The sequence below is a fragment of the Pelodiscus sinensis genome, chromosome 11, assembly GCF_049634645.1.
Source record: "Pelodiscus sinensis isolate JC-2024 chromosome 11, ASM4963464v1, whole genome shotgun sequence".
In the NCBI taxonomy this organism is placed as follows: Eukaryota; Metazoa; Chordata; order Testudines; family Trionychidae; genus Pelodiscus; species Pelodiscus sinensis.
This window is the reverse complement of record NC_134721.1, coordinates 31,552,730-31,696,908: the sequence shown is the minus strand read 5'-3', so window position 1 is coordinate 31,696,908 and position 144,179 is coordinate 31,552,730. Positions and strand designations below refer to the sequence as shown.

The 144,179-nt window shown below is 45.5% G+C and overlaps 2 protein-coding genes across 13 annotated transcripts; one reads left to right on the top strand and one right to left on the bottom strand.

The window, feature by feature from the left end:
* The first annotated feature begins 20,730 nt into the window (after positions 1-20,730).
* NINJ1 (ninjurin 1) lies at positions 20,731-56,208 on the top strand. Its single transcript, XM_075938935.1, has 4 exons — positions 20,731-21,118; positions 41,171-41,405; positions 49,516-49,681; positions 52,934-56,208. Exons 1-3 carry the CDS (start codon positions 21,044-21,046, stop codon positions 49,668-49,670), a joined length of 465 nt encoding a protein of 154 aa, XP_075795050.1. The 5' UTR covers positions 20,731-21,043; the 3' UTR covers positions 49,671-49,681; positions 52,934-56,208.
* Positions 56,209-75,980: 19,772 nt separating this feature from the next.
* Positions 75,981-134,028, bottom strand: CARD19 (caspase recruitment domain family member 19). Of its 12 annotated transcripts, XM_075938932.1 has the most exons (9): positions 124,183-128,012; positions 116,530-116,829; positions 114,423-114,511; positions 109,912-109,955; positions 101,947-102,089; positions 98,341-98,494; positions 94,220-94,279; positions 90,063-90,134; positions 75,981-83,791 (listed from the first exon to the last, which is right to left on the bottom strand). In XM_075938932.1, the coding sequence occupies exons 5-9, from the start codon at positions 102,055-102,057 to the stop codon at positions 83,676-83,678; spliced, it is 513 nt and encodes a 170-aa protein (XP_075795047.1). In that variant the 5' UTR covers positions 102,058-102,089; positions 109,912-109,955; positions 114,423-114,511; positions 116,530-116,829; positions 124,183-128,012; the 3' UTR covers positions 75,981-83,675. The 12 variants fall into 12 exon arrangements, 11 of the variants coding, with proteins under 11 accessions (XP_075795047.1, XP_075795044.1, XP_075795046.1 ...); XM_075938929.1 differs by lacking the exons at positions 116,530-116,829; positions 124,183-128,012 and adding an exon at positions 132,624-134,028; XM_075938931.1 differs by lacking the exon at positions 109,912-109,955.
* Between the last annotated feature and the right edge of the window lie 10,151 nt (positions 134,029-144,179).

Sequence of the window (144,179 nt, the reverse complement as noted above, 5' to 3'; positions counted from 1 at the left end):
AAAGTTGCTTAACTCCTGAGCCAGTTAATTTCTGCTCCCTGCTCTCCCTCTGCCCATCCCCCGCTGCAATTTTCCCTGAACCTCTTTTTAATGCAAGCCAGGTACAGTGTGTGAATCCACCTGGATGTAGCAGCCCTAGCAGCTCTTACTGAGCTTGCTCCATTCCAGTGAGCATGCTCAGTACACTCTAAGCGCATTTGAGAGAGGCTGATTCTCTGCCTCACGTTTGGGGGATCTGGGAGACATTGGGGTGTATGTTTGCGCCCCTCGCACACACACCCCGGCTACGTCTACACTGGCCCCTTTTCCGGAAGGGGCATGTAAATTTCAGCAGTCGTCGTAGGGAAATCCGCGGGGGATTTAAATATCCCCCGCGGCATTTAAATAAAAATGTCCGCCGCTTTTTTCCGGCTTTTAAAAAAGCCGGAAAAGAGCGTCTAGACTGGCCCCGATCCTCCGGAAAAAGTGCCCTTTTCCGGAGGCTCTTATTCTTACTTCAATGGAACATGGTACGTTGGATCTAAATTATGCATCATGACCTCAAACACACAGTGAGCTGCTCTGAATTAATTGGCAGTGTCACAGTTAGAAAATCATTGGACTGCTTGTGTTGAAATTAATTCTGTAAATGCACCATTCCATTCTAGCTGAATTCCTCCATTTCCAAAGGCTTTTTAAACGGAATGCTCATCTGGGCATGAGGCATGCAGCAGCTTCTGGAGTTTGAGTGAGCAAGGGGAAAGATGTAGGAAGTGGTGGTGGCTCTGTGCCAAAGCACTTTGGCTTGTCTTAGGAGGCCCTGCTACCAATATCACCTGCTACCACCTGCACTGTGTTTTTTTGGGATTGGGTTTTTTTGGGGGGGGGGGTAGAGGGCAAGGGAGAAAGCTTCCATTCTTCCGTTAGCTCACTGCCTACTTTTAAAAGAAGGTAAAACGAGACACGTTATTTGTCCTTAATCATAAGGATTTCCCTCTTCTGCCTCCTGTTCTGTGCTTTTAAGGGCAGTTGCATAGATTACAATTAAAACATGCCTTGTGAGGAAGTCCAAAACAGACCAGGAGAATAAAGATCAGGCTGGCAAGCTACAACGGAAGATGGCAGGAAAACTATGGATGACTATTTGGTATATTTTAATGCCACATTTTGGCAAAAATGGCAAGTTATGCAGCAATTTGTGAGATTACATACCTGTATTATACTGTGACAAGGCAGCTGGTCTCATCCCGCTGCACTGCACTGTCAGGAGCGGCGGGGGAGCCGTGGGGGAGCCCGAGACTGCTCCGCCCGCTGCGGATACGGCCGTGGCGGTGGGGCCGCAGCCCAGGCCGGCGCACTTAGATGACGTCACCCATGACGTCACCCCGGGACTCGGGTGACGCAGCCGGGGGCGGAGCCTAGAGGGGACGCGGAATGGCGGCCCTTTCAAAAGGGCCAGGAGGGACAGGAGTTGGGGGGAGAACCGGAGGAGCCGAAAACCCCTGTGGAGGCTCAGAGGCGGCAGCGTGTGGTGAGTCTCTCGCCGCGATGGGGGGTTGACTGACCCGAACTGGGGAGAGAAGGTCCAGGGCAGGGCCGCGGACCCCGTGAATGGAGGGTTAAGGGGTCTCAACCCCCTCCATTGGCAAGGGAGAGCTTCCCCTGCCTTAGGGCCCTGGGCTGGGACTCGGAGAGAGGGAGGGCCCGAGTCACCTCCCTGGTCCCTCCCGTGCGACCCACCTTGCGACTGGCCCCTGCCGCTATACTAAAAGGCGGGTCAGTGGTCCCTCGGTACGAGGGGACTTTATTGCCCCCCCCCCGAACTTGGGCGGGGTGCAAGAGACCAGTCCATTACATGTGGTGGAGAATGTGGGCACGACCCCGCCCCTGAGGTAAGGGGCGTAGGGTGCCTCAGTAGGAGGCTGGAAAAAAAAATGGGCTGGGCCCGATCACATTAACAAATCACTAATTCCCTGAGCAGAAACATGGAGGTGAACAAAATCCTCGAATGGCTGGTGGAAAACCAGAAGCAAATGCGGCAACAGCAAACGCAGGCGTTGCAGCAAATTCTGGACAAATTTCAGGAGCAGCAGGGACGAATGGTCCAAGGGCTGCGAGAGGCCCCGACCGGTACGGGTGCCATGGGCAGTGGACCCCCCGGGATGGAGAGCGCAGAAGGTATGGTGGGCATGCAGCTGCCAATTTGACTGGCCAAATTGGGGCCGGAGGACAACCCCGAGGCCTTCCTTGTGACATTTGAATGGGTGGCCACAGCCGCCAAGTGGCCGCAGGAGTACTGGGCGACCCTCCTAGCCCCCTATCTGTCCGGGCCGGTGCAACTAGCCTACCAGGGAATGGCAGCCCGGGAGGCCTTGTGTTACTACAAAGTGAAGGAGGCCATCCTGGACCAGCTCAGAGTCTCGCCCGAGATGTATCGCCAAAGATTCCGGGAGGCTCACTACGAGCCACGGGAACACCCCAGGGTGGTGGCCCAGTGGGTTAGAGAGGCGGGGATGAGATGGCTCGAGCCTGAAAATAAATCCGGGGTACAAGTGGCCGAGACGGTGATACTGGAACAATATGTAAAGATTCTCCCGGCAGAAGGCCAGCGGTGGGTGCGGCGGCACCTCCCCGAGACGCTGGAAGAAGCCATACCCTGATGGAGCATTTCCTCACCGCGGAAGGGTCCGAAGGGGCCCGGCCCAAGGCTGCAGCGCGAGACACCCAGGGGGGGTCTCCACCGCCACGGGCGGGAGCGAAATCCCAACCCGTCTCCGGCCGCAGGACCTCCTTAAGCCTTGGCCCGGAAAGGAGACGAGCCCCTCGGTGGAGCCACCCGGAGGGGCCGATGCCCAGTACAGAAAGATCTCACCCCGAGCCGGAGCGGAACCCAAGGCCCGAAACCGGAACCCGCGGGGCGTGTTTCCAGTGTGGCCAGGAAGGGCATTACAAAATGGACTGCCCACTCATGGACTGCACATTCGGACAAGGACCCGCAGGGAAGGTAAAGGGGGGTACCTGGGATAGAGCACAAATAACACATGGGATATGGGTGGACGGACGGTGGCTGAAAGCAGTGCTAGACTCAGGATGCGGCCAAACGATAATAAGGGCCGACGTCCTTAAGCCCCATAAACCTCGGGGCCCCCGAGTATACATGCGGTGTGTCCACGGGGACATCCACTCTTACCCCACAACACAGGCGGTGATCGACGATGGTCAGGTGAAAGGCACTTGTGAGGTGGCAATCGCGCCCAAACTAGCCTACCCCGCATTACTAGGAAGAGACTGGCCAGGGTTAGCCAGCTTACTGAGTGACTGGGGGTGAACGCTGGGGAACCCGAAGGGGAAAATACAAGATGGGCAGGTCCTAGTGGCCCACGGAGAGGAGGTGGCAGGACCATCGGCCGGGACCGGACCCCAGCCAGACACGCAGGCGACGACACCCCACCTAGGATTAGATGAAGGGGACTTCGTGTCTCTACAACGGGAAGACCCGACCCTCCGGAACGCGTGGGCACAGATAGGGGCGGCGGAGGGAAGGGAAGGGCAGAAGATCCCAGGGCCCCGCTTTGAGGTACACCAGGACCGCCTGTTCCGCGTCACCCCCAGGGAAGCAGGAGGGGAGGAAAGGTGGCAGCTGATCGTACCCCAACCATACAGGTGGAAAGTAATGGAGTTAGCCCATGACCACGCCTGGGTTGGCCACTTGGGAATTGAAAAATCGCAGCAACGAATCCTCCAGCGATTTTATTGGCCGGGGGTCTACCAAGACGTTAAAGACTTCTGTGCCTCTTGTCCACAGTGCCAGCAAACTTCCACATCCAAGGTACCTCCCACCCCCCTCGATCCTCTCCCCATCGTGGGGACCCCATTTGAGCGCATCGCGTTGGATTTGGTGGGACCGCTAGAGAAGTCGAGCAGGGGGCATGCATATATTTTAGTCATCATTGATTACGCAACCAGGTACCCCGAAGCGGTCCCCCTGAGGAAGGCTATGGCCACCGCGATAGCAGAGGAACTGGTAAGGGTATTCTCCCAAGTGGGGTTGCCAAAGGAGTTGTTGACTGACCAGGGGACTAACCTAACATCCAAAGTAATGACGGAACTATGTAGACTCCTCCAGGTGCGGAAGCTCCGAACATCCGTTTACCATCCTCAGACGGACGGGCTCGTGGAACGTTTCAACCGGACACTAAAAGGGATGTTATGTAAGTTCGTCGCAGACGATCCCCGGGACTGGGATAAGCTGTTTCCCGCTCTAATGTTCGCGGTCCGAGAGGTACCCCAAGCGTCACTCAGGTTTTCCCCCTTTGAGCTACTGTATGGGCGATGCCTGCGGGGGATCCTCAACCTGGTAAGAGAGGGGTGGGAAGAACAAGTAACCCCGGCCCTTGGGGTAGCGCAGTATATAGAGAAATTACGAAGGAGCCTTCGAGGTCTGGCCGAAGGGGCACGCGAAAATCTCCTGAAAGCCCAGGAGGGGCAGCGGGCCCATTACAACCGTAAAGCCCAGGCCCGGACATTCGCACCAGGGGACCCCGTGTTACTATTACTTCCAAAGGGGGAGTCCAAATTACTGGCCCGGTGGCAGGGACCTTTCAAAATAGTGTGGCAAGTAGGCCCCGCCGACTATGAAGTCTTAATCAATAGCAACCAGAAGGAAACACAGGTGTATCACGTAAATCTGCTAAAAAAGTGGAACCCCCGGGAAGCCCTCCTGATCGACCCTCGGCCCACAGACATCGAATTCGGGCCCTGGGGAGAGCCTGAAATAGCCAGCGATCAGGCCAGGATTGAGGAGACGCTTTCGGAGACCCAGCAGGAACAGGTGAAACACACGCTGCAACAATTCCAGGGGGTATTGACCAACCGGCCGGGACGAGCCCAGGGGATATGCCACGACATCATAACCGAACCAGGTAAAGTGGTGCGCGACCACCTGCGACCGTTATCGCGTAAGCTATGGGGTGTGGTGAAGGAGGAGCTCCAAGCGATGTTGAAGTGGGGGGTGATCCAGGAGTCGCGAAGCGAATGGCGAAGCCCAATAGTGTTGGTACTGAAGGCAGACGGATCCACCCGATTCTGCATTGACTTTCGCAAGGTAAACGCGATCTCCAGGTTCGACACGTACCCCATGCCCCGCATAGATGAGTTGCTAGACCGATTGGGAAGGGCCCGCTACCTTTCAACCATAGACCTTACGAAGGGATACTGGCAGATCCCCCTGTCCCCCAGGGCCCAAGCCAAGACGGCTTTCGCCACTCCGTTCAGGCTGTATCAGTTCGTGAATATGCCCTTCGGCTTACATGGGGCCACGGCCACCTTTCAAAGGCTGATGGACCATATCCTGAGGGACCACCAAGAGTATGCTGCGGCTTACATAGATGACATTATTATCTTTAGCGGATCCTGGGAGCAGCACTTGGGCCACATAACAGCCGTACTGGGGGCGCTCCAACAAGCGAACTTGACAGCCAACCCAAAAAAGTGCCACTTCGGGAAAACAGAAGTATCCTATCTGGGATATATGGTGGGACGAGGGCAGCTTAAGCCCCTACTGGGTAAAGTCCAAGCAGTACAGGAATACCCCGTCCCGACCACAAAAAAGCAAGTACGCCAATTCTTAGGGTTGGCCGGCTACTATCGGCGGTTTGTGGACAATTTTGCTTCAATAGCCGCCCCCCTGACCGATCTGACAGCCAAGGGGCAACCATAACGTGTAAGGTGGACAGAGCACTGTGACGCGGCCTTTAAAAAGCTGAAATACGCACTAACTCACGCCCCGGTACTAATCCAACCTGACTTTAACAAACCGTTTATTCTGCAAACAGACGCATCCGACCTCGGGGTGGGAGCAGTGCTAGCCCAAGAGGAGGAAGGGGAGGAACACCCAATATTATACTTGAGCCGTAAGCTATTCCCCCGAGAAAGGGGATACGCAACAATAGAAAAAGAGGCCCTAGCCCTTAAATGGGCCATTGACTCGTTACGCTATTTCCTTCTAGGCGGCGAATTCACCTTGGTAACAGACCACGCGCCCCTGCAATGGATCTGAAGTATGAAGGATACGAACCCTCGGATATTAAGAGGGTATCTAAGTCTGCAACCATACCAATTCACAGTAAAACACCGATCTGGCACCGCTAATGCGAATGCAGACTGTTTATCGTGGGTACCGGAACGGGCAAAGGAGGGGGCGGCAGGGCTAGGAAAGGATTTAAGGGGGGAGGTGTGTGACGAGGCAGCCGGTCTCATACCGCTGCCCCGCACTGTCAGGAGTGGCGGGGGAGCCATGGGGGAGCCCGAGACCACTCCGCCCACTGCGGATACGGCCGTGGCGGTGGGGCCGCAGCCCTGGCTGGCGCACTTAGATGACGTCACCCGTGACATCACCCTGGGACTCCCGGGGAGCCGGGTGACGCAGCCGGGGGCGGAGACTAGAGGGGATGCGGAATGGCGGCCCTTTCAAAAGGGCCAGGAGGGACAGGAGTCGGGGGGAGAACCGGAGGAGCCGAAAACCACTGTGGAGGCTCGGAGGCGGCAGCGTGCGGTGAGTCTCTCGCCGCGATGGGGGGTTGACTGACCCGAACCGGGGAGAGAAGGTCCAGGGCAGGGCCGTGGACCCCGTGAATGGAGGGTTAAGGGGTCTCAACCCCCTCCATTGGCAAGGGAGAGCTTCCCCTGCCTTAGGGCCCTGGGCTGGGACTCGGAGAGAGGGAGGGCCCGAGTCCCCTCCCCGGTCCTCCTCGTGCGACCCACCTTGCGACTGGCCCCTGCCGCTATACCAAAAGGCGGGTCAGTGGTCCCTCGGTACGAGGGGACTTTATTGCCCCCCCCAAACTTGGGCGGGGTGCAAGAGACCAGTCCATTACATATACATAAACTTTTATCAATCCAGGTTCAAAGATAGCACCGATGTGTATCTTCTGCACCCACCAGGACTTATCGGCTACAAAGACAACAGGTGTTCTACAGTGAATAACTACAATGTTTATATACTATTTTCAATCCAGAGAAGATAGATAGGTATTTGGTGCAAACGGTCAAGCACGTCTGAGTTTCTCATTTAAGCTGAATATGAAAATACACTTAAAATACACTTGTTGGAAGGTACAATGCATGGCAGAGAGAAGAAGCATGAAACCCAAGAAGAAAGGCAAAGAGCGTGGAACAACGTGGTTTGAACTTTTTAAAAGGAGGTTTAGTGGTAAGTTGTAAACTCTGGAACAAAAAAGAAACAAGTGAACAAAGGGCGCACACACTGCCCTTGCCATTGAGGTGATGAAAAAAAAATTGTCCAAAGTATAGCTGCCTTCCAAAGGCATCTTTTAAATAAATGCAGGAGCAAGAACAACAAAAAAGTATGTGCTGCAGGGAGAGGAGATTGTAAACAGAATTACAGCTATTACTGACACCAAGTGTTGGTTTTGGAATTGCAGCCTCTATTGCCCGTAACCCTTTTTCAAAAAAGAAAAAGTACCCCCAGGTTCCCTGTTCTAACCCAATGTCCTCCCCCTCCCACAGAGCCAGGCATCCCAAGCCCCCTCCTGCTTTAACCCAATGCCCCTCCCCTCCCCCAGAAGTGCCCGCTCCCGCCACCTAGCCCTGCCTTGGTGGCTTGTCTGCAGGGAGCAAGTGGCCTGTCAGCGCTGTGCTCGCTACGTGGGGCTGTGTGCTTCCACCTCAGTTTGGTGCCCCCCCAGAGTGGCGCCTGGAGCCAACTGCCCCCCCCTCGCTGATGCAGGAGGGGGCCTTTAGAGCAAAGCTTATTGTTCTGCTTCACCGCCTTTTAGCTCCTCTCTGCAGCACCACAGGGGAGGGGCGATGGGGATGCATTGTACTGAGCTGCTGGGGGGGGGTGGGGATAATGCGCGTCTCCAGGTTCAGCTGCCCTCCCTCCTAGAGCATCCTGGGGAGGATGCCGTAGAGGAAACAAACTAGGGGTATGTCTACACTACAGCACTAATTGGAACTAACTTAATTCGAATTAGTTAATTCGAACTAAGCTAATTCGAACTAGTGCATCTAGACCTAAAAACTAGTTTGAATTAGCATTTTGCTAATTCGCGCTAGCATGTCCACATTAGGTGGACCCTGAACCGAGGTTAAGGATGGCCGGAAGCAGTGCCGGCAGGGCATCAGGTTAGGACTTAGAGCGTGGAGCTGCTGTCTCAGGCTAGCCGAGGGCTGTGCTTAAACGGACCCTACCCCCACCCCGGATAGACAGTTCTCAGGGGTTCCCCGCATGCTTGTCTAACTCAATGAGGGACAGCAATGTAGTCCTGGCTTGCAGTGCCCTGAATGCCCACACTCAGCACATCATAGCACTCGGCCATCAGCCCGGCTGCACTCTTCGCAGGCTGCCACCCGGGGAGGGTCAATTGGGTGACTGCAGGAGAGCTTCCAACCCAAGGAGCCTGCAGAGCCACCCCAGTCCTCCCCATCGGGGGCTCGTACCCCATTCCTCCCTCACCTCCTTCCACTTACCCCTCTCTAGCCCCCCTTCCTGATGTACAAAATAAAGGACACGTGTGTTCAAAAATAGAAACTCTCTTTATTGGACAAAACTCGGGGAGACTGGGAAAAGGAGGTGGGAGAGGGGAAGAGAGAGGCTGGGAGAGGGGAAGGCAATTAAAATGATCAGGGGTTTGGAACAGGTCCCTTATGAAGCGAGGCTAAAGAGACTGGGACTTTTCAGCTTAGAAAAGAGGAGACGGAGGGGGGATATGATAGAGGTTTATAAAAGCACGAGTGGTGTGGAGAGGGTGCATAAAGAAAAGTTCTTCATTAGTTCCCATAATAGAAGGACTAGAGGACATCAAATGAAATGAATGGGTAGCAGGCTTCAAACTAATAACAGAAAGTTCTTCTTCACAAAGCAAATAGTCAACCTGTGGAACTCCTTGCTGCAGGAGGCTGTGAAGGCTACAACTAGAACAGAGTTTAAAGAGAAGTGAGATAAATTCATGGAGGTTGGGTCCATGGAGTGGTATTAGCCAGGGGGTAGAAATGGTGTCCCTGGCCTCTGTTTGTGGAAGACTGGAGATGGATGGCACGAGACAAATGGCTTGGTTATTGTCTTCGGTCCATCCCCTCCAGGGTCCCTAGTGTTGGCCGCTGTCGGCAGACAGGCTACTGGGCTAGATGGACCTTTGGTCTGACCCAGTACGACTGTTCTAAGCTCAGGGCTCAGGGTTGGGGGTCTCACTGGACCACCTTGATTTTCATGCAAATCTGCTCCTGGATGGCCAGGCTGGCAGGTATCCTGCCTAGACGGCCACTTTCCTGTGCCTAGTGCGGAGGTTGTGGATGAGGTCCACGATGTCTGCATTAGACCAGGCGGGCGCCCGCCTCTTGCAGCCCCGGGCAGGCTCCTGGGAGCCGCCAGCCTGGTCCCGGGAAGAGGCGGAGGGCTGGGTGGCAGCGGGTGGCTGGCTCATGCTGTAGAGACCTGGAAATTTTGTGAAACAAAAGACAGGACTATGCAGCACTTTAAAGACTAACAAGATGGTTTATTAGGTGATGAGCTTTCGTGGGTCAGACCCACTTCCTCAGGTCAAATTGTGGAAGAAAATTGGCAGGACCATGTATACCAAAGGGATACAATCAAAAAAAGTGAACACATATAAAATTGACAAATCAGATTTTAGAACTGAGAGGGGTGGGGGGGGGGGAGGTTAGTGTCTATGAGATAATGATATTAGGGGTGATAATTGGGGAAGCTATCTTTGTCAATTTTATATGTGTTCACTTTTTTTGATTGTATCCCTTTGGTATATATGGTCCTGCCAATTTTCTTCCACAGTTTCATTACAAGTTTTCTTACTGATCATGTCTAGATATCCAGTACTTTGGTTTTGCCTCAGGGCTGGGGGTTAGACTAGCTTATCACTTCAGATCCCTTTGATCCCTATATTTCTATGATTCTATGTCACTACTTTATACATTCTCCTCCCATTATGGCCAGTCATGACTAACCGTTTGTAAATATTATATTGGAGCATTGGGTCTTTTCTTTATGGTTAGAAATGAAGCAGCCAACTAGAAAAAAAATTATTTTTAGTTTACTCAGAATAACTCTCAATTCAGATGCTCCTTTTTTGGTTAAAAAGTGAGTTCTGCTTTTACAGGCTGTAACACTTGGACTGACGGAAGCTTGAGAAGGGAATGTGCTTCGCCCCAGGTCACACGCTGCATTGAGTGTTTCAGACTGCATTTGAATCCTGGCTCCCAGCTCTTTTCTGTCAAACACCAGACCAAAGTGCATCTTAATATGTATACTCTTTTCCCTTACGTCTACAAAAAAGGGCTACATCCCACAAATCTGTTTGTATGGTAGCTCCAGGTAAACATCACAGGCAGCATAAAGTCAGAACCAAACCATCTAGAACTGCAGTACCTCACACACACAGAACTGAATTTCACCTCCTCAAATCCAATAGACGTACAACCAGAATGCTGGACATCATTAATGCTCGTTTACTCCCCCTATGTTTTCAACAATTCTATCAAAATGTGTGTGTAGGGAGAGGGAGAAAGGAGGAAATCAAAACCAGAATTTTTTAATAAAAGTTATTGCAGAAAACTTTAAATTCAGATAATTTTGGCTAGTTCTACTCGCTGGTGATACTCCTCAAGACTGCTCTAGCTATTACAGGCCAAGCAGATTGAGGTTTTAATTAGGCATTACCGTGATGACTGATAAAACAGTTGATAGAATGGTAGACTACATGCTCAGCTAGGCTGGCTTCTACCAGCAGTGGCCTCTAGTCTAGCACACAGCCCAAGGTTGTGTCTTAGGCAAGAAGCAATGTCCCTTCCCCAACCTGGAGCTGGTTCAGCCTGTGATGTAGTTTGCAGCTAACTGCTACAGTGGCCCCTGTTGATCATTGCAATGCTATAGGCAGAATGGCCAGGCCCACCTCTGACAAACTGCCACAGTATCTCCTGCACAATTCCTTCCCATTGTCCCGGTAAATAGTTCAGTCATGTTCCTCTGTCATCTTGTATTGGGGATCCAAAGCAGTAGCAGTATGTATGGACAGTTTTTTTTAAGCTCTTTTACTCTCTTCTCTTCTTGTATATTTCCTCTACATAACAAGGGGAGTTGTGGATATACCTTTGTTTCCAAGATGTTTCCAAGATGTTATTCCAAATATTATTTTATGGTGTTTTCTATCTTTTTTTATGAGTCCATAATGCTGTCAAAAATGCTCTAAAAAAGTCTTTCCATCCAGCTATGTTTTTTAAAGTTCACAATGAATTAATATAGATTTGTAAATTATAGGAATTTTCTTTAAGTGGTCCAAGATAGTCCACTAAAAATGCCTACTGCTTTTTATCATGGGGAGCTGTACAATATTTTTTTCTTTGTGCAGATGTACATTACACTTTTTATAAACAGTAAGCTAATGATAAATTAGATTGGACTAATCTGAATTTCCCCCCTTCCCTCCAATCACCTTTTATTAGTACTGTGCTTCTTTGCATTCAGACTTGTTGACAGTCCACACACTTTTATCTGGAATATACAAAGACTAAAAGTTTACAGTGACTTGCTGAAAGTTGCTTGATTAATTGGTTTCGTATAAGATAGTGTAAAGTCCAATAGAAAAATCATTAGCAGCAGTGAGGATACAGAAGAAAGAGTTTAGTTTTGTGATTACTACTGTTACATAGTCAGCACTTTAAAAGCCCAGTTCTCCATTCTGCCCGTCTCTTAGGTACGTCTACACTGCGGCGCTATTTTGGGACACCGGAAGTATCCCGAAAGAGCAATTCTGCGCCTATTAAAGCCACCCATTATTTTGAAATGAAATAATGGGCAGCTTATTCTGATGTCCTGGTAACCCTCATTCCATGAGGATTAAGGGGCATTTCAGAATAGCAAATTATTTCGAAATACACTCAAAATAAGCTATGCAATTTGGGTAGTGCAAATTGCATAGCTTATTTTGAGCTAAGGGTCCTGTGTAGACGCACCCTTAGAGATTGTCTGTGTTGATGCAAAGAAGCCATAAAGCTGCTGGAGTGGTTAGGTGAGGAAGGAATTCCTTAGTGATGTAGCAGTTTCCTCCTATATCCTTTCCTACTTCTCTGCATAAGGAGCAAAGCCCAAAAGGTGAAAGTTGCAGTGTATCTATGCTATGGATAACCTCAGTTGCTCTAACTTAAACTGGATGATGAATGAGCCCTAACTAGCCAGAACCAACATTTTAATGGAAATTTATAGGATTATTTGCTATGTTTAAATACAATTACTCAGATATAAACAGCATAAGAATAGAGCTACTGAGCAACTTGTAACTGTGTACAGCCCTTTTGGAAAGCAATTTTAGTGGTAGCTATGCAGCTGCTTGAAAGGAGATTACATGTGTGTGTTAAAGAGTCTACTTAATTTTTTAATCTATACTCTTTCAATCTTTGGAAATCACAGGCATTACTTATAATAGCATACATTTTTAAAAAATCAGGAAAAATTATTAAATTTTTTCCTCTTACTTTTCACTGTTTCTACCCATCTTGCGGATCTGTGCTGATGTCCTTTACCATAAAATGAGTACACTGTGCAGTCATTCTTTTTTATGTGGATCACTCACACACTAAGGCTGTGTCTACACTGGCATGAATTTCCGGAACTGCTTAAAACGGAATACTATTCCGTTTTCAGTTTTTCCAGAAAAGGAGCGTCTGCATTGGCAGGCTGCTTTTCCAGAAAAGCCCTTTTTCCGGAAAAGTGTCTGTGGCCAATGTAGACGTGCTTTTCCAGAAAAGAGCCCCGATCGCCATTTTCGCGATCAGGGCTTTTTTCTGGAAAAGACTACTAGGCTGTCTACACTGGCCCTTTTCCGGAACAGTGTTCCAGAATAAGGACTTATGCCCGAGTGGGAGCAGAATAGTTTTTCCGGAATAGCGGCTGATTTTGTACAGTAGAGCATTGTTGCTTTTCCGGAAATTCAAGGGCCAGTGTAGACAGCTCGCAGCTTATTCCGAAAAAGCGGCTGATTTTCCGGAATAAGTGGCCCAGTGTAGACACAGCCCATCAGACAAGTGAAATGTTTCTAGAAAAATAGGACAAGGAGATTGAAAACCCACAAATATTGGAAGGAGGACACTGCTTATTTAATTTTTTTAATAGACTAGATTTCAAATTGGTGACCTTTTAATATACCCAGTGTTATTGGTTCAAGTTTTTTCTGTAATGCAATATTTCTGATGTTTATCAGAAGGTCTTTGTAGGCAGTGAATAAAACAGGCATTTGCAACCTAAGTAACTATTTTACAGTTGAAATACACAAAGTCTAAAGTCAAGTGCCTTCATCCACCCAAAAAGCACAAATTTCTGAAGAGCCCTATTTCCTGATGAATATTAGCGTAAGTCACACTTGGCTGTATTTGACCTATTGAATTATAACAGCTAATTTCTACACAGCCCAACCTGGACGGAATTGCTTATCGGCCAAAGTCCTCCATTAATCAGTAGAATCAACAAAACTTCCTAATAAGGAATATAAATTGGATTTACTTATTGTGTAAGGCACTGGTTCCCAAACTTTTCGGCATCATGCCCCCTTTTGATTTTTGAGAAACCCTCACGCCCCCTACCTCTTCTTTACCATCATTCTACCCCCCTTTTAACAAAAAATAAAACTTGTAATTTAAAATTAAAAACAAACACAAAAACTTGGTATAAAAATTATTTAAAATGAAAAATACGCACAAGTAATTTTTCTTGGCACAAAAATTTAATAAAAATGTAATTTAACATAATAGCAGAAACAAACTGAATTTAGTGTGAAGGATGCTGCTGCATTTTCTTCATCAGTTGGGAAATCCTAGATTTGAAAGATGAAAGTGTGCAACATAAATCATTTTCAACATCCAGTTGATTTCTTCATTTTGTTTTTAATGTGACTAAGCTTGAAAAGCTTTTTTTTCACAGAGGTAAGTTGACAAAAATGGAAGAATAATACGTAGCGCTTCTTCTCCAACTTTTGACTACATTGGGAAATATTTTATCCAAAATTCCTCCAAGCTTGTGTTTTCAAAATTATGTTTCGCTCTTGAATCATGTTTTATTTTGAGTGCTTATTCTTGTAATACTTCTGGCAATGAATCGATATCAACATTGAATCGATTTCATACTAATTTATGAATAGGGGTTTCCAGAAACATTGGCAGTCCAGATGAAACACAGTTTTGTTCTTCACATCGTCTTTACAAACTTCTTGGAAACATTCATTTTCAGTGAGTGATGAAAATGTCCAAAAAGATGAAAAGTTAGGTATCTGAGCTTGTGTTCGACATTTCCAAAGTTGGATATTTTTTGTATATGCTTTGATGGCATTGTGGTGCACTATAATGCTTGCAGCTTCAAATTGAGGTTGTTCAAAGGTTCAAAAAATGTCCACAAAGTATGCCAGTGAAAGTTGAAATGTTTGGTCTGTAAATACATGATATAACTCTTCTTTCTTCTGTTGCTTGAGGAAAATTTCCACTTCGTCTTTCAGTTTGAATAATCTCTAAAGCATATTACTTTTGGAAAGCCATCGTACCTCCATGTGAAACAAAGGAGTTTTATGATCTGCTCCCAAATCCATGCAAAGAGCATCAAAAAGTCTCATATTTAAAGCACTGTTCTTCACAAAATTGACAATTTTGATGGCCAAATTCAATGAGTCACGTAGGTCATCTGGAAGGGTTTTAGCAGCCAATGCTTGTCTATGTATGACACAGTGAGTTGTGGTTACAGCTGGATTTTTGTCTTTCACCAATGTCACAAATCCAGAGCGAAAGCCAAGCATTGCTAGAGCACTGTCTATGCATACACCAACAAGTTTTCCCCATGAAAGTCTATTTTCTTCAAAAAAATCGGAAATAGTTTTCATAATATCAGAAGCCTTTGATGTGGTCATCAATTCCTTTGAAAAAAGCAGTTCTTCTTTCACAGTTCTATTGTTAATGAATTGAAAGTAGACAAGCAACTGACAGCACTGTGCTACATCAGTGGTATTGTCACACTGAATTGCAAAAAAAGAAGCCAAAAGTGCCTCCACAACTTGAAGTTTAAGATGTTTCGCCAACTCATAGATGGGACATTTCACGGAATTGTCTGAAAGTGAAATTTCTGATAGTGCTTGGTGTGAAAAGCAAGAAAAAACTATCAGCTGCTTTTAACAGGCAAGGCTGCACAAGAGTTTCTCCAATTACGTGTGCTTTCTTGGCTTTAGTGATGAACAATAACAGCTCATAAGCTGCTTCTTCCACTTTGGCCGATATTTGATGAAAAACTCCAGTAGTGTCCAGCTTCATGTGTTACAAATTTTGAAGTTTAGCAGCAAAAAGCTCCCTTTTGGTTTCTCGGTCAAAGCACTGTAGTTCTTTGTCATGTGTCACTCAAGACGAGTAGGTCTCAAGGCATCATTGCTAAGAACTGTGTGGTATACTATGCACTGAGGATGATTGAGCCCGTTTTTTTCTATGACAGTGAGCCATACCTAATGTAGTCTTCCTTTTCTTAATCACAGACATAATATATTAATTAAAAAAATCTATAAAACTAATTTTCCCAATTAGAATAAATTTAATGGACACAAGTTACTTTGATAAGTTATTGCAAACATTTATGTACTGCTACTATTACGTACGGACGCGTGCTGCCTTATATATACCCCAGCACCAGTAACCGTGCAAGACTGGTTACCTACTCCCATGATAGAACAGTCCCAAACACTCCCACAAGCATGCTAGAAAGTTCGAAAAAAGTTTCATTGCCTTCTACATCGTTCTTTGGTCTCCCCACCAACTGAACTGGTACCCCTACACGTCAAAAGGCAAATATTTTCCTGGTATAAAATTTAAAAATAAAAAATTGTTTACCTTACTGTCTCCAATCTTTTTATACCCAAGATCACTTTCTAAATTTCAGGGCAAGCCTCAAGATCCCACGCCTTTCTAGAGGCCCTGCCCCCTCCATTTCCCTCCTCTCCATCATTTGCTGCCACCAGCCCTTACTAACTCTCAATGGGTTGAGACAGGATGTGCGGACTCTGGAGTGGGAATGAGGGAGTGGGAAGAGGTGGAAAAGAGGGGGCTCCAGGCTGGACAGTGTTGGGGTCAGGTGGAGTGTTGGGGAGCTGAGCAAACCACAGGCTTGTAGCTCCAAATTAGCACCTTTTCAAAGTGGCTTTGGGGCTTGTCTGTAGCTCTAGGAGGAGGGAGGGAGACAGACCTTGGGAAACAATAGTGCAAAACAAACAGTTAAAGATTAACTTTGGGTGAGCTAACGCCAGCGCGGACTCTTTCTTGGGGGGAGAGAGGGCTGGGTCACCTTGTGCCCCCCCTGGAATTTCTTCACACCTCCCCAGTTTGGAAACCTATGGTGTAAGGGGTTAAATATCTTAAACAGAGTTTAAACAGAGCTCTTATCTGCTCTGCATAGACATTAAAAATTCCTTGGTGGTTTTGGTCAGAGTAGGGGCTTCCTGTCATCTCCTTGGTGAAAATGTCCCATCCCTGATTATTCTACACTATGTGCTGGCTGCTATCTCTCCGCGTGCCAGTGATAGGTGTAATTTCTGTCCTGACATAAGACCCAACCTGCATATATTTATGTCTGTGGATACTCCAACTGAGATGCTTCACTTATGTGCAGTTCCTCACCTCTGCACTAAGGATGTTAAATATCAGTTAATTGACTAGTCGATAAGTACTTCCACATTTCTCCTTTGAAATATACAGGAGCCCCTGATGGATGTCCCCGAGGTGGAGTTTCAAAGGGGCGCTGTGGAGCCTGGAGTCAGCTGGGTTCCGCGGAAATGCTGTGGAGCTTGGGATCAGCTGGGGAATCCTCAGCTGACTCCGGGCTCCATCCACAGTGCCCTTTTGAAATGCTAAGGCAGCTTTCAAAGGGCAGTGCCGCACAGCTGACCCACTGGGGATCAGCTGTGTGGTGCTGCCCTTTGAATGTTTCAAAGGGGCAGCCCTGCACAGCTGAGCCCAGGCTCAGCTGTGCAGCACTGCTCCTTTGAAGTACCTACTTCCCCCTCCTTTGCTGCCTGTATCTCATAGAGGTAGCAAGGCAGGGGGGCGGGGGAATCGACTAGTTGACTAATCAACTGACTATCCAATAAGCTTTTGCTTATCAGATAGTTGACTAGTCCTTAACATCCTTAAGCTGCACATCTTTGACCTATTTTGTAAAATGTTTTTGATTAAATGTTTTCATTTTGTAAAATGTTTTCTTATTAAAAATAATCATACAGTGAACTGCAGGGAAGTGCATGGTCCTTGTACTAAAAGGCTGCTAAGATTTAGTATATTACAGTGCTCACTTATCTAAAAGATGTTTGGAATATATGTAACCCACACACCTACAAGGTGTGGTTTGCTGTCCCATTTAGTGGCACTTAGACCATTTACAGAGAGAAAGAATGAGTGTACTCTATAGCTTTAGCTGAGAGACTGCTGGGTTTTAACTCAAACAATAGAGGCTCATGCACTAAGCTGTAGAGGTCACAGGTTTGGTTCCACCTGTTGGTGTTTGTGATGGATGGGAGGGGGTGCTACCTTTATCTAAGGTTTTCTCCTGGACTGGCCATTATTCGGGTCCCCCATCCAGTAAAAAAAACAGAAAATACTTGGTATGTGAAATGTCCGGTATTTCCTGTTCCCCTCGGACACAAGCCCAGCAGGGACAATTTTCCCCTGCCACATCTGGTGGGGGTGGGGGAGTAAGGAGCGTGGAAAGCCTGGTGGGCACAATTTTCCCCGATGCATCTGGCCGGGCGGGGGAGAGGAAGGAGCACAGGAATCCTGGCAGGCACAATTTTCCCCTGCTGCCTCTGGAGGGGGCGGGGAAGTGAGGAGCCCCGGAAGCCTGGCGGGCACAATTTTCCCCTGCTGCATCTACAGAGCCATTTAAAGGTGTAGTGCCCCCTTTTTTTTTGCTTTACAACTTTGGTCTCCCCCTTTTTTTCTCTCAACAGAATTTTTCCTGCTTTTTTTTGTTTTGTTTTGGGGGGGGGGGGGGATGTTTGGTATTTTTTGTTAAACCATCTGGTAACCCTATCAGCTATTAGAAATTACACTTTGTTTTCAAGCTCTCTCCTGAGGGAGAATGAAAGAGCATGGGGTACCCCGCAGGAAGAAATTCCCAAGTGAGTTTTCCTGGGTTCAGAAAAGGGGTTTTGCATGTGGGTGGTGGCAACATGTCACCCAAGGTCAGGGAACCTGTGATCTTAGGGAGATTTTAAGCAGAAGCCTATAGAAGCAAGGTATTTTTAAAGTCTCTTGTTGGCCCCTACCTTCTGCATCTGAAGTGCTAGAGTGGAGAACAGTCTTCACAGCATTACATGTGCACCCGTGGTTAGTGCAGTGGGCTAGGAATCAAGAGGTGTGGGTTTCATTACCTCTAACATGGGGTGTGACCAACTTTTGTTATTTTATTGAGAGCCTTACATTTGGTGTTTTTTCTTGATGTACCAGGTCCTGGAGTCATAATATAATATGAGAATGTCAGCTTTCTTTTTAAATTATTTTTTTAGCCCTCACTGTTCTAGAGAAAAGCTTGAAAACCTGTCCTGAGTGTGTCCTAAAGGTTTGTAAACTAGGAAGCAAGAATTACAAATATATTTTTTAAAACTCTCATTTTAAAAACCAGCCTCAGAATTTTCAAATGCTTGGGATTAGGAATATTACATTTACTTTGTGATCTTGAATAAATGTCTCCTTAACAATCTGTAAAATAGAGGTAACTCTTAACTACTATCTCCCAGGAGTGTTGAAAAGACTCAGACCTGGTTTACACTAGAAAAGATTTGCTGGTACTGCTATACTGGCAAACCCTCCTAGTGCAGACATATTTTATACACATAATTTATGTGTTTAAATTAGGAGAGTAAGAACAAATAATTATACAAACAATTTTTCTTGAGAAGAAAATAAAAGCCACATAATAGTTTGTGCTTCAGTGATATAACTTTCAGTGCACGTTGGCATTCTGGTGCATTGGAAAAGACTTTGCAAGGGTTAGCAGGACACAAAGAAAAGGAAGCAGATCCATGTTAGAGAAAAGAAACTGCTCCCCCAGTAAAAAAGTTTGGCCAGGCCGCTCTTGCAATAGTGGGCTGCAGTACTCCTTGAGAGAAACCGGCCGCACCCTTCCTGCATACCATTGCCTTTAGAAAAAGGGAAGGTGTGAAAAGGGGAAAATAGCCTCAGACTCTCCCACCCGCCACCTTGGCGAGAGAACTGCGGGGCTTACCTGGTCGCATGAAACCTGCACAGTTTCGGCCCTACCCCTGGGACACAGACCCCCCCCACTTGGTGACCATTGGGCCATATATGGTAATATGCAAGCGCAGGAAAGCGATGTGCAGATTTGGGGATAAATACCCATCGCACAGTTCGCTCTAGGAGGTCTTCGCAACACACGTACCACCGTGCGTGTGCCTTCTCGTATACTTCAAAGCGCTGCCGGCCTGATCAACCGACCAGCCACCTCCCCTGACTCTCGGGTGTAACCAAGGCCTTTGCAACCGAACCGATATCTGTGAAATGTTCCGTGTGCTGTGTAAGTTGGTATGTATGATTTGATTTTTTCTTGTTGTATAAGCTTAGTGTTGTAGTTGTTTTTGGGTAGTACATAGAGTTTGTAGTTATCACTGTTATTTAATTAGTGTAGCTGGATATTTTAAGATTAGAGACTATTTCCCTTGCCGTTCCCATCCTTATATCTCTGACATGTTTAACTAGAAATCATAGAATATAATAAATACTGTAAATTCATTATTAACACGGTCTATTAAAAATCTTAGAATAAATACTATAAATTCACCACTGTCATAAATAAATATTTTTTATTTGATAAAACTGTCCACCTGGTTCTGTCCCTTGGGTATTTATCATCGGACCTGTGATTCTCGCGACAATCCACATTGTAATTTATGCACCGTACCTATTGTGAGTTTGAGATATTCAGTTTTATGAATTTCCTGATTTTATAAAGTCCTCAATCTCCCATTAGTTTGTCAGACAGGGGATCTACTAGTAAGCTTTTGCCTATAAAACTGTATCTAGACTAGGGCTTTGGGGTCGTTTCATTGTTTTTAATTCTTTGCCTAACCACTGCTATTGGACAAAAGTTTCTAGAGTAGCCCTGGCCATGGTTTATTATTCTCCCCATCTTCCAGGAAGGCTGGTAAGAATGGCCCTGTTGAGTCAGGCCAGTGATCTCTTCAGCCCACTGTGTTGTCTTCCAACTGTGTCTGGTGCCAGATGCTTCAGAAGGAATAACAGAATAGGGCAATTTTGTGGAGTGATCCATTCCCTGCGCCGTCCCTGGTTCTTACAGTCTGTGGATCACAGACTTGCCTGGCCCCGAGGAAGGTGTGTGTGGGGGGAGAGCGGGGGTGTTCTGTTTTCAGAAGGGACGGGGCCTTGGGTAGAAGGGGTGGGCTGGGGCTAACCAGCCCTCAGACCTGCCTGGAGTGCGCCACACCAACCCCTCTCAGGAAGTCCTCAGTGCTACTGGGAGGGCGCCATGTGGCTCTGGTGGCAATTGAAAGAGCCCTCGACTCCAGCCACACCGTGGCGGCCCGGAGCCCCCTTTTGAATCGCTGGGTCCTGGGACAGTGTCCCTTTGGCCCGCCTGTCGGCAGCCCTGCTCACCATAAGAGAGTTAGGGAGAGCCAGAGGCCCCTGAGCATCTTGGCCAGTAGCCACTGGTGGCCCCGCCCTCTCCTCCCTGGCCTTTGGCGTCCAGGGCGACTGTCCGCCTGCCCATCGTTCCCAGCAAGGGGGCCCCGGGCTGAGGGGCGCGGGCAGCGTGTCACGGTCTTGCGTTTGCTTCCGAGCAGCGGCCTCCCGAGTTCCTCCGGGCCGCCTGGCTCTCGGCTCTGCTCTCGCCCCCTGGAGCCGCCTCTGCCAGCGCTCCCAGCCCGGGACCAAGGGGAATCCCGGGCGGAACGGGAAGCAGCCGCAGCGCAGCCGCCTGGGTGCGCGTAGCGGGCCGGCCGGCAGGGCAGAGCGCTGGACCCGCGGCCGAGCGCGCTGCAGCACCATGACCTCGGCCGTAGAGAGCCACGAGCTGAACGGGCTGACCCGCGGCGGCGGCGAACCAGCGCCTGTCGATGCGGTGAGGGGCAGCGCTGGGCCGGGCCGGGGCTGCGGCCTGCCCGCTGTGGGAGCCTGGGGCTGTAGCGGGGCGGGCTGGCGCGGGCAAGATGCTGGAAGCGCGGCAAGATGCTTGGCGCTGCCAAGCCGGAGGGCAGGAGCCCTGCCGTTCACCCAGCCGCGGGCAGGGGGGCTGAGCGAGCCCCGGCCGCCGCTGCCCCTTGGGGCTTCAGGCTGAGCGAGCAAACCCATCACCTGCGTGCAGTGCGAAAGGGGGAGAGGGGAAGCAACCCCGGCCTGCCAAAAGCGGCCTTGGCATGGAAGGGCACGTTGGGGATTGGGTGCACTTTTGGAACAACATTTTAGATCCACAAGATTTAAGATCCGCACCTCCCCCATGCTCCCTGTGCTTCTGTCAGTCCCATTCTGGAATGGCTACTGTAACTTTGAATTTAGCTCACCAAAGCACAGTGCAGGGGCCTGCAAAACTTCCTTTTGTATTTCTTCTTTGCTGTTAATGTATCCAGAAGCAGGATCACACATGTGATTTCCTTTCATATATATGAAATAAATTACTGACAAACAAGCTGCTTTCTGTTAGAACATATACTGCATGGCGAGTATCAGACTTCCAGGTTTGCCTGTGGAAGGCTAGTAGAGAATTGTTCTTCCTGGCTCTGTATACTGTAGCTGCTACAGTCCCTTGTGCACTGCTATTCTAGCACATTTGTTTATCCCTTGACATTGTCATTAAATTAGAATATAAGCTTTTGGGGACTTACATTCTAAGATCTGTCTACACATTTGTACAGTACTGGGGCCACTAGGGCTACAAACAGAACGTAGCCTTTAGGTATTAAAAATACCTTAAAGTATTACAAATAGTAAATGATGTAGTTCTGTTAAGTTCAAGGGGAGTTTTTAGGAAATGTGTGTGCTATTGCTTGGTATCAATTCCAACCAGTGACTGTTCACCACAGAGTTGCTCAATACGATGTACATAGGGAGGATGATGTTTGATTTCTACTACATTATTTAAGGAATATAGGAATTCCAGTAGCTAGAGGTATTTGAGTAAAGACAGTTGATCTGAACCAAAGCCAAAGCTCAAATATTTAATGGATATTGGGCTTACTACTAGTGTCAGTTGTTCATATCCCTTTTGTAAATCAGATTCTGACCCCATCTGGAAAGCCTTGAATCTCGTATATACTATAGTTGACCAGAATTTTTTTAATCTGTTCCTTAAAAGAGTGTGGAATTGGCAGAACTTTTTTCAATTCGAGTTTTTCTGTCTTTCTTGCTTGAGTGCACAGCTTTTAAAACATCCCCTATTTTCTAATTTTCTTACAGTCAGACTTGTATAAGGTATTTTTGAAGCCACTGCTCCGGCCATCCAGAGCTGTGGAGAGCCTGGGTGTGTTGCAGCCAGGGGCTGCTCCCGCCCATCTCCCTTTAATGATTTTTACATCCCTAGGTTAAGCTAACCTGGAAAATACCACTCCTATGCCTGAATAAGAGTCTTCATATAGAACAACATAGCACTATAACCGTAGCTGCATAATTGGTAAAACTTTCCCATGTAGTCCAGGCACAGGCACACATCTGTGTTAGATTTCAGTTCCCACCCCGATGAGCCCTCTGTGTGATGTCACATAAGCATTGCTGGCTTTCCCTCTAAAGCAGATTGTCAAATACTGGGAAAACTCTGCAGTTAAAAAAAAGAAGAAAAGGGTTGACTTTGGCATTATTCATGTCTGCCCTCAATCAAGCTTGACATACTTGAGTCAGAATGGAGAACTGAACATTTCTTATTAGAACTGCCAATTGCTCATCCATCTCATTTTAACCAAAAGGAGTAGCTTTGATTAGGTCATGTTAACTCAAGGTGGGGATATTTTTTCCTTTCAGTTTCTGTTGTTGGAATCTTTCTATATACTTTAATGCAGTGGTCCCTAACCTTTTGGGGCTGCCGGGTGCCTGGGGGTGGGGCCGCACATGCACCGGGGCCCGGGGTGCAAAAATGGCTCGGGCCGGCCCTGGTCACTAGGCGGGCACACATAAATGACCCAGCAGGCGCCATGGTGCCCGCAGGCACCACGTTGGGGACCACTGCTTTAGTGCGTTTGCTACTCTTGCCTTATATTCTGCCATCTGTAGTTACTATACCATTTGTAGCAAACCTTCCCCAAAGAAACTGAGATGCAGTCAATTAAGATATCACAGGAAAAATAAACAGCTATAGATTAGCTGCCAACAATATTTCAAACCAAATAATTCTATAAAGTAATATTGTAGAGGTATTTACAAACTTTAACCCTCCCATTAGACTTGAAATAGGCAAGTGTCAATTTTATTTTGGTATGTGGGGGAGGAGGGAAAATGAGGTGGAAGTGAAGGGTCAGATTTTCTGAAAGAGCTCAGATCCCTTGTCTACACAGTGAAGAAAAACTCACGGCTTGCCCATGTCAGCAAACTCAGACTTGCTCGGGCGGTTGGGCTGTTCATTGTTGTGTAGACTTCTGGACCCACATTGCAACCAAGGTGCTAAGACCCACCCCACCCTAAGCAACCCAAAGCTTAGACTCCAGCCTGAACCTGGAAGTCTATACAGCAATGAAATAGCCCCAGTCTGAGTCAGCTGACACAGGTCAGCCATGTGCTTTTCTTTGCTGTGTAGACATATCTTTATATACTTAAAAATGGGGAAGCACTCAACACCCAGCAGATTCCACTGTGATATCTTTGACCAGATTTTAAGAAGAGCTCAGCATGGTGGATAACTGGGAGCAAAGTGCTTCTGAAAAAATGAAGGCACAACATTATTGAAAATCTGTCCCCTGTTAATTTGCCCAAGGCCTCAAAGATTCTATATGAGAGAGAGAGATCTTAAGAACCAGAAATTCCTAGCTTCTACTGTTAGACTGCTAGAGGTCGGCAATCTTTTCAAACCAAAGAGACAAACTACATCAAAATTCAGAACAATTGGTCAACAAAGAGCTGTATAAGAATGCCCATTTGCATGACTGAAAATATACAACTTAACATTGTTGATAATTGAATAGTAGTATAAACAAAACGTTGTATTCACAGACTTTATTTAATAGGACTTCTGCCGCTGCATCTTTTCGCACATTTCTTTGAAGTTTACATCATAACTGGTCAAATCCAGCTTCATATAGGCATTCAGGCTGTCTTCTGTCAATCTTTGGCTGGCGCTGGGAATGTGGGGGTGCAGGAGTCTAGGTTGGGGTACATGAGGGGCTCAGGGCAGGGGGATCAGACGTATGATGCACTCAGGGCAGAGTGTTGGGTGTGGAGGTGCAGGAGTGTTATGGCGGGGGGCTGGGTATGTGGGGGTGCAGGAGTCTGGGTTGAGGAATATGAGGGACTCAGGGCAGGGGGTTAGGGTATGTGGAACGTGCATGAGGCAGAGCATGGTGCTGGAGGTGAGAAGTAGAGTATGTGGGGGTGCTCTGGGCTGGATTTAATTACCTGACCAGAGCTGGGATCCTGCATCCAGGCCTGGGATTGTGAGTTTGAGTCCAATTCCTGCTCTTGGGCTGTTGCAGCAAATGCAAGTCTGCTGTGGTGGGCTGTGGGGGTTGCCCCAAGAGCATGACAAACTGCTGTAGTCAGATAGGGGCTGGAGCTGGGATGCTGCAGCCAGATAGAGGCATCTGCTGCTGCCAGCCCCTCTCACTATCCCAGCTTGGAGCATGCAAAAGTCCTGTACAGCAGGCCCTCAACCAGTCTTAAACAAGCAGAGTGCCCCAGCCAGCTTTGCTACAGCTCAGGCAGTTCTTACCTGGATGCACTGCCTTATTTTCACCTGTGGTTAAAGGTGAAATAGACAAAAAAAAGACCATGAGTAATTGTGTGTTTTTTAAATTTTGAACTAATGTTTCATTGTAATTTAAAAACTTGTGTGTATTTTGGGAATGACAAAAGAGCCATATGTGGTTCTGTACTGAGCCATAGGTTGCTGACCCCAGGATTAGATTGTCATGTCTTTACTCACACTGAGTAGTTCCTTTTTCACTTTTAGTAGCGCCTATTCTTCATTATTCTGATTAAACTCATTGATGTTGCCTGTGAAATTTCTGATACATCGTAAGAGGGTTTGTCATGCAACTGCTGCTAGGAATCGCTAGTGAAGACAGGAAATAGAAAAATAGGAAAGCTGTCTCAAAATTTTTCTTATAGCTGGTTTGCTATCTCACTGTATCAATACAGGTTGAACCTCTCTAGTGGGATACCCTTGAGACCTGATGGGTGCCAAACCAGAGAATTTGCGGAACCATGGGAGGTCAATACTGTCTCGCGGCATTACTAACACTTCCATTGCTTACTGGGCTCTTAGAAGACATTTAGCAGTAAATTAGAGCTAATCAACAGCACAGAACACTGAGTGCCGGGACTAGTGGCTGTAAAAAAATGTTATGGGACTGCAGGAAACTTGGTCACACCCATGATAAGTGGACATCCAGCTAACTAAAAATAATGCTGGACCACAGATGTTTCCGGACTGGAGAATGCCAAACAAGGGGGTTTCAACCAGTATACACAATAGGACTTTCACAATTACCCTTTTTCAATCTAGGCTGTGCTGTTGGTTGAATAAACTACCAAAGAAAGGAAAAGTAAACCCAAAAGTTGTACAGCAAAGCAAATAAGTATTTGCTACATTATAGCCATTCATACATTTATAGTTTTTTTACTTGCTAGAAACATATGCAAAGCAGGCAGTATATTTTTATTATTAGCATCCATAAATAAACATTAATAAAGGACATTGAAGTGGCCTGGAAGTATAAAACTATAATGAACAAATGTTAAAACATGTGGGAACTTGACATAATTGTTCTGTTCTTCACTAGAATGAAATATGTCCTGAAGCATTACATATTTCAAATGGAAACTTCATCTCATCCAGGGACAAGTAATAATTATTTATAGCAATTGGAACATGTCAACAGAATTTTACAAACACAACATGACAAACAGTCAGCTTACAATGAAATTCTGACAAATGCTGTAACACTGGAGAGCAGCAATGGAAGGCAAAAGCCAACAGTTTAAACATGCTCTCAGGGTAAAAATCATTTTAAAAATAAGTTCTCATTAGCTTAAATTATTAAACCTGCTTTTATTATTAAAGTTGGCTTTTTCATCATTTTTGTTGGTTTACTTTTTGCACAGTTGGTCACTTTGGGTATTAAAATTGTTCCAAATGGTGATTTGAGAAAAGAAAGGTGACTTGGTGTATGGGAGAGATTAAGCTGTTCTAAATACAGGGAACAGAAGGAAGGGAGCAGAGTCGAAAGCAGGATGATGAGCCAAGGAAATATTTAAACCTGGAACCTCTGGGCAAGAGAGTCTGCCCAGACTCTCAGGCTATGTCTAGACAGCGGGGCTATTTCGGGATACCACAAGGGTTAAGGGATTGTCGGAATAGCACTCTATTTCGAAATTACCTCGAAATAAGCTACGCAATTTGTGCTATGCAAATTGCGTAGCTTATTTCAAGGTAAGGTTGCTGTATAAACACACCCTCAGTTCCCAGACTTAGATATCTATCTTGGTGGTCAGGCAAGTTTGTGATAACTACTAATTTAGGGCCCAATCCTAGTGTATACCCCAAACTCATTAATTTTACAATATTAAAATATCCATGTGTAGTGGGGCAGAGTGGCCGCCCACTGACCTCGAGGGGGAGGAGCCCCCTTGGAGTCTTGGTGGGCAGCACCTAGCCCTAGCAACCCACCTGACTGGCAGTAAGGAGGCGGGGCCAGGGATATAAAAGGCCTGCCAGTCAAGACCCAGTGACCAGAGAAGCCAGAAGCCTCCCCCATGCATGCAAGTGAGGAGCTGGATCCTGGAGAAGCCGAGGACTGTCCTGGGCCGCTGGGCCCATTACTGAATGACTGCCTTGAGGGTCTGCTTACCTGGCTAGAGGTTTCAGAACGATGGTGCCCCAAGAACCTGCACTGGATCCAGGTATAGCCCTAGGGGGAGAAAGGAGAGAGCCCAGGAGTAGTCGACCTCCTTTTGGCAGAGCTAGAACCAGGTCAGCGTGTTGCGGTACGGATCCCCACTGACCCAGCAGACTGCTCTGCTGCTTCTAGAGCCCTGGGCTGGGACGCAGTAGAGTAGGTGGGCCTGTGTCCCCCTGCCACTCCACTCTTGGGTGTCAGTCTCCCCCATCAGCACCTGCCGGACTCCCACCTGAGCAAGGGGATGCGGCTGGGGGTAGTTGTGAAAGGGACTTAAACTATTTGTTTGTTTGCCTGCTGCCTCGCCCTGAACCAGGGACGGACCTGAGGATTGTTTGGGGGCTTATTGTTGCCCTGCCCTGAATGAGGGCCAGTGTGCAAAGACTTCTATTACAGACTGAATGTGGGGGTGTGGATTACCTTAGGGCTGGCAGCCACGGTTGATTCCTCACAAGAATTGAGTAGAGTGTAGTGGGGAAGAATGGCCGCTCACTGACCCCCCAGAGAGATGATCCCCTCCATAAGCCCCACAGCACTACACCATGGAACAAAGATGCACAAGTCAATGATACTTATTGGCAAGGAAATAGTTACACTGAGGACTGTTAAAAAAATAAATGGACCAGAACAATGAAGATTTGAATCTGGAGAGAATCTGATAATGCTCCACACAAACCAAAGCCCATTTGAGAACATGTGATGTGCCATATGATTTCATGAATTAGACCCCTAGTTTTCTGCATTTATTATCTGGATAAAGTTTCATTCTCAGTTGCACTCCTACTTGTCTGCAAGCCACAGCAGGGCTCTGTGAAAACCTGCCACATTAGTCATCTTGTCTTCCAGAAGGCTATTCCTGATTTCTATGAGCTTTGTAGTTAGAACTCTCATGGGAGATTATAAAGTGTCATTAATAATCATATTGGCTCCGAATATTCATTTTCTTCTATAGAATTTGTATTATGCAGAGAAAATATTAGTTTGTGTTAAAGGAGACCCCTCTGCTGTTTCACTGCATATAGTGGTAATTACACTGCTTCTGGGCCTAATCTTGTTCTGAGAATTCATTGACAAGACTCCCAGGTAGGGCCAGATTAAGACATGCTGAGGCCCTAAAATATGTAGCATTACCAAAAAATGTGTATTATTCTAACAGACAGGACAATGAAAATAGAAATAATATATAATAATATATGTGGAATAGGCAAGGATTAGGGATATCAAATATTGATTATTTGGCTAATCAAATAGTTGATGCAATATGCATCAACTATTCGATTAGTTGATAGGGCACTTTTGCCTTTGAAATGTAGCAACACCCCCCAGGGCTCACACAGTCCCACGTTGGTCCCGTGCTCCCCGCAGCATTTCAAAGCAGTAGCGCGCATGGAGCCCGGGATCATTGGGAGAGTCCCCAGCTGACCCCGGGCTCCATGTGGCACTGCCACTTTGAAACGCCATGGGGAGCCCAGCGTCAGGCTCCCTATGGTGTTTCAAAGCAGCAGCTTTGAAGCGCCACCGCCTTTCCCCCTCTCTTGCTGCCTCTTTCTGATAGAGGCAGCAAGGGGGGGGGGAGGGAGGGAAATGATTAGTCGACTAGACATTCACATCCCTAGCAAGGATGCAACTAAAAACTAGATTTTTTTTGTATTTAGAGGCCCCTCATAATCTGAGGCCCTAAGATATGTTTTACTTAGCTTGTGCATAAATCCAGCTCTGCTATTGATTTAAAATAGAGCAGGATCAGTCCTTCCCTTCCCTTTGAATTAAGTTTAGCTTTCAGCTAAATGCAGTCAGGGCTTGTATTTCTGTGGATTTGCTCTACCTTACTATGGATTTGAATTTAGTTCACTGTCTTTTGTTAGAGACAATACTATATAGTAATATATAGTAATTCTTAGGATCAAGTCCTATGCAAGTATTTTCATAGGGAAATACATTAACGTCCAGGGACTCTGTTCTTGTCTAATCTGGCAATGATGGCAGATGCTTTCCTGAATCTGGGCCTATTTAAACATATTCTTATGTACCGCCCTCTGTGTGGTCCTGAATAAGGATGGAGGTACATTCAGACTTATGCATTTTCCTGAAACAAAATCTTAATGCAGAAATGAAAGGAAAACGTGATGTGGGAAGAAAAAAATCTCGTGTGAATGCTTTTTGTCTTGATTAAATAGGTTGTATTTGTTTTCCCTTTAAAACACTTTACCACCTTACTTGCCTTGTCTTCTTGATTGCTTTCTAGGGAATTCTGTATCATCTTTTTTATCTGAATATTCTATTAATCCTTTCTCATTCTCTTTGTTTAATAATGTTGCAATAATAATAATGCTCTTGATCAGAAGTGGGCAAATACTGGCCTGTGGGCTGGATCTGGTCTGTCAGGATTAACTATATTTACCTGTATGGCCACAGGTACCAGTGATCGCAGTGCCTGTAGGCCATGAATCACCATTCCCAGTCAATGGGAGCTGCTGGAAACTGTTTCCTGGTCCACACCACTTCCCCTGCTCCCATTGGCAGGAAGCGGCGATCTGCGGCCAACAGGAGCTTTGATCGTCAGTGCCCACGGCTCTGCAGGTAACTACAGTGGGCTAACCCTGGCGAATAGCTGCTGTGTTATTAACCACCCCTGCTCTTGATTTTAGACATGAAAAAAATCTCCCTTTATAGATGGTCCCTGCTTTGTAGTAATTATCTAATGAACCACAGCCAAGCCATCTCAAGATGTGATCTCACCAGCTCTCACAAGCGAAGCATTGTTGAGCTGGATTAGCACTTGAATGCCAGACCTCTAGGCAAAATGGAGACACTGGAGGAAGGAGTGCTGATATTCAGTTCTGTGTGTGGTAGTCAGTATTTAACTAGTGCTTGAGTGTGGTTGTTGGGAGGGTTTATCTTTGAGGAGATAGAAGAGCAAGAAGGACCTAACCATCTCTTGCATAGCTGCCACCATTCCGAAGATTTTCCTAGGAGTAATACTGAAAAGCAGCCAGGAATCTGGGGCCTTCTCAGGTATTTCTGATTGCTAAGTGACAGCATAGTTACCCATCATATTTCTGATTTGTGAATGACAGAGAGGTGGGGAAGTTGCAATTATATCAGACAATTATATCATCAGCTTAATGGTGTAGTTACAAGAATAACATTTCCACATAGACCCTGGGAAACGAATAATTAGGTTTCTGTTAAAAAATTCCAGAAGTTGTTCCCCTTCCTCTACTGGTATTTTGTGCTTTGCAGGCAATGGGTAGTTTTGAGAAGTCGCCGGGGCTTTTGCATGCTTTCATTTTTGGAAGCCTAACTTGAAACATGGGGCTTGCTATTCAGAAGCCCTGAGCACTCACAGTACCAGTTGAAACCCACAGGTGCTACAGGTGCTCAACAATTCTGAATCAGAGTCAAAGCATCTCCGATTGGATGCCTTGTTCCCAAATTTGTATTGTGTGCACACAAATCACAAGATTGCCGTACATACAGAGAACCTGGAAATGGAAAGTTTAGTATAATAGCTCTGACCTGTGGTTTTCCAGTGGAATCAGTTATAGATGGAGTGAAAGTTTTAGAGCTTGATCTCGCAATCCCTGATTCATCTATGTGGGAATGTCATTCATGTTAACAGCCCTATTGGCTAGGGATGTTAGATATAGTGTAATGGAATAGACGTGTAACCACACAAAATATTATCGGTTACATGACAATTCGATAATCCCCAGGGGGCAACTAAAAAACAGCTCCCCTTGCAGACCAGCTGCCAGCCGCCCAGTGTGGCAGCCTCTTCTGCTCTCCCCCGCCCCACTGCTGCTTCTGATAGAGGTAGCAGCGAGGGTAGAGAGAGGCGGCACTGAGGAAGAGGTGCTGGGGGGAACCAGCTTTTAAGCCGGCTCCTCCCAGCACTGTAGGAGGCAGGAGGCAGGAGGCAGGGGCAGACAGGTCTGTGGAGCCGATATGCGCGGGGAGCTGGTTTGAAAGTTGGCTTTCCATACATATCGGCTCCAGCCTGTCAGAGGCAGCAGCGTTTGGGGGGGCGGGGCATAAGGATCTGGTGTTCATGGGGAGCCTCCCGGGCACTGGCTCCCCCCGCTGGATCTGATACAGAGGCAGCGGGGGGGACAGCAGGGAGACCAGGGGGGAGATTAACCAACAATCCTAGGCTTATCCGTTAATTGTATAGTTGACTACATGTTGACACCCCTACTATTGATTTCAGTGTGCACAAGCATTTGCAAGACCTGACTCATAACTTTTAAGTTTCAGGTTTCTTTTGATTTAGGGCATGTTATAAAACAAATAGAATTTAATTCTGTCCTTTTACAAGGCTTGTGTATGATGGGAGAAATGTAAGAGACTAACCAGAACAATGTAAACCAGAAGCAAAAGGGCATGCTTTGACATTTTCAGTGCATGAAGTCAAGTGCATTTTTTTCATACATGCAGTGGCACAAAGAAGTTACAGAAGTACATTTTAACATAATTATGGAGATTAATGAAATAAATGAGCGCTCAATGCTGCTGGTTTTTGCACTCTAATTTCCAGCATGGAGAGGTGTCCACACCAAAAACCACCATGTGAATTGGTACAGGTTGTAGCTTCCTTAACCAGGACTCCCTGGTTCGGCAACGTCTGTGGTTCAGCAGGACCACAGATGTTCCTGAACCACAGAACCCAGCTATAGGGGAGTATGGCCGTGGGGCAGGAGTGAGTATGGGAGGAGAGGGGTGGATGACTCAGCCAGGAGACTTGTGATGGGTGGGGGGGGGGGGGGCACAACAGTATGGAGACCTGGCCCCAGCAGCTGGGTAGTAGCAGGAGGCCAGCAGCAGCTATGGAGCTATAGACCTGGCAGCAGCCAGGAAGCCCAAGTCCTGGCAGCAGTGGGGCCAGCGGGAGCTGGTGAGCTCTGGCCCAGGGAGCAATGGCTGGCCAGGGAGCAGCGGGATAGGCTGGAGCCCTTGCTGGGGATGGGGGCGGGGCAGTGGTTTAGCATGGGCAAGGAGGGGAGGGACCTCCCTTGGTCCAGCAAATCCCCTCCCAGTCCTGAGGGTGCTGGACCAGGTAGCTCCAACCTATAGCTATACTTTTACCTCTCCTAACTGTGTAATTGGTACCTTTTGGAGATTCTCAGGAGACCAAAGTTTGAATAGAGAGTCTCTCTCTTGTAGGCCATTCCTCTTTGTCAGACTTTAGGCATGTAAGGGCATGTATATGTCTAGACTATACCTCTCTGTCGACAGAGAGATGTAGATTATTCACATCGAAATTGCTAATGAAACAGGGATTTAAATATCTCGTGCCTCATTAGCATAAACATGGCTGCCGCTTTTTTTCAAAACCGAGGTTTTTTTTAAAAAAAAATGGCAGTCTAGACGTGGATCTGTCGAAAATAAAGCCTTTTTCGACAGATCCCGTAAATCTCATTTTTGAGGAATACAGGATCTGTCGAAAAAGGCTTTATTTTCGACAGATCCGCGTCTAGACTGCCGTTTTTTAAAAAAAAACTCGGTTTCGAAAAAAGCAGCAGCAGTGTTTATGCTAATGAGGCATGGGATATTTAAATCCCTGCTCATTGGCAATTTTGATGTGCCTAATCTAATCTCTCTGTCAACAGTGAGGTGTAGTCTACACACACCCAAAGTGTGATAGCATTGTTTAGAGCAGGGGTTTTCAAACTTTTTTTTCTCATGAGTCAGTTGAAGAAAATTGTTGATGCCACGACCCAACATAATTTGACTAGAGTGTGGGCTCTGGGGATGAGAGCTTTGGGGTGTAGGAGGGGGCTGCAGCTTTGGGGGAGGGTTGTCAGGGCTGGGGCAGGAGGGACTTACCTTGAGCGGCTCCCAGTCAGTGGTGCAGCAGGGATTCTAAGGAATGCTTCTTGTCTCTCCTGACACCGCCGACCAGTCTGCGTGCCACAGAAGCAGCCAGCGGGAATGCAGAGTTAGTACTGAGGGCAGGGGCAGTGTGCAGGGGCAGTGCGCTCTCCCTCTTCCCCAACACCTCCCCCCCACCTCCTGTGCGCGTGAACTGAGCCTGCTGTGAAGTCTGAGGTGCAGGGCAGGCAGGTAGCCAGCCTTAGTAGTTAGGGATGTAAAAGAGTAGTCCATTAGTGACTACCTGATAAGCCTAGGCTTATTGAGTAGTCGAGTTGAGTACTTGCATTCCCCTCCCCTTGCTGCCTCTTTATCAGAGGCAGCAAGGGTCGGGGAAGCAAGAGTTGGTGCTGTGGGGAGCTGGCTTAAAAGTCAGTTCCCCCCAGCACCGTCTCCACAGTGCAGCTTGCCCTACCTTGCTTTGTCCCACCGCTCAGAGGCAGCTGTGCCAGGGGGGGCAGGGGCAGGGAAGGCTGCTCCAGCAGCAGCCTCTGTCCATGTCCCGCCCCAGCTGCTGCCCCCTGTCCTTGGGGGAGTCCCAGCTTTCCACTGGGACCCCCTCACGGACAGGGGCTGCTGGACCTGCCGTGAGCCGTGATTGAGCACGCCTGACTCAGTCCCAGCTCATGCTGGGTCCAGGATCTACCCCCACTGCGGCTCTGCAGTTTAAATGTAATAGGAGCTGGGCTGCCAGCGTCCCCGGCTCTTACTACATTTAAACTGCAGAGCCGCAGTGGGGGTAGCTCCTTCTGAGCACCTTCTCTTATCGACTAATTGTGTAGTCGATACAAATTGTATGAACTACACAATTACACAGTTGTATGGACTACACAGTTACCCACCTCTTAACATCCTATTACCAATCTCACTGGTCACCTGATCCCCTGCAGTAATGAGACCCGGTGCCTTACATTCCAGTACTGGGTTGCGACCCATAGTTTGAAAACCACTGATTTAGTGAATGAACGGGGAACTTAGGTCTTCAGGGTTGTCCTAGGTAACTTTCACCTCTGAGTCAACACACAGCAAATAAAAGCTAGAGCCTAGCTGTAAGGCACACTAGACCTGTATGTTTAGCAAACTGCTTTAATATTTGTTTTCAAACTTTACCTGAAATGGATATTGTCCCTGAATTGTAAATAAAAGCCAGAGAACAGTTGTTGAGTAATTGGGTGTAAGAAATAAGTATCTTTTTACAAAGGAAATCCCCATGAACTGGAAGGCGCAGAGTCATAATTGTCTGTAAAAACAAGTAGTTGCAAAATTATTATCTTCTACCCATACAGTTGCCAGTAAAATATTACTAAAATAAGTCATCCGGCGGGGGAAGTAAACATTGGCTTAACCCTTTTAATTTTTCAGAAAAGATTTAGAGAAGGAAAACAATGCAACTGTTCTGTATTGTCTGAATTAGTTGGCTCCCCACAGACGGGATTAAATGCTGCAGGTGCAGGTAGCCGTCCCACAAACCTTGAAGAGGGGCTGCAAGATGCTGGCCAGGTGGGAAAGTTCTGTTAATGAAAACCTAAGAGCTATTCAGCCAACCACTCTCCCTGTTCTGAGAGGCACCGAGACTGGAGCTGGGAAAGCTTTTCACAGCTCTCCTTTTCGGAGCAAGCTGAAGAACACACTGGACAGACAGGCACGGTCTGTGCCCAGAACGAGGGTGACCAGATGTCCCAATTTTATATGGACAAACCTGGAATTCAGGACTTTTCTTATATGGGCACCTATTGCCACCCACCATCTGTCCCAATTTTTCACACTTACTATCTAGTCACCCTACCCAAGTACTCAGAGCTCAGATGCCAGCTCTGCTGTGGCAGACCCAGGTGCATGCTGGTTAGTATCATGGAAGTGAATGCACTAAGATCTTGTTCAGATGAGGCCTTCTTTGAATCCATTCTCAGACAGCTGTAATTTTTCCCTGCACCCCCCAAAATAGTAACTTGTGGTAATCAGGGTAATCAGTTAACCTGTTAAACGTCATGTTAAACCAGTTAACTGTGATCCCGCAGTGGGGGGCTGCTCCAGCCTGGCCAAGCCCATCGCATTGCAATGCAGGGGATGGGCTGCTCCAGGCCGACTGGGCTGAAGTGCCCCGTGGCATTGGCTCAGCCAGACTGGAGTGTTCCCACCTGCGGTGCAGTTGGCCTGGCCCAGCAGGTGCACCCCCCACCGGTTAATCAGTTACCCTGGTAAGCATGTCAGTAAGGAGCATGCTCACTGGTTAATCAGTTAACCCTTTACATCTCTAGTCTGTACTAGATAATTCTGGTGGTAGAGGTCTAGTACAGGATTGCATCACACCTCTCTGACCAAAGTCGCAAAATGGTGCAGAAACATGCCTTCACTATTGCTGGTTTAGTGGCTTGGACCAGAAGTCACCGTCCTCATCAGGAGCCAGTACTGGCTCAGTGCAGTGCGCAGTAAACCAAGACCACATCCACATTAGGCAGATCACCTGCTGTAGCTCCACAAGTGGTAGGAACAGTGCTAGCACTAGTGTAGTGCTGAGAGCTGCTTACATTTTTTATTGCATTTGGCAGGAATGCAATTCTCTGGTGCATGCAAGACTATTAAGGTGCAGCACTGATGGAGAGGTGGACAAACAGCTTTATCCCAACCGCATTTATGTAGCGAGCCCCAGGAAACAAGGATAGGGAATATATTTCTTCATGGAATTGTCCTCTCTCTGCACTGGATCTACACCTTGCAATGTTACAGCACCGCCACAGCAAGCACTGGCTGGCATCTTACACCCACATAGCTGCAAGCACTTTGGAGCATTATTGCAAGGCCAGTTCAGGCTTTAACACAGGACTTGCATTAGGAATTTGAAGGACTAGTCGACAGGCTAGTCAAATAGTGGCTTACCCCTTTCCCCCCCTTGCTGTCTCTATCAGAGGCAGCAAGGGGAGGGAAGAAAACGAGGTACTTCAAAGCGGCAGCACCACGTGCAGCCTGGGGCCAGCTGGGGTGTCCCCAGGCTGCTCACAGCCTTTCAGAGAGGCAGCTGCGTGGAGCCCAGGTGTCCCCAGCTGATCCCAGGCTCCGTGCAGCGCTGCTGCTTTGAAACGCTGTGAGGAGCCTGGTGTCAGCCTGCATGCGGCTTTTCAAAGCTACTGCGTTGCATGGAGCTCAGAGTCAGCGAGGGAGTCCCCAGCTGACCCCAGGCTCCATGCAGTGCTTTCGCCTTTGAAGTGTAGCAACAGCCACTTCCTTAAGGCTGTTGCTACACTTCAAAGGCGAAGGCACCCTATCGACTAATTGAACATTGATGCAAAATTCATCAACTATTCAATCAATCAGTCGATATTTAGCATCCCTAACATGCATCTGCATCTAACTTTGCTTCAGGCTTAAATCTTCTAAAACTAAGAAGCTGCAGCACAAAGATAATTTCTGGTACCTGCCAACTACTTGTTCTCTTAACCACAATATGAAATCGTTTCCTGCTCTCCCTCCCCCCGGCATTGTATTTAAACATATGTAGATATTGCTGCGTAACTTTTTTTTCCTTATTCTAATTCCCGTAGACCTCAAAGCCTCTGCAGTAGCACTGGCTAAATCAGTGTTTTCAGCAGTTGCTTTAACCCAGTGGTCCCCAATACGGTACTTGCGGGCGCCCGTCGGGGCATTTATGTGCGCCTGCCTAGTGACCAGGGCTGGCCCGAGCCATTCTTGCTCCCCGGGCATGCGGCGCATGCGTGGCCCCGCCCCCGGGCGCCCGGCGCATGCACAGCCCCACCCCCGGATGCCCGGTAGCCCCAAAAGTTTGGGGACCACTGCTTTAACCTGGTCTTTCAGCAGGTCTTCAGTGCTGACATACTTATGAATGCACTGTTCCCTTCTCTTGCCAGATGGCAAGTACCACTGCCTAGTTAGAGAGTGGAACACAGTTGTTCCTGGAACTTTTTTGGTTACATTTCCTCTCCCTCCTCTCCCCCCAAATAAAAAGTAATCAGCACCACTATCAGCTAACTGGTGTTTGGAAATACTATGCAGGCAGTAGAGGGCAGCCATTTTCAGTGGCAAATTTATTAATATGTTAGAACAGCTGAATCTGAGTTTCTGAGGTGTGTTAGTGTCACCATGTAAAATGTTGATAGTAAACTTAAAAAATGGGACATTAATTCAGTGGAGTGGGTGCTGGAATATTAAGTGTGGGTATTCTCTCTGTGCCTGGCTAGAAGTCTTACTTTCCCTGCAGTTTAAAGTTGTATGCTATTTTATGGATGGATGCTAGCTATGTCCATTAGTAATTGTTGAAAAGGAGCTGAAACCCAAACTATTGTACCTACACGCTCTATGACCCACAAAAGTCCAAAGCACAGTGCTAACAGAGGCTCTTGGCAGTAGCTCAGAGCAGAAGGTCAGTGAGTACTATTGACCATAATCCTTACATTGGGTTGGAATCCAGTGGCCATTACAATAGACGGTTTAATGAATAAGGGTATTAACCCTCCATGTCTCCTCCTTCCCCTTCCATTTTTTTAAATACAAAGGACTAAATTACCTACAGGTTGAACCTTTCTAGTCTGGCATCTCTTGTTTGGCAATATCTGTGGTCCGGTATGATTTTTAGTTGGCTGGATGTCCACTTATCATGGGTGTGGCCAAGTTTTCCATGGTCCCATAAAGTTTGTTTACAGCCACCAGTCCTGGCTCTCAGGATTCTGTGCTGTTATTTAGCTCTAACACCTAAATGTCTTCCAAGAACCCAGTAAGCAGTGGAAGTGTTGGTAATGCTGCTAGACAATATTGACCTCCCGTGTTTCGGCAAATTCTGTAATTCAGTACTGGTCAGGTCCCGAGTGTGCTGGACTAGAGAGGTTCAACCTGTACTCAGCTAATATGGTATGACTCTATTTATGAGTTACTCCAGTGCAATCAACAGCCAGCGCACTATTCCACTGGATCTGCACAACCAAGAAGGCCTTACTGAATGGCAAGATGTTAAAAATGTAGCAGTGCTTTCCCTGGTACAAGGAAAAGGCCAAGTTTCACCCTGACATATGAGCACTCCATGGCCTCCGCAGATGGAAATCAAAGCAGAATGAATCCCAGGCTATTTGCATGGATTTAAAAAGACTTGTGTATGAAAGTAAATTATTCAAGGCCATGTTCCCACTCCCATTGACGCAAAAGGCAAAAAACAGGGAAAGCCCGATGATTGAGCCCTAAAGTTTTCATTGCAATATGGATAGAGGAGCAATATTTTTTTTATTTAAAAGTGGACCCTGGCTCAAAGCAATCTACTATTTACCTATATATCAAATATTGCACTCTAAGTCCGTTTCTTTGGCAGGAAGATGGAAACAGCTAGCCAGCTGAACAGATATTTCTGTGCATCCTCATTTATGAACTTACAGCAAAACCCCACAAATGGTGTCAGTTTTATAGTCTGTAATTTTTTTAAAGCAGTTTATTTTCAATAAAAACACTGGCCAAATTTTACTGTTACCCTGGCGCAACTTTTTGATGTTGTTGGCATTACATGGTTGCAGCCACAGGCAGACTATGGCTTGTACTATTAATATTATTCTAAGTCTTTTTCCTCAATAGCACCAACATTCATTTTGTGCCACTTTTCCTTGAAGGTAATGGAAACACAGCCACAGCAGTTTTCACTGCTGGTAGGGAGATGCTATCATCCCAGGAACTGCAGTGTTTATAAAGTTGAAGTAATATAGTGGCTTGTGTCCATGTCCTCTTTTCCCTCCTCCGGAGACTGAGGCAAATAGGGTTGGGTTGTTTTTAATATCTTAGGAGCTAAACAAGCTAAATAAATAATTAGTTCTTCATGACTGAAGTTTGGATCTGGAAAATTTGCACTTCCTCTTTTCACAAAGTCTCAGTGATCAAGCCTTCTGGGTGAGGCTGCGATTACACAGCTTCATTCCCATTGCTGCTGCTGCCTCGTGACATTTTTTTCCTCGGTACATTATTTAAATTGTGTCCAGAGAAATGAGGTGATCTGTTGCAGTTTGTTCTCTTGGAAGCAATGGGGAAGTTCTGTGGTGTAACATAAAACATTCTATGCACTGAAGATTTTCTAGCTTCAAAATGACAAGCATAGGATGGAAGTGGCTGAACTGGCATTGAAACTGGAAGTTTGGCTGCTTTGATCATAGCCACTGACTGGTTTGATTAGAGTGTCTTCTGCAATTTAGGCAATCTTTAAATAGAGACTTTCCCCTCACCGTGGTTGACCTTTCCAAAGGCAACATTTATACGGTAAAAATATCCCTAACAAATAGAAGTTAAAAACCCAAAACAAAACAAAAAGCCATAATCGTTTTAAAAGTTTTCAAAATAAATTCTACTGAGGGAGTTAGAAACCAAAGATATGAAAAAGGAAGTTGCTTGCATAATTAAACATTCAGTGAGAAAGAAGAATCCCTAATTCAAGTACTGTGTTAAAGAGGTCTATATTCTGCTCCCTTTTATGCCTATGCAATTCCATGGAAACTGGTGAAGGTGCCTGAATATATAGTTGTGCTACATGGATGTAAGAGAAGGAATAATTTGGCTCTTCTAAAGAGTCCAAAGGGAGGTAGGTTGCTAACCTGCTTTGAGAGAGACAAGGTGGGTGAGTGAATATCTTTTATTTGACACACGTCTGTTGGTGAGAGAGACAAGCTCTCAAGCTTCTGAAGAGGAGTTCTTTGTAAGCTCAGCCACTTGAAAATGCATGACCTCACCCACCTTGTCTCTCTAATAGCCTGTGACCAACATAAGCTGCAACATAAGCTGCTTTTAGGCAGTTTGGAAAATCTCATCAGGTGCCTAATACCTTTTAAAAATCTGGTGACAGTTTTACTGGTATCCTAAAGAATGAGGAAAGAAAAGAAGCAAGTTTCCAAACAAAAAGTCCATTGCTTTTGTAGCTGAGGGTGGGAGAGATGTCTCATTTCTCATCACATGAGATCAGAAGTGGAATATCCATATTTGTGTGAATGGGTAGGGGCAGCATGAGACGATCCACCAGTGTGTGGATGGCAAAAAGGCTTATTCAGCAGTTTAAGCCAACAAATCCTCAAATAGGATTTATGAATGACTCAGCCATTGTGCGTAGGCCTTCTGTGGGATGTGGGCAGGGAGGAGTTTCATCTGGTGAAGTGTGTGTTTTGCAAGCTGTGGCACTCAACCATTCCAGACTTCTGTACGCTTTTAGGAATCTTGCATACCCCTCATGTTTCAGCTCATTTAAAATCTACTTGTGTAAAATCTACCAAATTAGACCAAAAACAAACAAAAATAAAAGTGTTATTGGTACACAATTATGGAAAAGTTGTAAACTGTCTCATTTTTACCATATAATTTTAAATGAATTAAAATATATGAACATAATATTTACATTTCAGTGTACAGTACATAGAAAAGTATAATCAAGTATCCATATGAAATTTTGGTTTGTACCAACTTTGCTAGTGTTTTTTATGTAGCCTTTTATAAAACTAGGTAAATAGCTAGATGAATTGATATTCCACCTAAAAGACCTATGTCTTCCCCCAGACATACCCCTGTTTGAGAACCCCTGGTTTAAAGCATGCCCCGGTATTACAAATATTTAAAAGCAATCCAATTTCTACACTTCTCTGCCTTTAGATTCCCCAGATTCCACAAGTGTCTTGTGAGATGGAAATTCTGGTGCACATGTTTTAACAGTTAGTACATTTGTATATGTATCGGAGGGGTAGCAGTGTTAGTCTGGATCTGCAACAGCGACAAGGAGTCCTGTGGCACCTTTATAGACTAGCAGATGTATTGGAGCATAAGCTTTTGTGGGCAAAGACCCACTTCGTCATGTATCTGACGAAGTGGGTCTTTGCCCACGAAAGCTTATGCTCCAATACATATATTAGTCTATAAGGTGCCACGGGAATCCTTGTTGCTTTTACGTTTGTATATATCTGCCTTGATGTCCAGGCACAGTTTATTGCTCCTTGATTAGAGGATCTTGGTAAGTGTGAGCACACAGAGACAGATATGAGCAACACAGCGTAGGCATGTTAAAAGAGTTAACCCTTTTAACTCTGGGCCTGCTGCCGGCCCCGGGGTCCGGCCACTTACAGATTAACCATTTTACATCCCTATACAGAGCATTATTTGGGAGATCAGTCGCTGGACCGAAGTCTCTTCTGTAGCTCGCTAACCCGTTAAATTTGATGTATCCATAATTGGAATCTTTTCACTTTCAGGCTCAATCACGCCGCTGGCTGCAGAGCAATGGACCTATTAACATGAACCACTACGCTAATAAGAAGAGTGCTGCAGAGAGCATGTTGGACATTGCTCTTCTGATGGCCAATGCATCCCAATTGAAAGCAGTAATGGAGCAAGGACCTTCCTTCTCATTCTACATCCCACTGATTATTCTCATCAGCATATCCCTCATACTTCAGATTGGAGTGGGTGTGCTGCTGATATTCCTTGGTACGTATTAAGGATATTGTCATTTGTTTCTCCAGTAGGATTCATCCTATTTTTGCATTTTTTCCTTTGGGAAAGAAAACTATTTGAATGGCCTTGTTTTAGAAGAGGTTACAGTTCAGCTACAGAATCCAGGGAACATTTTCACTGGGGAAAGTGGGTTGCTGATAAGTGTCCTCATTTTCAATTGCTGACTGCCAGAAAATGGACTTCCCAATGTGGTTGGAGGAACAATGAATTTAGTTAAATGCAATGCACATAAAAAATCTATATAGGGCAGGCTTTATATGCACAGTAGCCTCATGCAGTTAGAAGCAACAGATTGTTAAGGAATGACCAAGAAGTTATCCTGCTGTTACAGAATAAGAGTATATTACTCCTCTTCCCCTCCATTACCACCAAGGACACTATCATACTCCACACCCAATTACCAATGTTACAGGTTTGATTACTTATAAAAGACAGTGGTATCCTAGATGTTTTCTTTAATTTATTAGTGTATACACGCCCCCAGCACCAAATTTCTTTTACATTGTTGCTGACAGCCAAAGACATTATCAGCTTTTACTCTGATGTTACGTGTCCTGTTGGCCAAAAAGACAAGATGAAGTGATGGTGGCTTGATGATGGATTAGATGTCTCTGGTGTGAAGACATTCTGCTTCAGCTGTTTGTTAGTTAGACCATTCCACAAATAGAATCCAGGGTCTTGTCTTTAAACAATTCTCTAATAGCTCATGGCTGTCAATTCATTTCTTTCAAGGAATTATATACCTATAAGAGATGTTAGAAAGGGTGAATCTCTTCTTGGGTTTAAGTCCAATAAATACTTCAAATATTCACTAGTGTCAAAACCTTTAACAACTTTGGCATCCTTGAGTGTATCTCTTTATTGTTCTTTGTACTACGTGTGGTAACCAGAATGTAAGAATTCTAAAATACTCCTTAATGCCATTTGTTGTACTACATGCAGTAATATCAGTTACTCTATTTACCCCATAAGGCTGAGAGTTTTCAAATAAGTTGATGATCTATGCTGATGTCTAGTACTCAGGAGGACCAAATTCTGCTATTAGAGAATTGTTTAAAGGCAAGATCCTGGATTCTGTATTCCAATCCCATGGTTGTGTTAGTGATCTAGCCCCCATTTTGGCAGAAAATTCCAAATCAATGGTGCTCAAGAACTATAGCCCAGAGTTTGCTAACATGCATCTATGGGATAAGATGGGAGAACGGCAAGAGATATGCAGGCTTCTTCCAAAACATTTTTGAAAGTAGAATCATTTGAATTATCACTGTCAGAATTCTTGATAGTCGTTGCATATACTTTACCATCACAGGAGTGAGATAGGTAGTAAGATTCCAACGTCACTCTACTAAGCTTTTCTAAAAAGGCTTGTATCTGGGGCTAGAGCATTCACAAGAATCACTGAGTCAAAAGGAAAAATATTTGCAGCAAAATATTTATATCCAAAATATTTGCAGCACAAGTTTAAAGAGTTGATCTGAGATGCTTATGCAGATTACCAGAGGAGAAGCTTAGGTTTTCACCAACCTCCTCTCAATAAGGAGCTGCGCCAACCCTCCGGAATGCTTCCTTTCTCAAGGCCTCTCTTACTCCCAGGGTCTTCTTCTCTAGGGCTATGTCTACACTGCAGAGTTTTTGTGCAAAAACTTGTGGAGCGTCCACACTACGAGCCCATTCTTGTGCAAGAAAAAGTACAGTAAAGTGTAAGAACACAAGGCTTTTTGCACAAGAGCTTGGTCCTGCCTTGAGGGCGGGGGGCTGGACTCGATGACCTCTTGAGGTCCCTTCCAGTCCTATGATTCTATGATTCTATGAAGAGTTATTCTTCTCCCCATGAGAAATAAGCCTTTTTGCACAAGAGCTCTTTTCTTGTGCAAGAAACCCCTATGGCTAAAATGGCCATCAGTGCTTTCTTCCACAAAAGAGTGTCCACACTGCCATGGATGTTCTTGTACAAAAGCACATCTCTTGCGCAAAAGCACATGGCAGTGTGGACGCGCTCTTGTGCAAGAACTTTATGCGCAAGAACTCTTGCACAAAAAGTTCTTGCATAAGAAGCCGGTAGTGTAGACGTAGCCTACGGTTCTAGTCTAAGCAGTTGCTGCAGCCCATTAGAATAAGTGGGAGTCCTACTGACTTCAGAAGGCAGTGGTGTCAGCCCTTAGCTGCTGACAACCATATACATATTAACATCACTCATGTAGATTTTAGGGGCTTTTTTTTAAAATTAAGTCTGCAAGATGTGTTTTTTCTAAAAAAAACAAGAAGTCTGGTGGGACTTAAAAGATTAACACATTTATTAGGGTATAAGTTTTTGTAAGATACAACTTACTTCCTCAAATGCTGAAGAGAAAAGAGAAAAAAAGAGATACAGGGAAAAGAAAAAAGGAAGGGAAACAGAGAAAGCAGAAGTTTGGAAAAGTTCACACTGGGCACACTGGGCACTTAAAAAAAACCCAGATTTCTCATCGATTGTTACTTTGGTTAATTAGCTTTCCATGCAGTATCTTTGAGGTGGCCATCTCCTGTTGCAAAGGGGAAATTCCCAGTTAGCAAGGATGCTTGAACTGTGGTGACTTTGATGTGCTGGTGGCAGCTTTATTTCTCTCTTCTCATCCAGCCAGGGGAATTGAATGTCTTTTCCAGTAACTGGAGGAGAGGGACTTCTAAGGCCAGGTCTACACGAGAGGCAAAGTCAAACTAAGGAACGCAACGCCAACTACATTAATAGCTTAGCTGGAGTCAACGTACCTTAGTTTGAATTTCCATGGCGTCCCCACTGTGGGGAGGTACTCTACTTCCCTTACTCCTCATGACCCAGTGGAGTACTAGAATTGAGGAGAGAGTGACCAGCGATTAATTTAGCAGGCTCTTATTGACCCCTGAAAGATCGATCTCCACAGCATTGATCTTCCAGTAAGTGGAGACAAGGTGTACTGACTGCAATTCAAGTCAGATAAGAAAGAGGAATGATGATGGGTTACAGAAAGTAGCCTGAATGCAAGGCAAAAATTATCTTTGTCATCAATTGAAGGGGTCTTCATTGTAAACATGAGCACCAGTCGCCCTAAGAGACTGGTTAGAGCTCAGCTGTTGTTGAATAATATATCTCAGCAGCAGCAGAGGCTGCTTTTTAACATTTACATCTGTCTGGGAGACTGAAATTTTCTGTCAGATGTGGACCTTGCCCCTCTGACACATACCGTTTGTCACCTTGAGAGTGGGCTGCTGTAATGAGCTCTGTTTGGGGCCTACACCCAAGCTCTGTTCAGAAGCTAGAGATAAGGCAGCATGCTGCAGTCCACTTGGTAAACAGAGTGGTGTGCAGTCAGCATGTGCAGCTGATGCACCAAGGTCAGTACTGGCTGTCTGTGAGTTTCCAAATGTTTCAAGTTTTGGCATGGCAGATAAAGCCTTGAATTCCTTGGGGCATTCCTATCTGAGAGGCTTTCCCCCAGTGGCACTGTCGAGATCAAAAGTGGTCAAGCTGGACTGCCCCTTGGTCTAAAGGAGGGAGTGAAGGCATGAGGCAATGTTATGGCTGCTTGCCTTTCACAGTGAAGATCTGGCTGTTGCTTCAGTGTGTGCTTGCTGGACAGGTAGGTTAGCTCTCTGGCTAAACAAACCCTCCGCTCCTTGCCACGTAGTGCTCAGTCCAACACTCCCCCTCCCCCAAATGCTTCCTTTCTCAAGGCCTCTCTTGCTCCCAGGGTTCTCTTCTCTAGGGTTCCAAGCAGCTTCCCCCAGTTGCTCAGGTGAGGCCCAGAGTGCTCTCACTGAGCTCTGCAACGAAGCCATGGCATACCTCCTGGCAACTCCTTCCCATCTTTCCTTGCTATGAATCTCTAACTCTCCTCAGACATGGGAACACGAACTCCCAGAATTCCCCTGCTCTGGACTGAACCAGCAACTTGGCCATGAGCCTGCTGTAAAGGACCATTGGTTCCCTGCCACAAACACAAAACCAGTTCAGAATATTTTAGCTTTCTGGTTCTAGGCTGCAGGCAAGAGCATAAATGGCCTGTCCTTTGGAGACCCTGGTTTTCTGCATACTTTCCCCTGAAGATGCCATGGCAGTGCTAACGGCATTCAGAATGGAATGGGAAAAGAGTTTTTTGCAATAGTTTAGGTTGCCTGAAGTGATAATGGGATTGGATTACTGTGAGACAAGGCTTACGAATACCTGTACTAAAGAATGGCTGATGTTAGCTGCATGGATAGTACTATAATAATGAAATAGGGTTCCTATAATTCCATCTGAAATCTCAGAATTCTGCTTTAAATAGATGGAGCTGTATTTTACCTACTTCCTTGCCTCCAATTTTGACAAATCAGAATGACAGCCCTCCGCAATCTGATGTCTAACACATGAGATCCTCTAGCTATATATTTATCGCTGTCCCCTTTTCTACCAGCAGCCAACCCTAAAAATCATTTTTCTTCAATACTACAAGAAAGGAATTCCAGTTAATTGTCTGGAACTGTTACCCGGGGTTCTTTCAACCCAAGCCTCTCGATAACTTTTACTCTCTGCGAGGTGGTGTCAGGAAACAACTCAGGGGAGACACGGTCGTCTGACCGATAGATGGATGGTACAAATGGGACAACACAAGAGTGCTTTCACTTAAAGCTAAACTTTACGTAGTCTCAAGCACTTACACACGTCCGCAACAGGTTAGTAAAACAACCCCACCCTCGATAATTACCGAAGTTGAGTGTGGCTCTCAAGTGTCACCGAGCAAGCTTCTGATGGCCAGTCTTCCGTCTGCCAGTGGAGACAAAGATGCGTCCAGAAGTGAAGAGTCCTCGAGGTGTCCCTCCAAGTGTTCCCAAAATTGTCCCCCCAACCCAAACTTTCCTTCCTTATTTATCCATTAGTATTACAATAACATGTCACTCAAAAACTTGTTAGGCGAGCACTTTTTAAAGGTTAGGCAACAGGTTTTCTTCTGATCATCACTTTCACCAGATGCGGCTTTTTTCTTTTTCAGAGACTTCATGCTCGGGTTCCCTGATAGATATATGTCTTAGGACATTTAGACAAACTTCCTGTTTTTCTTAATGTATAGCTCAGTGATTTCACTAGAGATTTGGGCCTCAGGAAGGACGAGGGGTCAAGCTGCCCTCTCTGTGGCACGCAAACTCCCCTTCTTCCCCCTCCCTGACTTGGGGTACGTCTAGACTACCGCGTTTTGTCGACGGAAGTTTTGTCGACAGATACTGTCGACAAAACTTCCGTCGACAAAGAGCGTCCAGACACATTGAGTTCTGTCGACAAAGCAAGTTGCTTTGTCGACAGAACTCCGTAGTCTGGACGCAACGTTACAGGCAATAACACCTTCTGTCGACAGAGTTCTGTCGACAGAAGGTGTTATGCCTCGTAAAATGAGGTATACCAGCGTCGACAAAACTGCTGAGTTCTGTCGACGTTATGTCGACAGAACTCAGCGGTAGTGTAGACGCTGGTATAGTTTTGTCGACAAAAGTCCACTTTTGTCGACAAAACTAGGTAGTCTAGACACACCCTTGGTCATGCTGTTTAGGCCTATTTTGGGCCTGTTAGCTTGGTTGCTAAAGTTCAAGCAGTAAGCAATAGTGGTTCAGGTACATTACTGGATTTGCTGAAATCTCCCCGTACAGAACTGCCAAGCCATCATAGTGCTTCCAGGAGAAGTCAGAAGACCTCTTTCCTCCCCGCCCCCACCCTCCCCCTCCCCGTGTTTTCAGGGTTGTATATGCAGTTAGCTCCCAACAGTTCTGGTGTCAATGTAACTGCAGAATAACTGAAATGGTCAAACAGACCCCCCCACCCTTTCCCAGCTGCCGCCACCCCACAGTGCTCTGGCTGGCCTGGAAAGTCTTTCACAACACTCTGCTTCTGGGAGCAGAGCTGAGAACTGGGGGACAGACCCCAGAAGCCATTGAAATCAAGACCGTTTAGGACAGCACTAGTGTGGACACAGGGCAAACCTGCAATAAGTCTAGGGTTGCCAACCCTCCAGGATTGTCTTAGAGTTTCCAGGAATTAAAGATTACTCTTTAATTAAAGATTGTCATGTGATGAAATCTCCAGGAATTCATTGAATCAAAGTCAGCAATCCAGAATGTTTCAAACTAATTTAGCATGGCTAACCTGGATTCGCTGAACTATTTATACTTTCGCTCAGTTACAAATGGCTCAGTACTAGGTAGTTCTTGAATGTTTATAAGGTCCAGATGCTAAACTAAAAAAAAATCCAATTTGATTTGCATAGCAGATTTCACTAACTAAATGGAATTTTACATCCTTACTAGAAGGACATGTGATCATGCCACCTGGTACTGGAATCCATTTTTAACTTGGTGTTTTTCCATGGGAAGGGGCATGCAATACAAAAGATTGTTGTCATAGGAGAAAGGCTATTTAAGCAATGGAAAGCTATGAGCCTTTGTCTTCAGTGGCTTTTGGAACTGACTGACACACCCTGAGAGGATAAAAAGAACTTTATAGAGCTGGAGACTGAAGTGAGAGTAAAAGATTTTGACTCCAATTTGAAACTTTTACTTGAAATAAGAATAGCTGTTTAGAGTAAGCATTTATATGTAACCGTTTTCTTAGTGAATTATAACTAGTTATGCATTTTCTATTCATTTTAGCGTAGTAACTTTGATCTCTCTTTTTTCACTTGCAACGACTTAAATCCTACTTTTTTGTATTTAATAAAAACATTTTTGTTTATTATCAAGCCCAGTGTAAATAATTGTTACCTGGGGGAAGCAACCACTGTGCATTTTTTTTTATTGATAAGGGGAATTTACCTTATGAGCTTTCCCTGTTTAAAAATTTTACAACAAGAAAGAGATTTATTTGGGGGGCTTTGGTCCCACTTAGGAGTTGGTTTCTTGGGTACTGAGCCCTTCAATCTGCATCTTCCCAGAGCTGAACCAGTTCAATGTCTGTTACTCTGCAGGAGGGTGGTAACCCCAACTCTGTGCCTTTTCTGGGGTGGATCAGAGGATCTGGCCCAGCAGGACAGGGTGGTAGGGAGCCCCAGAGAGCAAGAAGGGGGTATCAGTGGCAAGCAGGGGCGGATATAGGGCAGGGTGGGCGGGGCAGCCGCCCCGGGCCCCGCGCTTCAAGAAGCCCTGCACGTGGCGTCACTGCGCATGCGCCATGGCAAAGGGGGGCCCCGCGAAATTGTGCTGCTCTGGGCCCCGCAAAATGGTCATCTGCCCCTAGTGGCAAGATCAGCATACTGGAGAACAGTCTCAAGGAGTCTAATGTGATTGCACCCCATCACAGAGGCCTTCACCAGTCTAATTGTATATTCCTTTATTTGTCCTTCCCTCAGGAGTTCATGTAAGGAAAAGTGCAAGCAAACAAAAGGAAAGAATGTTTAACCAGCTGATGATCAAAATAACACTGACTGCAAACTGTGATGGTTTGAAATTACATCTATTCAACAAAGAGTGATCTGTTTCTGTTTTCTAAAAATAAAAACCAGAAGCAGTAGGAATAGCCATCAGTGGGTGGGGATAGGGAAGGCAGGAATCTCACACTGGAAAAGATGTGGGAGAGAGAGAGATGATTGGGCTATCAGGAAAGGCTAGACTGCCCCTTCTGGCATAGGAGCCTAGACTTTATTGGCTCTCATTGGTAGATCTTCTAAATGAGTGGAGCCAAGTTTTCAAAAGGTAAAATAATTTTAAAAAATTAAAATTTGCATTATGACAGTTTTCTTTTGGAAGGAAAGATTAAATGTACCAGAGGGATTATTACTGTTCCAGGCATTACGGATATCTTTTCTGTAGGCCACATTCTGCAGCAAGCTACACACAGCAAGTGAGAAGAAGCTGCACAAATGTGTCTCTGATCAGAACTTGGCTGTTACCATATTAAAGGATATTACACATTCTTCAGAAATGAAAGTAGCCCCCTTAGATTTTGTAACATTGGCTGCAATGCTAACTTCCCCTTTTGCAGGACGCATGCATCAGGCAGGTAGTGTGAGGGGAAAAAAACTGTATAAGAAATAATAAAAAGCTTTTTACTTTTGCGTAAATATGTTTTGATAGTAAAACACTGGTTTTCTCATTTTCTTTGCAGTAAAATACGATCTTAATAACCCTGCAAAACATGCCAAGCTGGATTTCCTCAATAACCTTGCAACTGGACTGGTATTCATTATAGTAGTTGTGAATATTTTTATCACTGCCTTTGGAGTGCAGAAACCAGTGGCTGGAACAGCCTCAAGACAATAGGGAACAAGAAGGTGAGTTATGAACCTTTCAGATTTTTTCCTATTGCCATCCACCCAACAGTGCACCTTCATACAGCCTCCCCACTCCTGAAAATCATGTTGTATTAAAAAAGTGACCATTTCCCCATTAAAGACTATCTATATGATCTCTGTAGAGAGCAAGTGTATTCTTCACAGTGTTCTTTAATCAGATTATAAATACAAGGGATTATTGATTAATATGATTCTGGATTTTTGGATGCAAAGTACAAAAAAAAAAGACTCAGACACACAGAAGAGTCTTGCACCTCAAAAGGGGTCCTTTATATTTTCCCTCTGTGAACTCATAGGGAGCAAGCATTTCTCAGGAGAAGCCTCTCCCTCCTCTCAGTGCTGATGAAGCCAATCAAGGGACTAAAAACTGTACTTTTACCTTTCTCCTACAAAAGTCTTTTTACTAGGCAGGATTGCATTTGCAGTGTTTTGCTATCCCAGTCAGTTATTAACACATGAAAGAATTTATCCAAGTTACTGGTGTGGTTTATTGTTAACCCAATGTAGTGTTGTTAGCCAACAGCAGAGACGTTTGACTTCATTTAATGTGCCCTATGGTTTTCCTGGGATGCACTTCTTTCCATTTGTAGGAAGCCCAGCCCAGGAAATTCTGCACCACAGGTTGTTTTGATAAATGTGTTAGAACATTATTATTCTCCCACTTGAGCAATCTGAAGCTCTTCAATGTGGAAGATATTTACAATCAGAGCCTCTTATTTTCATCCTCCTGCATAAGTGTAGAAGAGTTGGCATAAGATCAAAACATGTCATGCACTTCATAACCCTAACACCAGTCAGTAAGAGCTGAGACCAGAATGAGTGAATTCTTCCTCTCGGTCCAGCACACCTTCCCCTTTGCAGCGTACCATGAAATGCTTAGTAGAGTCTTGAAGCATGCTCAGAGCAATTGCTTTTGTGAGAGAGCTATGTGTAGCCAGAACATATTGGCTACGTCTACACTGGCCCCTTTTCCGGAAGGGGCATGTAAATTTCACGAGTCGTCGTAGGGAAATCCGCGGGGGATTTAAATATCCCCCGCGGCATTTAAATAAAAATGTCCGCCGCTTTTTTCCGGCTTTTAAAAAAGCCGGAAAAGAGCGTCTAGACTGGCCCCGATCCTCCGGAAAAAGTGCCCTTTTCCGGAGGCTCTTATTCTTACTTCAAAGTATAAGAGCCTCCGGAAAAGGGCACTTTTTCCGGAGGATCGGGGCCAGTCTAGACGCTCTTTTCCGGCTTTTTTAAAAGCCGGAAAAAAGCGGCGGACATTTTTATTTAAATGCCGCGGGGGATATTTAAATCCCCCGCGGATTTCCCTACGACGACTCGTGAAATTTACATGCCCCTTCCGGAAAAGGGGCCAGTGTAGACGTAGCCAGTATGTGTACAAGAAATAGTTTGAGATTTTCCAGCTGGCTTCTAATCAGCTGTCCAGAGTGTGTAGATAATTTACAGGGGGCATCAAATCTAGATGGGTTTTCCCAGAGACAGGAAAAGGCACTTCATGCTCCAGGACCATTTCTTTGCCCAACCTCAAATACCTCTGTCAGGACGGAGGCACTAAAAGACAAAAATGTAACTAGAAACATTTAAAATTCAATCCTACCTATTTGTCCCTAACCCTAGTCTCAGGAATGGCTTTGTGGTTGACGTCGAAGTTTAAAAAAGCCACAGCATGGGACAACTATCTGGCATAGAAAACTTTAGCTGATGTGGATAGGATATCTCTTGGCAAAGCTAAAAGGAACAGAAAATAGAGGTTGATAAGATGACGTACTAACCAAACCTAACAACAGGTATTTCTTCCAGCTCTACCTGTAACAACAGACTGATATTCTAATACAATGGTTGACTCACCACTGGTATGGCCCTCTCATGGGACAGGCAGTCTCACAAATAGGCTGGTCCCAAATGAAACTAGATTATAATAGATAATAACCAACATCGTAGACTCTGTGCAGAAGCCAGCCAGTAGCCAATCCCAGAGCACAGGTGTCCTCTGTTCTCTGTGAAGAGCCATTCATTTACTAAGCAGCGACTGTCTCCTGCACCAAATTTTAGACTTATCTGGTTTCATAGCCTCTCTCCAACAGTGTTGCGAGGTCCTTCACAGCTACAGGATTCAGCAGGTGAGCATTTTAATGAGTCTTGCAGCTGTTACATAGCTGTTACATAGGCCATATGTTTCCAGGCTTCACAAGCCACTTCTGCTTTGTGCAGCATTAACGTGCCAGGCTGATTTCTGAGTCAGTTATTGTACATCACCCCTCTTAACCTGAACAAGTGCTTCCTCCTGCAGATTTCTAACACCTGCCCATTGAAGGTGCGTCTACATTGCATGGTAGGTTGAAATAAGATACACAGATTGCATATCTTATTTCAATGTTATTTCAAAATAGGCAGCGTCTACACAGCACTTATTTTGAAATAGAGCAAATAGAGCAATAGAGCACTTACTCCTCGTACAATGAGGGTTACAGGAGTTGGAGTAAGAAGTCCTCCAGCTTGACAGTATTTTGACATTATTTTGAAATAACACATGGGGAGCTGCTGTAATAATAATTTCTTTAATCTGGCTTGGAAAAATCTAACATGATCTAAAGGCTGGAAAGGTGAATTTGGAGTGTTTTTTAAATTGTGGGAGTAATTAACCACTGCAACAATTTAGCAAAGGTTATGGGCTCAGTACTTCAGTGACCATTTTACAATCAAGATCAGATGATTTACTAAAAGATCTGCTGTAGGAATTATTTGGGGGAAATTCTGTGTCCTGCAGTATCAGGAAGTCAGACTGGTTAATCACAGTGGCTCCTACTGGCCTCAGAATCTACGATTTTTTTGCCCGCTGGCACATGCAGTCTTTGCTAAAATTAAAAAAAAAAATCCGCCCATTCACTTACATACAGTTTTTACAGGTCACTGAAAGTAAATCTCTCCTCACTGAGATTTTGGAAAAAATACAGCCCCTGGTAGTCAAAGGAGAGTGTCCACTGGAAGCAAGGCCTTATTTGGAGAGCTCCCTGAGTCTGTAACAGGCACAGGCATTGGTCTGCTCATGAAGGACTATGTTGGGATGTAACTTGTGAAGGACTGTGCTGGGTGGAGTTGGGAACCTTCCAGCTTTGCCTTACGTAAGGCCCACATGGCAGAAGATTTTGATTCCATCACAGAGGGAACTTGTGAGTCACTGTAATTCTTACATAACTGAGCTTAATTTTTTTGCTTTTCGTTTAGTTTCAGAGATCTGAACCATTGACCTCTCCTTTAAGTACTTCTGCACTTGAGCCAGTTAAACTTGGACACAGAAGGAAAACCTGGAGAATCTGAAGTTATTCAAACCAGCATTTTTGTTTCCTTCAAATGGCTTGTTTTCTGTGCCTGGAATTTTCATCCTGTTACACATGTAATATACTCAGTTTATAGTGGAAAGTCTGAGAGTTTTAACTGCTAGTTCATTGATACTATCTTCGAAGAGTCTGGCATCTCAATTTCTATACAAACTGGAGTTCTTCAGAGAGATGTGCAATGCGAATGAATTAACAGGGAACACAAAGCAATGGCATTAGCTCCAAAGGCATCTTGGACATCTCACTTTTTCTGCCTTCTGTTTTCTTGATGGCTGAGAAGTTATTCAACAAAATGTGCTCTAATTTCTACTGTGGAAACCAAGGGTCTGAAGGTCTGGCAGTTACACTGTCCTAACCTCTCTGCAATGTAACTAAGTGTTTGTATTTCCGTATTGCTGTACAGGTTGCACCTTTCTAAACCAGGACTCTCTGGTCTAGCAACATCCATGGTCCGGCATGACCTTGGATGTTCCTTGATGAGAAGTCTGGGAGCAGGAGGGCCAGCAGCTGAGAGCTCGGCGCAGCGAGTCTGGTGGTGGCGAGTTCACAGCAGCCTAGGCAGCAGCAAGGCTGGAACAGCCCGGGCAGCAGCAGAACATGATCAGGGCTGCCTGGCACCTGGCAGGGGAGCTGGGCCTGCGGCAGCCCAGACGGAGAAGCCTGGGAGGGGCCATAGCAGCCCAACAGAGGCAGACCGACTAGGGCCTTGTGCTGCCTGGCAGCAGGACTGAGATCGTGACAGTCTGATCAGTAAGGCTGGCAGCGAAGCCTAGGATGGGACTGGCCAGTAGGTAGCTTGGCTGGGCTGAGGGAGCTGGCAGCGGGGAGGGGCAGTGATCTGAAGGGCTGGTATCAGGGGACCTCCTTTGGTCCGGCAAATTCCCTCATTCGGGACTAGTCAGGTCCCGAGGGTGCCGGACCGGGGTAGTTCATCCTATAGTGGAATGCCTTTGATATGTGAAGGTGGCCATGGCTAATTTTCCCCCTCTTCCTAGGGAGCAATTAGTCTCTTCAGTTAAACCAAAACTTCACCTCTTCTAAGGTAACAGGAGAGGAACAAAAGTTAACCTTTTTTCTAGCTAGTTTCTCTCTCACCAGAACTCATTGACCCAGATTCTGTGTCACTAGATCACAGGGGCCTGCATAAACCTGCTCTCCCACTGGGGCAGGGTCCTATAAGTGGTCCCTTTGCCTATTTCTCACTCAGTCACTGCTCTCCTCCAATCCATGCAGGCTGATTATTTTCCACACCTCTGTGTAAAAAAGCTGCCATAGCTTAGCACCACTAGGCAATTTAAGGGCAGAGGGTGACCTTTATCCTTGCACTGAGGACAGGGCGAGACCTCTCAGTTCTTAAGTCACACATAACCTATCCAATCAGGGTATAGAAAAGCAAATTTCCCTCTGAGAAAAAACCTGATCTTGGCACTTATTTGCTTTTGCGAGATTGTAACTGATCTTTAACATTTTTGTAAAGTAATAAATGTAAAGACCAAGAAAAAGATCATAGAGAGCTCATATTCCCTGCTGGCACAAGAAGCACAATTTTTTCCAAGGGCATACTATTGCTGGCAATGGTGTATATTGTAAGTTCTGCCACGGATAGCCTTTTAATCCTTTTTCTTCTAATTTATTATGTTTGCAAATAGAAAGATTTTAGTGTCCTTGCATTTTAACTTTATTGTAGATATATACATTTATACTAATATATTTCTTGTGTTGTCACTTTATTTTGTACATTTGTAGCCCAATAGGTTAGTTTTTTAATATCAGTACTCATTTATACTTTTAGATTGATAATCCTCTCTTCTATGAATACATGACTAACTGGTCTTAGAGATTTATCTTGCTTACTGTAGATTACTTAAGAATTATCCTTTAACTCCAGAAACAAAGTAATCAGGTTAATATTTTTCTGTATTGCTAGTACAGGTTGGACCTCTCTAGTCCAGTAGACTAGAGATCTGATTGGTGCCGAATTATCCAAACCAAGGGAGGTCAATATTGTCTGGCAGTATTACCAACACTTCCACTGCTTATTGGGCTCTTAGAAGACATTTAGGGCTAAATTAGAGCTAAATAATAACACAGATCAAGAGAGCCAGGACTGGTGGCTCTAAAAAAACTTTATGGGATTGCCAGAAATTTGGTCACACCCGTGATAAATGGACATCCAGCTAACTAAAATCAAGCCAGAGCACTGATGTTGCTGGACCAGAGTGCCATTCTAGAGAGGTTCAACATGTAGCAAAATAGAGAAATTCAAGCAACATAGAAGCATATTATACTTTTCTTGCTTTGTGCTTGGTCAGTTTTTCTGCAGTGTTTTGGAAAATGCTGCTTCTAATGATGAGTTATATATATTTAAATGTAGCTGAGAGTGACCAGGGGATGAGCACTTAGCATGAATTTGTCCAACAGTTAATTTATCTTCTGTTAAAATGTATGAAGGAATATCAGAGGGTGTGTCTAGACTACATGGGTCTGTCGACAGAGCCATGTAAAGTAGTTTACTCGACATAGTCAATGAAGCGGGGATTTAAATAAGCCTTGTGAAACGAGCTTTACAGGAGTGGTTGACAAAGGCTTCCCTTGTCGACTGCGCTGCGTCTAGACTGCCGTGCTGTGCCGGATCAGCTGATTGTTGGCACAGCGTGGCGGCCATTTTTATTTTAATGAAGCGGGGATTATTTAAATCCCCGCTTCATTGACTATGTTGAGTAAACTACTTTACATGGCTCCATCGAAACGGAGCCATGTAGTCTAGACACACCCAGAATGTACCTGTATTGTATAATAATCTCAATAATATATTGCAGTGTATTGACTCGTAAAAAAAATCATTGCTTGACTGCTTAAAATAAAGACGCTTCCATTAAAAAAAAAACTGTAAAACTGTAGGGGGAACCCTACTGAACATGTAGTTACCATAAATAACTATCAGCGAGTGGCTTTGATATACACAACTGGGGTGTATTGCGTGTACAAAAGGTAGCAAAATATAGTACTATGCTACATAACATGTAAGCAGCCATTGTGGGCAAATGATTCTGACCCTTCAACTCCAGTTGAGATCCTAATTATTTCTGAATGCCAGAGTAGCATGAATTTTTTTAGGTGCAACTTTCCTCTTTTTATTGGTAAATAAATCATTTTTCTTACTTTTGTTTCTGGTTCTCATTTACTCTTCAATTTTAGACTTTTTATTGCCTTGCCTGATGTAAACCCCTTCATTGACTTCATTCGTACTTCACTGACCCCACTGGAGTTTCTGCTGCTTGTGCCAGGTTGGAATTTGGCCCAGGCTATGATAGAGAAGCACAAGGGATACGATTTCCTCTACAGAATCATGCTGCTGCCTCAGCTACATTCAACAGCCTCTGGGGATCTAGGTTTTTTACTCACATCACACTTATCTCTAGAACAATCATTGGGGCTTGTATATGACTTGACCAGGTCAATTTCCCTGCTTTTAATTTTCTCTAAATTCTCTCCATGTTTTCTAGATTTTTGTGTTTGATTCATTTGTCTTCTACATGCTGTCTGTTTCTCTTGACTTTCCGCTATCTGCCAATTTGTGTACATCTGCCCTTGGTACCTTTTCAGTTTCTCCTTGCTGTTTAACTTTAATTCTCATTGCATGCAAGGGAACAAGCTGTTTCCATGGTTTTTCCATGCAAACATCATAGGAACAGCTGTTTTCATAGTATTTTCCGCCAGGAACATATCCTGCCCTCCAGCTGCTGATGTTATATTGGGGGAATATAATCTACTGGATCCAAAACAAGAAGTGGTGAAGTTATGGCTGGATACCATCTGTTTCCAAAGGATTTTGGGGGTTGAGGAATCTAATTGTACACATGTGAGGGAGGGTAAAATGTACCATAGCTTAGAACAACAACAAAAACACGTCTTGGGTATCAAGAGCAAGGCATATATCTAGAAATTAAGAGCCAGATTTTCAAGACAGATGACCTACCATAGCAGCCAGATTTTCTAGAGAGCACAGCTTCCCATTTACCCAGCCTGCTGAGCTCTCAAAAAATCTGAACCATCAAATGTCATAATGAGAGCTGCGACTTGTCCTCAACTATGAGTTCTGAGCATATGGAAATCAGACCCTGAGTAAGTAGCCTGATTTTCAAGGTTCCCGGGCCATTGTCTTTAGATCTGAATAACTTTTTTCAGATGAAAGGGGTGATCGTTTATTGCCATGTTTTTTTCTGCAATTAAATGAGAATTGAAGACATTTTGCAATCATGCAACCTATAGTTTTTAAGACACCGAGGCCTTTAAAGAGCATTTATTTTTTATCAGGCAAAAGCTTCTCCAAGTTGGTTTCACCTATAAATAATTTAGTCTTGCTGAAAAATTCTTATCAGACACCTATTCATAACCCTAGAAGAGCATCTCTTAACAGTATCAGACAAATGGGTCTTTTTCTACCCATTCAAGCTTCTTGGTCTACTAAGCTTTCCCCAATATGCCATCAGTGTAAAAAATGGCTTGTTTCTAGGCAAAAATTTCAGTTAAAAACAAATAATCAATAATGAAGCAAGATGAGCTTTCAGTGGCCATCTTGGTTCATATCAGTTCATCCTGCTCTGTATTCAGCAGAATGGAAATAGAGGAAGAGACACAAGTTGTTTTGGTTGTTTTTATCAGTACCTCCAGATCTAGGGCTGGTTTATGTTGCAGTTCTCTTTAGTTGATTTTAATTCACTTCAAGTTACAATGACCACATTTACTGGTGTGCAATGTTATTCTAGGGTGTATACTCTAAAGCTCATGAGCTGGAAGCTGTTCTCTAGCAAAATGAACTGAAGTGGTAAATGTGTCTCTGGTTAATTTCATTCTCCACTCAGAAAGGAGTAATTAATAATAAAAAAACACACTAAAACTGTAGTTCTAAGCATGCTGCTAAAAGCGGCATAGCTTAGTATATGCCATACCTGTACTTGCTTGTTTCAATAGGTCTGTATGTGTAGGTTTGTTTTTGAACTCAGCTCTGGCACTGGACCCCAGAAGAATTCTCCATGCATGGCTTTTTCTTGTAAAAAACGAGGAGTCCTGTGGCTATGTATTAAATCTGTTAGTCTAATGTGCCACTGGACTCCGCGTTGTTTTTGCAGATGCAGACTAACACAGCTGCCCCTTTGAGAACTTTGTGTGAGTTTATTGCCATGTGATGGTTGTGTCACAGGGTGGCTGGACCTGTAAATGAGGGAGCCACCGTGCCAGAACAGATGCTCTGAATTTGGCCAAATAGTAGAGTTGGGCAGCACCTACGCCTAAGGGATCATGGACAAATCAGACAGGAGACAAGCTGATGAATCAGAGCTGGTTGAATGGGAGTCAGGGGTGGGGTGAGAGCTACCAAAAGACGGTGGAAGGTGTTACCTGGGGAAGGCTGAAGGCAAAGAGAGCAGCAAGAGGGGTTTGCTGGCTGACCTCCCCAACCTCGAGTCAGAGGGATAAACAAGACTGAAGCCAATGGAGCAGCAGGGCAGCATAAACACTGATCTCCACACTGGAAAGCTGCATCCAGCAGAGTAGTGGGAGGAGGAAGGGGAGAGAGGCTGGTCTATGGGCAAGGAACATCTCCCAGTAGAGAATCTGTGGGCGTTCCCACTGGGAAGCGCAGGGTTGCAAGCTATCAGGAAGGTCAGGATGGCTGTCCTGGCTGAGGGAGAGAAGAGGGTAATAGGAGCCTACGTGTGACAGAAGACACTGGAGTATGGTGTAGCTACGCTCCAGCAAGGAGTCTGGGAAGAGCAGTGGTTTAGAACTAGATGCACAGGAGGTGGGGGGGGGGGGGAGGGGATATGGACTGTGTTTGGGGACTGTTGTTACAGGCTAGTTAAAATTATGTCTTGTAATAAACTTGCCCCAAGGAGGGGGTGTTATTTCATCAAGAGCCTGGTGCAGTCCTTAGGTTATCTCAGGGGAAACTGAGGCAGGCACACACATTGTGCTGCAGCCTATCATGGGAGGGCACTTCAGGTGGCGTTGCCCTATGACAGATTGTCAAGCTCAGAAAACTAAGCGATTTCATACCATTTGTAATATGCAGTACTGTAATACAAACGATCATGGAGATATTTGGGAAACAACCATCAGGTGAAATGGCACGTTCCAGGCAGTTTGTCTGATTCACTTCACCAGGAAATTGTGTGGAAAGTCTGGTCTGAATTTCATCCATGACCGCTGCTGTTGCAAGTTACTTCTAGTGCAGAAGTATTCTATTTGTAACTGCTGTCATGTGGCTGTGGCAATTGAGCCAAATAACCCACCATCTGTGCAGACCCCTTCCTACTACCAATGAAATGGTTGCATGTAAATTACGAGTAGGGCAAGGCAGGTGATTGGTTGCGTTACCTTTGATATCACAGTGGTGTAGGACTCGTTGCAGGGCAGAGACACAGCCGTGCAACAGGAAGGCAGTAACTCATAAAGTCAAAATGGCAGAGAATTTACAAGGGAGATGATAGCAGATGACAAATCCCAGGGATGATTGCTCTGGTGATAGTCTGAACCAAAAGAGCTCTCAGTCATGCTTGCAGCTGCTTCACACTGACTCCACAGACGTTCTAGGCTTCAGACTAGGTCTACAATGCAGCCTTTTGTTGGCAGAGACAATGCAAATGAAGCGCTCATTCACATTTATCATGTTGTCATTGGCATATTTTCTGTGGATGCTTTTTGCGGAAGAGGTTTTTGCATAAAAACAAGCAGTGTAGATGGTGCCGTTTGTGTAAAATCCCCCTGTTGCACAAGATCCTGTATACCTCCTTTTTTTGAGGCATAAGGGAGTTTGCACAAAAGGGGAGGGATAGCTCAGTGGTTTGAGCATTGGCCTGTTAAACCCAGTTGTGAGTTCAATCCTTAAGGGTGCCATTTAGGGATCTAGGGCAAAAATCTGTCAGAGATAATACTTGGTCTTGTTGTGAAAGCAGGGGACTGGACCTGATGCCCTTTCAAGGTCCCTTCCAGCTCTATGAGATAGGTATATCTCCATGTTATAACCTTATTATACAGCTACTACACCGGTTGTTGCACCATTTTATAGCATGTTTCTCTGTAAAATAAAGGCATATCAAGCAAGTAATTCTGCAATGTTATCATTCAAACCACCGGTGTGACAAGCCTGACAGAATAGGCTAGTTTATTACAGGCCATAGGAGCAGTCACTAGTGAACAACTAATACTATTATTCAGTGACTTGTGTTATTGGGATCAGGATTGTTTGGTAATTCCGGATTCCCTATATTATATCTGGCTTCAATGAAAATTTATATGAATAATCCATTTGTTGGTTTATGATCCTTTTAATTCCTCATGTGATGTTCCTGAAATGCTACAGTTTTGCTGCGACTTCTCACGTGCACTGCAGTAGGGAGACTGCAGGGTATGTCTGGATGGCATTGTAAGATCAGGGTTGGAACTCACATTCAAGCCTAACCCCAACTCAATTTCCATCTGCACACAAATCAGGCTGACCATGGCTTGGATCCCACAAGGTGGGGAAGTCAGAGCCTGGGTCAAGCCAGGACCCAGAGGCAAAGTACTAGTGCTTTGCAGTATAGATACAGCCCCAGTGGATTTGTGCTCTGGGAGTCCACCAAAAGTATACACAATCCCACAGGTTATGGGTGGGTTCTAGGAAGTCTAGGCTAGGGTGGCTGGACTCAGGCCTGCATAATGCAGTAGAGATGCTGGATCTCCAAGTTGGGAGGCAACATTCAACCACTCCAGACTTGGAGTCACAAATGAGTACAGACACTCAAACTGTAGGTTAACAACCCAAGGTCTGCTAACTTGAGTGCTCTTGATTCTGGGCTTTGACTGCAGTGTAGCCATACCTTCAGCAACTCCTCAGGCAAAAAGGTTTTTGTGCATTGATTTTTCAAGAATCTGTATGAACCACATTGCATTCATGACAAACTCATGTTGCAGGAGTGTCAAATGGAGGTGAGGGGGTTGTTTTGATTTTTTTGGAAGGATAGAGGCTATAACAGTGAGGAAGTTAACGATGTGAAACAGCCACACAACCAGAACTGCAATGTTGTAACGTGGCTTTCACCACAGGTCATCTGAGTATCAGAGATTGAGTTAGAAAAATAAAAAAGTGAGACAAGAATTACAGGCGAGCTCTCCCTGGCCTAGTGATCATGCTTTCTATTGCCAACCAAAGGAATCAGGTTTCTTTTCCATCCTAGTCTTTTGCTTCCTGCAGCTGAGAGTGGGATATCGATTAGGGACCCTCATTGCTCTGCAAATAACATAAACAGCTGGACAGCAAGACGGTTGCTGCAGTTTGGCATTAGCTGCTTCCAGAGTGGATCCTGCTTAATAGAGAATAACTTGATGCCTCCGTGTGCTCAGCTGACTCTGGAGATCTAAATGTCAAATGAGTTAATTATCCCCGTGGCATAATGCAAGGTAGAGTTGGCTTATAAAAAAGGGCCTGTAGAATTTAATTCATATATTCATTTTTTGTAGAACTGTCAAGTCCTCCTATATAATTATGCTACTATAATAAGGAATATCCCTGTTCATTCCATAGACTGCTTTAATACATCTATAGAAATAGTGGAGTATGAGCAGTTTGAAGACTACTTTCTATGTACGTTCATGCCTAGCCTAGAAGGTTTTTGATAGGCCTACAATCCTGTTCAACCACACAACAGATATTTCATAGCCAGTAACAATACTGTCTTCTGTGTACTGCCCCACCAACATGCCTCAGTCCTGACTAGCGAGGACACTACACAGGCTGAGAGAATAATCCAGTGTTTCTATACCCATTCGGCTCTTAGCAGCATTTATGAGGCAAATACAAGTGTGTTCAAAGCCATGAGACAGAGATGGAGAGCTCCATGCTCCATAACCAAAGCTAAGGGCTCCCTATTCTTCCTAGAAGGGATGATTACAGAAAGCAGTATGATAGATTGTGACTGTTCTTACACTACTTTGCTACTGTGTTTGCCACTCAACAGGCAGGAAATGTGTTTACCCGGTCAAAATATAACTTTGTTTGAATGCTCCATCTACTCTGTAAGAACCACAGTTATCACCATTAAACCAATAGCCATGAACAGTTACCACAGCGATATCTGAGCCACCATATTTCTCTGCTAGAGCAGGAAATAACTAATATCTGAGATACATCCACATGGTAATTATATACGGAAGAATTTATAACAGAAGCCATTGTAGTTTAGATCACTTTTTAGGACATACATATGAGTTCAACTTGCTCCCCTGCTGGTTTTTTCCTATTAAACAGCTTCATGTCCTCTATCCCCTCTCCCCCACCCTCTGCCTTACAAATGCAACACTTTGCTTTGCATTGGTGTTGGAGTAGAAGCTGTGCAGGGTTCTGGACACTGAAATGTTGTCAAGGAGTCCACACAAATGTATGTATGGATTTGTATGTGACTGGCCACTCAGATCTTATCTAACTAACCTTCATTATGGACCTGGTTCCAAGAGAAGCTGAACAACCACAGTTTGCCACCTTGATGTGAAGTACGTCTTTGGTTTCAGGCCCTATCTGTACTCATTACATATCCAGGGATTTAAATATGTATTTTAATGCTTCCCGTGCAAACTAGAATTTCCACAACCTTGTCTCTGGAATAACAAACAGCTTTTTGGCCGGCAATGCATTTGTTATTAGTTTCAGAAGCTATTTTCTGACCTTCTTTCTTCCATGGGAAGATTATGCAGCTCTGGGTAACTAGCAATACAATGTCAATATGTTAAGAGCCAAATTCTGCCCATGCATGCATTGAGCAGTGAGCACCCTAATTTGAGGGCACAATTTGACCTTAGGTTTTGCCTGTCACTAGGAGACTTGCAGGTTGTACCTCCCTTGTCTGTCACCCTTGGGACCTGACTGTTCCCAAACCAGGGAATTTTCCATACCACGGGAGGTCAATGACAGTCTCTCTGCTTCTTCCCGCTGTGCGGCTCCACTCTAACAGCAGCAGAAGGGCTAGCATTGATAGAGCAGGGACAGGGGAGCACTTAGCGAAAGAGGCAGAGCAGCCAGGAGTGCTCTCATCCCCCCATCCAACCGTGGGGCTGTGCTCGTGGCCCCCAGCTGCAAGGGTATGCTCCTGGTCCCCGCTGCCAACAGCAGGGCTCCACACCAGCTGCAGTGCTGTGCTCCTAGCCCCTAGCCACAGGGATCTGCAGTCCTCTTCCCGCCAGTACCGCACCAGTCTCCACTCCTCCCCTTCCCTCCACAAGCTTGAAGGTGGTAACTGAGCTATCTGCAGCGCTCCAGAGGCTCTGGGAGTCCAGGGGAGGCGTTACTGAGTGCAGGGCCCCCAGCTTTTCCCCTTCAGTGCTCCAGCCCCAGAGTCCGCAGAGATGTGGGACAGGGAAGCTTGGTTTATAGAGGTACAGCCTGTACAAAACTCCCTTCTGAAGTGCAACATTTCATGTAGCTAAATTCATAATTAAAGATATAAATGCTCAGTTTCTGGCAATGTAACTGGCAAAAGCCAGTTAATCGAGAATGAAACAGAGCTCCAAAATGGGCATTGTACATGTCTGATAATGAACCATAGCTAACTATCTCTTCTGGGTTGTCACTGACTCAGGAACAATTATTGGCAGTCCAGTCTGTTTTCAGACAGGTTCCCTATGTGCATGCTGGGAACTTGCTTCAGTAAATCAGAAGTTAGTAAAGCGCCATTACCCTAAATAGTGCACTAACTGGTGAGTTGTTTTTGGCTTGTTCCCTCCCATCTTCTAGACAGTGCCTTCCTAATCTCACCTTCCCATCTTTTCCATCATAAATCTACAGTTGCAACTTGGACCAAGAGTTTCTTTCATTAAAATTCTTGCTTTTTTGGAACCTACATCATCCCTTATAAACCTCCTTTTAAAGGATTTGATGTCTTTATCACCACAACTTTAATTTAAAGGTATTTATATGAGTATATGTTTGGTAAATTGTCTTCAGTCTTTACAAATAAAAGGATTCTTGTCTAGAGATTATACAGACTATTTTCTGCTATTTATTGCATCTGGGCAAATTTATTTTGGCTAATAGCATGTTTGCTAAAAATGCAGTTTTGATCAATATTTGCACATTTTTATCAAGTTTGCCAAAACATTTCAACCAAATTGAACAATCAAAATGTTTTGATAATGTCCAGGCACAGTGCCAACACACTGTAGGCCAGTGGTCTCCAACCTTTTTACACCCAAGATCACTTTTTAAGTCTCAGAACAGGCGAAGATCTACTGCCCCGCCCCTTCCTTGAGCCCCGCCTACATTACCTGAGGAAATCTAATGTAAATGTACTGCGCAGGTGCGCAGTTCAGAGAGGGCTCAAGAGCTACTCTTAGAGCCCCTGAGATCTACCGGTAGCTCGCGATCTACTGGTTGGTGACCACGGCTGTAGGCTATGCCTACACTGCCCCCGTTTTGCGCAAAAAATACAACCGCGCCCCAAGTTACGAACAAGTTACGGACCAACACTTGAAGTAACTCGAAGTGTTCGTAACTTGGATCCCATACAGTTACATGGCAACCGCGCTGTTCGTAAGCGCGGATCGCCGTTCGTAACTTGGATCCACATTTACGACCGCTTTCGTTGTAAGTGCAGATGGTCGTAAGTGGAAGTGGTCGTAACTCGGGGAGCAGCTGTATGCAAATGAGGTGAAGCATGGAATAGTACCACGTCTCATTTGCATGCTCCAAAACGAAACTAAATATTTGCATCAGATCAAATACAACATTTTGTTCAACCTGAAAAAAATCCACTAGTTGCCCAGCTCTGCTTTCACTGCATGGATTTACTTATATACAATAACCCGAACTTGCCCCCTCTTCTGTATCCTCCTTTTGTCTGAGCCAGTGGTTGCAAGGGCCGGATAGCAGCCAACCTCCGACCCAGGACCCCTGCGCCCTGCCACACAGCTGTCCTGGACAGGGTCCATGTGACTGCCCCAGATCCTTGCCACACAGGGAAAGCCAGCTACCTACCCTGGATCCCCACTACAAGGCACCCTCAGGCCCCCAGACCTCACGGGGCAGGCCAGCAGCCCCAACTCTGACCCCACTGTGCATCAGCCAATATCGTTCCACATTGGGCAGTTGGAAGCCAGCAGATAACAGCACGCTGCTGGCTTTTAGCACACAGCTGGGCTGGGCTGCAGCTGTGTGCTAATTGGGTCATGTGGCTTTGAGAACCACTGGTCTAAGCAGTGAGAAGAGCAGACTTTCAGCTCTGGATTATTCTCAAAACAGAAACGATGTAATGATCTCTGCCTAATAATGATCATGTATCCACCTCATGGCACTGCAGCACAAATGGGCACCATTCCAGGTCTCTTCCCCAGGCATAGGGCCACGGTGCTGTTGAGATCTGCCGTGTATTTCCAGAGATCAAGTCAGCAGTGTGAACCCCTCCTGGGTGAGCTTTGTCTGGCTTTGGTCAGCACTTCTCACAAGAAGGAAAATTCAGTGACAGAACCAAGATTATAAAAGAAGATCGATTAGACAAGTGCAAGGAACCGTTTTCCAGGATGATCTGTTATAGGCGAGGCAAACGGCAGCATTTTGTGTATTCCCCACCATTAGCGTGCGAGGCAAAAAGTTACTTTTAAGTTTCCGCTCATCTGGCAAAAAAGCCCGGTCAGGAAATATGAGTCATCCGAGATGTCAGAGAATGTCCCAGCCTGCCAAGGAACTGAACGCCTCCCGTGAGTGAGCCTCCCCCTAGACAGCTGCAAGTTCCGGTCTGAACTAGCTTCACCTACTGCCAAGAGACTCGGGCCACAGAATAATGCGATATTCAACCAAAGCGCTTGGCAGGCGAGTGTGGAACAGCTCAGGTAGCTGCCTCAAAAACCACTCTTCCGTTCCTGCCCCGTAAGCAAGTACAGGCCTGCACACTCAGAGGCAATGCAAGAATGGCTCCTTTGCCACATACACTAAGTCCCTTGAAGGCTCTTACCCCACCAAAGCCTAGCTGCCTTGGATGATCAGAGGTAGAGCATGAGGCAGCGTGGGAAGGCCACGGGACTGGGAATTTAAGGGCCTTGTTTGATATCAGCATGAACATTCCTTAAAAACCACTTCACCCTTGAAAGTGGTTACAGCATATCTGTGCATAAGGCGTGCAGTGTTACACCCTCTCCCCCCATGGCTAATGCCAATGCCTGGGAGGGTTCTCAGTGGGGTCTGTTTTGCAGTCAGCTAGTTTCTGGCTTTCTTACATTTGAGCCAAAGATGATGGTGACATGGAATACACGTCTGAGTCTAACCACGGGAGAACAGACCAGTCTTTGTACAGGCATCACTACACCCTGCAACAGTGCCATGGAGCCACAGGGCTGGTGCTCTCACATGGCTCTGGAACAGTTCCTGGGATGGACCCTTAAGAGTGCCAACCACCTTAGGGTCACATTCTCTCACTGGGGAAAGCCCCTTTGGCTTCACCGCCTCCTGGGGCTGAACCTCGATGGCTTCAGCCTCTCTGCCTCACTCCATGAGCTCCCCTCAATGAGTCCTCTTGAACTGGACCCCTGGGGATGGCTTGCACACCCAAAGGGAGGCATGCACCTGTAAAAGCAGAAGGGTTTATTATGACATGGAAAGTTCTTAGAAAGTTTCAGCAAAGTCCATCTGGGTCAGTCCGGAGCCAAAGTGGGCTCAGACACCTCTGTTGAATGGTCCCATTTGCCCCCAGACCAGGAACACGTGTCTTACTTCCAGTGGCTCATACTCGAACCAGAGTGTGGCTCAGAGGCAACGTGTATGGAAGACGGGGGGGAGGTGCGTCAAGTGTCCCCCAGATTGGCCTGGCAGGGACAGGGAGGGAGAGGGGCTCACTCATCTCTCCCTGCCTGGGAGAGACTACATGGACTCTCACTGCCTCCCAGGCAAAAATGACTCTGTCCCATGCTCTGCTGTGATGCCAGGTACAGCAGCTGAGCCTGTTGTGGGGGAGGCACTGGAAGAGGGCAGAATCCACCGCCCCCCCATGGTAGTGTAGGGTAGGGAGAACACTGTAGCCCTGGGCTGGGTGCAGAGAGGGAGGGATGACTGGGCAAGAGAGGCACATGGGGTGGTCATGTAATCCCCCCACCTCCATTATAGGGAGGTTCCAGTCATCTACGCTCTGACCCCTCAGTTCTTTGTTAGTTTTCCCAGGCAAGACTGTCCACTTCAGTTCTTTGTTCTCAAGCTGGTCACTGATTTCTGGCTTCTTGCAGGGGGTGAGCCCGTCATGTCATCAGTTGATCTAGTTAAACATGTAGCACACAGGGGAAACTGAGGCACAGACACTAGGCATACAAAATAGTAAGACAAATGCCCACTTTGTCACAAACATTCTTTGTTTTCGTTCCACATTTGAACACAAAGGAAAACTTCTGAACACTTTTGTGAAACTGAATTGTGGAGAAACAGACTTTTCAGAGCAAACAGTGTAGATTTTTGGTTCTTTCACTGGAAATGACTGAAGTCAGCCACCTTCCCACTGAACATGTCAAAAAGCATTACGTCACTGTGATGCATTTTTGCTTCAATGAAGGCAGCATATTTTGATGAAAGAACATTTAGCTCTGACCAGCTCTGAGAGTGAGGGGTGAGGCTGTAGGTTTGCCCAGTTGAGTTGTAAATGCAGAAAGATGCTCATTTCAGCTGGAGCCAGGGCAGTGTAGTCCAATGTGAGCATAAGGAATTGGTTGACCGAGATGTAGCCGCCACTTCTGGGAGTTGATCTGATAGTGGAAAGAAAAGGGCAGAGGAGAGAACAGCAGCTGTGGTAGAAGAACTGGGATAATGGAATGCAATTTAGCAGTGTTTGTCAGTAACTCCAGGAAGGAGGTTGATATAGGAATATGGGTATATAGCAACAGCTGGAAGGATGGCTAGCCAGGAACTTGCGATATATGTGGGTGTTTGCTATAAAAGCTCTTTTCCTTGCAAGGCCAGCTTTGGAAACAAGCAGTGCTGATGTTAACTTTCCTCCCAAAGATTGCAGGTTATTTATGATGTTGTAGGGGGGGCAGCTACCCCACTCCAGAAGGGAAGGGGTTAAAGCAGGCTCTGGCCATTCAGAGCCCTGGCCATTCAGAGAGAGGCTTATAAGGAGCCAATGAGAAGGTGGCTTGTGGGAGTGGCCCTGCTATAAGGAGCTGCTCAGCAGAGCAGAGGGCAGTTGGGCCCTGAGCAGAGAAGATGCAGGACAGGTTCCCTGAGAAGCACTGTGGATAGAGCAGTGCTGGGCAGGCTTGGGGAGCAGAGCAAGAGAGGCTAGTCTGATTGACACAAGGGCCAAGAAGGCGCAAGGGGTCATGGGGAAATGGCCGAGGGAACAGGAGGCAGTAAAGAGGAACGAAGGAAGGCAGGACAAAGCTGCCACTTGAGAGCCCTGGGTTGGGACCCAGAATAGTGGGAGGGCCTGGGTCCCCACCCCCTTTCCTGCTTGCACTGCATCCTGCCACACCTAAGAGTGGCCTCTCTAGACTCTGACTTGTTCCTGCGTTGAGGGGCTAGACTGGAGCTGCAGTTTGCTGTGGTGGCAGGTGGGAAACAGAGGACGGCTGTTACCCCCGGAAGGGGCTGAGAAACCAGAGCAGTGGGCACTGCTGGAGGGCAGTGCCCTGAAGGGGATGCTGTGGTCCTGGGAGCAACACAGGTCCAGAGCACAAAGGGGTAAGAGCGCAGAGCAACCATGGGTGAGACAGAGGGCAACCTGTTCAGAGTAAGAGCTACTTCTCGGTGTGACCAGCAGGAGCTGCAGTGACAGTGAGTCTTGATCTGTATAGAGATGTGTAAGGGGCTGCCCATGGGAGTCCATGATAAAAACGAGCACAGGTCCCAAAGTTTTCAGTCAGATGCTGTTTTAGTTTGTGGCAGTGGGAGGCATTGCCAGAGGGCCACTCCTTGCATCAGGGCTATGGACTCCCTTCCATTCTGCTGCCTAAACCAGAACCCACACCTCTCTTGAACAGCCAGCATGACCACTAGGAGGAGAGGTTGAGAGGCAAGGTAGTCTAGTGCAGTGGCTCTCAGCCTTTCCAGACTATGGATCCCTTTCAGGAGTCTGATTTGTCTTGTATACCCAAGTTTCACCTCACTTAAAAACTACTTGCGTACAAAATCCGCCATAAAAACACAAGTGTCACAACACACTAGTACTGACAGATTGCTGACTGTCTCATGTCTACAGTGTAATTATAAAATAAAGCAATTGGAATGTAAATATTGTACTTACATTTCAGTGTACACTGCATATAGAACAATATAAACAAGGCTTTCTATGAAATTCTAGTTTGTACTGACTTCACTTGTGCTTTTTTATGTAGCCTGTTGTAGAATTAGTCAAATATCTAGATGAGCTGATGCATTCCCTAGAGGACCTCTGCAGACCCTAGGGCTGTGTCTACACTGCACCCCTTTTCCGGAAAAGGAATGCAAATTAGACAAGTCAGAATTGCAAATGCAGCGGGGGATTTAAATATCCCCCGCTGCATTTGCATGAACATGGCTGCCCCTTTTTTCCAGCTCAGGGCTTTGCCGGAGAAAAGCGCCAGTCTAGACGGGATCTTTCGGAAAATAAAGCCTTTTCCGAAAAGTCCCTTATTCCTCTTAAAATCAGAAATAAGGGACCTTTCAGAAAAGGCTTTATTTTCCAAAAGATCCCCGTCTAGACTGGCGCTTTTTTCTGGCAAAGCCCCGAGCCGGAAAAAAGCGGCAGCCATGTTCATGCAAATGCAGCGGGGGATATTTAAATCCCCCGCTGTATTTGCAATTCCGACTTGTCTAATCTGCATCCCTTTTCCAGAAAAGGGGTGCAGTGTAGACACAGCCTAGAAGTATGCATATCCCTGATTGAAAACTGCTGGCCTAGTAAAGTAGGCAAAGAATAAAGCATTCCTACAATTCATTCTAATCTCTGACACTGATTCCTTGCCCTTGGTCAACTCACACAACCTTTTCCCTTAGCTTCCTCATTGAATGAAGGGGATAATATTAACCCATCTGAAGAAGTGCTGTGACCATTAAATACTTTGTATTCTGAGTGCTCTACATGCTTAAATTCCCTCCAAAAGAAATACAGAATCTCCCAGTGAGAGGGAGCAGCTGGGGGGGTCCAAAAATCCCCTTCCAAGATGGTTTTTTTAATGTTATGTGTTTGCAGCTACATGGAGGACCCGTGCCAGCCCACTTCCTTGAGCAGCCTCACTTGACTCCTGCAGATAGAGGAGAGGGTGGAGGAAAGCTAAAAATCCCATTCATTACAATACACGTAAAACAGTCGGTTAAATTTGGGGGCTAGTCCAAATATCATCTTACTAGACCTCCCAAAAATTCTCCTGGCTGGCTGCATACTCAGTGATGTGAGCATGCAGGGCAGGATTTGGTTATGTTGGTACAGCCCTCCTCTCCCTTTGATTTTCAAATGAAAAGGTCATTGCACCAAAAAATAACGGGGCTGGGGTGGGGAGGATGTGAACAAAGCTAGCACAATCTTTTTCTAGAGAAAAAAGAAAAGGTTGAGATTTTTTCCAAGCAGTCTTCTACCAATTTCAATGGGAACTGTGTGCCTAAATCTCCTATGCTGGAATTTGACAGCTATTCTTTCTTCACCTCTTAAGGACAGGAGGAAAATCCAGATATTTGGAATGATCAGTGAAGAGGAATAATAATTCAAAGGCCTAGACTCCCTTCTCATAACTTTTTCTAGCTCTGCTACTATGTGCTAGACTAGATGATCCCAAAGCAGCTTGAGAGACGACACACAAGTCGGTCTCTTTTCACTAATTATGAAAATTGCTCCATTTATCAGTTTAGAAATAATGTATAGTCTCTGTTGTGGAAAACAAGGGAATCCCAGGAACAAGGTATTATTTTATTGTAAGGTTCATTGATCAGATCAGAAGAAACTATATACTGTATTAATGATGGATGTATACAAAACATCCACTAGGTGTCACTGATCAACTTTGAAAACACAGTGAGCTAGGGTTTGTGCAGCCCAATATGATTATGTAGAGCCCCAGGTATTGACACAGCTGTTCTAACACAAGAGGGTGTGTTTTCCGGGATGATTATCAGAATGTGACCCCACAGCTAGCCTCTCTTGAGTCTCCCGCCCCACAAATCTGAGCAGCGCAGGGTACTGTAGTATATTTTAAGGACATTTGCAGCAATCTCTGAATATTCTTTTCAGAGCAGTGGCTGTGTTAGTCTGTTTCAGCAAAAACAACAAGGAGTCCAGTGGCACTTTCAAGACTAATACATTTATTAAGGTTTTAGGGCATAAGCTTTCTTTTTTTTTGTGAGAAACAACTCACTTTCTCAGATGCTCGAAGAGAAAAGAAAAAAGTAATGGATACAGAGATGGGAGTGTGATAGCTGTTCTAATTAAATCAGGGTGGATGTGGCTCTTCTCCAAGGTCAGAGTACCTGAAGAGAAATTACCTACTGTAATATGAGAACCACTCCATGTTTCTATTTCAGCTTCTTTTCAGAGTGTCAGGTTTGCATGTGAATTCCAGCTTAGCAGTTTCTCATTGTGGTCTGAGAAATAAATACAAAATACACACTTACCGACTGAGCTGAAGGACTTGTAGCCTCTGCTATCGCTTCATTAGCTTCAGGCCTGGCCCAGGCACATGCCCCACATGGCAGAGGACACAATTTCTTTTCTGGGCAGAGCAGACATTACCCACCTCCTCTACTGCTCTTGGCCCATCTCCCCCTGATCCTTAATGATAAGCATAGGGCTTGTCTCCACTACACCTACTGCAGTGATCGATCCACCGACCATCGATTTATTGCGTCTGCTTAGACACAATAAATCTATCTCCGCGTGCTCTCCTGTCAGCACTGGTGCTCCACCAGGACCAGAAGACTAACAGTGATGGAAAAGCAGCCCACGCAGGCTGCACCTCATGCAAGACACCATGGTAAGTACTAAGGATGTTAAGAGGTGGGTAATTGGTTAATTGTGTAGTCAATTTGTATCGACTACACGATTAGTTGATCAGGGAAGGCACTCAGTCCAGGAGTGAGGCAACCCAGTACCTATTACATTTAAACTGCAAAGCTGCAGCAGGGGTAGGTCCTGGACCTAGCGCGAGCTGGGACTGAGCAAGCCTGGCTTAGTCCTGGCTTGTGCCGAATCCAGTAGCCCTTGTCCGTGGCGGCCGGGGCTAGCCACAAAGAGAGGCTGCTGCTTATTGCTTTGTAGCAGCCTCCCCTGTGCCTCTCTTCTGCTGCTTTAGGCAGCACTATAGAGACTGTGCGGGGGAGGAGGGGGAAACCGGCTTTTAAGCTGGCTCCCTCCAGCACCAGCTCCTGCTCCCCCCTCTTGCTGCCTCTGATTCAGAGGCAGCAAGGGGGACAGGAAATTCAAGTTGTTGACGTGGCTATTCACTTACATCCCTAGTAAGAACATCGACTTCAGCTACACTATTTGCATAGGTGAAGCGAGTAGATTAGGTGTGGATTAGTATAGACAAGGCCTAAGTATGTTTTCCCCAGCTCAGTGAGAATTGGATGGGGTCATAAATCCCAGTTCTTTCTATATATGGTGGGGCTGCATTGTACACAGGGAATACCTAGAGGGGCTGATTATCTCTCCTGAGTTAGTGCTGATGCTCAGAAACTCAAACTGCTAAACTAATTTAAAAGGTTATAAAGCCAGAAGGGACCAATTGCTCGTTCATCTAGGCTGATCTCCTGTATAACACAGGCCATAGGCCTGCTCTGACTTGAGTCCTGTTTGCATACAGCAGATCTTTTAGAAAAACATCCTAAACTTGATTAAAAATGTGGGTGCAAACAATTTACAATGGACTCTTCAATCTAGCAGAGAAAAGTCTATCGAGATCTAATGACTGGCTATTGAAGCCAGATACATCCAGACAGGAAATATGGTGCTACTTTTTAACCATAAGGGTAGTTAGTTATTGAAACAACTTCCCAAGGCTCTGGTAGCTTTTCCATCACTGACAAAGCTACTCCTAAGTTACGTCTACACCATGAGCGTGGGATGTGACTGTGGTAGTATGAGTAGCAGCAGCACAAGCTTGGATTAACTGTGCCTGCACTGCCCATGCTACTGAGGCTGTGTTACTATTTATACTCTCACTAGCTCTCATCCAGCTAGTGTGAGTCTGTGTACCTGATCTGGGAGTCACTCTCCTAGCTCATAGTGTAGCTGTAACCATGGACTGTGATCAAATCGCCCCTGAATCTGGGGTCTCAACCTCCTGGCTGGAGCAATTGCACTTTGGCCCAGGAGTTCTGGTAGGCCAGGGAGGCAGTGCCTGTTCATTCTCATTCCCTAAACCCCACCACTTCCTCCCCCCTATCGCCCATTCCCTGAGGACACAGCTTTGGGGATAGATGGTGGGGAAGGGCCTGGCCGGGGGTGGCAGCCATGGTTGGGGCCACCCTTCACTCCCTGCGGCAGCAATGAGTTATACCAGATACACCATCTGCAAAAAATTGTAGTCTGCCCAATATGATAATGTCATTTAGATGTTTGTATCATTTTTGGTTTGGGGATCTGTCTGTATTACAAAGCTTGTGCCATGCTCCTCGGTGACACCCACGGGCAGTTTGGTGATGCACCGCCTAGCTTGCTTGATGGCCCATCAGTTGTCCCAGTGAGAGAAGGCACTGTCTGTGCTTTATGACTCTCAGCAAGGTCTGTAGGAATATGTCTATGGGAAGAACTCTAAGGTTTCCAGGCAACTTGGGTTTGGGACAAAGGAAGTAGAAACCACATGGCAAAAGGAATATAAAAGGCAGCTTTGTTTTCTCCAAATTGTCTTCATTCCCACTTCTTACCTCTGGAGTAACCTTTCTACAGATGAAGCTCTGAACAGGGACTGAATGACCCATCAAATCTATGGATGTATTCCAGCTGGACTTTCAAGCCTGCAGACTCACCAGTACTGCTAGGAACTTGATGAACTTTGAAGTTGTTGTATATATGTGGCTGCTTTATCATTTAACTTCTCTTCTTGTTTTTCTTGTTTCATTATAATAATCCTTTAGTTTTAGACACTAAAGGATTGGCTGGCAGCATGGAATTTTGGGTGAGATGCAAACCTATACTGACCTAGTAATGAAGCTGACCCATTGGGGACAGAAGAACATTTTCTATATGTGAGTGGAGTTTTAAAATAACTTCTCACTGTACCGGACCGAAGTGTGACTGGGAGCTTGAGACTAGAATGAAATAAAAAGGGTTTTGGGATTTCCTTCTTGGCTTCCAGATAACCAGTGTGTGGATCAGAAGCACAGCTGGTGACTGGTTTGGGAGTCTTGCGTCAGTGTTACCCATCAGTGTTGGGAATGTGCGCTCTCCCTTTTGGAGCCTGCCTTGACCTTGGCATTTTCAATGAGGGCTGTTACAGGCACTCCCAGTCACAGTGGCATCACAAAGTTATAAGTGGTGAGGGGTGTTGTGGGAATGTGTCTCTTATTTCTACACTGCTGCAGGTGGTGGCACTCCCTTGGGAACTAGGCAGCTGGAGAACAGTGGCTGCTGGCCAGGATTCCAGCTCTGAGGGCAGAGCCACCGCCTGCAGAAGTGCAGACATAAGGATGGCCTGGTATGGTATTGCTATCCTTACTTCTGCACCGCTGCCTGCAAAGCTGGAGCCTCAGTCAGCAACCACATTCCTCTGGCTGCCCATCTCTGAAGACAGCAGCCCAAATGTAAGGATGGCATAGTATGGTGTTGCTAACCTTCTGCGCTGCTGCTGCCTTCAGAGCTGGGGTTTATGCACTCCCTGGCTGCCCAGCTCTGAAGGCCACATAAACACAAGTGTGACATTACCACAATTCCCTCTAAAATAACCTTGTGACCACCTGAAAATCTCTTTGGGGACAGGACCCCAATTTGAGAAACACTGGTGTCTCCCCTGTGAAATTGGCATAGTATAGGCAAAAAGCACACCGAAGACCAGATTTCATTGGGGAGGACTAGATTTCATGGTCCTTAATGTGTTTTTCATGGCCCTGAATTCAGCAGGGCTCTAAGCCATGGTTTACATAGAGGCTGTGTCTAGACTGGCAAGTTTTTCCGCAAAATCATCTGCTTTTGCGGAAAAACTTGCCAGCTGTCTACACTGTCCGCTTGAATTTCCACAAAAGCACTGACGATCTCATGTAAGATTGTCAGTGCTTTTGCGGAAATACTACGCTGCTTCCGTTCGGGCAAAAGTCTTTTGCGCAAAAAGGCCAGTGTAGACAGCAGAGATTTCTTTTCCACAAAAAAGCCCCGATCGCAAAAATGACGATCGGGGCTTTTTTGCGGAAAAGCGCGTCTAGATTGGCCACAGACGCTTTTCCGCAAAAAGTGCTTTTGCGGAAAAGCGTCCTGCCAACCTAGATGCTCTTTTCCAAAAATGCTTTTAACGGAAAACTTTTCCGTTAAAAGCATTTCCGGAAAATCATGCCAGTGTAGATGTAGTCAGAGAGTTATTTCAAAATAACTCCCATTATTTCAAAATAACAAGCAGAGCATCCAGACTACCAAGCCTGTTGTTTCAAAATAAGTGGCTGGTTATTTCAAAATAATAACTCCGGGTTTTCACTAGGAATAATGCTAATTTCGAAATAGTTATTTCGAAATAGCAGTTGTGTAGACATTCCACTGCAGCTATTTTGCAATAACAACTACTCCCCAGTGGGGCTCTAAGTTGAGGTAGCATGTTCACATTAAGAGAACCTGCCTCGGACTAATTTCAAGGCTTCCCCATAGTGTGGACACACTATTTCGAAATAAGTTATTTTTAAATAATTCCCTAGTGTAGACATGCCCTAAGTGGTAATATAGCCCTGTATGCAGCAACCATTAGGAGGCAATGTAACCCATTGTAGGGCACTTCTTGACTTAAATGCAAAGCACAAAATACATGAAAAAACACAGCAGTATATTCGCCCCAGCCCATATTCTTTATTAAAATGTAAGTTGAATTTACAGCTTTGTTTAACATTTTTACTTCATAACTTTCCTTTAGCTCACACGACTATTACATTTTAAATTTTCTCACCAGAAGACATGAACAAGGCTATTTGACTATAAAATACTGAACCCATACAGTATGCTAGCTAGCTAGCTTGCATTTCTTAGGGTAACATTAACACTGGCCAGACTTTTCAAGAATTCAGAGAATTTCCTGGACTAATGGGTGTATATATAATTCTCTAATAAAAAAAGCTCAGATTGAAAGATTGTATATTAATATATTTTTATGATTATTTTGCTATTATTACTGTATACAATGTTCCAAAACAAAGCCACAAGTGATAGTTACATACAGTACTACAAACAGGACACAAACGCTGAAATAGTCAAAGTTGCTAAGTCCCATTGAAAGCAGTGGGAATTGAGGAGCCAACTTTCCTGTGGGGCTTGGAGAAGCCCAACTAAAGCTGAAGTACCCAGCATGTTCCTAAGTGATTTAACACTTTAATACAGCAGCCAATAAAGCAGACAAGTCATGCTTTAAACAGTGCAAATGGAGTTGTACAAACCTATTGTGTGATGTGTCATTTTGTTTCCCTTTCCCTTTGGATACAGATGGCCCACTCAGCCTGGTTTAAGTATTTACAGGCAGTCAGCCTGCTTGCTTTATTGGCAAGGACTAAAGATCAGAATATTGCCCACCTCTTCTCTTTGAATCAGATGAGGTTTGACATCATGATTGTGGTGACTAGAGGCAGCTCTGTTTTGATCTAAATCAAACGGCCCATTCATGACAGAAACCAGAGGGGAAAAAAGTTCAGTAGAATGTCAGCAATCATTTAAATTGGACTGCATGCACTTTGGAGGGAGGGGAGGAGAGGACCTGTCGCACTTCCCTGCCGTGCCCCCGCACGACTCTGAAAGCAAAAGAAGTGTTGTTTCGCAGAGGCTAAAGGCTGGCAATCCGAGACAGTCTCCATACACTGCAAAGGTTTGGACCAGGACAATGCAGAGGGCTGGTTTGTTTTGGGTGGGTGGGAGGTATTGTGCAGCCAGTAAATCAGTGATTTAACAGATGTGCTGGACAACGCCCTCCCCACCCCCGTTCCACAATGCTACTGTAACGTGAGGCTATGGTTTCAGGCATGGAGGAACAGCAGATTTCTTCCCTCTCTACACAGCTCTGTCTGTGCATAGTCAGTTAACTTTGAGTAGGTTGGAGGATGCTGAAAATATGGCTGAGCTATATTAAATCCTTAGCAGACACACAGGAACAATTGTTCAATGTAGTAACCTCCCCCCCCCCCATAATCTAGAAAATAACTTTGATCCAGTGGGCTCTTAACTGCTACTTAAATATACACAGGCGGGATTACTTCCATATGCGTGAAGTTAAGTAAATGTGTAAATCCTTGCAGGAATAGGGTCTAAACATTATGGTGTGAATACTTTAATGGCAGGCTTTTATTTTAGTTTTGCAGGGAGATTTGACTCTATCCCAATAGATGGAGTGATCCAAAAGAGAACTTTATTTATGTCAAGTAAAATAAATAATAAAAGAATTATAGGAATGGAAGGCGGAAAGGGAGCTCAAGAGGCCATAGGTGTGGAGGGTCTCAACTGAAGGATGCAGGCCCCCTGGGGGTACAGAACATATTCAAAGGAGGGGAGGGGATGTCAAGCTTCAGGGGAAAACCCTCACTGTGCACAGAGTTCTAACAGCAGCGCTGCCGCCAGCCACAGCGCAGACGTCCGGGTGGCAACACCATGCCATGCCATCCTTACTTTGCTGCTGCTGCTGGTGGCAGCACCACCTTCAGAGCTGGGTGTCCAGCCAACAGCTGCAGGGATGCTAACAGACTTGCCAGGCCCCTGGACAAAGTGTGGGGGGGCCTGGCGTCATGCCCCCAGAAGGGGTAGGGACTCAGGCCTAAGGGCAGAGCTGGGGGCAACCAGCCCTCAGTACTGCCTGAAGCATGCCGCACTGGCTCCTCCCCACACTGCTGCCAGCCAGTCCTGAAAGCCACCTGGAGTGCACTGTGCAGTGCTCTGGCAGCGATTTAAAGGGCTCAGGGCTCCAGTCACTGCCGCAGCTGGAATAACAGCGGCTGGGAGCCCCAGGCCTTTTTAAATTGCTGGGCCCTGGGGCAACTTTGAGGTGCTTTGGGGTGCTGTGTGCTTTCCCATGTCAGGAGCACATTCTGGCATCCTTACGTTGAGTAGGATCCCAATCCCTGGGTATTGCGGTGGAATTGCTGGTAGAGGCTATTACCAGTCAGTGAGATAGTGTGGCAGAATTGGCCTTCAAAGCATACAAAATACCGATTCTTTCTGTAGGATTTCGACAGTCACTCACAACAAATCACACTTTAAAGTCTTTTTGTCCAGGGAACACTAGAGTGGCTAATCTAGACCCAGAGAAGCTGCTTAGTAGTAACAAGGCTGCTGTATTTGCATCAAAATGAGATGTGGCTGTCTGAGATGACTCTGTTTCATTCAGTGCTTTTGCTATAAACAGAAATCATCTCACTCTAATGAGGTTTCCCATACAGCTTGGCACAAAGATTTAAAACACTTTTACATATTAGGAGTGTTGTATTTCATTTCCCTGAGAGAAGCTCCCCTGTGGGATTTAAGTAGCACAGGGAGACTCACATTTGGGTTTAGATGTTATAAATTAGATATGGGGTGCTAGGAAGACAATTGCTCTGGCTCTAACTACACGGCCAAGACATAGGAAGAACAGAATATAATTAAAGCACTTTCCAACTTGGAGGTAGGCACGATGCTGGATCAGTGTGCAGCTCTGCAGCAGAGCTGTGGGTAGTGCTCATGGCAATTTTATAGGAAATGCTGCAAGGACTGTCACAGTTTTTCCTATAATAAGTTTCCCTGATCCTGTGGGTAATAGATCAAAATAAACATGAGAGATGATGGTGCAGATGGAGGAAAATGCATCTACACATACTGCTCTGCTGGGTAAGGGAAAATGATATTTCTTTTGCACAGAATCTTTATTCATGTCCATTTTATTTTACATATTCAAATAGTCCCATGATCCACTCCTGACCTTGCTGTATGTGTACGAAAATGAGGAGCTCCTCTGATGAACGTAACTTAGGGTACATCTACACTGCACGGCTATTTCAAAATAAGCTAGTTCAGAGTAGTTATTCCAAAATAGCTTATTTCGAAATAGCACGTCTACACTGCAGGGAAGCTTCAAAATTAGTTCCCTAATGTGGACATGCTATCTCGATTTTGAGCCCCAGGAGGCACTGGGGAGGAATAACTTAGAATGGCCCTGCAGTGGGGCTATTTCAAAATAGCAGCAGTGGAGCATCCTTATTTTGAAATAGCTATTTTGGAAGAGGCGTTATTCCTCATAGAATGAGGTTTACAGATTTTGGAATAAGCTGTCAGTTATTTTAAAATTATTTTGAAATAACAGAATGGCTGTGTAGATGCTTGCATTGTTATTTTGAAATAACGCTAGTTATCTCGAAATAACGGTGCAGTGTAGATGCACCCTGAGTTACACCACTTAAAGCACAGATTTAGAAATGTCATCAGGCAAACCATGCAGTCTAGTTATGCCTGCCTTCTGCCTCCAATGGCCAAACTCCTACTGACATTTCCTCTTTCAGCTCTTCCTCAATTGGTCACATATTCCTGAAAATATTCTGAGGGGTCTGTTATTCAGAAAACTGGTCCTGTCTCCTTCACCCCCTCTGCTCTCCAGAGTTGCTATTGCTTCTTGTGAAATTTGCCTCAGAAGGAAGAATGTATAACAAGATCAGTTGTTTTAAGAGGATAATGTGGGTTCTCTTTGGAGCAAGAAGGCATTTATGTGAAGATATACAAGAGTTTAAAGCTGGAAAATAACTTAATTTGCAACCTGAATACTGTGCCCTTGATTTTGATCTTACAATCAGCCTACAGTCAGATGAATTCTTAGGTGCAAACTATCCAGTCCTTGTAACCTTTTTTGTGGTGCTCAGAAATTTGGAAAAAAAAATCCCAGATATTCTAGTGAAAGCCCTAATTCAGGGAGGCACTTAAAACACATGAGTAATCCCACTGACATCAATGGAACTACTCACATGTTTGACATTAGATATATGCTTCCATCCCTTGCTGGATCAGAGCCATTGCCATTCATTTATGGGCATGCAGGTCCCATGAATGATGACAGGTGTATGTCATAGAACCGTTAATCACCTGAAGAGGCTACCATGTTTCTGTTGGGTGGTCCCCACCTCCTCTTCAGGTTTTAGTTTGGGAGATTATAACCCAGGAAATCAGCTATTGTTTACTGGATCACACTACAGACTGTACCAGATTAGCCCCTTGAAACCTCAGGAAATTGTATAAATGTTAGGAACAGATCAGTAAGGAGGTGTGTGAGGATGGGGGAGGGGAGACTAGCCAATAGGTGCTGCCTGAAATCTGCCTAATCAAACTGTTAATGCTGACAACTCTTGGGGTGTGTTTTGACTGGTTAGTTAGTTGATTATTGCTATGCCAGCCCTTTTTCTGTCCCAAGCTGGGGCAGGGCAGCATCAATAAAGGACCTTTTGTCTTTACCTGACTGACTGGTGCACTGGTGTTATATATAAGCCAAACCATTCATCCAGGCCCTTTGCCACAAGGGAGTGTTGCTTAGGTTCTAAGTGGAAAAAAGTCCACTTTAGATTAGAATGAGGAGAAAGTGTAAATCAAAATATCGGAGGTTACAGTCCAAAACTAAACAGCCCAGGGAAAAGACCTATGGACAACTTTTTACTACTCTTTGGATGGTGATGGGGACATCTACCTATCAAGATGCCTGAAGAGACACTTGCTGACAGTGCCAGAGGCGCTATAACAAGGACCCTGTCTATCAGGACTTATATACTTCATTCCATTCTGTAACCTCTGGTCTGTATCTGAGGATTGAGTCCTTTAGGGGCAGTTGCTAAATCTGATCAGATTCCAGTGTGGAAAGGCCCTGAGATGCCAGGAGACAATACAAAACATATTTCCACATTGGGAAGACTGGGTCCCTTTATAGGGTGGCCATAAGGGCAAGGGGTTCTCAGACTTATCCTATTTTTCAGAAAGATGGGTCTTGGGGAAAACTATGCTATAAATGTGGTGAAACAAGATGTGCAAACAGGTTTTGCCCTAAGATGAAGCAATACCAGGAGTAGTCCTAGAAACCTATTCTCCACGGGAGGGAGATTTCATAGACTGGGACCTATCTACATGAGACCTTTTACCTGTTATATTGGTATACTTATACCAGTAGAGGTTGTTATTTTTTAAATTTGTTTTAGCTTCAACCGTTTCCAATGTGATAATATCCCATAAATCCCTCTCTTATTCCACAACTGCAGTGATTTACATCCACACCGTAGTTTACATTGGTATAACTTTCCTACATAGACATGCCCCAGACTGGGGTACTTGAGAGTCAACCATGAAAGACTTGAAAATCTGCAACACATGAAGCTAGTACCTGTTACTGGCTATGTCTAGACTGCCAGCTTCTTTTGGAAAATGCTTTTGCAGAAGAGATCTTCCGGAAAAACTTCTTTCAAAAGAGAGCATCTACACAGCAAAAGCTATCTTGCATTTAAGCTTTTAGCAATCTCACATTTCTAGCCTTTCAATGGATGCTATCTCACATTTAAGTTGTGATTACTATGGACGGAGTGGTCACTGAGGCACCTATGCTTTTTCCTGGAGGCCTCTTCTTTCGAAAAAAAATAAAAAAAACCCTCTTCTCCGTCCACACTTGCCTTTTTCTGAAACAGCTCTTTTGGGAAAAGGCTTCTTCCTCGTAGAAAGAGGTTTACTGCTGTTGGAAAAACCCCTGCGTTCTTTCAACTTTCTGTCAAAAGAAGGCAACTATAGTGTGGACATAAGTGTAGTTTTTCCGGAAAAACATCCATTTTTCCAGAAAAACACTGCAGTGTATCACCCACTGTGATTAACTGCGTCCATGGGGATATGAAGGAAAATCAAGGCATAGCCATTCAATTAAAAACAGATGGGCAAAACATTCCTCATGAAGATGGGATTAGAGAAGAGATTGCTTTACCAAACAATTTGAGGAAGGTTCTCTCCAGCTTCTTTTATACATTGGAGTAGGTCATGAGAGAACCCACCCGTTGTGAATATCACTACCTGTAACCAAGAAAACCATATGCGGGGAGAATGAATAAGAGGAAAGAAAACTTGTACTGACATCAGTGAGAGCAGGATTGGGACCAAAAAGCAAAACAAACAATCAAACAACCCCCAATCTTATTTTCAGTCCTGGCTCCCTGTACTTCCTGTACACATGCTTTAGCCTTACACCAACTCTTTGTTGTTTCAGGATTTTACCCACAGAAGAAACAATCTAATGTGTGATCAAGCTGCCTTAGAAAATCTTACAGCGCTTCATGTTAAAATACATCTTTTCAGCCATAAACAAAACCCATCAAGTGGCTTTGATTAGTTCCCAAGTGACTGTCAAATATTCTGGACAACTTCAATTTTCTGGCCATACCAAAACTAAATCAGCTTCCCTGGAAAGGAAAGAAGTTACTATGTATATCTGAAAAACCTACAGTATCAAAAGCTTTATATTTCTGCCATCCCACAGAGACAATGGGCCATTGTGTGAAGCTTACCCAACATCACTATATTATCACAATGCTAAGAGTTTCCAGCAATGGCAGTCAGGAAGCCTTGCAAGGGTTTGAATACACTCAGGGTGCATCTGAGCTACACAAATTGCATATTTTAATTCAATCTAAATTTTTATGGAACGAGGGTTACAGGTATGTCGGAATAGCGAGCCCATTATTTCGAAATCTATTTTGAAATAACAGGCTGGTTCAAAAGATGCGGAATAGCTATTTTGGGATAACACTAGTATCCCAAAATAGCACTGCAGTCTAGACGTACCTTCACTGCTGAGCCTTGTAGGACAGTGACCAGTGTTCCCTGGAAGCTGTACACTTGTGTGGTCAGTTAGGAAACATTCCCATGCCACCCAGCTGATTAGCAGAGCACCCACAGCCAGGTTTGTGTTTCTGTTTGTGGTGCACATTTGCACATGCCTCATTGCACATAAAATGTATTCTGCACCTGAATGGAAAATATCCACATATGAATGGAAAAGATTAGAGGGAACATTGATAGTGCCTCTAACTCTGAACTCATGTAGCATAAGTAATACAGATAGGAATGAACAATCCTGACACAAAAGATTAGGTCCATCTCTTAGTAAGGCTTTGGGTTGCTCTAGTTTTTTTAAGTGTCATTCTTAAATGAACCAGTAAAAAATAGAATTACATCCTTTAAAATGCTGTTCCTCTACACCAGTATAAAACACAAATACACAAACATGGCTTATGAGCTATAATTGCTTAGGATATGCATTTAAGGTATTAAAAATAGTCACCCCAAATGATAAATATTTTAAAAGAAGCATTTACAAAAATAAATGATCCATTTCCCCAAGTTCATATATAGTTGACCCTTAGGAAGCACCTTGAAGCAGCATATTTACTGCTAAAGCCAGTTAATGATATCTTTGGTATAATATATAGTGTGTGTATATATATATATTTGTTTTTCCATTGGCAGGTATACTGCATAGAAGACTGAAGAAGTAGTTTTTCCTTAATTTTTCCTTGATGTGTCTTCTATATATACCATACAAATATTTCTAACATGTCTTCCTATGATAATAGGAGAAAATCCCAATACTTTCTTGGCTCCTCCTATTACTTTTGGATCTAAAACAAAAACATAGGAGAGAAAAAAGAATGTAAACTAGTCAATTAACAAGTACAGTTTTAATAAACAGTGTTTTGCAAAGATTCTTTACATACACGCTTCTGGGGAGAACTTTTTCCTGTGAGTACTTTGTAAACTAACTGAACAGAAAAGCCCAGCCAAGGGACCTCTGATTTCAAAAAATTCAGAATCTAGAGTGAAAAAAAAAATCTATGGGTCTTTTGACACACCTTCAATATTTATTAACATTATCTCTTTTCCTTAAGTTTTCCTTGGGCTGTGCTTGTCAGCTAGCACTAGAGCTCTGGGGAAGTAATAAAGAACGCTGCGTACAACTGAAGCTAGGATGGGAGGGTATGTCTACACTACCACCCTAGTTCGAACTAGGGTGGTAATGTAGTCAACTGGAGTTGCAAATGAAGTCCGGGATTTGAATTTCCCGGGCTTCATTTGCATGTTGCCGGGTGCCGCCATTTTTAAATGTCCGCTACTTCGGACTCCGTGCCCCGCGGCTACACGCGGCACGAACTAGGTAGTTCGGACTAGGCTTCCTATTCCGAACTACCTGTACTCCTCGTGGAGTTGTACAGGTAGTTTGGAATAGGAAGCCTAGTCCAAACTACCTAGTTCGTGCCACGTGTAGACGCGGGGCACGGAGTCCGAAGTAGCGGGCATTTAAAAATGGCGGCGCCCGGCAACATGTAAATGAAGCCCGGGAAATTCAAATCCTGGGCTTCATTTGCAACTCCGGTTGACTATATTACCTCCCTAGTTCGAACTAGGGTGGTAGTGTAGACATACCCGGAGAGATTCAAGGAGGCAGAATCATAGAAACTTAGGGCTGGAAAGGACTATGAGATGTATTCAGATCCAATCCCTGTATGGAAGCAGGACCAAGTAAACCTTCGCTACCCCTGACAGCTGTTTGTCCAACCAGTTCTTAAAAAAAATTCTCCAATGGGGATTCCATAAACTCCTTCAAAAGACTGTTCCAGAGCTGAATGACCCTTATAGTTAGCAAGTTTTTTCCTAATATCTGACCTCAATCTCCGTTGCTTCTGGCTAAGCCCATTACTTCTTATCCTATCTTCGGTGGACATTGAGTAGGGATGTAAAATACAGTTTAATTGGTTAACTGGTTAAATATTATGGTTAAAGGGGAGGAGAGAGACCCTCTTAACCTTGTCGCTGACAGCGTTGCCTGTGGTGAAACCCATGGGGCTGAGGCAACCCCTACCGGTTAACCAGAACAGGAAGCCTCATCCATTAACCATTCACATCCCTAACATGGAGAAGAACTGGTCACAGCCCTCAGACTCCCCCTTTCTCTTGAGAAAAATATGCCCAGTTTTTTTAACCTGTCCTCCTAGATCAGAGTTGCTCCACCTGGTCTTATTTTTGTTGCTCTCCTGTAGATTCTTACCAATTTGTCCACATCTTTCCTACTGTAGCACCCAGAATTAGACACAATACTTCAGTTGAGGCCTCCCCAGGGATGAGCAGAGCAGAGCACAGCAGAATAATTATTTCCTATGTCTTTAATCTGACACACTTCTGAATGCATCCCAGAATGATAGCAGGCTTTTTTGCAGCTGCTTCACACTGTTAACTCTTATTTGAATTGTTATATGTAAACTCTGGCGCTGTGGCAGGTGAGCAGCATTTGCCCACTGTAATGAGCGGCATTAAGCAAAACAAAATAAAACAAAACAAACAAAATCAATCCCCTCCCCCAAAACAGCAAATCTCCTACAAAAGAAAAAGACTAGCACCCTGGTGGTAATACACAAAGCTCAAGTTATGACATAATTTGCCAAGGTAATTAGGGCCCAGGCAGTATCTTTCTCAGGAGAAGCAAATAAAGTTGAAATACTCTGAAGGGTGGGATTCACAAAGCCACAATACGGCTCATTAGCCTCACTCAGGCAGCAGAAAGAGGCCATAATAAAGTCTCAGTCAGATTCCCATCACTGAATTCCTCAGCTATCGGGGAACTCCCTAGTCTTGCATCAATACCGTTGCCAGATGCTGTGCCTTTTGCTTGTAAGGGGTAAGTGTGGGGAGAGGAGGGAGAGTCAGGGCACAGGTCTGTTCCATTACACCAATCCTCCATTGACAGAGAGTCCATTAAGGCAACAACATTGATGAAGGCTCTTTTACACCGTGTGTGTGTCTAGACTACAGGGTTTTTTCGGAAAAAAGTGGCCTTTTTTTGAAAAAACTTCCCCTGCATCTAGACTGCTGCTGTGTTCTTTCGAAAGTAAATCGAAAGAACACAGCAGTTTTTTTGACTGCGAAAAAACTCGTTTTACGAGGAAGAATGCCTTTTTTTGAAAGTGGTCTTTCGAAAACAGGCACTATGTAATTCAAACTGTGCTTTTTCGAAAGAGAGCATCCAAACTGCTTGGGTGCTCTCTTTTGAAAAAGCGGCTTGCTTTTTCAAAAGTACTGGTTGTAGTCTAGACACTCTTTTTCAAAAGAGGCTTTTTAGAAAGTATCTTTCAAAAAAGCCTCTTTTGAAAGAGGCTTGCAGTCTAGACATAGCCGATGTGGGAAGATCGATCTAAATTATGCAACTTCAGCTGCATGAAGAGCATAGCTATGGTCGATGTACTTAGAGCTATTTATTGTGGTGCCTTCACAGAGTAGTGACAACGAAGGTCAATTTATCCTTCTTCAGATGAGATGATTTTGAGTGGATTAAAAAAGGGGACCTTTCAGAATCTGCAGGGAGAGGGAGGGTTTCTACACTCAAGATTATCGCATCTGAGGAAGTGGGTTTTGCCCACGAAAGCTCATGATGCTATAGACATATATTTATGTTAGTCTCTAAGGGTATGTCTACACTACAAAGTTAATTCGAACTAACAGCCATTAGTTCGAATTAACTTTGATAGGCGCTACACAGGCAAACCGCTAGTTTGAACTTAATTCGAACTAGCGGAGCACTTAATTCGAACTAGGTAAACCTCATTCTACGAGGACTAACACCTAGTTCAAATTAACTAGTTCGAATTAAGGGCTGTGTAGCCACTTAATTCGAACTAGTGGGAGGCTAGGCTAGCCCTCCCCAGCTTTCCCTGGTGGCCACTCTGGGCACCACCAGGGAAACTCTTCTGCCCCCCTCCCGGCCCCGGAGCCCTTAAAGGGTCACGGGCTGGCTACGGTGCCCGTGCCAGGTGCAGGCCTGCCAGCACCCAGCTAGCAGACCCTGCACCTGTCACGGCTCGAGCCAGCCACCCGATGCCCCCCAGCCCTCCCCCTCTTCCCGGGACCAGGCTGGCGGCTCCCAGGAGCCTGCCTAGGTCCGCAAGAGGCGGGCACCCGCCTGGTCTAGTGCAGACATCGTGGACCCCATCCACGACCTCCGCACTAGGCACAGGAAAGTGGCCGTCTAGGGCAGGATGGCTGCCAGCCTGGCCACCCAGGAGCAGGTTGGCATGAAAATCAAGGTGGTCCACTGAGACCCCCGACCCTGAGCCCTCAGCTTACAATGGCCGTACTGGGTCAGACCAAAGGTCCATCTAGCCCGGTAGCCTGTCTGCCGACAGCGGCCAACCCTAGGGACCCTGGAGGGGATGGACCGAAGACAGTGACCAAGCCATTTGTCTCGTGCCATCCATCTCCAGCTTCCACAAACAGAGGCCAGGGACACCATTTCTACCCCCTGGCTAATACCACTCCATGGACCCAACCTCCATGAATTTATCTAACTTCTCTTTAAACTCTGTTCTAGTTCTAGCCTTCACAGCCTCCTGCAGCAAGGAGTTCCACAGGTTGACTATTTGCTTTGTGAAGAAGAACTTTCTGTTGTTAGTTTGAAGCCTGCTACCCATTCATTTCATTTGGTGTCCTTTAGTCCTTCTATTATGGGAACTAATGAATAACTTTTCTTTATGCACCCTCTCCATACCACTCATGCTTTTATAGACCTCTATCATATCCCCCCTCAGTCTCCTCTTTTCTAAGCTGAAAAGTCCCAGTCTCTTTAGCCTCTCTTCATATGGGACCTGTTCCAAACCCCTGATCATTTTAGTTGCCCTCCCCTCTCCCAGCCTCTGTCTTCCCCTCTCCCACCTTCTTTTCCCAGTCTCCCCAAGCTTTGTTCAATAAAGAGAGTTTCTATTTTTGAACACACATGTCCTTTATTTTGTACATCAGGAAGGGGGGCTAGGGAGGGGTAAGTGGAAGGAGGTGAGGGAAGAATGGGGTACAAGCCCCCGATGGGGAGGACTGGGCTGGCTCTGCGGGCTCCTCGGGGTGGAAACTCTCTTGAAGCCCCTTGATTGACCCCCCCTCCGGATGGCAGCCTGCGGCAAGTACAGCCGGGCTGATGGCTGAGTACTGTGATGTGCCCAGTGTGGGCACTCAGGGCACTCCAAACCAGGACTTCTTTGCAAGCGGGGAACCCCTGAGAACTGTCTGTCCGGGGTGGGGGTCGGGTCCCTTTAAGCACAGCCCTCGGCTAGCCTGAGGCAGCAGCTCCACACTCTTAAGTCCTAATCTGATGCCCTGCCGGCACTGCTTCCGGCCAGCCTTAACCTCAGTTCAGGGTCCACTCAGTGTGGACATGCTAGTTCGAACTAGTTTTTAAGTCTAGATGTGCTAATTCGAATTAGCTAAGTTAGTTCGAATTAGTGCTGTAGTGTAGACATACCCCTAAGGCAGCGTTTCCCAATTGGTGCTCCGGGGAACCCTGGGGATCCGTGAAGCGAAAGCAAGGGTTCCGCAAAGAGCCGGCACTCCTCCTGCCCCCTGTTAAAGAGACAGAGCCATGGCCAAGGGCTTTTTTTTTTGGCTCAACAAAACGCGGCAGGGGCCTTTTTTTCTTTTTTTTAAGGCAACTCTAGGGGTTCCGTGACCAAATAAAATTGGGAAATACTGCTCTAAGGTGCCACGGGACTACTTGTTGTTTTTAAAGTTATGGACTAACACGGCTACTCCTCTGAGACTCCTTGTGATAAGGTAACCGAGAGTGCAGGCACTGATTAGATTTCGATTTGCTACTTAAATAAGTTTTCTAATTTGGAAGCATGAATCCCCTCTGTCTGCTGTAGCAATGGGGGTTCCCCACACTATGGTTTAGATCTTTTAAAAGTGACTCTTCTTGTTTCTTGGCTTTTTATTAAGTACCCCCAGTGCACAGGTTGCAGTCTAACCTCCTTAATGAACAATGAACATCTTCCATTAGCTCTAGTGTAAAACCAGCTTTTATTCAAGACACAGTGAATCCGTCAAACAGGCCTGCTGATGGGGGAGGCAAAGAGGGCAATTGTCTAGGGGCCTGAGCCATTTAATGGGCCTCTGGGCCCTCTGGCGACTGCCAGACCTGGACCTTTTTACAAGGCCCAGGTGGGCTGCAGGGCTCCTAGGCACTCTCCTGAGTCGCAGAGCCTGCCACGGACTGCAAAGCAGCTCTGCCGGGCCGGCGGTATATCCCACCAGACAGTGCCGGGGCAGGAACGGCCCATAGTTGGCCAGAGGGTGAGTAAGGACAACAAACCCCAGCTGTGCTGGGAAGGCAGAACTAGGGTGAGAAGCTGGCTGGGCTGTGGCAGAAATGGCTGCAACTTTGTAGCCGGTGAGTGAGTAGGGAGGGGAGAGCCAGGCTGGAAAGGAAGGAGCCGAGTTCTGGGGTAAGAGCTGGGCATGGAACTGTGGGGAGTGAGGACCAAGTTGGGCAGAGGAACTGGGCTGGGATGGCTGGGGGGTGCTGGGCTGGAAGGGGAAAAGAGCAGAGGGGTGGAGACAGAGGTAGGCAGGGGCTGGGAGAAAGGAACTGAGGGGCAGAGCTAGCTGGGGGTGGCTGGATAGGGGAGGGAGCTGGGCTGGGAGGTCTTGGGGGGCAATGAGGGGAAGGAGCCGAGCTGGGCACAGAACTAGTGGGGGGCAGAGTTGGGTGGAGAGACAAAGAGGAAAAGGGAATGAGCAGGGCACAGAAATGGTGGGAGGCAGAGCTTGGGGGGCGGGGCAGAGAGGGGAAGGCAAGTGGGAGGGGCACCTCTGGGCAGGTGGGGGTTGGGGCTGCAACCCATCACGGGGTCCTCTGACTGAGGGGTATCACTTTGGGTTTCTCCAGGTATGTGTAGGGGTGGCTTGTGGCTTTGTCTGAGAGAGGAGGATGGGGGGTGGGGCGGCGAGAGGGGGGAGCATTGATTGTGCTGTCCTGGGGTCTGAAATTCCTGTTGGCAGGCCTATCTTCACATGTATTTTATGGTAAGGTGACCGAGAATAAACAGTTTCCTTCAAAACAATTCCAGAGTCGATTACCTGGGGTACAGCAGTACATGAACAATGCGAGTCCTGCAGCCACACTAAAGCAAGCAAGGAAGAACATGGGACCTAAGGACAATAAAAGAAACGTGAATTTTAGTAAAAGAGCACAGAAAAGTGAAAGCTTAGTTTAATCTAATGATTCACTATCTTCAGTTATTATCATGGCAAATATTATTCAAAAGAAGTTTGCACAATCATTTATATTTTGTATCTACTGCACTATACAATATAATCACTTTATTGCAAGTATATTATTACATTGTAACGAGTCTAACACTGTTAGCCTCTCTTGTTCTATTAAGAACTCAGAATGGGAGGCCTAATTACACTGCACATGAAAAAGTTCCTAGTCTGTGTTAAAACACACCTCTTTTTCTTTAAAAAATGGCAAAATAGGGGCCACATTTTATACCCTCACTCACACTGAGGAGTACCTGACTCCCCATGTAGTCGCGTGGATGTCAATGAACTGCTTGTAGCGTACGGTACTATTCGCTGAGAGTGACAATATTGAAATTTGGCTCCGAATAAGTCATTTTCCACATTTTTTCATGTTTTGCATTCTTCATCCCTCTCTTCTCCTGGCTCTCTGCCAGGAAGAATCACTGTTCTTTATGGCTATGTCTACACAGCAGCCAGTTATTACGAAATAACATAGTCTGCGTCTAGCAGTTATTGTGACACAATGTTGAGCTGGAGGACTGCTTACTCCGACTCCTGTAACCCTCATTGTATGAGGAGTAAGGGAAGTCGGGGAAGAGTGCTCTATCATGAAATAACTGCTGTGTAGACTGTGCCCAAATAAGCTATTTCGACGTAAGCTACACAATTAGCGTAGCTCAGGTTGTGTAGTTTATTTCAAGTTTAGCCCTGCTGTGTAGACGTGCCCAAAGGCTCCAGTCCTTTAGTCCAGGCTCAAAACCCCAGACTTCAGTTCCCTGGACTTTTCTGAGAATTTTCTTTGAGTGAGGACTGCAGGCTCAGACCTCATTAAATTATCTAGGGCCAGAAAGTAAAAGAAAAAGGCCAGTCATCAACCATTCTATATATAATTAGAACCAAAGATTTTCACATTGTTGAGTGGGTCTACATCTCTTTTATTTAACTGACAGCTATTGCTATAGAGCTGTGTATCCTTACTTGTAGCAAAAAAAAAAAAAAATTGGGAAGAGCATTGTGTGTGAATGCATTTAGATGCACGCTGCAAAGTAATGAATATTACACTGAAAATATTCTCTGTTGCTGTTCATGGTTCTGAATGCAATTGAACTGCAAAGGTCTTTGTATATTTAATTCTAATCCCATTTAAGCACATCCAGCTGAAATGAAACATGGTGCTGATATTGCCATACAGCCTTGCTAAGCCACATTTCATTCAGCAGAAAAAATTGGCCATTGTTTAATAGCTGAGTGCTATGGGGGAGGCTCAGACTATCACGATTTCTTACCTATTCAGGCGGAGTAGTAATAAGTTTCTTACAGGTACTGTTTTATTGTACACTCACTGGGGGCTAGGGAAGGCCTCAGGGCAGTGGTTGGAGAGCAGGGATGTTAAATTGTGGGTAATCATCTAATTGAATAGGAGCTATACCCGCTGCTGCTCTGCTAGGCTCTTAATATATTTAAAAAGCAGAGATGCAGCGGTGAAGGGGACTGGGAGCAAGCTGGAACAACTGATTACCTTTTGGCTCTTAATATGTTTAAAATGCAGAGGTGCAGCATCTGGGTCCAGGCACAAGCTGGGAATCAGCTGATTACTGGCTTGCACTTGGTCCCCTGCTATGCTTCTGCCTCCCCTGCCCGCCATCCCGGAGACAGTGCTGGGGGAACTGGCTTTTAAGCCAGCTCCCTCCCAGCACTGGCTCCTGCTCCCCCCTTGCTGCCTCTCTCTGATAGAGACAGCAAGGTGGGGGAGCAACTAGTTGAGTCACTACTCGACTACCCACTCTCAGGTAGTTGTCTAGTCAACTAGTTGCTTACATCCCTACTGGAGAGGTGTAGTGACAGGAGAGTACCTGTAAGAAATGTAAATGTGGGATGGAATGCAGGGGGCTCATGACATTAGGTTAGGGAGGGCAGGGCAGGGAGTTGTGGAGACTCAGGGCAGTGGGTCAGGGGGTGAGGCATGGGTGTCATTGGGGGGGCTGCAGCCACCCCTCGATTTCCTACTGTAGCAGGATACTATCTCATGGCTCCCCTCTCTAGCTGGGCATGAGAGGAACACAGGTAGTTTTCTTTGTTCACTCCTCTTCCCTCTTCCACTGAAGTGAAAGAAATGCAGGCTTATCAAGGTGCATCAAGCAGAGCAAAAGGACCCTCTCATGCAAACTGCTGCTTGGCTGCCTATGTTCCCTCTAAGGTGCGCGCCTGCATGGACATGCAAAAAGAATTGTAATCCTGCCCACCCCCTCAGCAGAGCCATGCTGCAGCACTCGCCTTCCTTGATGTGGAAGGTAAGTTGGTGTGGTGGGCTTGGCGGTGGTGGGAGAGTGGGGGGGGGGGGGGGGGTGGGCAGGGCCATGTGGTGGCAGCAGGAGCTGGGGCCAGAGCTGGGGCTGCATGGCATTGGCAGCAGCTGGGGCTGGGGCTGGAGCTGGCGTACACATGTAGCTGCCCCCCCACCAAAATCTAAAATGGCGCCCCTGCTGTGAGGGCTGCAGGAGTTAAGGAAGGAAGCTGGGAGGTGTGCAGGGACTCAGGGCAGAGGTTGAGAGATACAGGAGTTAGGGTAGGAGGTTGGGAGGTCTGGGGGGTTCAGGGCAGGAAGCTGGGAAGTAACAGGAAAGTTCTGGGCTAGGAGTACAGCCACTGTGCTGCCCAGCTGCTGGATTCCCCGGACTGGCCATGACAATGCTACTCAGCTAGCTGAACACCAGGGTTAGCACTCAGGGTGTAGTGACAAGCCCTGCCCCCAGCCAGCTGGTCTCTTACTGGTGCGCTGTGTGTGGCTTATTTTCCCCTTTATCCCTAGCCCATAACAGGCCACAACAATCTTTTTATTTACTTATTGTCATCATTATTGTTATTTTGTATTGTTATTTTCTTTGAAGTCTGGACTGTGACTATACATTGACCAAGAAACTGGGACCGTGACAAAAAATGGCTGACTACCCCCTGGACTATAGATATAGGGACAGCAGGGAGTACAAATTTTCCAGGAATTGAGTCATTTTCCAGGGGAGCTGTCAGCCAGGCTGGGCCCTGGGGCAAGGTGGTGGTGGTGGGCTTGTTCTGTGCCCCCAGAAGGGGCAGGGGCGGGGCCAAGTCCAGGGCCAGGGCCAGTAAGTGTGTCACCTCCCTCCACAGCTCTCATCACTGCCCAGAGTGTGGCACACCCCCCAGCCCTCAGAATCACTGTGGTGGTGATTTAAAGGGCCCAGGACCCCAGACACAGACACTGCTGGCCCGCAGGCGCTTTAGAATCGCCGGGCCTGTGTTCTGCAGTTCTAATTCAGGCTCACCACTGCAATCACTTGATGTGACTTGCTGGGGGAAGTGGCTGGTGGATATGAGCTGTGTCACCCCGACAGAGCACAAAGGGGTATTGACCTTTTGCATAGCTTCCTAGTCTTACCCTCTTATCCCTGTGCTGGTTATGCTGCAGTAAGGACCCCACCATAACACTGCCTTGGGCAAGGGAAGAGACACAATTCATCCTTAATGGACAAAGTATATTAGTTCACCATTATTCTTGGGGAGTTTTTGTTTTGCAGTTGGTTTCCTCTTATGTGTTTGGCTGTTTTCTGTTTACTCACTAATCAGCAACATTCAGCAAGGTGGAATGGGATTGCTGGTGATTTAGCAAGGTTTTTCTATAAAAGCACAGAAGTCATTGTAAAGCCCTTTATTGCTAAAGTATTGGAAGGGCATGGGAAATTAGAGACTAGTTAAAATATTCCCAATTTTAAAATAATACCAATGTAAATGTTGCCTAAAGTTCTGTTATCTCTTGAATTCTATGACACCAAGTTTCTCAGCAGCAGGCTGAATAAGTTTTCTTCTAACACAAGTTAAACCCATTTACACAGCTACTATAAAGACATACAAGAACAAATGATTTGCTCCATAAATGTAAATTAAGTTGTAAAATAAACTGCATCTTCATCTGAGAGTATCAGTCTGTCCATTTGTACTGTATGCATTTTATTTACCCCTGTCAGTTAGAATATATTTCTCCTTGTCTGTGTCTATCCCTGTGGAAGCTGAGGTTTCTAGAAATAAAAGCAACACACCAAGAGTTAGTATTGAGCTCAAGCCAACCCACATCTGTACCAATTCATGCAAAACGGAGGGAAAGTCTATATTACCATTTTTCAGAGAAATAGCACATTTTTAAATGATATTCACCCTTCCTGAAGACATGTCACCACTGCAGTTAAATCAGGGCCTGTGTTTATTAAAGAAATAGCGAATTCATGAGTTCAACACAGGTGGAAGGCATTGAGGTTTTACAGTCTCAATCCAGCAAAGCACTTAAGCACATGTGTAATTCTGTTGAAACTACTCACATGTGTAAAATCACCTCTGTGACCAAGTGCCTTGGTAGACAGAGGCTTAAAATAGTCAGATTGTCTGTACATTTCTCCTGTCAGATATACAAATGCCCGGAGAGTCAAAGAATGTTGGTAACAGATTACATCAGAGAGCGGTTTTCATACTGGGACAAAGTCTAAAGCACTAATACCTATGAAATGCAAAAAATACCAGGCTGTAAACAAGGGTTTACTCCCACAGCCATCAATGTTCTTCTTGTTACCCTGGCTATGTCTAGACTGCAAAGAAAAATTGGAAAAAGATACGCAAATTGCAAATCGCAATTTGCATATATTTTTCTGCTTTTCTTTCAGAAGAGACGTTTCCAAAATTTGGCCCGTCTACATGGGGCCAAATTTTGGAAAAACCTCCTCTTTAGACACAGCCCTTCTTCCTCATACAATGATAATTACAGGGATGGCGAAAGAACACATCTTCTTTTTTGGAAATTGTTCTGAAAAAGTGGATGTGTTTCTTGGACACAGCATAGCTTTTCTGAGATACCTCCAGTATCCCAGAAAAGCTCTGAAGTGTAGACATAGCTCCTATGACCAACAATCTTCATGGCAATGGATTCTGCCAATAGCAGAGCCCAAATTCAGCTTCCAGAGCCACATGTATGCAACGCTCACTGACATCTGCGGCTTCTGCGGGCTCAGATCTGGCACATGGGATGTGACCCTGAGACTGGTACTTTTCTGCAAAAATCAAACAGAAGGGCAATCCAGCCAATCCACATGGTTTTCTACCATTAGCAACCGCAGCTGGAGAAGTCATTTATTTAATTTGACTAAGCTTCTCAGTTTGCCAGAGTCTGAAAGCAACCCTCCGTCTCCATCTAGGTAGAGAATGCTGACATTTAACGTGCATGTCTCAGAGAACGTATGTCTAGTATTGCTCGCCCAGACAAGTGTTAATCTCAGGTTATTGTTCTGCCTGTCCACTGGCTAAGATGATGGTTGACCACATCCATTTTCCAGAAGGCTTCCGAGTGACCATGCAGTTGGGCCCAACACAGAATTTAAACAATTCAAGTTTACTTGAGAGAGAGACAAAAATAATAGGGTTCCTTTCTGCTGCTTGAGTTTAGAAAGGGGGTGTGTCTTTAAGAAGGTTACCTTTCATGTTCTGTTAATTCATATGTTAGTAATCATAGAATACTAGAACTGAAAGGGACCTCGAGAGGTCATCAAGTCCAGTCCCCTGCCCACATGGCAGGACCCAGTACTGTAAAAAGGAATAGCAGTTGTGTAGCCCTTTGTATTTTCAAAAATATTAGCTAATTAATTCAGACTGAGGCTCAACTAGTTTAACTATCTAACCTCTAATATGCAAATCCTTACATATCAGAATACATGATTTTTTTCCTTATTACATGGACTAAGGAGCCTGCAGTCTATGATGATGTAGATTACAGTAGTATATGTTTTAAGCACAGAGATCTTAAAGGTACTTCTCATGTGTATGATATAAAAGAGAGTCTGCTAAGGAAGAGACAATATACTGTTCTTTTGTTGTTGTACCACATAAGTTTTGGGTCTGCTTTGAATATTATTCAACGTGCAAAGTACTGTCTCATTTATCCACAGATGCAGTAACACCTCTATGCTTTATTTCCCTCTACACGCCTCGCAGCCCAACTTGCTATTCTCACATGTCATGGGTGAGGTCCCAATCCTGACACATCTCCCATAAGTAGGTTCTGGGTACAATTTTCAAAAGTGCTTGAGTCCCATTTTGAAAGAGATTTAGGCTCTTCAAAACCTAGTATCTGATTAAAAAAAATCAATGGGAATCAGGCTCCTAAGTCATTAAGGGTATGTCTACACTACCCCGCTAGTTCGAACTAGCGGGGTAATGTAGGCATACCGCACTTGCAAATGAAGCCCGGGATTTGAATTTCCCGGGCTTCATTTGCATAAGCGGGGAGCCGCCATTTTTAAAACCCCGCTGGTTCGAACCCCGTGCAGCGCGGCTACACGGGGCTCGAACTAGGTAGTTCGGACTAGGCTTCCTATTCCGAACTACCGGTACACCTTGGTGCACGGGGTTCGAACCAGCGGGGTTTTAAAAATGGCGGCTCCCCGCTTATGCAAATGAAGCCCGGGAAATTCAAATCCCGGGCTTCATTTGCAAGTGCGGTATGCCTACATTACCCTCCTAGTTCGAACTAGGAGGGTAGTGTAGACATACTCTAAGATGCTTTTGAAAATTTGACTCTCTGTGATTTCAACCAGAGTATTAAGGTCAGCAAGGCCCTTACTAAGTAATGACTATTGGCCTCTTCCACTGAACCTGGAAGGGAAATTCTGAGCTTCCAGCCTTGCTGACTTCTTCAGCTACAGTGACAGATTTCTTTGAGATACTAACCTGTTTGATCGAAGTTTCCATACTGCCTCAGCAGGGATGGCTTCTGTGAGGCAAACATCTAATCAAAGGGCCAGACTTAATGCTGCTGTGAGGATTACTAATGTGGACTTCTGATGCAGAGATGAGCTCAAATCAAAGCCCTCCTGGAAACACCCTCCAAATGTGAGGGAAGTTTGGGCTAACGTTGGAGTCTGTATATTATCTGGGGATGGCATGTGTTAAGATTATGCTATTTCCAAATCAGTAGGGGCTTGTAGTTCAGTGTGCACAAAAGCTTTACTGCATAGTAAGATGCTAGATGAAGGCAGGAGTTTCCGTGTTTTGAAATATTCCAACTATTTTCCAGATCAATTGTTCTGCAAAAAATTATTTGTGATATATTAATTAAAGACAAATGTTTGGATTTTTGGCCTTGCATGTTTTTGACTTTACGCTGTTAGTCTTAGGGGTTTGGCCACATGACCAGAAATTCTGCAGTACTGGAATGCTATTCAAAACTACAAGAGGTTAGACTGGTGCAACATCAGTGTAATTAGACAGTTTGCAGGGACTTGTAGCATGTGGCCCCTTTGCAGCATCATTAAACTAATTGCAACATCCATTCTTCAAGCTATTAAAATTGTTTCAATGTGCTGAATGTTTACTGGAAAGGGCGAGTCATATGTGGCAACGTTATTTTCCCAGCATGGTAAGAGGGACTGCATCTCTCTCCTTTTAGAAAAAGATCTACTTTATACTATAAAAAATGAAAATAGCAAAGATCTCAATCCTGCAAACACATATGGGTGTGATAATGCCCATAAGCTCAATGTGACTACTCATGCTTATGTATTTGCAGGATCAGGTTCCAGGTAATTAACACTGTGGTTTGCCATGCAAGTGTTTATAAAAAAAATAGCATAATCTACCACACAATGTGTGTGGCGTTAATGAGGCACAGCTGGGTGATTTAAGAATTGAATGAAAGCCAAGTCTCTGAGCAGCCTTGATTTTGTTACTTTGTGTCACACACTTGTTATTTTAAAACATAGCTTTTATTTACTACAAGTCAGAATAAATTCTTGACAAAAACAAAATGCATAACAGGAAAAGGGGCAGTTATGAAAAGAAAGAAATGTTGAATTGGATTATTTTTCTGCATTTTAGATATTGGACATACATTATATCTTAAATACAGGGGCTGAGATTTCAAAGCTGGTAACGAGATTTGGACATCCAATTACAGTCAAATTAATTGTGTATCCAAATCCACTAGGTGGCTTCTAAAGTCTCCAGTCTGCAGAAACTAACACATGGAAAAAGAGCATTTAATTCCAAGGAAAATGTTGTGATATATTGCCTCCAGGAAGCCACAAGTCTCCCAACTTACTCAGGGTTTTCCTGCTTGGCAAGTCATTATACAGTTGTTCAGCATTGATCTGTAAAGCCCTGTAAAATTCTTGACAGTGTTTGTCTCCTTTCTTTTGTAGGTGACTTATAAGATCTGACAGCCGAATATGAAGCAATGCCTTTGGATTTCTGAACTGTAAGAGAAAAAGCACCCGTTAGAACAAACACTACAGAAGTAATGATACAGTGCTGAATTAGTTCCTACCCTATATTTACATAAGAGCTGTGTCTAGAGATCTTCCGGAAAAGCTTCTTTTGAAAGAGAGTGTCTACATAGCAAAAAGCACAACAAAAAAAGCGATCTGCTTTTTCGAAAGATAGCGTCCACATTCATTGGATGCTATCTCACATTTAAGTTCTAATTGCTGTGGATGGAGTGGCCATATGGGCACCTGTGCTTTTTACTGGAGACCTCTTCTTTCGAAAAACTCCCTCTTCCCCATCCACACGTGCCTTTTTCCAAAAGAGCAGTTTCAGAAAAAGGCTTCTTCCTCATAGAAAGAAGTTTACCAGTTTCGGAAAACCCCCTACGTTCTTTCGACTTTCTGTTTAAAGAACACGATTGCAGTGTGGATGTAAGTACATTTTTTCCAGAAAAACTCTGTACTGTAGACATACCCTACGAAAGAGTGAAAATATAGAGTTATGTTTATTTTGCTAAAAGCATCTGTCAGTACAGGAGCATTCTAGGATAGGAAAACAAAATAATGATTCAGACCCAAATCAAGCTGATCAAGCATTGTTTTAGCATCTGATCAACTTCAGTATGGCTAGAGCCCTGCAAAGCTGTGGATATCTGCTCCATATCTGCAGATATGTGCATCCACAATTCATTTTTGCAGATCTGGGAGTGGATGTGGATACTACAAAAAGGGTTGTACATGTGTGCCTGTCAGGCTCTGCCCTGCTCGGCACTTACCAGAAGTGGGGTCAGAGAGCTCATGAGGAGGACCATGATCGGGGCAGGATGCTTGTCCCACATCCTAGCAATGTTCCCTCTAATTTTTCCCATCCATATGCAGAATACATTTTCTTATGTGCACCAAGGCATGTGCAAATGTGCACCACTAGTAGAAACATATGCTGGCTGTGGGTGTTCTGCTAATTAGGTGGACAGCATTTGACTCTCTCCTGGGTGGCTGTCCAAGTGCTCATCTAATAAAGAACTCTGCTCTCCAAAAGGAGTGCCAGGCGGGGCACAGTGGGTCAAGGGAGGGAGCGGATTGCAGATCATATGCACATTGTTTCCAGTGGATCTGGATTCCACATTTTTACATCTGTTCAGAGCTCTAAGTATAGCCCAAACAATAGGAAAGATCACTGATGCTTATCATTTCGAAAGAGTCTGAGTTCACAAGCAACCAATATATTGTCAATAGGGTACTAACCAGAAATACTTCTGATGCCACTGGTTGCTGAAAAAGTCTTTACTTCTAATTTAGTCTTATTAAAAATGCAGTTCTCAGAACTGGGACAAACATGTAAAGAATTTTGCCCTAGTTTTCTGGAATTTGGCCATGGCATGTTCTAGCCATCATGTCAGTCCTCATGTATCACACTTTGTGTTCATCCTGTCTTCCTATCCTCGTTGCTCCAGAGGAAGAGATAACTTTCCCCATGACCTGACAAGTGCTGAGCCATAATAAACTCTACAGTGAGAGTGAAAACTTAACCTAACCTTAGCTGAGATCCTTTAGACGTATGTGCATTTAGAAAGCGTCCTAAATTTTCCCTGCAAATCAATATAAAAGCATTACACTGAGGACCATTAGAGTAGACAGAGATAACATTACACTTAGGATCAATTTCTTATCTTGCGGGAGTGGAATGCTTTCGTATGCTCTATACTCAGGCAAAATTCCCACTGAAGCCCTGAGATGACAGCAGTATCAGATGTAAGAACACAAGAACAGCCATACTGGGTCAGAGCAAAGGGCTCTAGTCCAGTATCCTGTCTTCCAGTAGTGGCCAATGCCAGAGGGAATGAAAAGAAGAGATAATCATCAAGTGACCCATTCCTAGCTTCTGACAAACAGAGGTTAGGAACACCATCCTCACACATCTTGGCTAACAGCCATTGATGGACCGAACCTCCATGAATTTATCTATTTTTTGTTTGAACCCTGTTAAAGTCCTGGCCTTCACCACATCCTCTGGAAGGGAGTTCCACAGGTTGACTGTGTTGTATGAATAAATATTTCCTTTTGTTTGTTTTAAATCTCTTGCCTATTCATTTCATTTGGTGACCTCTAGTTCTTGTGTTATGGGAAGTAGTAAATAAATTTTCCTTATTTACTTTCTCCATACCAGCCATGATTTTATAGACCTCTATATCCCCCATTAGCTGTTGCTTTTCCAAGTTGAAAAATCACAGTGTTATTAATCTCTCCTCATATGGCAGCCATTCTCCATACCCCTATCCATTTCTGCTGGAAAAGCACTATTCTAAGCCTTTTCCAATTCCAATATGTCTGTTTTTGAGATGTGGCGACCACATCTGCACGCAGTATTCAAGATGAGGGTGTACCATGGATTCATGCAATATGATAGCTCTCCGTCTTATTCTATATCTCATTCTATATCTCATTCTGTTGGCTTTTTTTGATTGCTGCTGCACATTGAGTGGATGTTTTCAGAGAAATTGAGTGTGCAAGATGAGGCCTAATATATATAATGGGAATGACAAGTTTTGTAAATGAAAAAAAGAGAGAACAAATCTGCACAGGCTCCAGGGAACATGTTCTGTTTCGGGATGAGTGTAAAAATTAAATCCAGCTTTCATAACATCAGGCCTTATATTTACTCTGAAGCTCCTAAATGAATGAGCTTTTCTTTAATTTTACATTTCACATCATCTAAGTCTCTTCATCTTTTCCCCGGCTCTCTCCCCCAGCCACTGGGAGGGCAGGGCCAGGACAGCCCCAAGCCTGGCTCTGTCCCCGCAGCTGCTGGTGGATCAGGCAGGGCTGAAGCCGCAGCACAGCCAGGCCCAGCTCTCTGCCGCCAGCTGCCAGGGAGTTGGGCTGTACCTCCCAAGCACAGAGGGGTGGGGCTGCGTGGCTGAGGGCAGAGGGAGGGGCTGCAGGACACAGAGTGATGCATGATGTCAGTCTGTCATCCTGCAGGAAAAGTTTTATATATATATACAGAGAGAGAGAGAGAGAGAGAGAGAGAGAGAGAGAGAGAGAGAAGATAACCTAGTTTATGTAATTTCTAATTGAGGGGAGTTGAGGGGCTGGGCCTAGCTTCCTTCACATTAAAGGAAGCAAACATCATATAACTCTGGGTTTGTACCTCAAGGGTGATCATCAGGGTGCTGTAGTAAGTCCCTTAAGCGGAGTCCTCCCAGACCTGATCTCAGTGTCTGTATCAGCAGCTGGTTGTGGCCCTGCCTGTGTACTTTGCTAGAGGAGGCTTGAGAGGCTCAAACAGGCCAGGTAAAAGGGGGCCCAGGCTGAGTGAGAAGGCAGGCTCAGTAGCATCTTAAGCATCTCAGTTGGCAGCCCAGGGGTCCCAAACCACCTCCCAGGCTAACCAGAAAATAAAGCTATGTCCGGAAACACTACAGGCATCTCCAGTCAATTACCTTTTCTGCTTCTTTATTGGTGAGAATCTGAGGATAAACTCTGTTTAGCTGAAGAATAACTTTATCAACCAGATGTTCACTCAGTCTGCCATTGCTCGTGAGAAAATACATGTCCTGCCGCAGTCGATCACAATAAGACTGATCTGGGAACCAAAGAGCACATGCAAAGAACAACTATTATTCAATGGCAAAACTATCCCTAAGTTCTGTACATTGCCTCTAAAGGTGACACATGTCAACCAGCTTCCTTTCACAGTCAGAAAGCTAGAAGGGACCCCCCCCCCCCCCCCGGTCCAGGCCCGCCAATGTGGGAGGAGGGCAAAGAGGGCAATTGCCTGGGGACTGGTGATTCTAAAAGGCCCGAGGCTCCCGACTGCTACCACTACTCCAACAGCAGCCAGAGCCTCTTGGAATTACTGTGCACATCACAAGCCTCAAATCCACCCTGCATCTGCACATGAAACCTAGCAGCTGAAAGTAGCTGAAAATATCACAGACCCCCGGAGACTAGACTATTTATGCGTTACAGGCAGAGAATAGCAGGGACCTAGGTGCAACAGTGTTCAAAGCTCCACCAAGGCAGGGACATTATGAACAGTATAACTAATTAACAGAAGTGCTTCCCAAACATTTGCAAGCTAAGCCGGCTTTCAAGAAAATACAGTCAATTGTTGCCTCCCTCCCACCTCACCATATGCTCCATATGTGGATAAGGGACCAACCATCTGCAACTATCCTCTCTCTGCCTCTCCCCCACTCCTTTCCCCTCAACAACTCTTTTGCACTGCCCCTCCCCCTCACAGGGAATGCACTCCATACTTTGGGAAATGCTGACCTAAAATATGTATATACTGCCAAGGCAGTAATGGATGTCTCAAATATCCCCATGGCATCCACTTGCCTGAAAGTCAGAAAATTGCTGAAGGGAGAGGGATGGAAAAGACATTTCCTACCTTTCATACATATTACATCAAGGTATAATGTTTAAAACTGTCTTAAAAACTCACTATTTAATACACAATCTTCAGTATCTCACAGTAATACCCACTATTGTTTGGAATGGTTAATGGGCACATCGCTGAAATATCGCACATACCTTATTCCCTTCTCCCACCACTGGAAATCAGTCATCCCACTGATAGCAACTGTGCACTGTAGTTTAGGACAGGAAAGGAAGACATCTACTACAGCCCATCAGAACTGCTGGGGGAATTTAGTTCAACTGAATGAGAGAATTCTGACTTTGTGCTGACAACCAGGCAAAGTTCCCATTGAGTTACTGCCAGTTTTGTCTGGCCAAGACTTGGCACAAGGTATATTCCCAAAACTGAAATGCAGCCAGGGCATTAGGAACAGCTCTGCGAAAGTGCCAGGGAGATTTTTTTATAGTTTTTATGTGACATGCCAGAGCACAATCCAGAGCAATGAGCAATGGCATCACCCCCTGCCCTGCACCCTGGGGTGCCTTACTATGCCTTGTTGTAGTATCTTCCAATGGGTCACTCACAGGCAGCCTTCCAGCATGCAAGCCACGCCCTGAATGTTTCTGTGTTAGTCACATTTGGGTTACACTCTGACTCTTGCCAGCCTTGGTTATACTGCAAGGTTACCCCAACCAGGGCCAGCTTTAGAAAGTGCAGGGCCCAATTCAAACAGTTTTGGCAGGGCCCCCCACCACCCAGGATTTTTTGTTGAGCAAAAAAAACCACACACTTCGGTACATCGCTCCATATATTATAAATATCAAGTTGGTTAAGCTATTACCCGAGAGACTTAGGTAAGCAATTGCTGTCGAGCCTAAGCAATTAATCAAAGCCTATCCCCCCACAGAAGTCAAATTCAGCCTGGTGTTACGTATCTACCACCGCTGGACTGACAATCACAAATCAGGCCAGACAAGATTTAGGGCCAAACCATGTATTTGAAAGTTAGAGGCACACAACAACAAACAACTGCAATGAACTCACCCTATCCCAGAAGACATAAAGATAGAAAGGTCCCATACACAAAAGGGGTATACTTTACAGAATAGGAGACAGCGGTGGGTGTCTGCGACCTACAATCCCTTGGCTAATTGAAAGCCTTAGGAGAGGATCAGCAGGGAGATCCCTCCAAGCAATGATCTGGTGATTGATGCCTGTCACCTACAGAGACGTGTCTACATCTGCTGCAGGGAGACACTTCTGCCTGCCTCCATCCCTCTCCCCCAGAGTCTTCACCCCCATTGCAAAGCGAAGGAGTGGAAGGAAAGAGACTGAGGTCCATCAACGGGACTGAAGCAGTCATGAGCAAGCCATGCCTGGGAGACATTCTCCTGTCCATTGCTGGTGCAGTGTTGCTTTAGGCATGCAGAAATGCAGTCACCTCTAGGGTGGGTTGGACAGCTGTTTAACACCTGCACAAGGTTTCAGGCAGGGGACAGTGCGGGCTGCCTTCCTGCAGAGTCCCCACCAGAATTACCGTGCCCTCCTGGCTTGGGAAAAGAATAAACAGGAGGACTGGAAATTAACCCGCCAAGTCTCACGTCCCCTAGGCAGGGAATGAGCCATCTACATTGGGCCCCAGCTGGAGTACCATGTCCAGTTCTGGGCGCCACATTTCAGGAAACGTGGAGAAACGAGAAAGTCCAGAGAAGATCAACACAAATGATGAAAGGTCTAGAGAACATGAGATATGAGGCAAGGCTGAAGGAATTGGCCTTGTTTACCTTGGAACAGAGAAGACTGAAAAGGGACATGAGAGCAACTTTCAAGTATCTAAAAGAGTATCATAAGGAGGAGGAAGAAAAATTGTTCTGCTTGGCCTTTGAGGTTAAGATGAGAAGCAACGGGCTTACATTGCAGCAAGGGAGGTTTAGGTTGGACATTAGGAAAAACTTCCTGCCTGTCAGGGTGGTTAAACACTGGAATAAATTGCCTACGAAGATTGCAGAATCTCCATCACTGGAGATATTTAAGACCAGGTTAGACAGACACCTGTCAGGGATGAGCTAGGGCAACTCAACTTTGGAAGCCCCAGGGGCCACACTGATACTTACAGAGCATGCTGAGGACCTCAACTTAAGTGTGGTTGCATATGCAAGCAAATATACACAAATAGCTTCTCTCACACTGACAGGCATGAATACAAAGATTAAGGCAAGACTAAAAAACACACAGGCCCCCCATTTAAGTCAGTTCTGCTGATAGTAATAAAATGCAATATTTACCCGATTTCTACCCATGTGACAGCACTTTTCATGAGCGATGACAATCCAAGAATTTAGCTACTAAAACACATATCAACAGAAGATCATTACACTGACTACTTTTGTTTTGGCTCCCACTCACCGACCACGTGTTGATCCCCACATAAACCCAAACTGCACCACGGGGCACAAACAAAGTGACAGTGGGCAGCATACCAAGTTATTAATAAATATTTTATAAACCTTTACCTTTTCTCTCTGCTGCCATGTCTCCTCTCCTTGCTCCATCATCTCCCCTGGTGCCTGCTGCCTCCCAACTCCTCACTCTCCTTTGCTGTCGTGACTCCTGCCCTTCTCACTACCCTCAGCCCTCCTGTGACCTGCCCCCCTCCACCAGCCGTTCTCTCTCCCCTGTGCCCACTCCTCCAGTAGCCCCACTCTGATCATGTGAACTACCCCTCTTCTAACACCTCCCTCGCCTCTCTCCTCTGGTGCTGGTCCCTCCCCTGCAGGTGTCTGCCCTTCTGCTTCACCCCAGAATCCCCTGGCACCTGCACTTTTCCTTAGCCCTGCACCCTCCTGGTGCCTCCCCCTTCCCTTACTGCCCCTGTCCCTTTTTCTCTCTTTTTCCCTGATGCCCACCCCCTCACCACTCTCTGCCCTGTTCCCCTCCTGCCCCTCTGTGCCCTCACACGACTTGCTCCATCCCCACATTTCTCATGCCCTCCCCTTCTTTCAAGCCTTCTCCCAGCACCTCCCCTCCCCCTATAGCTCCCAATGCCCTTCCCCTCTCCTCTCCTCTCCCAGCATCACCCTGTCCCCCCTCCCACTGACACCTCCCCTTCTGCCCTTTCCCTCATTGTCTGCACTTGGCCCCCTACCATTTGTCTCTCCTCCACCCTGTCTCTTGATGTCTTCCCCTTTCTTCCCCCTCCCCCCAAACCCTTCCCCTCCACCCCTGCCCCTTCCCTACCTTCTGCCTTCCACACTGTGGGGCCGGAGTCTGCACTGAGGCTCCGGAGGCTGAACCCGGAGGCAGCCCCACAACGTGTCTCTGAGGAGTTTTAAAATCCCAGGCCATGATGTCACATCACACCCAGGCATCCTCCCAGCCCACCTGCAATGCGCATGGAAGCAGCAGCAGTAGCAGCTGGCGAGGGGGAGCCGCGCTGAGCCGCGCATGGCAGGGACAGTCCAGGGCCGAGAGGGACGCTCTGGGGGTGGGGTGGGAGGATGCGCGGGGGGTCCGGGGCCCGCTCAAGGCAGAGCTGAGGGAGAGACCCAGCTCCACATATTGGTGGAGCAGGGCCCCTGGCTCTGTAACTCGCCGGCACTTCTGGGTTCAGGAGTGCGGGGCCCCCTTCGGCGCGGGGCCCGATTCGGACGAATCAGCTTAAGGCCAGTCCTGACCCCAACACATCCCCCCTCTTAGAATTTCCTCCAGAAGTGTCCTTTACTGCCCAGCACTCTCCTGAGAAGTACAAAATAAAATAGTTTTTTGGTTCTGGACATCCAACACTCCTGTTATTTAAAGAAGTGGGCTGTACTCACGAAAGCTCATGATACCATCTACATGTTTTATTAGTCTTTAAAGTGCTACCAGACTGTTTGTTGTTGTTTAAGTTTTTCCTGTTACAGACTAACTCGGCTACCCCGCTGAAGCTTTTAAAATAATTTAAGTCTGTTATTCCTTAAAGCAGTGGTCCCCAATGCGGTGCCCGCGAGCGCCATGGTACCTGCCGGGGCATTTATGTGCGCCCACCTAGTCGGGGTTGTGACACGGGATGGCCAGGGGAGGATGGGCCGCACATGCTGCGGGGCCAAACTCGTGTTATGACAGGGTGTGGGGAAGTGCCAGCGGCGGGAGAACCTGCCTGGGAGCATGGAAGGGAAGCTGCAGGAGCAGGGCAGCTGGTCCGGAGCGGCGAAACGGCCGTGGTAGGAGGTCTGGCGCTGGCGCAGGTGCACTTGGCATGGGGCCGGCCGGCCGGGCGACGCAGCAGGATGACGTCACCCACTGGTGCGGTGCCCGCCACACAAAAAGGTTGTTGATCACTGCCTTAAAGGGTATAATATGCCACTTTACACTCCATTTGGGAAGAGAGGAACCTTTAGCAGCAATACATTCCTTCAATGAAAGTGCATAAAATATATGTAGAAAATAAATAGAATGTCAAAGCAAAAATGTCATTGAAATTAAGTCCTCTGTAATCCTCAGCAAATTTAAGTTTCCTGGTTTCCTGCATTGTTTTAGGCATTACAGTACTTCCAATTTTCCAGCAACTGCTTTTCCAGGAGGTTTCTCTTTCAAGCACAGCATTCAGCTAAAAATATTTTTGATTGTTGTATCACTATGTGTGTCCCAACTTTTCAAATACAGTACAGATCCATGCAGATTTCACAAATGATTGTTTCTTAACCAGGCTTTGAAAGAGGTGTTTACTTAGAACCATCTTTGAAGTAGGTGTTAAAAATTCATGTTTCATTCCAGACAGCAGAGGTACTGCAAATAGATCTGACCAGTGTAGGAAAAGAAACATGTAGGCTATCAGGGTACATAGGAACAATTAAACTAGATTAATAGGTTTTATTGATATTCGGGCTACTAGACAGTATTTAATCCTGCCTACCCTCCATGCTTCACTAGCTAGACATGGTGAACTGAATGATGAAAGGACAGCCTGAACACAATCTCAACATTCTGCTCTCAGTATAAACACAGCCTGACATTTGCGTATCACAGGTTTAGTATTACATTTCCTTTTTTACAACTGGGCGGTATTGAAAATGAACAGGAAAGGCTTCATGAAAACCTCCTACAGTAACCATAATACAGTAAGAGGGCCAACCACTCCCATTAAAATAAATATTGATCTTGGAGAGGACTTGCAATTCCATAGACACAACTGGGTTTTACTTAGACTGTCACTATGTATCCAGTGTAGTAAATACTTTTACAAACCCTGTATCTTTTCCATGTATTTCTAATTCCTACTTTCCAAATTGTGCTCTAAGCAATTTGTATTGAGCTGTTAGGACCAACAGCTACCCTGACTCAAATGCCATGCAACTCCCTTTGCTTTCAAAGCAGCTTCATGGTACATGTGTCAGACCAGAAATTGGACTTTCCCCTCTTCATGCCTTCTGAGCAATTCAGCAGGATGCATGCCAGGCTCAGTCAGAAGCAGAGAGCTGTTGGTGGGCTGAGTGCAGAGATGCCAACTCTCAAGAAAATACTCCAGCCTTGCATAGATGTCTCAGAATCTAAGGGATTTCATCACAGTATGCAGGACTCCTTTGAGCTGAGACAGCCGTATTCACTGCTCTGTCTGGGTGGACAAAAAGCTCTGTCCCACTCTTGTCCCACGCTGTGTCTACACTACGGAGTTTTTTCCGGGAAATCTGAGGTATCCTGGAAAACTCCACCGCATCCAGGGAACGCGTCTGCTCTTCTGACATTTTTTGTAGAAGTGCAGATGCACTCTTTCCGAAGCTCTGTAAACCTCATTTCACAAGGAAGAAGGACTCTTCCAAAAGAGGAGGTTTTTCTGAAATTTGGCCCACTGTAGACGGGCCAAATTTCAGGAAAGCCTCTTCTGAAAAAACAATTGGAAAAAGGAACGCAAATTGCAAAGCACAATTTGCATACCTTTTTCTGAAAAAGAAGTGTAGTGTAGACATAGCGTGATTGGAAGCCAGAGTGTCACATCTATTTCAGCATCTCCCATTGGTTCTTCCACAGGCAAGCATAATACAGGAAGAAAAACAGGGGAGATACAAACACCTGAACAAACAGGGCACCTCAAGATTCAGGTACATTTAAATGAATGCAAGTGCTAAAGCAACACCAGCAACTGCTAGAACAAATGTGCAAATCAAATTCTACTATATATTTGAGGGAGTTTGTCTGTCTGTCCAAGAACTCCTCCTAAATGGTAAGAGCTAGGACCACCAATTCGGTATACAGCTTCCTCTTTTCATAACTTACCTTAAACCAAGTTAAGGGTTTGGTTGTATTAGAACAATGGGATGTGCCTAGAATGAGATTGCTTCTTAGAAAACCATACAGCAAAGAGACTGCGCCAGCCTCAAGCCTCCCATCCCTCAGGCGTCTGTTAGGCAGGGATGTAGGCTGAGGCTTGCCCCCCACCACCTTCCGATTCATACGCGAACATTGCTGGCTATACCCCTTTGTCAGAGAGCAAGGCAACAGTGCACAGTCTGCTGCATTCCTCACTCTGGCTGGGGAGCACAGGGGGCAGATGAACCCGGACCTGCCTTAACTGGGGGACATGTACCCCTCCCCTGGTGTGCCTCCATGGAAAGGCACTTCTCATCTGGCTCCAAGCTGCTGCAGTAAGAAAGAGCTGGAGTAGTCCTCTCTCTCCAAGGCAGTCTGCATACTGAACCCCTCATCCCCAACCCCACCCCACAGCAATGATTCAAAAGAAGCATGTACATTTCCATTTTATTTTCCAAAAAACAAAAATTGAGTTAAGGACCCAAGTAATCATCTAGTAAAAAATAAGAGGTGAAAACACCAGTGGACTTTCCTCTCATTTTTTCTGCCCTCTAGTTTTTCCTATCTGCTACACACACAAGATGCCACAGTGTATTAACAGCAATTATACTGGTCACAGGGAGGTTACATCAATTGAAGTTTACATTTAAGTTAAGAACACACTCTGCTCAGTCTGGAATATGCCCTGAAATCACAGCCTTGGACAATTATATGGTCACTAAGCAATCGCCACACTTATCTAGAGCTCTGCGCTGACCTTTGAAAATCCTGTAGGAATCCTGCACCAAAAATTTTAAAATTCTGAAACAAAAAAAATTAATAACAAAATTATAAAAAAAATTATTGTGCAAATTTTTTCAAATTCTGTATATTTTGTCAAAATAACACACTATAAACACACTAGTTTCAATTATTTTAGTTATTTATTTCAAAATACCTGTGAGCAACTATGTCTGCGACAGTACAAACAACAAAAAGAATTCAGAAAATGTGTGTGTGTGGTGGTGGCGGGTGGGGGGGTTGACAAATAGAGTCCTTGCTAGGAATATTAATACAGAACTCTGGGTAATAATTAATTTAAACCACAATACAGAGGCAGAGGCAGTAAAAGGCTGGGGGAGTCAGGGGTCACAGAAGAGCTGAGGGAGAAGGAACTAATTGCTGGGAAGGAACCTGTATGTGACCTTGTAGAGTTATTGTATGTGGGTGGAAAAAGTATGGAATAGGGGTTTTGGGGGGTCATAGAGGACTATTAGGGCATGTCTAGACTGCTTCTGAAAAAGATATACAAATTAGGTGCAAATTTGCATATCTTCTTCTGATCCCTTTTTCAGAAGAGTATTTAAAAAAAAGTCTAGACGGGGTTTTTCACGTGAAAACACCTTATTCCTCAAAACATTAGGTTTACAGGGTTCTTTCAAAAAAGGGGGTTTGCGTGCGAAAAAGCCTGTCTAGACTGCTTTTTTTCCCAAAAAAACTCTGCCAAAAAAGGGATCAGAAGAAGATATGCAAAGTCACACGTAATTTGCATATCTTTTTTCAGAAGCCACAGGTAGTCTAGACATAGCCTTAGGGAGGTTACCCCATGCAGATGCTAGCCTCTCTGGTCAATCAGGAACACCTGCCTTTGCACCCCCCAGTGCACGTGTCCCTTCACTCCCACTCAGACACCCACCCATTCTCCTGTGGCCCTGTACCCCCTCCCTTATCCCCATGTGTCTGTGTCCCCACTGAGCGTCCACCCTTTACCATATGGCTTTGAACTTCCTACCCCCATCCTCATGTGGCTTTCTGCTCCCACTCAGCCCTCCCCGTTCTCCTGTAGCTGTGCATCCCATTCTTCTCTGATCATGTGGCCCTGTTCTCCCTTCCCCCTTGCCTGTGCCTACACTCCCATTCAACTCCTGCACCAGTTTGTCTTTCCCCACAAGCCATTATGAGCCCTTGTCTGGACCCCGCCCCCAGCAGCCCAATGCTGTCTGTCTGCTCATAGTTCTAGAAATGTAGCCGTGTTAGTCTAGGGTAGCTGAAACAAAATACAGGACTATGTAGCACTTTAAAGACTAACAAGATGGTTTATTAGATGATGAGCTTTCGTGGGCCAGACCCACTTCCTCGTTGCCAGCTTTGTCCACATATTCACTCTGCTGATACCATTATTGGACCTAACCAAGTGAGTTATAAGATCAAGAACACATATTCCTGCGCATCCAGAAATATAATCTATGCTATCATGTGCCGAAAGTGTCCGTCTGCTATGTACATTGGACAAATGTCTCAGACACTTCGCCAAAGGATCAATGCCCACAAAACAGATATTAGACCGGATCACAAAGAAAAAACAGTTTCTTGCCATTTCAACCAGAAAGGACATTGTCTCAACGACTTAATTACCTGCATCCTGCTTCAAACGCCTTTTAAAACTGCACTTGAAAGGGAATCCTCTGAACTGTTATTCATGCTAAAATTTGACACTTTACGCCAGGGTCTTAACAAAGACTCTAGTTATCTTACCCATTACAAAGATAGCTTCCCCAATTATCACCTCTAATATCATTAGCTCACAGACATTTACCTTCCCCCCCTCCCCGCATCCTCCTTCTGTTCTGAAATTTAATTTGTCCTTTTCATATGTGTTCATTTTTTTAATTGTATCCTTTAGTATATATGGTTGTGACTATTTTCTTCCACTATTTGATCTGAGGAAGTGGGTCTGGCCCATGAAAGCTCATCATCTAATAAACCATCTTGTTAGTCTTTAAAGTGCTACATAGTCCTGTTTTTTGTTCCTCATAGTTCCTGTCTGCTGACCTGGCCCAAGCACCATGAAGAAGGCAGGCTCTTTCTCTTTCCTAGCTGGCTGAAAATGACTGTTGTGTTCAATTGCCACAGCAGCCTCGGGTGGGCAAAAGGCAGAACTGCAGCAACTTTTGAGCAGAAGCTTTTTTCTGCACCAAAAAAATTGTGCAGCTCATTAATTATGCACACCCTCAGTAGCACAGAATTCCTCCAGGGCTACGTCTACACTGGCCCCTTTTCCGGAAGGGGCATGTTAATTTCAGAGATCGTAATAGGGAAATCCGCGGGGGATTTAAATATCCCCCGCGGCATTTAAATAAAAATGTCCGCCGCTTTTTTCTGGCTATACCAAAGCAAGCAGGAGAGAAGATTTTAGACAGTGGTTCTAGTTTCCCTGGCCTTAGAGTTCAGGCCTCTCCCTGGATATTGCTGAACTGTCCCTCCCACAGATACATTTATCCCTGGCTCAAAGTCAGTTATTTATGAAGATTAATTATTTTGCTTTTGCCTGTGGAATGTACCCAATAACTTCAGAATTAGGGTAAATAGTCAAAATATCTTCAAGGGGTTACTGCCAACTAATAGGGTTACCTGATACTTTCACAAAAAATACTGAACATGGCAGGGAAAAAATTGGCTGAGGAGAAAAATTAAAAAAAAAAAAAACCACCCTGCACACACACAAAAAAGAGTTGCTGTGCCTTTAAATCTCCCCTCTCCCCCAACCGGCCTTCCATCCAAGAGAAAAACAGAAAATATTGGACATTTTACATGAAAACATATTTTCTGTTTTTTTTTTACCAGACAGAGGCCTCAAATATCGGACTGTCCAGGTCAATACCGGACACCTGACAACCCTATCAACTAATAGAGATAGCACTGAGGAAATATCAGATAGCACACCAGAGGCCTCCATGTGTTCTTCTCTCCCTTGTTGCTGTGAGAAAGCACCACACAAAGCACAGAAGGAAATGTCTCCCCTCAGGCTCCAAATTATCCAGCACCACAATACCCACTCACTCTGTGAAAGAGCATTAAGTGCAAATCTGGAGAGTATACATGCACTTGTTAAGGTGTCTTTCAGCCACATTGTGTACACTGCTTCTGGGGCTGCCCTGCAAATCTCTGATTCTGCAGTCTCCTCTAATCTCACCAATAGCCCCAGTGTGTTCTGGAAAGTCTGCCCCCTTTTCTTTAAAGCAATGGTTGTGAACCTTTTCCGACTCCTGTATCCCTTTCAGGAGTCTGATTTGTCTTGCATTCCCCAAAGTGGCTTACACAATCAGCCATAAAAATTCAAATGTCAGAACACACTTCCGTATTTTTAAAAAGAAAGATTATTAGTATGTTCTCAAGCCCTAGAAATTGGGATCGGTTCTGCATTTCTAACTTGCATGACATTACCTCAAAGAAACAGCAACCACCATGAGAGCCTTCTAACCACTATGTTATATTACAGTAAAACGCAGGACTATGTAGCACTTTAAGGATACAATTAAAAAAATGAACACAAATGAAAAGGACAAATCAAATTTCAGAACAGAATGGGGATGGGGGGGGGAGGTAAATGTCTGTGAGCTAATGATATTAAAGGAGATAATTGGGGAAGCTATCTTTGTAATTCGACACTTTACGCTTGGGTCTGAATAAGGAATCTAATTACCTTACCCATTACAAATTTGGCTCCAAGCTGCTGCAGTAAGAAAGAGCTGGAGTAGTCCTCTCTCTGTAAGGCAGTCTGCATACTGTACTCCTCATCCCCAGCCCCACCCCACAGCAATGATTCAAATGAAGCATGATTTGTCCTTTTCATATGTGTTCATTTTTTTAATTGTATCCTTTGGTATATATGGTTGTGACAATTTTCTTCCACTATTTGATCTGAGGAAGTGGGTCTGGCCCACAAAAGCTCATTACCTAATAAACCATCTTGTTAGTCTTTAAAGTGCTACATAGTCCTGTATTTTGTTTCAGCTACACCAGACTAACACGGCTACATTTCTATCATTATATTACAGTAGTGTCTCAAGAATCCAATCAGGACGAGTACCCTACTGCGCCAGGTGCTGAATCATGTGGGGGTATAGAAAATTGCTGCAATTCCACGCCTCCATATCCGAAAGTCATTCAGCAGACCAGAGAAAGATAATATTTTATTTTGAAATAATAGTTTCCTGTCAAAGCAGTTAAACAACTGTATTTTCTTCAGGGTGCCAGGGTGGCTTGCCCTTGGGCTGGAGACCCTGGGGCCATGCTAACCGGGAACACAGAATAAGCCTCACCTGAGAGGAATCAATTTCCTGTAAAGAATAGACAATGGCTGCAGCGAAACTACAGAGAATGAGGGAGGCTCCTGTAGGGATGCCTCTGAGACCAGAGGAATTGCTCTTGCTAGGAAGGGCCAAGTTTAGGAGGAGTCCGCTAAGGCAGGGGGATAGACTTGTGTGTTTAGGGCTTGTTTACACTTACCAGGGGATAGGTGCTGCAGCAATCGATTCCCCTAGTGAAGATCTGCTAAATCAACTGTTGATCGTACTGTTGTCAACTCCGATACTCCACTGGAACAAGAAGCATAAGGGAAGTCAACAGGAGAATTTCTCCTGCCAACCCTCCTGCAGCGGAGACCTTGTGGTAACTCGACCTTAGGTATGTCAATTCCAGCTACAGTATTCACATAGCTGGAGTTGTGTAAATTAGGTTGACTTTTCCCTCTAGTGTAGACCTGCCACAGACATGGGAACTAGTGGTGGTAAGGGGGTGCTGTTACTGGCCTACCCCTCAGGGTCCTGGCTTCCTTGCAGTGTACCACTGGCTCCGCTGCCAGCCCCATGCTCAGGGACCCAGCTGCTGCCCTGCACAATGAAGGCTCTGCTGCTGGCTCCGCACCCAGGTTCCGGGGCTGCTGGCTCTGCACGTGTGGGGCTCTGCTGCCAGCCCTGTGTGCTAGGGGCTCTCCTGCTTGCTCTGCAACTCAGGGTCCTGGCCCTATGTGTGGAGGTCCCGCATGCTGGGGGCTCTGCCACCAACCCTGTATCCCGATTCCCGCATGCCAGGGCTTTGCTCCCAAACTCAGCTGGGGGAGGGAGAGAACAAGGTAAGGGGGTAAATGTTCCCACACCACTGAGAGCTGTCCTACATTCCCTTTAGGTTATTTAAAAAAAAAAAACCACCCAGACTCCAAGAAGGGCTGTGACTGGAACAGAGACTATGGATTTTGTTTAATGAGCCCCGGAGAATTGTGGGGAGAAGTACGGGGGGAGGCAGCATGGCCCTGCAGAGTCAGCCCTGATCACACAGAGGCTCTGTGAAGCAGCTACTCATCGGATTGCACACCTGCTATCTCTCTACCAACTTTTGCCTAACTGATGTTTAATCCAGCCCTAGCTATTCCATCATGGAACTGCTGAAAGGAGAATGTAATCATGGAACCGATAGCGGATCTCACCACTGTACTGGGCTCTGAAGACAAATCTAGAGATGGCTCTTTAGATTAACTGCAGTTTCAGTGACTGAGGGTAAGTTCACAAAGATCAATAATTTTCTTATTTATAGGAAATGGAAACATATAAAAAGGAGTTGGAAGGGAGAATCAGGAACTCCTGTTAGTAGTGAGAAGCAACAGAGATGTAAAGAAATTCTAATAATTACATGTTGACTCATACCTAGTGCATATTCAGTCCACTTCAGATGTGCACTGACACCTTCCCCCTTCTACCTAAAACCTGAAAGCTCACAGCAGAACATACTGGATGCACATCACGTTCACATTTCTAGCTGGCATGTGGCCTCGAATGGAGAATAAAAAGTTATAAATTCTCCAAGAAGCAAGCAATAGTAACAAAGCAATATGCTCATCATTTTTAGCCTTCAGGCAGAACATAATTTCCATTATAACCTTTCATAAAATGACACATATCTCTTCTTCTTACAAAACAGACAATTATGTTTTTGACAATAGCTGTTAAATGACTAGGTCATTATAATAACTACTGGGCTACGTCTAGACTGGCCCCTAATTCCGGAAAAGTCATGCAAAGCAGGTAAGTCAGAATAGGGAAATCCGCGGGGGATTTAAATATCCCACGCGGGATTTAAATAAACATGTCCGCCGCTTTTTTTCTGGCTTGGGGAAAAGCCTTGGGGAAAAGCCGGAAAAAAGTGTCTAGACTGGCGCGATCCTCCGGAATAAAGCCCTTTTCCGGAGGATCTCTTATTCCTACTTGAAAGTTGTCAACAGTTCCCCAAGCCGGAAAAAAAGCGGCGGACATGTTTATTTAAATCCCGCGGGGGATATTTAAATCCCCCGCAGATTTCCCTATTCTGACTTACCTGCTTTGCATGACTTTTCCAGAATTAGGGGCCAGTCTAGACGTAGCCCTGGTGTTGGAAAACTGCTATGCTAAATTCAGTCCCTGGAGACAAGGCATAGTCAGACCTTGGTCATACTCTGCTAACACTACAGGCCACTAGATTGTCCTCTCCCATAAAGCCTGCAGGAATGGGGCCCCAACAAGGGAAGATCCCCTCCCAAATATCTCACCCAAATTGTTCTATTAGGACAACGGGGTTTGCTCACCTCATGACAAACAGGAAGTTTTGGACCCAGAACATGAAGATCGGAGGGGAATAGCAGGGAAGTCCCCTTACCCTTCCATACTTCAAGGTATTGAGAACCTCCTTTGAGATGCCAGCACCTCCAAATCACACTGAAGTCAATGGCATCTGAGAAGCTAAGGAGGATGTGCCCACATCATTCTTCCTGCAGGATTGGGGCCTTAAAATATAAGCTCTCTGGGGTAGGCCACTATATTTCTGTTACTTGTTTGTACAGTGCTTAGTTGAATAGCATCCAGACCCGTGATAGGTATCATTAGACCTGCAAAATACGAATAGTAATAAGAATAGGACTAGGACTAAATACTAAACGATAGAGGTAACCATAAACACCTTTATAATATTTCTTTTGCCTAATTAATTTTACTGTGATAGTCCCCATACAGATAATCGAGAATATACTGGCGTAAGGCAGGTATGGAATAGCATAGTACTGTAGCAGGATAGGGAATGCCATCTGTCACAGTGACAGGGTGAGCTGTGCAGAACCCATTCCTCCCTTTTTAGAACGCCCCACTGGGGATTAGTTTTGTCATCTTCACTCCTCTCTGGAGGGAGCCACACAGTTCTACCCCTCTTGGACCGGGTCTCTGTGCAATAACATCCCTGTTTACTGGCCTCATTAAGAAGACAGGACCAGCTGTGTTTGGCACCTCTTAAGCCCCTTTCCTTTAGCAGCCTCTGACCAGCAGCAGATTAAAGTGACTCAAAAACAGCTTCTTTAAAACAAATGATTATTTAATCACCCAAAGGCACATAGGAAGAAGTGGAAAAGGATAAATTTCATTTTTTCCTTGCAAGATTTAGGTAAGTTCCATCTGTGAAAGTAGAAAGAATTATACTGTAAGAGAAAGATGAATTGTGCTGTAATAATTGAATAAGCTGAAGGAATACTGTTTGTCTCCGAACAGGAAGAAGAAAAGTATGTTAATGTTGTTTGTAGCTGAAACTAACACGGCTACATTTCTATCAATGTTGTTTGTAGGTATGCCTCTTATAAGCATGCATTCTGAAGGCAATACAAGGAGAAACCCTAAACCGCCTTCTTCCGTGACCACTTGAAGGTGAAGTTGTATGAACTAGATTGAGCCTTAAGGCTCAGTCCTGGATACAAGGCCGATGCTCAGCTATGGAAGAAGCACATGACCTCCCTGGCTCTTCCCTCCCTCTTGCTTCACAGTGTAAGAGAAAGATGAATTATGCTGTAATAATTGAATAAGTTGAAGGAATACTGTTTGTCTCTGAACAGGAAGGAGAAAAGTATGTTAATGTTGTTTGTAGGTATGCAGATCAGAGTGCTAGCCAGGTGGGCCTGAGTTAATAGGAAAAGGAACATTAGGTGTTAGGGAGAAAGCAATTGAGATAACCAGGGAGACATGGACAGGAGATTGCTGTGTGCTTGATGTGGAAATGAAGATACTTGACTAGCCTCACACTAATCATGTGAAGTTTTGCTCCCCTTTTAATCCTGTTAACTTGGCTTTCTTTTGACTGTATAAATCAAGGAGTTTGAACCTTGTGGGGTACTCACATTTTTCTGGGTGAATTAGCAGAGCGGCTTTGCTAATAAACAGAGCGGTCTGACAAATCTGAGTGAGTCCTGTCTGACTTTGACACATCCAGCCAAGACCTCCTACTCCTGACCTGGGAGAGACAAACAAGACCTGCAGCATTTGCTGTGTCTCTGTCACCTGTTACCCTCTCCACCTGCTGCTACCGGCTTCCTCTCCAGGCCAGAGCTTTTAACCGTTTAGTCACCCATTTGATCCTAGCCTCAGGCCTGAGAAGAATAAACCTGAATAATCTGGTTGGAGCCAGGCAAATAGTTTCCTAATTAATAGTTCTCCCATTGTTTCCTTAAGGACCCTTGGTATTCACTCTGGTATATGGCAATATCTTATACTTGTCACGGTTTCATTTCTTGCTTTTCCCCCCTGACAGGCTCCGTTGATATACATTAGGCAGGCAAGTAAGCAAGCAGGTACACTGTATGTGCTATCCATATAAAAAAATTCAGCAGTCTCCCTTATTCTTCACGCCATTACAACATTCATAATATGCAGATACCAATTCTACAGATTGCACTGGTGGTCACTGTACCTAAGAATTCCCCAGAACACGTGTTGCAAGTCTCCTCCAATTATTACTCTAACAAGGTGCTGGGTACTTTTCACAAGCCTGGTAGAGTGAAACTGACAGAGTTAGGAATTGAAGGCACATGACAGGTACATGGTAATGCAAGCTCCCCACAGGTCTAAGCTGGAGGAACTCTCTTTCGGGGTGAAAGGTTAGTTTCTCTGCTCCTTCAGTTCTTGGTCTCTCTGCTCAGATTTTCCAAAAAAAAGGCTGCTGCTTATTTCCCTTTCTTTTCTTAAACAGACCCACGGCCACAGAGAACTGGTCTGAGACTATCAAATCACATCCAGCACTGACCAGTTGGCAGATGATGATGATGATTTTTGGCCTCCACTGATCTGAATTGGATTTGAAGTGATGACCTAGATGTGAAAGGCCCTATACTGCATTGTCAGTCCCCTGAGAAATGCAGTGCCTAGTGCTCATACAAAGTTCCTAGTGCTAATGCACACTATAGGCCAATGACTGAAGTCAGAAAAAATGTCCTCGAGCCAAATTAGTAGCTCATCTTTATTTTAAACTGCAGTTACTTTATTAAATTCATCTGGGAAAGGACAAAAAATTACAAAGCACTTGATCATTAAATGTGATGTCAATTATCTCACACTTCTTATCAGTTCTCTAACCTTGCCATGAAAGTCACAATAAATATTTTCCTTCTACAATTTAACCAGAAAGTGTTTGTGCTGTATGTACAGCAGTAAAATCTTGATGCACAGAGGATTCTGATTTGATATAAACAGCACAGTTGTTTTTGCAAGGTTTGTATACACATTGGGAATCTACCCAATAAAATGTTACAGATCACAATATTGTGCTCCCAGTATACTATGAAACTGAACACCAAGCAGCAAGAGACTTATTGGCGTCTTCTGTCCACATATATTACACTTCCCAATTCTGTAAATGAACAAAGACACAGAAACAAAAGGCCTCTCCCTTAGAATCTTATGCAGACCCCGAATACACTTAGTCATACCCCTAAGGGTAAACACATACAGGCAGTCCCCGGGTTACGTACAAGATAGGGACTGTAGGTTTGTTCTTAAGTTGAATCTGTATGTAAGTCGGAACTGGTGTCCAGATTCAGCCGCTGCTGAAACTGATCAGTTTCAACAGCGGCTGAATCTGGACGCCAGTTCTGACTTACATACAGATTCAACTTAAGAACCCCAGGCACCCCCAAGTCAGCTGCTGCTGAAACTGATCAGCGGCTGATTCCAGGAAGCCCGGGGCAGGGGCTTCCTGTAGTCAGCCACTGGTCAGTTTCAGCGCTCCTCGGCGCTACTGGACCAACCCAGCAGCACCCAAACTGCTCTGCCCCAGGCATCCTGATTCAGCCGCTGCTGAATCTGACCAGCAGTGGCTGAATCAGGACGCCTGGGGCAGAACAGCTGGGGTGCTGCCCGGTTGGTCCAGTAGCGCCCAGAGCGGCGCTACGGGACCAACCGGCAGCGCCCCAGATGCTGTACCACAGGTGTCCGGAGCAAAGCCACGGAGCACGGGGGCAGCGGGACAGCCCAGACGCGCCGTGGCTGTCCTGCTGCCCTCGGGCTCCGTGGCTTTGCTCTGCTTTGCTCCCCGTTCCCCTGGTCTGCAGACGCGTCTGGGCTGTCAGCTGGCCGGGCGCTCTGCGGCTTGGCTCTGCTTTGCCCCCCCCCCTTCCCCTGGTCTGCAGACCAGGGGGACGGGGGGGGGGGGGGCAAAGCAGAGCCAAGCCTCGGAGCGCGTGGGCAGCGGACAGCCCTGTCCGCTGCCCACGTGTTCCGCTGCTTTGCTTCCTCTCCCTGGTCTGCTGGAGACCAGGGAGAGGAACGGCCCCGTTCGTAACTGCGGATCCGACATAAGTCGGATCCGCGTAACTCGGGGACTGCCTGTATACCCTTTCCAAATATTGTGAGTGATACAGGACTACTTCTTACAAACTCCACATAAATATTGGCTCTACATATAAAAAATGTATGACTCAATGGGAGAGGCATGACTCATATTATAATTAGTCCCATCTTTACAACTTCAGCACTTTTGGTGGCCTGGCTGTTTTGAAAATGCAGTTGCTAAGAGCTTCAAAGTTGTTATGATATCAGATCAGAAGTGAATAGCTCTAGTAAATGAATGAAAACCTTCTACTGACCCGTGAAATTAAAATATCAGACTTGTAAACCAAGTAACTCTGCTGTGCACAAATGGTTGCCAATTACTCTCACCATAATTATCTTGAAGTTAAAAATCTCTCATTAGGCAGAGCTGTTAAGAAATCAGTCCTGTTGTTGTTTTGCATGCAAAATTTCTGTCATCACTAGTCGGGATTACTCATGTGGAAGTAATGCAGGATTAAGTTCTAAATTAACTTTACGATTTAAAACATGAAACAAAATAAAAACAATCCAGCAGCACAGTGTCTTAAATTGGTTTTTTTTCTTCTTGATATTATCATAGCTCCAAGTCCTGGATCACTCTGAAAGTCATCAGCACTTTGAAATTTGATTCTGTACCTCACAACCTTATTAGATGTACCATCCAAGGTTAAATGCTAAATAAGAAAGTAAGAATTAAGTGTCCCCTCTCTGGAACTCCCATTGCCTTCAATGGAAGACTCATTCATGGTGAGCCTAGAGGATTAGTTCAACATGCAACTGTGGAGGAGAGATCATATCTCAGACGTACACACATCATATGCCTCAGGCTATTTAAATAGATGCTTTTTCTGTTTGTTTAGAAATAAACAAACAACTAATTATTTCCAAATTAAAGCCATGAGCCAGCAGTTCATATTCACCTGGCAATTGTAATAGACCTGATTATTATGTTCGGGTATGTGTACACTTGCACCCTAGTTTGAATTAGGGATGCAAATGTAGGTGACTGAAATTGCTAATGAAGCAGGGATTTAAATATCCTGTGCTTCATTAGCATGATCTCGCTGGCACGGTACTCCGCTCAACAACTGTTTCGAAAGTGAGTACCACGCTGGCGAGATCATGCTAATGAAGCGCAGGATATTTAAATCCCTGCTTCATTAGCAATTTCGGTCACCTACATTTGCATCCTTAGTTTGAACTAGGGTGCAAGTGTAAACATACCCTTAGTAATCTATAAGGGTAAATTTATAAAGGTAAATTCCTTCCTTGCACGAGGAATAACGGTAGTTCGAATTAGGAGCTTTAATTCAAACTACCTAGCCCGTGCCGCATGTAGCCACAGGCAGGTAGTTCGAACTATGGGGCATTTAAAAATGGCGGCACCCAGGAACATGCAAATGAAGCCCAGGATATTTAAATCCCGGGCTTCATTTGCAAGTTCGAATGCCAACATTTGCCACCCTAGTTCGAATTAGGGTGGCAGTGTAGACATACCTTAAGGTACCACAGGACTGCTTGTTGTTTTTAAAGACTAACAGGGCTACCTCTTGAGACTTTTTTCAACATTAGTGTTTGTCAGGAAAAAAGAAAACAAAAATTAAACACAACTTCAAACCACAATCAGTACATCTTGCCCCACAGCTCTTAAAACCAGCCAGCTACTCCATTTTATGAACTCTCTGCATTTGCATTAGAGCTGCTTGCTTGCTTGTGAACTAGAGAACCGTTGTGTGGCAATGTGAGTTTAGGAACCATCCTTTTGTTCTGCACCAAATGCAATGGGCCTTGCTCCATGACTGGGATTCCTAAATGGAGCCCAGAACTTCCATGATGAGGATACATGGACAGTCACTACCAGATGTGTATTACTGACCCCACACTCAATTCCTCCACAATCTAGGGCCCGTGGTATTTACTACTTTAAGTCAGGTGAGTACATATAACCCAAGAGCAATGATGCACCAAAGGAATTAAGGTTTGTTGCAGAAAGTTATTGCCCTGCAAGTTAACAGCACGATTGGGTTTTCGTCATAGAGGCAAGTACATGGACACAGCTCTAGGTTACTACACAATGTGCTGTAGTCTCCTGATTGTGACCTCAGGCTGGACTGCTTAGCCAGTCATTGCACTGCTGGGATACACAAGCTGAAGGTTCCCTAGGACAGCAGTTCCCAGTTGCTGGGCCGCAGACCAGTGCAGGCCGTGAACCGCCGGCTGCCAGGCCATGGCAGCTGCCGGAACTGAAGCTGGCTGTTTGTGGTTGCTCGCCACCACATAGCAGCTGGCTTCAGCTCTGGCAGCCGTGGCTGCTGATTTTGCCCAGAGGCAGCACTGGGCTAAGGTGGTGGCAGGAGAAGGCAGAGCAGGAGGCGCCTCCCTCCCTCCTCCCTGAGGTAAGATGGCCCCAAGTACGGGGCCCAGGATGGTTTCCCCGAAATATCCAAAGGTTCTGTTTTGGCTGCTGGCCCCTTCTCCCTCTCTACGACTGCATTTGGGGGGGGGACACGTGACTCTTCATGCGCCCCATGTGTCACCCCATAAGGCAGTTATAGGCAATCTGTAGACCACAGAATGCATGCATCCCATCAGGGTTCTGTATGACCCACAAGGCATTTTGTTCACTGTTGGCCACACCCAGGGATGCCAGCTTCCACTGGTTTCCATCCGCATCGTTTTTTTTCCCCTACTGGTATTACTAAAGTGACACACATGGAAAGTAAAGGCACATGAAGTGAGGTGCCTGCTGATTGCACACAACACTGACTGTAAGAGCTGTGCATTCCCTCTGCATCCAGTCAAAGTGCTGCTACAGTTCAGTTGGCCCACCCTGCAAATTCCGCGTAGGCAAATGCAGTTAGTAAAACTATCCTCTCCTGGGAGACTGTCTTGGTTGCCACGAGCTTGCAGCCCAGTGAGATGAAGGAAGGTCACACATCTGGCCCCTTCAGCCTAGGTTGCTCATCACTGCCATAAGAGCTTCCTCAAGTGAGAACTACAGGTTGGACCTCTCTGGTCCTGCACCCTCAGGACCTGACCAGCTCCAGATGAGGAATTTTTCCAGAACCAGGGAGGTCATTTCTGGCCCCTGTGCCACTGCCCTCCCTCCCCCTCCCCCCGATCTGGTTTGGCCACCAGCCAGCGCCTGCCGCGTGCCTCGTTGGCTCCATTGGGTTCCCAGCGTCCTGGGGGAGCCCTGCTGGGGTGCACCAGGCTCCTGCTCGCTGCAGGCAGCTTGCTGCCCTGCCGGTCAAAGGGCTCCTAGCCACTAGCGCTCCACCTGGTCCAGGAACATCCGTGGTCCAGATGTTGCTGGAGCAGAGTCTCGGCTTAGAGAGGTGCCAACCACTGGCTGTCTCGCCCTTGCTGAGACCAGACAATCTCATTGCAGAGAACGCTCCGAAATGCCTCCAGTCACGGCTCTCCCCCGTCGTGCGCCCTCTCCAGCCCGCCCGAGCTCGGCGCGCCGCCTGCAGCCAGAGTCACCCACAGCCAGTGCACAGGCTCCGCGCGCCCTCGCCAGCCCGCCCCAGCTCCGCGCGCTCCCTGCAGCCGGAGAGCCTGTCCCCTCCCAGCCCGTGCAGCAGCTGCCCCTCTGGCGGCGCAGGGCGCTCTCTGACCTGGCATGATGGCGGCAGTGGGGGATCCCGGCCGGAGCCGTGCGTGGACACTTCCTTGGTGTGTAGCCGCAGCTGCCAGTCCCTCCCCTCCGTGCGCTGGCAGGCCCGGCCCCCTCCGACTGGCAGGCGGCTGCTGCGGGGAGCTCCAGCTGCTGGAGCTCGGGTTACACCCTGATGACTCCCTCCACCAGCCTCGCTAACATCCACCCGCCCAGCTGCACGTCAAAAGAAGCCGCCGCCTGCCCAGCTCTGAGCAGCAACGGGGGCCTGGGCTTCCTTCTCCTCCCCCTTCCCCGGGACTGGCAGATGCCAGCTGCAGGCTGCGTGTCAGACACTAGGGCCTGGCTGGTAACTCCTGGAACAAGGCTCTGATGCTCCATGGACTCTGGGAGGGTCTGAGCCTTGGCTGCCAGCAACAGGGGCTCAGCAGCTTCCGTGCCGCAGAACTGGCCTTCGTTGGTCATTGCCTTTCTTGGGGCTTAACCCCCAGTCTGTAGTATGGAAATGGAACAGGAGGGACAAGGCAAGTGGGCTGTTATTTCGGTACAAATCAAGCACCTTCCAAAGACAGCCTGGAAAGCGGAGCTCAGGGCCCAAGAAAGGGAGAAAGTGGGTGTGTTTATGGGGGGGCCCTGGCAGGATATGTGAAGGTCACATATGTGGGCAATCCCCTCAGGTGCATGGGAGTGAAACCAGTCCTTTGTGCACATTATTTACTAGACATGGGCCCCAGCCATACCATTCCATCCAGATTTCCAAAGCCCCCACATTGAGGGATTTTCTCTTTAGTTTGTGCACAGAATACATAGCTGCAGAGGCTCAAAGCTGCCCTGAGATGGGAGAGTGTATGCAGTGGGACCAGTCACACACACTTGCACTCACTTGAGGAGTCCTGCTGAAGTCAGTAGAACTACTGGCGTGATTAAATGCCAGTGTAAATAAGGCTTACAGAGTAAGGTCCCAGATCAGAGTTTATTAAACAGACCAGGTAAATGATAGAGTGTGCCAGATGCAGAGATGCTGGAACACATATTTCTCTAGTCAGGAGAGATGTGATTATGGAATCTTATATAATCACAGGGGAGGAGGTAAAACTCCTAGTTGTGGGGCAGTTTGAAACTATAGTATATTTAGTCTGCACTGAGTTTAAGGGGTACTTTGAGAATTTACCAGCTGATACGTTGGTTTGAAGTGACATAGGCCAAGTCTACACTGGCACTTTACAGCGCTGTAACTTTCTGGCTCTGGGGTGTGAAAAATCACATACACACACTCACACCTCCCAAGCACAGCAAGTTACAGTGCTGTAAAGCACCAGTGTAAATCAGACTACAGTGCTGTTAGCTACGCCCTTCGCAGAGGTGGCCTACGTCGTCGTGGCCCCACTTTCAGTTTAGAGCACTGCTGTAGCTGTGCTTTAAACTGTTAAATGTAGACAAAGTCATAGTACCACAGCCCACAGCTGTTAGCATTGTGACTTGTAGCCAAAGGAAGGTTGTCTCTGAGTTCCCACAGGTAAAAGCTGAGGAGGGAGAGGCAACAAGGGCATGGAGGAAGAAACCTCTGTGTTTTTATCAGCAGAAAATAGTAAGGTGGCTGTAGGACAAGGAGGAGGGGAAGTCATCCTCGTTAGCAGAGGCATCCCTCAATGCAAGTAAAAGCCAAAAAGAGTGTGTTGCAGAGCAAAGTGCAGCTCTCTCTTTGGAAAGCATAAAGAGGCCTTCCCATGGCAATGTCCCAGAGTGTGAGCTCAAGGGGAAGATTCTTTACAGATGTAGAAAGGATGTACCAGGCAGGCCTACTGGACAAAAGTCGAAGTTGGAAGATTAAATGGATTCTGCTGACTCAGAGAGGCAGATGGCTTATTCACAGAAAGTCACTTAGATCAGTGGTTTTCAACCTGTGGTCCACATGGACCAATGTTTCCTTTAATCTTTTCCATCCATGTGTGGATTTTTTCTATTCATGTGTGGAATAATTTTTTACATGCACTGAGGCATGTGTGAATGTACACCAGCGGTATAAACAAAAAATATAGCTTGGGTGCTCTGCTAATCTGCTGGGCAGCACTGGAATCTCTCCTAAGAGGCCGCACAAGCGCACTGCTTACAGGGAACACTGTCTTGAACCCTGGAGGGTTTTCAGAGGGGTCCAACACCTGCATTTTAAAATGTTTAGGGTTCTGCGAAGGAAAAAAAGGTTGAAAACCACTGACCTAGACCAAATTCAAGATCTAAGTCATTGGATCTGCAAACATGGAGGGCCAGATTTTTGAGAGCACAGAGCGCTCAACAACTCCCATTGTGAAACTCATAGGACAAAAGAGCTCAGTATGCTACATGCTCAGCCAGGCCCACCAATGGGGGGGAGGGACCGACAATACAAAAGGCCCTTGAAATTGCTGCCAGAATGTTGCGCGGAGCACTCTGGGCAGCACTGGGGGCTGCCTGGGGCTGGCACGACGCTCCGTGGTGGGATGGAGGTCTGCCTAGCCCCAACCCTGTCTCTGCCACCTGAGGCCCCTTGCCTTCCAGGGTGAGTGCTTAGCAGCTCCCTCCTCCCCTGCCTTGCAGAGAGGCTGTTGGCCCTGCTGAGCTCAGCTCTTTTGAACATCTGTCCCTTTCATGCATGATATAAGATTCAAGAGATTGCTGGCCTGCCTGGAAATCTGTTAATTGAGAAGACAATGGTTTTGCAACCTCTTTCTAGCAGTATAGTATGGCTCTTTTTTGTTTTGCACTTCAGTAGTATTTTTCTTTACCCCCAGGCTATATCTACACTGCCTCCCGCCCCGCCTTTTCCTGAAAAAAATATGGAAGAACGGCTCTTGCGCAAGAGGGAGGTTTTGCGTAAAAACGGAGCCTAATTAATTATGCAAACAAGGCGTGGCAATGTTCCACGCTTCACCTCATTTGCATATTTTTTGTGCAAAACGGGGGCAGTATAGACATAGCCCAAGAATCTTGAATGACAATTTCTGTGCCATATTTACTGTAGTTTACTGCAGTTTAGCATATTGTAAGTATAAAGGTTAACACATTCCTCTAGTATATTACTTCAGCAGAAGCAAAAGTGACTTTCTGTGGAAGTTAATCTACAATTCTTATCATTTGTGCACTGTATAGCTGGCACAGAAAGACAAACTATTTCTGCTGTTTCACCTTAAGGAATACTGAGGTTTGTTTTGTTGCTAGCCACAACCAAAGCCATTCTTGAAGCAGATTTGCTTATGAATTTTTAATCTTTCAAACTCAAAACAAAAATCCATTTCTTTGGTGAGTGCATATGGCAGATACAAAACATCCATTGTCTTCACAAATGATGGGCAGAACTGCTGTTGGTTTTAGCTAAGAGGAGAAGAAGCTAGAAATAGCCAGAATAAGTGGTTATAAAAGACTTGGCATTAGTTGTCATGGCCTTGTTCCTGTACTCCAGGATGCAGCCCCTGGCTTGCCTGGTTCTGACCCCTGAGGGTCAGGGGCCCCCCAGCATTGGGGAGCTCACACAGGCTCTCCAGCCCCCCAGCTGCCCCTCTGTGGGGCTGGAGAGCACACAATCTACTAGCCTGCCCCCCCTCGGCTCTCGTGCATGAGGGGAATATGGGGAATGACTTTCTCCTTCTCAGTCAGGGGCCACATCAATGAGGCTTTGCTTGTTTGTTTTGCTTCTCACTTGTGTGTGCCCCCGACTGATTTTTCTGTGGGTCAGCGGCCCCCGACCCAAAAAAGGTTCCCTCCCCCGCTGTAGTCTATGACATCAACGACAGTTTGGTTTTAGTGAGGACCGCAAGATTGTCTTCTAGTATTTATCATGGATGCATATGTGCTGATTGCTTTCTTGAGTCCTCCCCGCCCCCACCTCACTCACCTAATCCCCACCCTCTGCTGTACCATTTGTATTGTCATAATATATCATTTTACTCTGGTGTATCAATCTCACTATTAGAAGAGGAAAGGAAATACAACTATTGAATTAGCTAATATATATGTTACACTCCTACTGTGTGGAAAACTCCAGCCCTCCTAAAATACATGTTATATTTTTAACATGGCTGTCATTAAAGGTGTTTCTTTTTTATTTCCAATCATTAAGGCCTGAGCTTCAGGAGCAAGAAGATCGGAATTCCACCTATCCTTAAAAACGTGGAAGTCCTATCTGGCTGTAGAACCATTTGCTACATCACACTATGGTGTATTTCTGATATCACTGTTCTACCTGTCTGTGAGTGTTGGGGGCTACTAGCCAGTATTGCATAGTGTTTCAAAGCTGCACAGAGCATGGCAAAAAAATAAAAAATAAATTCTACAACCTGCTCTTCCTCAGAGAGAACGGGCAAGCCTTTGGAGATACGGAATAGATCAGGAGGCTTGACACATAAAAAGGTTAATTTACAAAGTAATTAATTATTCATGAGATTTAGGTAGGCTCTTTTCTCTGCATCAGATTCAGTTCTGATGCCCCTTTTCAATTCTTATCATCAAACTAAAAGGTAAAATATATAAACTGATACATCATGAATATATTTCAATGACCAATTTCATGTGCTTGCTGTTTGAACTGGGAATATAAATTTAGGTTTGCAGAATTAACTGCTAATTTTTGAAGCAATTCATTAATTGTATAATTTGTAACAATGAACTTATATATCAGCATAGAATGTAAGTTTCCCACAAATAATGTTTGCATTTTTTCTAATTTGCACATGCAGTTTCCATGTTTCCTTGCACAATTTATCTTAATTGGATATTTAGAAAAGTGGATTCACTCACTTATGGTTAACTAGGAAAGGTAAACCAAAGTTGACAGCTAGATTTTCAAACCTAAGAAAAAAGGATTAACTCCCCTAAATGGAAGAAAGAGCTTCAAATGAAGCTTCTAATTAAATATGGATCTATTAGCTTTATGAGGCAGAAAACATGAAGAGATCGGTGTCATTCAAAAACTCCCCCAAAATTGCCTGAGCATTAAGTTACTCAACCAGGTTCAGACAAAAGGCCGATACCTTTACTGACAAGCTTTGTTAGAGGAGCAAAGCTGAGCCTTGAGTCTGTGTGCTGTGATCAATGAAGAATTAGATAAATTATTTATTACTGTGGATTTCTGATAACGGCACAGGCTAGGCAAAGGAAAGGCTTTCATTAAATTAAAGCACTTTGGAAGAGCTGTATTTCTAAGCTGTTATACAAAGGCGAAGGAAGACATTTTGTAATTATGACAGGCATCAAAAAGACAAAAGGCAATATTTATACTGAAGAGAAACAATAGCTCTTCCAACCTTCATACAGGGGATAAAACCATTGCAAGCAGAATCAGCCACTGTGTTCTCCCCTGGACACTTCCTTGTCAATGAGAGACCATTCTAGGCAGCCCAAAGATCTGAAGACCACCCTCTGAGGCACATAAGCGATATTGTTCCCTAGCATCTCATGGTGAGCTCCGTTTTTCATGTACTTTACTGTCTTTTCAGATAATGGTCCAATAGCTTCTAGCTCTGGAATGGATGGCTTTCTTACATGCCATGCCGCCAAGATGTACTATAACAAGACAGCCTTCAATAGGTGTAAAGAGACTTTTAGCATATATTAACACTGTTTTTAAGGCAGAAATCCTACAGGAGCTGAAAGGTGACATGCAAGTGGATCTTTTGACTCCAAATGAATATGCTATCAGATAAAACTATACATATAAAATATGTACTCACATACTCTGAGGGTACGTCTACTCCACAGGATAAAGTCGAATTAAGATACGCAACTTCAGCTATGTTAATTGTGTAGCTGGAGTCGAAGTACCTTAACTCGGCTTTTGGCACTATCCACGCAGAAGAAAGTCAAAGGGAGAAAGAACACTCTCCCTTTGACTTCCCTCACTCCTTGTGAAAGCAAAACTTAACCGGCATCATTTGGAGCACCCCTCTCAGTTCGAATTAACTGTCTTAAGTAGACCCACTAATTCAAACCCTGGAAGATCGACAATAGCAGCTTTGATCTTCCTCTGTAGTGTAGATGAGATGTATGCTGAGAGATTCTGACCTGACAGCTATACTGGGACCTAATCATGCTTGACTTTCCCTTTGAGAGAGACCTGAAAAGGTATTTTTCCTTTGGCCTTCTAGCCATATTATCTCCCTACCCTTTCCTCTCTCTGCAGAAATTAAAGGTTGGTTGGCTAGTATGGCCATCCCAGCTGATTCATTTAAGAACACATCACCCTCTTTATACATGTGTGGTTATATGGCCATCAGAAACTGACTACAAACTACCATCAGCAGGCCTCCCATTTGCCAATTGGGAATTTAAAGCTCTCTGGGCCATGAGCCAAAACCTGTTGGAGTAAGTGGATAGAATCCATTGCTGGGCCCAATGTTTACAATATTTGCACTCCAAGATGCTGTTTTAACACTGCGTCTATATAGCACCCGAAACTCGAAATAGGCCATTTTGTAATTTGGCACTGTCTAGACAGTGCCAAATTTCGAAATAAAGCACTATTTTGAGCCATCCCTTACTTCTCGTAGAATGAGGTTTACAGGGATGGCAAAATAGCGCATCTGCTGTATTTCGAAATAGCGGACACATTCAAAAGACGCAGGGTAGCTATTTCGGGATACTTTTGGTATCCCAAAATAGCATTGCAGTGTAGACATACCCTGAGTGATCCACAGCAGAATGCAGCATTGAGTGCTCAACAGCACTTCATGCCCACTGAAGTCTAAACTGCTCATATGAGTCACCAAAGAGCCTTTTGACTATGGGCAGCTCAGAGCAGCAATGTTTGTACATGGCACCAACAGTCCGCCTTGTTTGGGATGTTTAGATCTGAGGATACATTTGAGACCCATCTTCAGAGGAGGTATGCATCTCCAGGGTGCTACAGAACCCAGGTCCCACTATGCAGGCATATGTAAGCTGGGTGGGGCTATTGGCTTTGCCATTCTGTGGATCCCCCAGTTTTTCCCTTTATGAAGTGGAGTGCAGCCACCAGAAAGTCTGCTCCTGGCTGAAAATGGAGAACTAGCTGCAGAATGGCTTGTCTGTCACTCTGTGGTCTTATGGAGGACGAATTACTTCCCATTACCCCCACCCAGTTGTTAGAGAGCTCCCCAATGCACAAGCCCAACTCTTTTGTGTTGTGTGCTAAGGCAAGATTTCAGCCAAGGGAGATGGATTGGGCTCTGAATTGAGAGCTGTCTTCAGGATCAGTTTAATTCCCTGATTCTTGTTTTCAGTGCTCTAGCTTGTTTTAATATCCTTCAATATACTTTCATATCCTATCCTTTAACAGGTTTCAGACAAAGGAGTTCCAACCCTATTTCTGCATATATGGGATGGGGGGGGGGGGGAGGGAATGACTTTTGTAAGTCTAATCACACAACTATGTTACTATTGGCAAAGAGAACTCTTCTGGGATCCAATCTGGATTGGATAGTCAGAATGAGTCATACAGTTGACACAAAAACACTCAGGTATGGACAACCAGACAGATGCATCGTGTTAACACAATGACAATATGTGCAGGTGCTACAGGCAACCAAACATAACCATAGGCATAACTATGATGTGGCATGTACTGGACAGGAGTATGACAATGGAAAACCCACTGAGAGCCAGAACCATGATAATCTAAGAGCAGTATTGGGTATGGTGTGTGCATTTACAATATTAATGTAAGTATCATGCTGAATGCTTAATACCACTTCAAAACCATTACAGTCTAGAAGTAGAATAATGCTCATTTAAAAGCTGCTCTATCTAAGAGCTGTAATTCCCAGCTCCCTTGCTCCCTGCTGATGGCAGACATAGTATGTCAGTGGAGGCCAATTATTTTCAAAAGCAGAGATTCGTCTTTGGTTTTTATCTCCTAATTCAGCAAACAATCTATATGACCTGCCAACTACCCTGTTTTATTTTCCACAGTAACAGTTTAAAGGACAAACATTCCTACTTCCTGATTAGCTAATCTCAAACTAGAATACTGATTGTTTCTTCTGCTAAACAGGAATATTTTGTTTAATTTAATTATTTTGTTTCTTAAATGTTGCCATTGTCACCTGGCATCACAATTAGAAAATACATTGGTTATGCATAATTTCTCAATAAGATTCCTTTTTTCCCCAGCTGGATAGAGCAGTGCAGGCCGCGTATCTAGTGAAATCTCTGTCTGTGATAAGAAAATAGAATGAGCGCTGACAATTCTTCCAAGGATCAGGTTACGCACTAAAGTCCCAGCAATAAGCACTAGTTGATAATTTGCAAAACAGAATCCTAAAAGGAAAAATCTCAGTATTCATCAAACTACCAGCCACTCCTCTGCCCAATCCCTCACCCTTCCTCTTTCTCTCTCTCTCTCCTTTATGAGCTGTTGTTTTGCTTCATCTGACTTTGAAAGTCAAATGATTCATACTACTGAAAACATTCTATATAGAAATGTTGGTCACTTACATGTCCTGTAGGGCATTGTCCATGGGATACACGCCTTCCAGGCTATGTCCGAAAAAAGGTAAAACGGGGGCTACGGAAAAAGTTGTCTCCCTGCTTCCATGAACAGGGGAGGTCACTGACAAATAAATAAAGTGAAAGTAAAGTCACTGAGAGCCACGTACGGCTTTGTGCGACCAGCAGAGGCCTCCCTTGTGTGCTTCAGAAGAGAAGAAAATGCCAGCAAGGCAAACTACTGCAAAGGGAGTGATGTTCAAATGTGGGCCAGATCCCACTCTCACTAACATCAGTGGGAGTTTTGCCACTGATTTTAATGGCTGCATGAGGAAGCCTAGAACGGAAGAAATCCGGGTTTTACAGAAAATTGCAGGATTCTTGACTATTATGAATAGTTAGGATGGGTTTGCATATGGAATAGACTAAGTGCTCATCGTCATTAGCCCTTATTGTTCATTTATTAGCTAGAGGTCAGCCAAAGTAAACCCCTGAATCTAAACACCTGTGGATTTTGGGAGAAGTGCTGTGCCAGATCCAAACTTTTGAGTCTTGGCCCTTTATCTATTAAAGGCCAAACTAAATTTCTAGAGATGAAGACCTCAAATGCTGGGCACTCTTGAAAGCAGACCTGAAGACTGGCCCACTCAGGCGCACCCCCATGTATCTGTTACATACATCAAAGGATCAAAACTCTGCTAAATGACGTTTTCCCTTGACGTTCCAATGCCAATGCTAAAACAAAAGGATGGCAGGACATCAACAATGGAAAACTGGAGTATGTCCTGTTCTGGGTGTACTGGAAAAGTCAACATATGTAAGCCTTAGGGGTGGGTCATCAGGCCGCTGGATAGCTATTATTACAAGCATCAATGTGTTTGTTCAGTGGAGAATGCCTGGAGAAAGAACTCCTGGATGCACATATGTATATATGTACATGCATATGTTTATAGTTTGAAAATACACTTGTGATAATGTCTTAGCCCATGTCAAATTCTAATAAGGCACAATTATGCAAAATGAACTAATTGACTCTGTGTTGATTTAAAGACTAGAAATCCCTCCACCACAAAACAACTAACCTTCCTCTCCCCCCACAAGCTCCAAATGTCCTAATTAGGGATGTAAAAGAGTAGTTGAATAGTCTACTACTCGCATTCCCCCCCGCCCACTTGTTGGCTCAATATCAGAGGCAACAAGAGTGGGGGGAAGCAGGAGATGGTGCTGAGGGGAGCTGGCTTAAAAGCTGGTTCCCCCCAGCACCGTGTCTGCGGTGGGGGGGAGGGGCAGAAAAGGCAGAGCCGCAACGGGGTTAGCTCCCAGGGGCAGTGTGAGCTGGGACTGCTTAGTCTCAGCTTGTGCCACCCCAGGTAATTAACCCCACTGCGGCTCTGCAGTTTAAATGTAGTAGGAGCCAGGCTGCTGCCCAGCTCCTACTATATTCTCCCCCTTATGGACTAATTGATGGAAATGCCACTGATTACTCAATTAGTGGCTTATCCTCAATTTAACATCCCTAGCCCTAACGTGTAAAGAAATGAGACTTGGAGGGGAAAAATCCCACATTTGAAAGGTTTTCCTTCCCAGACTCCTTATATGGAAATATTTGGACTGTTCATTTAAGTGCCTCAGCTGTTCTCCATTGTCAGGGAACAATAATGGGGCCCTTACTCCAACCACAAAGGACTTTTAAATTAAACCCAGAACATGGAAAGGGATTGGAAGCCACTGCAGATTCTGAAGCATTGAGGCAAAATGCTTTCTGTGGGCGACACTAAGCAAGGCCCCAGTCCTGCAAACACTTCCATTTATCCTTAACCTGAAATCCATGAGCAGTCCCTGAATACGCATCTTTTTGCAGGATCAGGACTTCAGTGAACAGCTGGATTCTGGAGTAGATGTACTTTCAGAGTGCGATTCTGCAGTGATTCACGACTGTGATGCTGGTGCAATTCCATTGTTACATTAGTATAAACTGGGATAAGGCAGGGCAGAGAATACAAATGGTTTGCAAGCAGGCAGCAGTGTGGGAATTGCACAATTAGGTTCCCACCTGTTCAGATACAAACATACCAGTTAGCAAACAACTTTGGAAGCGACCAACGCCGTGAAATCATGACACAAAGAGCTTCTGTGAATCATTGCTCTTCATAAGAAGGCTCACTTTTGTGTAAAGTACACAAAACAACCTCTTTATGGGAGTTCAACAAGAAGCAAATGAATCAATTTCAATAACAAAAGGAGCTAGGATTTGGTCAAAAGAATTTGCATAAAACCTTTGAAGTTGCACAGGGTATAAAAATTCAGGCAGAATCTGACACTAAATATAGAAGGTGTATTTCTGCCTCATAGTAACAAAAAACTATATTGTTCCTAGAGTTTTTACTTCCCCCCCCCTCCACCATTCTGGAGATTTCTGCTTCAGCTCTCACCCTCAGGCCAAGTCTACACTGACAAGTTACTGCACAATAAATCAGCTCCCAGCACTGTAACGCCTGAGGTATCCATACTAACAAGGCACTTAGTGCGCACTAACTCCACAGTGGCTGCCCTCTAGGTCAGTGTTTCTTAAACTTTTTAAGACCGAGGAACACCAAGCAATATTTTTTTATGAGGAACATCAAGGATTTTTTGTTGAGAAAAAAAAAAGGGAGGTCGGGGGAAAGTTATTGAGCAAAAAAAAACCTAAAACAAAAAAAGGTTGCCTGCCTCTTTAAGGGCAGCCATTTTGAAGTCTGTTGTTCTCCACGGCACACCTCCGACATCAATGTGCCATGAACACAGTTTAAGACACACTGCTCTAGGTAAACAACCTCAATGAGAAGTGTAAAGCTTGCTGTGCTCTGGATACAGCACTGGGGCGGGGGCAGTGTGGACACTTGAATTGTTTGTTGCATTCTGAGTGGCTTCTGGAAGTAGCCCAGTCTGCTCTTTGTAGCCCAGTCTGCTGCTGTCTGAACTTACAAGACAGCATGCTGACATCCCCCATCAAACTCTCCCCACTTCCCCTGGACTTCTATTGAAAAGCAGTTGTCAATGTGTAGGATGACAACCATAGAGCAATGAGATTGGGAAACCTGCATCATTTGATGCTAACTGCCCCATGCAGCATTTCAAACCCTTCCCAAAGCGCCCTGCAGCCAGTTGCACTGTGGGACAGCTACCACAATGCACTGCTCTCTGTGACTTGCAAGAGCTGCTAATGAGACATGCTTCACCATCACAAGGAGCACAGTGTGAACACAGAACACCAGTTTACAAAGCAGTACTGTAACTGCCAGCGCTTTACATCTGCCAGTGTAGACATAGCCTTCGTATCTCTGCCTTCCAACCTTACCTACTCACCTTTAGATCCTTTCTCTGGTCTTGCTTCTTCCCTGCCTGAGTTTCATGGTCACTGCATTGTGGAGGAAGGAGAGCAAGATCAGAATAAAAACATTAATTTATCTCCAAAACTAGATTTCTGCTAAGTGCACTTTTTAAAAGGAGGAAACAAGAGGTTACATTTTCAAAAAAAAAAGACTTTGAAATACTAAATTTAACAAAATAAACTTTTCAGAGACACACAATTCTTGTCCTTGTCAATCACTGTCTCTTGGGTCTCATCTGTGGAGGAACTTGCTTGCAGTCTTCTGGTCCATCTGTTCTCTTGGGTATTTTTGTGCCTTGCACTACTCAGTCAGATGAGTAACTGAGACCAAGGCGAGATGAAACGGGATATTGCAGAGACAATGTAGTTCTCTCTGGGTCTCTGCTTAGCTGGAATTTCCTGTTCTCATCTCCCCAGGATATGGAGGCTCAGAATCCCTCTAGCATCTCACATCTGTGAAATAGTGGTAGAAATGTAGCCGTGTTAGTCTGGTGTAGCTGAAACAAAATACAGGTCTATGTAGCACTTTAAAGACTAACAAGATGGTTTATTAGATGATGAGCTTTCGTGGGTCAGACCCACTTCCTCAGATCAAATAATGGAAGAAAATAGTCACAACCATATATACCAAAGGATACAATTTAAAAAAAATGAACATACATGAAAAGGACAAATCACATTACAGAACAGAAGGGGGATGTAGGGGGGAGGGGGAAGGAGGTAAATGCCAGTGAGTTAATGATATTAGAGGTGGGGAAGGGGAGATGTCTGTGAGTTAATAGAATTAGAGGTGATAATGGGGGAAGCTATCTTTGTAATGGGTAAGATAGCTGGGGTCTTTGTTAAGTCCCGTGCGGAGAGTGTCGAATTTTAGCATGAATGCCAGTTCAGAGGATTCCCTTTCAAGTGCAGATTTGAATGTCTTCTGAAGTAGGATGCAGGTTAGCAGGTCATTCAGACAGTGTCCTTTCTGGTTGAAATGACAAGCAACTGTTTTTTCTTTGTGATCCTGTCTAAACAGGACACTAAACTCCAAGAAGCTCTGGGAGACAGACCCATAGTCTCCTATAGACAACCACCTAACCTCAAGATGATTCTTACCAACAACCACAGGACATACCACACTAATACCAACCCTGGTACTTTCCCTTGCAACAAACCCCGCTGCCAGCTTTGTCCACATATTCACTCTGCTGACACCATTATTGGGCCTAACCAAGTGAGTTATAAGATCAAGAATACATATTCCTGCGCCTCCAGAAATATAATCTATGCTATCATGTGCCGAAAGTGTCCGTCTGCTATGTACATTGGACAAACATCTCAGACACTTCGCCAAAGAATCAATGCCCACAAAACAGACATTAGACAGGATCACAAAGAAAAAACAGTTGCTTGTCATTTCAACCAGAAAGGACACTGTCTGAATGACCTGCTAACCTGCATCCTACTTCAGAAGACATTCAAATCTGCACTTGAAAGGGAATCCTCTGAACTGGCATTCATGCTAAAATTCGACACTCTCCGCACGGGACTTAACAAAGACCCCAGCTATCTTACCCATTACAAAGATAGCTTCCCCCATTATCACCTCTAATTCTATTAACTCACAGACATCTCCCCTTCCCCACCTCTAATATCATTAACTCACTGGCATTCACCTCCTTCCCATCCCCCTTCTGTTCTGTAATGTGATTTGTCCTTTTCATGTGTGTTCATTTTTTAAAAATTGTATCCTTTGGTATATATGGTTGTGACTATTTTCTTCCATTATTTGATCTGAGGAAGTGGGTCTGGCCCACGAAAGCTCATCATCTAATAAACCATCTTGTTAGTCTTTAAAGTGCTACACAGACCTGTATTTTGTTACATCTGTGAAAGACACTGTGAACAATGGTGAGACTTGCATTGTCCTCTAAACAGTTTTCATTGAGCACTGGATTACAACGAATGAGGGCAGTTCAGGTCTTTCTTACAGCTATTACCTCAGACCCCACTGTCTGCTGCAGATTCTCATCACAGCTTTGGGTTGTGTTCTGCTCACACTCAGAAGAGTTTCTTTGTGGGGCTAGGAATTCCCCATCACTAGGCGCCGACTTCTCCTCTAAGCTGGAGGATTCTCGACCACCTCTCTGTTCCAGGCCCTGCCCCAAACTCCACCCCTTTCCTGTCCCCATTCCAGCCCTTCCCCCAAAACTCTGCCCCTGCCCCACCTCTTCCTTACCTCCTCCCCTGAGCAGGTCCCCTCCCCCACACTCCTGGAGCTTCCTGAATGCCACAAATCTGCTGTTCAAGGTGCTCCAGAAGCACTGGGGGTGGGGTGAGGGGCATGGTCAGTGGTGCCAGCAGCAGGCAAGAGGCACAGATGAGATGGAGGGAAAGAGGGAGCTTGGATGCAGGTGGGTGAAAGAGCTCGGTGCGGTGTCTTTCCGGTATGGTGTAATGGCTATAAATAGCTTGCTGGTTCAGTGTGCCGGATCAGACCAGCTCATTTGCACAGCTTTGCCCACTTACCAGTTTGCCAAACTGGCCCATTTTCACCTCTGCTCATGACAGGAGATGCCACTAGATGAAGGCGCACTAGTGAGCCAGAGCTAATTCCCATGATGACCAGCAGGAGGTGGCACAGGGGTGAGTGACACCTCATTAGAGTGGGGGTAATTAAAGGCCATATCATAGTGCATACAAGAGGGCTGAATTAAGGTTTTATAGGCAATGTTCATTCTTGCATTCCCTAATTTGGGAGTGTTTGGCTTTGCAGCTTTTTAACCCTTAACTTCACATTTCTTAATTGTTTGTTTAATTTATTGACAAGGGAAACCGTAACTAACCTTTAATACAATTTTTGTTTGAGAAAACACTAGAGTGTATGTCAAACTATGTATACAACAATAGTGCTACCTCTTGTAACTTCGTTATTTAAATTGCAGGATTGTTCATAGAATGTCCACATATTGAACAAGTCAGCACTGCATGAATTCAATATCTCCCTGTATTTTAAAGGAAAATGTTAATATCATTAAAAGTTTAAAAAATGATTTGAAAGGTACAGATTTCTCAGTGTGGGAAAATAGATAATTTAGAAATTATCATAAAACTTATGTTTTTTAAAATTGTGTAAGAAAACTGAGAATTATCTGTAATTTCCCACTTTTTAAAAAGGTAGATATCCAGAAGGCGATAGCTCCCACTTCATTAAGAAGCAACCATTTATTTGAAATGGAGTTGGGATTTTACTGTTGCCCTTTGAAAGGAACATAACAAACAATTACCCTTTGAAAACAAACAGTGTAACTTACCCCAATACAAATCCAAAGGGCCATGGTGACTACAAGAGGTTATACAATGGCTATGGGCTTTCCTTACAGCTCTTCCTGGACCTAGGGCATTTTTTGTAATGCTCTGGTAATCTGAGCCATCCAAGCAGTGGTGTTGGAACAATTTATTTAGTGTGGCTGCTGAGAGCCATTGAACAAAATTATATGTCTAGTATATGCTGGAAACCACTTCAAGCCAGCCACTCCATCACCCCTGTTTCCAAGGCAGTCATTGCCAGGATATTTGTGGCAACTGTGCCACTTCTCCTCCATGTATGCAAATGAATTGGAGAGAGTCAGTGATGAGCGGTTGATTATCTCTGATGTCCGCTCAGGCCGCAGCATGGGGCAGCAAATGTGATCAAGAGGTTTTCCAATGTTCCAGTTTTCCCAACTTAAAAAACAACAACAAAAATCCAACAACATACAACCCCAAAATACACAGTGGAAATCATTCCATTCACATGTTAATTAGTGGCTGAAAATTGGTTCAAACTCTCCATGGCATGTTTACAAACCACAGTTCAGAACAAAGATAAAACACTGAGGTCCCGACCCTGTAAAACAGAAAATTCAGATATAGCTTCTCCCTGCTGCAAGATCACATATTCATTCATTCATTCATTCATTCATTCATTCATTCATTCATTCATTCATTCATTCTCTCTCTCTATGTCTACAATGCACTGGCTATGTTTACACAGTCTACACTGCAATTTGCATAGCTTTTTCGGCTTCTTTTTTCAGAAGAGGCTTTTCTGACATTTGACCCATCTACTCTGGGCCAAATGTCGGAAAAAAACACTTTTTTGGAACATCCCTTCTCCTCATAAAAGTGTGTCTGCTCATCTGAAATTTTTTTGGAAGAGCAGATGCATTCCCTGGACACAAAAGAGTTTCCAACATAGCCTCTCTCTCTCAAATTAAAGTTGGAGTTCTGCAGATATTGCTGAATCTTATAGGGCAGGGCTGGGCAAGATGTGGCCTCGAGGCTGAATCTGGCCCACCTAACACTTTGATCCGGCCCACAGACTGCATCTGGCTGCTTTTGATTTATATCCTGCTGCCCATGCCACCAAACTTCCAGGTAGTAGGATTGTGACGGACCCGGTGGGGTCTGCACTGGCCACGTGGAGAGACCCCCCCGGCCCTCTGGAAAGCGGCTGCCGCGAGCGCCGACAGCCAGCCGAACGGCGCGGCGCCAGCACGGACCCGCCGGAGAGGGCGGGCGGGCACGCGCCGCGGGGTAAGGACGGGGGCTCAAGTCACGGGGACACGCTTGGCCAGGGCGCCGTGATGCGCCTCGCGGGGCGGGGCCGCGGACGCACGGTGGGAGGAGGGGTGCGGGCAGAACGCCGAGGAGGCAGGGCTTACCCCCCAGACGTCATCCACCCGTGACCATAAAGGCGGCGGCGAGCCGCCCAGCAAGAGGAAGGTCAGGGAGCAGCCACCCTGGCTTCCAGGGGCGTCAGAACCCCGGCACCCCGGGCGATGAGGAAGGACGGCGCAAGCAGCTGGCGACTTGCCTTGGGGCGGACTCGGCATCTTCAGCGGGGTAAGTGATCTGACACCGGTCTGGCCGCTGGGGCCGGCTGGCGGGGAGTGGAAGGGGCCTGAGGCGGGGCCTTTCTGGCGCCCGTGGGCAGGCGAGGGGCAAGTAGCAGCCCCGCCGGCCGTGGAGAGCTGTGCGTGAGCACCGACTCCACTTAGGACCTTGGGCTGGGACCCGGAGGAGAGGGCGGGCCCAGGTCCCCCACTCCCCACACCCCCTGCCCTGAAGCAATTCCCCTAAGCGACAACCCGGGCAGCAGGGGCTGGGGAGAACAGTAGCCACATCCCAGCCCCACGAATGTACTGCCCCCCCCCCCCCGAGGCTCCGAGGGGGAAAGGACCAAGGACCGAGGAGAAGGTCAAGCACCCAGGCTGAACCCCGTTGGGGGTACCGCCCAGAGAGACAAGGGGAAGGGTCCGCCAAACCCCCTCAGCCGTCAAAGGCGAGGGGTGATCGCACCCTACCCAGGCCCCTCAAACCGATTCCTGCGGGGGCTGAACAAACAGAGTAAGGCAGTGGGTCCGCGGAGCCCCCCCCCTTCCCCTGCTTGGGGGAGCGGGAGTGCGGGGCTCGCACCCAGTAAACCCGCTACAAGGATCCTATGTCAATGGCTCATGACTCATGGTCGTGGCAGGGGCTGGAGCCATGAGCCCTTTAAATAGACACAGCTACCCCGGGTAGGTGCCAGACAATGTGGTAGTGGCAGAGTCACAAGCCCTTTACTGTGTTTTTAATTCAAACCATCTGGTCCCAGATAACTCTGGGAAGAGGTTAGTTCCCAGCCCCACCTCTTCTTGGGGTGGAACTGGCCCATAGCCATGTACCAAAATTCATTAAGTGCCCCCCTGCAAAAATTATTGCCCACCTGTTATAGGGCATGGAAGCGAATTCCTAGATCCGCCACTGAACAGAACATAACCTTATGCCATGCGACAGGCAAGTCCAACTCAGAGTGTTCAGGTGGCATGATGCCAGGACTACTTCACTTTCTTCAAGTAGAGAGTCAATTAAGTCTACCTCTGAATCAAAGTTATTACAAACACGTACTGCACATCCATGTACAAAGAAAAGCTGGGCAAGTTGAGTGTAACTAAATAAAGCAGCTCATTGTGCTCCCTACAAATCAGTGATGCTTGTAAAGCAAAAACACTCAAGCGTCCCGTGAAAACAAAAAACCTGGTGCACAGCAGCATTCTCTCCTCTTCCTGTTCAGATATTCAGTGTTTTCTGTAAACGCATGGGTGCACTGATCTTGCTCTATCTGCTCTTACTTACATTTTAACCATGCCTTGTAGCTTTCCACTCTTGGTTTTGCTGCCCTTTCTCTTTTCTGTGTCCTGACAAGGACTCTCTCTCTCTGATACACCATGTCCTAAATAAATTTTTAATTATTATAGTGCATAACAGGGAACATTCTTGATTGTTTCAGAGTGGCGATGCACACAGTGGAAACCCGTAACTTTGAATTCCTCCTAAGGAGAGCACAACCACAGCTCATTCAGCAGGCTCCCAAATATTCATTTATAAAGCTCTATAGAGGGAGTACCAGCACTCTCGTTAATATTCACATATTTATTTAAGCACTTCACTTCTTCAACTGAGTGAAGGCTCCCTTGAGAAAAATGGTCTCCTCTCATCCCCAAGTATGTTCTTCAAACACACACGTAGAATTGGCAATCCCAAGAGTACAAAAGTGTCAGTTAACCCCACCCCCCATCCCCATCACAAAATTTAAAAATATACATTTGGGGTTCTTTCTATTTGCCTCCTAGAATTAGACTCCTTATGGGGTTTTTTCTCTGCAACTATGAGGGTTCAAAATACATTTCATTTTTCTATGAAAGCTGAGATTCGCTTGGTTTCACTTGACTCCACCAACAGAAACCACCCATCAAATATTGTGAGATTTACAATCAGATCACAAGAGTTGGCAACACTGTAGTAGCTACAAAACCTAACCTAGGCAGTCCCTTTGGCAACAGGCTAGTACTCAATTGGGGCATGATCAAGTGACCCTCACTTTGTGGGTTCAGATCCTTCATGTTTCTTGGCAAATTATTTCTCTCCCATCAGAGAACCAATGTTCTCTTAATCTCAGTGTCATATTCTTTGATTCCCATGGCAAGGATTATATCAGCTGGCTTAGCCAACACCACCTATTGGAAGATGTTAAACCATCCATTTTGGCTCTCTGTAAGCAGCCTAAGCAAAGCAATCAGAGTGACATGGGCTGTCCCAGTACATGTGCTTGCATTAGGAAAGCAGTTTTAACCCATTCTCAGCAAAAGAACACAAGTAAGAGAGTGCACTGGTATTCACGTGCCATTTAGAATGATCCTATCTTATTGTCACGTATAGCATTTAAACAATTCGTAAGTATACCTCCATGGGGATTCTTTCATGTTAGTAGCATTCAGCTTTTTTTTTTCCAGCATAAGCTGCGAGTTCATTAAAAATATACAAGTCAATGTGAAACACCCTTTGGGAATTATTCTATAGCACACAGATGAGAGTATGAATCTATTTAAACTCGTTAGCTTGTAAAAATTCTAAGGAGTTAATTTAATAAACCTGATTTTTTAAATGTCTGCTTAATATTCTCAACCGCTTTCATCTTCTTCCTGCAGAGCACTCGTTTCCCTTCTGAGGATAAATAATTTTTACATGAGCAATAAAGCCAACTCCAGGGGGCATCATTATCATAAACTAAACACAATCCCAGGGGTAACAACCACAAGCCTCATAAAACGCTATGGGTGTTGTTCCTTTATCTTGTTATAATTTTGCTGCCTATTGTGTTCGATTGCTTAAACAAATGATAGTAATCAAATGTTCCAGCACTGAGATAGTAAATCTACCTGGCTTCTGTCTCCCGTAGCTATCAATGGCCTTAACCTCCAGGGTTTTTAGTTTGTCAGACCTAGTGATTGATTGAGCTCCTTTCTTGGGCTGTGCATTGGTGTCACAAATAAGTGAATGTGCCTTTCCCCTTGTTGGCTTTAAATCATATTAAAGCATTGGAAAGTCACATGATACAGTTAAAACTACAGTGAGCTAAATCCCTATTCTGTGCCGATTCCCCATGAAAATGAACAGGAAATTGTATTTCATGAGGATGGTGGGAGTCTGCCCATAAATGTTATAGCCCAGAGAAACGACCACTACTCGGCTAGGCCAGTCATAGAATTGCCGGATGGGTGGGCAATAATTTTTGATGGGGGGCCACTCCAAGAATTTGGGAAGTGGTCTTTTATGATATTAATAGAGGAGGTGCAGGATCTGGAATAGGGGTTGGGTGCAGAAGGGAGCTTGTGGTAAAGGATTGG

Excerpts from the sequence above, each read along its gene's own strand:
- NINJ1 (XM_075938935.1), top strand. The coding sequence starts at position 21,044 with ATGACCTCGGCCGTAGAGAGCCACGAGCTGAACGGGCTGACCCGCGGC. Across the intron at positions 21,119-41,170 it reads AACCAGCGCCTGTCGATGCG|GCTCAATCACGCCGCTGGCT; the intron begins GTGAGGGGCAGC and ends TTTCACTTTCAG. Across the intron at positions 41,406-49,515 it reads TGTGCTGCTGATATTCCTTG|TAAAATACGATCTTAATAAC; the intron begins GTACGTATTAAG and ends TTTTCTTTGCAG.
- CARD19 (XM_075938924.1), bottom strand. The coding sequence starts at position 118,240 with ATGCTGCAGGTCTTGTTTGTCTCTCCCAGGTCAGGAGTAGGAGGTCTT. Across the intron at positions 98,495-101,946 it reads CCAATAAAGAAGCAGAAAAG|TTCAGAAATCCAAAGGCATT; the intron begins GTAATTGACTGG and ends TTTCTCTTACAG. Across the intron at positions 90,135-94,219 it reads ATATATTCTAACTGACAGGG|GTCCCATGTTCTTCCTTGCT; the intron begins GTAAATAAAATG and ends TATTGTCCTTAG.